Below are 127,901 nucleotides of genomic sequence, written 5' to 3'. Positions count from 1 at the left end.
AACCCTGTTCGCTGTGAATTTTCACATGACCCTCTTTGGTCTGATGCTGCACATTCAACCATGCACGCTGGGGCCCAGCTGGTGCGCGCAGGCCTAGGCCGCACATAGAAGGAAAAGGCCTCTCCTCCGCCTCCCACCTGTGACCCATTTCCTCCAGCGTTGGAGGAGGATCGGTTTCTTAACTTCCAGTAGAGTTCACGTGAATTAAGGGGAGTTAAATTTTTTTACCTTAAAACCACTTTTTTCAGTCCCGCTCAAGAGATTTGGAAGCCCCTCTTACCCTAAATCAATCAGATTCAAAAGAATGTGGAGCAAGCCTGTTGGTCCACCCACAACCCCTACCCTGTCAAGCCCTAAACATCTGCAACCTTAAAAATGAGATAAGCAGTTGAGGAAACCAAGTATCTGAAGATAGTGGCTTCGTGGCCTGAGCGAGGACTGTGTGAGGTCCCACAGAACCACCGAGTGATGACATGTCCAGCTCGCTGGAGGAGAGAGGCACAACTCTGAAGGAAGCCAGAAGGCGTCCCGGGCCTCCCCGGGGCCCCCGCCGATGCTACCTGATGCTCAGGACGTCCTGCCACCAGCAGAAAGGAGCATCTCTCCCGTCTTCACGCTCTCGCTCACCGGCTTTTTATGTTTTGTCCACAAACATGTTCAAATTGATTGCATTTTAGAGTAGTAACAACTACCTTTACACCACTTCTCCCCAGAGTTAGCAAACTGCTGCCCCATTATCTCTGTGTTCTAACTTCTTAAGAGAGCGGTCGCAGTCGTGTCCTCACTTCCTCCCTCTTGCTCTCTTCTCTAATCTCTCTCGACTCTGTTTCCAGCCATAGCCTCTGTGCCGGATTGCAGTTAGTTTATTAAAAAGGAGGGTGCCAAAGTCAATGACCTCATAATTGCCAGCTGGATCCAATGGATGGCTTCGAGCCCTTCACGGGCCCATGCAGGTGATGCCTGGCACTCCTTCCACCTGGGAACAGTCCTCCTCGTTCTCCTCCTACCTCTGAGGCTAGCCTACATTTTCCTTAAATGTTGGTGTTCCTCGTTTTCCTCCTGTAGTCTTGTTGTCTTAATCCAATCATTCTGCTTAGCAGACCTCCACTGGGCTTGAAACCGTTTTGCTCATGAATCCCCTAAAATAAAATCTACAGACCCCTATGCAATGTCTAATTTGACATCCAAGTTTTAACCCAAATTCAAATGGTGGCCGAGAATCTAGTGTATGGTACTTTGTGCATGCACAGATCTTTAATCGTCAGAAATGACATATCATTCTTCTTTTTGTTTTAAGTCCTATTTCCATTCCATTCGCCCCACAGATTTTTTATTAGCTTTATCGAAACATCAATCACCTATCATACGATTCGTCCACTTAAAGCATACAATTTAATGGGTTTTGGCACAGTCACAGAGTTGTGCAATCACCACCACAATCCATTTTAAAACATTTTTTCATCACCCCAAAAAGAAACCTCATACTGATTGGCAATCACTCCCCATTCCCTGCTGTCCTACCACAGCCCTAAGCAACTGCTAATCTACTTTCTGTCGGTAGGTTTGCTAATTCTGGGCATTTCATACAAATGGAGTCATACAATATGTGATCTTCTGTGACTGGCTTCCTTCACTTAGCATAATGTTTCCAGGGTTCACCCATGTTGTAGCCTGTGTCAGTAATCATTCTCTTTTATTTTCCAATAATATTCCATTATCTGGATATACTACATTTTGTTTATTCATCAGATGGTGGACATTTGGGTTGTTTCTCTTTTTTGGCTGTTATGAACAATGCTGCTATAGACACTCGTACAAATTTTTGTGTTATTCATAGATTTTAAACCCAATTTTTAGTATTTCCTTTCTTTTTAAAAAAAGATTTATTTTTTTGAGAGCCAGCATGCCAATGAGTGGGGGAAAGAGCAGAGAGAGAATACCCAAGCCGACTCCCACTGAATATGGAGTCCACAAGGGACTTGATCCCGTGACCCATGAGATCATGACCTGAGCTGAAACCAAGAATCAGAGGCCCAACTGATGGAGCCACTCAGGTGCCCTAATTTTTGTGTTTCAAAGCTTTTTATCAATAAGCTTTTCATAGATCTCATCCACAAACAATATCCATAAATTAAAAGTTAAATTAAAAATTAGAAATATAAATAATAAATAAATAAATAAATAAATAAATAAATAAATAAATAAATAAAATTAGAAATAAAAAATGAAAATAAAGTTTCTGTGACCACAGTTTACCAAATACACAAAAATTCTGGCCTGAGTAGTAATAAATTCCAATTATTAGTAGTACAAAATTAATCAAAGTATCAGAAGTCTACTACAAAATTTGATAATTATTAAACATAAAAAGTAAAATTTTATTGGAAATATATCCCTTAATAGAGATGAACTGGGTTTATTTTCCAATTATTAGTTCATGGGTCTGTGGAGGCCTTTTTATTACACTGAAACAGTTTGGTGTAATTGCATCTTACTACCTTTCCCTTTTACGGAGGCAATCACTGAGACATGCTTTAAAACACACAAGAGAAGGAATGGAAGTATTCTACTTACAGTAGTTATGGCTCAAATCTCTGATGTCCGGGCAAGCCAGAACCCCACAGTCACTTCGTAATCTGTCATCAAAAATTATGCTTAGGGCAGCCCAGGTGGCTCAGCGGTTTAGCACCGCCTTCAGCCCAGGACGTGATCCTGGGGTCCCGGGATCAGGCCCCGCATCGGGCTCCCTGCATGGAGCCTGCTTCTCCCTCTGCCTGTGTCTCTGCCTCCCTCTCTCTCTCTCTGTGTCTCTCATGAATAAATAAATAAAAATATATTTTAAAAAACAAAAAGTGTTGAAAACAAACAGCTTGAACCACCAGATTTATGAAAGGAAGGGCCCCCAGAGAACAAGCCGGCCTCCTGCTTTATAGGAAAAGGGCGCATCTCTTGCCTTTCCACCATCTCTTACTATGAGGTGTTTGGAGAGTGTCTAAGAACCTGGGCTTTAACCGAAGGGGCCATTCTCAACACTGATGCGGGTGTGTGACTATTGGGGGCACAGGGGTGGGGGGTCGGGGGCCCTTCCTGCATTTCACTGCTTGGCCAGCCCTCAGGTCCCTCAGCAGTTCCACATCAGCTCATCTCTTCCAAATCTATCTCCCTCCCCATATTCCTGGTCACCCTCATCCACTCTGTTCACCGCACTGCCACTAGGTCAGGATGCTACAACACGCTACTATGATCAAGTCGTTGCCCTGTTTGAAAACCTTCATGGGGGCCTCAAATCTATCTTGAACTTTTGTACGTAAAGCATCTCCTCCAAGACATAGAGTGAAGCCAGAGCCTCTTCAGAGAAATGACGCAAGCTCTCCGTCTCTGACCTTCTAACGCCCAGTTAAGAAGGGCCAGGCCTCCAGGAGACAGGATAGGTTAGTTGTTAAAAGGATGGACTCTGGATTGGGACTGCCTGGGTTAAAGGCAGTTACTTGAGGGGTAACCTTGGGTGAAATCTTTGACCTCTCTGAGCCAGTTCCTTCATCTACAGAGGATCATAATCCTATTTTTTTTAAGGGTGGGTATAAAGATGAGATGGTGAGATGTATGTCATGTGTATAGCACAGCGCCCGACACATGACAGATTAGAGCAAGACCTCAGTGAGTTCTAGCCATCATCCTCTCGAAATAAACCACCAAAGTCTTAAGTTGAGAGAGCCCAAGTCCATTACAAATTGGGGAAACCCATTTTCCAGCCTCACCTGTGGTCTTTCCCAATCTCTTCCCCCACAAGTTCCCCATGCCATACCACTTGCTCTCCTTTCCCTCTCTCCCCAGTCAGGTTTTCACAGGCTGGGGCTTTGCTTTCACCCTTTCCCTCAGCTAGAATTCTTTCCTTACCATCTGCCTGGTGAATGCCACATTCCAAAGGGCCTCCCTCGTTGCCTTGTCTGAAGTCTCCATCGTTGATCCTTCCTCTTCTTCCAGAGCTCTCAATGTTGGAATGCCCCAAAGCTCGGTCCTTGGATTCGCCTTTTCTCTGTCAGTGTTCCCTTATGATCTCCCCAAGTCACCAGGCTTTCAATATTCATATGCTAACCATTTCTAAATATGCATCACCAGACCATACCTCTCTTTCCACTTGTTGACCTCCACTGATGTCAACATGGACAAATAGGGAGTCTTAGTCTTCCCCCCAAATCTGTTCCACCTACGTGTCCTCCCCTGTGCTGCATGTCTTTGACAAACTCGAGCCTTCCAGTTGCTCATGCCAAAAGCATTTCATATCTGACCCATGTTGATAAATCCCATTGGCTTTACTTTCAAAATATATCCAGAATCTGATGCTTCTTATCCCCACTACTGTCATGAACCCTGATCAGAGCCATTATCTTCTCTTGTCTGGATTACTGTAATGGCTACTAGCTGGTTTCCCTGCTTCCAACTTGCCCCTATAAGTCTATTCTCAGTACAGCAATTGGAATGATCTTTCCAAAACCTCAGTCACGTCATATTCTCTTCTGCTCAAAACCTAGCAGTGGCTCCATATTTCTCTCATAGTAAAACTCAAAGTCCTCAAGATAATGCCAAATAGTCTGACTCCTTTACTTCTCTGACCTCACCGTTTTTTCTTTTAAGACTTATTTATTTGAGAGAGAGACCACAAGCCAGGGGAAGGGGCAGAGGAATAAAATATCCAAGCAGATTCCCCCCAAGAGCAGAGCCCAACAAGGGGCTCGGTCCCATGACTCATGAGATCAGGACCTGACCCTAACCCAGGAGGAGTTGGATGCTTAACGACTGAGCCACCAGGGCACCCCTTGGACCTCACCTTCTCCCACTCCCCTCCACTCCCACTCCATTCCAACCACCCTGCCTACCTTTTTATTCCTAAGTCTTGCCAGTAGGCAATTTTCTGTTTGCTTAGCTATTTTCTCTGCCTGGAAACCTCTTCCACCAAGAACCCCACGTGGCTAACTCACTCAGCAACTTCAAATCTTTGAGCATATCTCATCTTTTCCATGAGAATTGCCCTGACCTGAGCTGGTGCTCAGACGCAGCTGCCTGAATCCCGAGCATCTACATGGTCTCCCAGGAAACTCTGTCTGGGAACTAGTTACACCTGGGCCTCTCAGGAAGTACAAATTGAAAAAATTGCCTTTGCTGAGTCTCTCCTCTGGTCCCGTGCTAGGTCCTGTGAAGAAAAGGAGCCATCCTGATTTCTTTTTTAGATTTATTTATGTATTTATGATAGACATAGAGAGAAAGAGAGGTAGAGACACAGGAAGAGGGAGAAGCAGGCTCCATGCTGGGATCCCGACGTGGGACTCAATCCAGGGACTCCAGGATCGCGCCCTGGACCAAAGGCAGGCGCTAAACCGCTGAGCCACCCAGGGATCCCCCCATCCTGATTTCATAGGGATTAAATCACTTGCCCCAGGTCACCAGACTTAAAGCCATGTCTGCCTGAGGCCTACGCTGCCCCCCCACCCCCATTCTTCAGATCTGAACGCTGGATGCTCCAGTGCTTGCCATCCCCAACACGGGCCCTCATTCTACCTGTAGAATGTCAGCCTCCTTCTGGTTCTGCAGAGTCAAATGAAGGCAGTAAGCTTCGTTAGGATTTTCTAATGTTTATTCTCTAACGCCAAGGCATCCCCTCATGTCTGCCAATCTAAGCTGGAAACAAACGTGGCAGGTGTGTGATGCATTCCCCATTCCCATCTGCAGGGGCCACAGACAACAGCTGCGGGCAGGAAGGTGTAGTAAGTTAGAAACTTGCTCTAAAGTCCCCCTGGGCTCCTGGGTGGCTATTTGCAGTCTTTCTGCTCTTTCTTCTCTTTCTCCCATCCCCGCCTTCCCCCCACCCCCCCACCGTAATTGTTCTCTGAGAGAAAACAAGAACTCCAACCAACTGATGATGTTCTTTCCATATTTAACATTCCTTGCCGGTGAGTAGTCATCTTTATGAGCTGAGAGGCACTCTCCACAGTTGACACCAGGGCATTAGAGTCATTCTCCTGGGCTCAAATCCTCCCTCTGCCACAGACGAGGAGTGCTATGGGAATGACTTAGGCTCTAAGTTTTCGTATACTCAGCCTTAAGCTATTAAAAATAAAAGTTCCTCCTTTATAGGTGACTCTAAGGATGCATAGGGGAGAATGGGACTAAGTCCTCAGCGCAGAGGAAGTAAACTCTCAGAGGTCAGGAGTTACTTTGCTGTTATTCCGCAGGTGCTGGTTTGGGATGGTCCATGCTGGTCCCCACTGCTCCATCCACAACGGGATCAAGCTGCTGCTCCCCACCCATGACTCAAAACCCTCTGGTTCCAGAGTCAATGTCCATCTGGTGAAACAACCTTAGGAGGTTTGTTAATATGGGTAAACAGAAGTTTCTGACTTCCTTGTTGAAGGAATGCTTGCATTCTCTTTAGTCCCAGATACTTGCAGGGAATCACTTTTGTATTATAAAAGTAAGAATGTAGCTCTAAATACAGATGATTCCAAGTTTTGTTTTTATCTATAATCCGCATTCCCAGCAAGAGTTCTATAAACTTTCTTTCCGATTCTAAGGAAACTCTGCAGCTTCCTGCCACTTCCCCTATTAATTCAGTTGTAGTAACATCTCCTCACTGTCTATTCAACTGCATGATCAAATAGGAAAACAGACTTCCTAAAAGTTCAGCTACAGTTAGACATCAGCTCTCATTCCTGTTAGGTTTTGGTTGTTGATTCTTTAAAAGAAAGTTAATTCACGAAGCTTAATTATGCAAAACTTCAGAATAAAGACAAAGACAATCCCACTCCCCCTTTTTCTGAACGTTGTAAGACAACTGCTTTACCGTTTATATTCATTTTCACTTTCTAGGAACAGGAAGAAATATTTAAAGAATTTCACCAACAAATGATCAAACAGAAAAGAGGATTTACCAGACTATTAGAAATCTCTGAAAACAAGTTTAAAAGTTAATTAGTAAGGTACAAGGTATCTATGCATTATCCCCTTTCCAGTCTTCTTATTGGTATTTAAATAACAACATACCAGCTAGCTGCTCACAGTTTGATTTTCTGCAGTTCTTTTCCTAGGTGCAAAATGTTTGACCCTGCAAAGACCAGGTGACTCAGCACATTCAAATTGCAGATCTCAGGTTTAGGGGGTGGATGCGTTCCTCTCCTCTTGCAAGTACTGCAGAGAAGATACCGGGATGGAATATTTTCTTTTCTTTTCTTTTCTTTCTTTCTTTTTTTTTTTAAGGTCTGAAAGTTAGAAGATTCTAAACACATGCGTCTCTAGCCGATGAATGAATGAATGAACCAACAAATATAAAAATAAAGAGAAAAAGGATTGGCAGAAAAACAATTCTGATTGCTAAAGAGATTGTTGTACTTAAGACATTAGCATTTAAATTGCCCCAGTAGGACTTGGGGGAAATACCTCACTGAGGCTAAGAAGGTGGGGAAGCTGGTAAAGTTTGCACCTTTTTTTCTCCTATTGTTTAACTGGAGCCAGTTTTTCCAGCAGCAGGATGAACAGACCACGGTATAAAGGTGAAAGAGGCACTGAGAAAGCGAATATATGTTTTTTACGTTCTTTAAAGACGGTAAAGCTCAGAAATTGAGGATTTTGAGCGCTATGCTTTTCTAGTGGTATATATATATTAGCAGTTCCCCAAACTTGCAGATTATCAAACCACAAGGGGAGGTTTTTATAAATGTAGATTTGCAGTCCCCTTCCTGCGCTCAATTATGATTCAGTAGGTGTGTGTGGGGTGGGGCCCAGGAATCTGTAACAGCACTCACCCAAATGATTCCTTTGCATGGCTGGGTTTGGGATCAGACATAGCAGATAAACAAAGGTGCAGCACAACAAATGGTGCATCTACACCTCCCCCAGCCCGACTGTGAATTGTGTGGGCGGAAAATCAAAGAGTACTTAAAAACTTAGGAGGATGCACCTTCCTAAGCTCAAGCTGTTAGTAAATATGAGTAACATTCTACATTGTCTTAACTTTTAAAATTCCCAATGAAATCCTAACCTTAAGAAGTTATTTTAGGACATGACCTTGCCTCTCAGTTCCTGTTTATAGTGATGAGCTACACATATCTTTGTGCCTGAAACAAAGACTCCTTAGCCAGGTCCTGTGTTTGCTAATTTCCTTCAATTCGCTCATAGAGTCTTCCCAGCAACCCCTCCAAGTAGCTGCTCCTATCCCTAAGTCACAGATGAGAAAGTGGAGGCCAGGAGAAGGGAATTGTTCTAGGCGATAAAGCCAAGATAGAAACGATGGCATTTACTGTTTGGCTTGCTGGGTTATTGGGAGGAATTTACACATGAGCTTTGGATCTGTTCTTATCGTGAAGGATCTCAGGCCTGGTCTAATCTTCCCACATCCAGCCAACACTGATTGCGTGGGGCATCGTGCCAGGCCCTCGGCCGATACACACAGCCCCCCTCAGGGAGAGGTCCTCCCTGGCCCGCTCGCCGGCTAGTGGGAGGGAGAACAAGGAATCCTCTCCATGAGGTTCTTCTGGATTTTGTTCAGTGATCTGTGCCATTGCCAGGGGAGCACATGCTGGGCTGTCTAAACTGTCAGATGTGCACTTTTGATTCAGAAGTGTGTTCCCCCAAATTATGAGCTCAGAAGGCTGTGAGGTACGCGGGTGGGAGGGGCTGTCTGCGGCCCTCTTTGAAAGCCTTCACAGAGGATGTGGCTTATGAACTAAATGTTGAAGGATAAAAAAGACTTCACTAAGCCAAGAGGAGAAGGGGGGTGGGGGGATCCAGGCCCAGAGCAGCATGTGCAGAAGCGGCCTGGTCTAGCAGGGACTTGAGGCCCAGGCACAGCGGAGGGAGAGGTCGCGGCGGGGCAGGGAAGCCAGGGAAAGATCAAGAAGGGGATTTTAGGTATGTGAGGGGTTTAGACTTTAACACATGCAAGAGAAACCACCAGTGGGTTTTTTTTTTTTCAAGATTTATTTATTTATTAGAGAGAGAGAGCCCGAGGGAGCTTGAGCAGGTGGGAGGGCAGAGGGGTGGCAGGGAGGGAGGGAGACCAGGAGACTCCCAGCTGAGCGAGGGAACCCCACAGGTGCCGGGCTCGATCCCGGGACCCTGAGATGATGGTGACCTGAGCCTAAACCGAGGGTGGGACGCCTAATGACTGAACCACCAAGCGCCGCACCCCTGGTGGCTTTAGTGCAGCAAAGTCCTACCGAATTTGTATTTTAGATAACGCTTGCCACAGGGTGGAGAGGGAGCCGAAGATTGAGGCCCAGGTGGAAGGCTGTGGGACAAGCTGCGACAGGCCCAGGCCGCACTGGGGCCGAGGTCCCCTGTCACGGCGGAGCTCTCCCGGTTCGGGCTGCGAGCCGAGTGCGGGCCCCGGGCAGGTGGAGCGCAGGTGGAGCGCAGGTGGAGCGCAGGTGGCGGGCGGCAGGTGGCTGGCGGCGGGGGCGGGGCGGCTCCAGGTCTCTAAGTGGGCGGGTGGACTCGCAACCTCCCTGGCCAGGGACCGGGACACTCGCTGTGCCCACAAAAGAAAAGGCGGGGAGCCTGGTTCTGAGCACGTTGAGCTTGGGATGCACATAGGGTTTTCTTTTATTTGGGAGTTGGCTGGAGATAAATGGTCAGAACCAGAAGAACAGATTCGGGAGTCATTTGAGACATTCCAAGCCCTGGAAAACGGAGTTTCGGGGAGCCCCCGGCTGTTGGGCAACTCAAGGGAACCCGGAGCAGCGGTTATTTTGTCCAAAAATGTTATAGCTGCAGTTGAGGTGCAGCGGGAGGGCGAGGCCTTTCACCGGCAGGAGGCCCAGGACCCAGGAGGCCTCACCACCACCACCTCGGGCTCCTGCGAGGCTCTTCCCCCTTAATCCTTACACTAACCCAGGGAGGTGAGACGTTAAGGAGGCCTATTATCCCTCCTTAAAAATAAGGAAAGCAAACCACAGAGATGCTGAGTAATTTGCCCACACGGCCAGTAAGCCGGCTGAGAAGCCCCTGACCCGGGCAATCTGGCTCCAGGCGGGGCCCGCGCACCAGGCCTCTCTCTGGCTGCACCCACTGCCTCTCACTGTCTGTCTGATGAATGCTCGGGGGGAAAATGAGAGTTAGAGAAGGAAGGAGAGATGAACAGCACATCACAGCAGTTAAGAGCACAGTGGTTAAGATTGTGCCTGGAAATAGCAAGTGGTTGGTGTTTGCTATATTATTATTTAAAGCATGGCTACTTCACAGAGAAGTGGTCAGAAGCCCCAAATTTAAATGTCTGCTCGCCATTTGCTAATTCTATAAACTGGGGACCGAATATGACCTCTATGAACCCAGTTTTTTTTTCCAACTAGAAAATAACACACAGCTCAAAGATTATCCTGAAGATAAAGGGATATATATAACCACATGAAAAGACATATCACGGTCTCTAGCACACAGTAGCAGCTGGTGATGCAGGAGAAAAGTCCCCCGTTGCAGGTAATGTGCCATCAGTTCTTCATACAAAGCTCAAGATCAGAGTGGGCACAGCACCAAAAACAAGATATCTGGGGGGTGGGTACTGGCTGGCTCGGCCAGCAGAGCGTGCAGCTCATAATCTCAGGGTCGTGCATCTGAGCCCCATGTTAAAGAACACTTTTTTAAAAAGTAAAAAAATGGGGATCTCTGGGTGGCTCAGCGGTTAAACACCTGCCTTCGGCCCAGGGTGTGGTCCCAGGGTCTCGGGATCGAGTCCCACATCGGGCTCCCCACAAGGAGCCTGCTTCTCCCTTTGCCTGTGTCTCTGCCTCTCTCTGTGTCTCTCAGGAATAGATAAATAAAATCTTTAAAAAAAAATAAAAAGTAAAAAAAATAAAAGCCAACATTGTTCAAGACTATTAATTGTTAATGGCAATTAATCACTAATTGTTATTCTGGAGAAAAAAACCTGGGTGGGGTAAAAAACAGTCACTTTGGGAATTACAACTGCTCTTATCAATTATTCAAGAAAATTAAATTACTTGCCTCTGAAAATTAGCTTGGATACATTAAAAGAAAGTGTGTTTCACCGAAACTCAGTTCATTCCAAAGTGACTCAATCAGAAGGGACAGGCTTGTGCATTGTACCTTTTCTCCTTCTCCTTTCCTCATTCTAGTATTGTTGGGTGCCTGGCTGTCTCGGTAGGTAAAGCCCGCAACTCTTGATCTTGGGGTTGTTAGGTTCGAGCCCTGTTGTTGGGTGTAGCATTCTTAAAAAAAAAAAAAAAAAAAAAAAAACTTAAAATTTAGAATATTGTCCCGTATAGGGTAGAAACAAAAAAGAAAGCAAATTAACTCTTGGGAAGAACAGACACCGAGATCCCAAAGTGCAACACCACTGGGCCATGTGCCAGGTGGTCCAGAAAGATCGTTCTCAGCTGGCAGGCTCAGGGGATGGTTAGAAAAAGGGGATTTGATCACGGCTTTAAAGGACAAACTACAGAGGCACCTGGCTGGCTCAGTAGGCAGATCATGTGACTCTTGATCTCCAGGTCGTGAGTGAGTACGGGCCCCAGAGCCCCACGCTGGGGACAGAGTTTACTAAACAAAGAAACAAACTACAGTTGAGAGAGCACAGCCAGGCTCCGGCGGCCCAGCTCTCCTGCCTGCGTGTCGTGAAGTACTGAGCACCCTCCCAGGCCCGAGCACCCAGCCACGGGAGCAGCTGTTTCTCAGGACACCCAGGCCATCCCTGCACGGAGGCAGCTACCTACGCTCCAGCTTAGCGACACTTCCTGGGCTCCGACTGAGCTTCGCATTGCTGCTCTCAAGAGGAACATAACCTCCTCTGCAGAGCCTTCCCTGAGCACTTGCCCTTCTAAGGCTTCCACCTGGACATGCCCACTTTCCCCAGGGCCCCTTCCCCCACCTGACACACACGATGCCATAGCAAGTCAAATGAACATTGCATCTTGCTGCCTTTATAGTACCTACAACTGTGAAAATTTAGCTTATTTGTATTTTTACTGGTGTCTTTCTGCCCCTCCCCATCCTCTGCTAAAAATGGTAAGTAAGCTCCATGCCTGCCTAGATGTTGTCTTTCTTGTCCACTCTTAACATTCTCAGCACCTGGCAGGAGGTAAAGAACTTACTAAATATTTATTGAATCAATAAAGTAACACAGAAGAGCGTGATCAAGTTGCAGAGGCAGAAAAATAAAAGCTGAACAAGAGAAAGTGGAGAGTTGCTCATTTGGGGCAGCAGGACACCTGGGGACGAAGCAAGGCAGCCACAGGGTGGATTGAGCAGATTGACGCAGAGAGCGCTTGGGACAGAGGCGTCCTGAGGGAAGGACTGTGAATATGATGAACTGAAATGAAGCTAGAAAACCCAAGAGAAAAACCACTTGTTACCACTAAAATTGGCAAAAATTAAGAAGCCTGATAAAGGATGTAATGTACAGCATAACGACGATAGCTAACAATACCTTATTGCATCTTTGAAATTTGCTTAAGAGATCTTAAGAGTTCTTATCACAAGAAAAAAAATTGTTTTCAAAACATTAAAAAAATAAGTCTGGGGGTGCCTGGGTGGTTTAGTCGGTTGAGCATCTGACTCTTGATCTCAGTTCAGCTCAGGTCTTAATCCCAGGGTGGTGGGTTCAGGCCCCTCCTGGAAAAAAAAAAAAAGTCTGAAAAGTGTTAAGGGTATTTGGAGAACAGTTTTCAAACAGCTGAAAATCAATTTGGGGATCTCTCTTAAAAGTGAAATTGGGGGCAGCCCGGATGGCTCAGCGGTTTAGTGCTGCCTTCAGCCCAGGGCGTGATCCTGGGGTCCCGGGATCGAGTCCCACGTCGGGCTCCCTGCATGGAGCCTGCCTCTGCCTGTGTCTCTGCCTCTCTCTTTCTCTGTGTCTCTCTCTGTCTCTCTCTCTCTCTTTCTGTGTATGTGTGTCTCTCATGAATAAATAAATAAAATCTTAAAAAAAAAGTGAAATTGGGCATATTTAAAAAGTAGCAACTCTGTATCCTGGTTCCAGCCTAAGACACTAATAGGTAAAAATAATGTAAGCATTGTTTATGTGAGCAAAAATCTTAAATCAACCCACATCCACTAATGGACTCATTAATAAAATATGGTGTTATTTGTACCATGAAATACCAGAAAATTAAAAATAATGAGGATGTATGTATAATAGAGAATATATATATAGAGAGAGAACAAAGAATGTCCTATGAAAGTAAGCAAATCATAGAACAATAGATATATATGGAACCATTTATATATATTTAAACTCATAAAACAATACTACATATAAATTATGAGTACCTGTAAATATATATAAAATATTTTTAAGGACTCCCCAGGTAGCTCAGCGGTTGAACATCTATCTACCTTTGGCTGAGGTCGTGATCCTGGGGTCCTGGGATCAAGTCCCGCATCGGGCTCCCCACAGTTGACCCTGCTTGTCCCTCTGACTGTGTCTCTGCCTCTCTGTCTCTCTGTCTCTCATGAATAAATAAATAACATCTTTTTAAAAATAAAATAAAATATTTTTAAAGCACATATCAAACTGAACAGGGGCTCTGTGAGGTGAGATTAGAAGGATAAAATTAGTATTCAAAGGAAACTTGATCTTCAGTGTTCTATGTCATTAAAAAAATTGAAACAGGTCCAAAAAAATAATAACTGTTAATTTGGGATGATGGGAATATCATCCACTTTTTAGTGGGAATCAGAAGAGGGATGCTGGACACAGATGGAAAAGGATTTCAGGACTGGCAGATTGGTGGGGTCTAAAGAAGGCTGAAAAGATGAAGAGTTAAAAATTATACACTTTTTTTTTTTTTTTTTTTATGATGAGAGGCACCACAAAGAAAACTAACACTGAGGTCCATCTTTGAAAGGTTTGCTGTGTTAATGAGGCATCTAAGTGACGTCCAAAAAAAGAATTCGAAACTCAAGCTGGTGCTCAACAGCTGTCCGGGGAAAGCGAGGAATAAAATGAGTGCTCAATCAATTCCCTTCATAACCAAAGACTTTTTCAAGGTCTCTAGAGAATCCACTCTGTACGTCTGGTTTGTTTGCAGTATGTACAGAAACCCATACACAGTGCCCTGTACTTAAATATTAGTCTCCCTCTTTGAAAGTCAGGTGACTAAATTTAAATACACATTTCTAGAAAGCCTGGGGGTCTGAGCTCTGATAAGCAATCGAACCACTCCTGTAAGGCACCTTGTTAACAGTTCCCTCTCAATAAGCAAGAGAGACGAACAGTCAACCAGGACCCAATTTTCAATGTCTGGAATAAGAGACTTTACACCTAAAACTCTATTTGGAAATCAAACTCTCTACTCTTTTTTTTGTTTTTAACTCTCTACTCTTACATGAAGATTATCAACTTCCAATTATCAAAAGAGTGCACTTACCGTCGTGGGGGCACCTGGCTGACTCAGTGGAGCAAGCAGCTCTTGATCTCATGGCTTTGAGTTCAAGTCCCACATTGGTGTAGAGATGACTTAAAAAGAAAATCTTTTTAAAAAGGGGTGGGGGGCAGCCCTGGTGGCCCAGCGGTTTAGCGCCGCCTTCGGCCCAGGGTATGATCCTGGAGACCCGGGATTGAGACCCACGTCGTGCTCCCTGCACAGAGCCTGCTTCCTCTCCCTGTATCTCTCTCTCTCTCTGTGTCTCTCATGAATAAATAAATAAAATCTTTTAAAAAAAAGTAAAAATAGATAAACATAAAAAGGGGTGGGGGCTGCACCTGGGTGACTCAGTTGGTTAAAGGTCTGCCTTCTGTTCAGCTCATGGTCCCGGGGTCCTGGGGTCCCAGGGTTCCTGCTCAGAGGGGAGCCTGCTTCTCCCTCTCCTTCTGCACCCCCACCCCCAGCTCATCTGTGTGTGTGTGTGTGTGCGCTCTCTCAAATAAATAAAATCTTTTTTTAAAAGAAAGCACTTACCTTTATTAAAATGCACCCCTCTAATATTTCATAATTATGGGTTTGTTTAGTGCCATCGTTATCCTTTTATAATGTGTTTTGCAACCTCTGAAAATGTCAATATAGTCTGGGGCGCCTGGCTGGCTTAGTCAGTGGAGCGTGTGACTCTTGATCTCAGGGTTATGAGTTCGAACCACGTAGGGTGTAGGGATTACTTAAAAAAAAAAAAAAGTCAAGAGTCTTAGCTCTTCTCTAAAGAGGGAAACACAGGACAGTGGGTGACTGGTCAGGGTGACTCAGGGACAGAGTCAATATTGGAACTCAGAATCCGGGAGCCTGACATCCCTAGTTCCTAAAACCAGGAGGCTTCTGCTAACCCCAGCAGAATTTTACTTCTTCACCAGACTATGCTTCTCTGAGGACCTGGGAACTGGCATATCAGTTTCCAGAGCTTTCTCCTTCAAAAGCAGTGAGCGGCCAGAAGTAAAAGTTGGCCTGCCAGCTGTGGTCCTTCGCAGCCGCAGAGTATCTGAATTCAAGATTCCTGTCTCTAACCTTTGCTTTTTCATAAGGCCTGGCCAACCTCCACTGATACAATCTCACCACCTCCATAACTAACGTAACTTTGCCAGTGAGGCTGGGTCAGTTTTTTTTTTTTTTTTTTTTTTTCCAGAATCCTCTGTTCAGACTGGGTTACACACAAATCAAGTGGCCCTGTTGAAACTATTTGCTGTTTTGTATGTTTGTTCGAGTTAGTGCTATCTTGGCCGGGCTGAGCTCCTAACAGCCACGGGGCTGGTATGCTTGCACTGACCTTATAAAGCCAACAGTGAGAGGCTGTGTATACAAGGATTTAGGAGATTATTTTACCAGAATAAAGTTGCTGTGTAGCCATCCCGTGTCTGTGGCGTTTCTTTCCATTAACAAATTGAAGAGTTCCTAAGCACCTGAAATTAGATGGCTGAAAAAATAAAATAAAAAACTAATATACTAAAATTTAGGTTTACTGACAGGATCAGATATTTTCAGTGAAAAAGCCAACCCAACTGTGGTTTCTGGGTGTGCTTTTTCTCATGGGACTTTAAAACACTTTCACAAATAATTTTTTCACTACCACATATTTCTCATTCCAATTACATATATATATATATATATATATATTTTTTTTTTTTTTTTTAAAGAACTTAATCACTCCTTCAAAGTCACGCAGCCAGTTCATAGCAGAAACTAAACAGGAGCCCGAATTCAATTTCACTATTATGAATCTGATATCGCATGTCCTTTTTGCTAAGCTGTATCGCCTCATTTTATTTCCCTTAGAAAGTCATTGTTTACACGTCAGTCGAAGTGGTCACGTTAAGACAGAAAAGAAAGCTCACATTAATTATCAGCAGGTCCTTTCTTAAAGCAACAGAAACAATCAAGGTTTTGCTCAAAAATAAGCTACGAAAACAATGTTGTGTCTTATCATTTCATCTACTAGTTTAAGCCTTCGTCGTATTCATTAATTAAAATGTCCTAAATCTCCTAATGCTAAAATATTCTTAAACTAGCATACAAAACCCCAAAACGCATGTCAGCCACAACACACACAAATCCATCACTCAATCTCGGTCCATTAGTCTTGCCAAGGCCAGTGTCGAGTATTCCTGAAATTTTCACTTGTAGAATGAATGGATGTTTTGTAAGGATTATCTATTCAGGCAGAAAAAAAAAAAAAAAAAAGTCGGGGGGTGGGCAGGGAGAAAACAAGAAACAATTAGCCATTCAACTGGCACCGAGCAAATTCCAAGTATGAAATCCTTTGTTTGTTTTTATTTTGTTTTTGTTTTTCTTACCTACCGGAGGACTCCAATCCACGAAAAGAAATACATCGTGTGAGATTTTTCTAGAGCCTTTCCACAGACCTCCGTGGAGACCCTCCTTGTCAGCTTTGGCTTTATTTTGGCAGCCTGGGCCTGGAATTTAGAGCTATCTATTTGCATTTCAACACCCTTCTTTTGTTTTCTGTCCCTCCAGAGGCTCGGCCAGTTCAAATAGCAGGTAAGGCAGTTAGATCATTCTAATGACCCTAGAAAACTCAAAGGAGAAAACTTGTCCAAACAATGCAGTTATTTTAGCTAAAAAACGACCACTTACTTCATTAGTCAAGCCTACAAAGCCCAAGCTAGACCATCTTGTTAAAAATTTACCTTAGATTGTTCTAAATACTCTCTCAGCCCTAAGGAGGGAAGAGTGATTGGTGAGGAGTAGGGGAGGGCGGGGGCAGGGGGCAGTTTGTGCTTTTGGAATCTCTCCTGAATAAATATCAATAAAATGTTCAAATGTTCATAGGAATTTACAGGTCACAACATTGCGTCCGATTCTGAGAGCAACAGCCTCTATCATTTCTGCTGAAGGAGCTCCTGAGTGCCTCTCCTGTAAGGAGATTAACAAAATTAAAAGAGAAAAATGAAAATGAATGAATGAATGAATGAATGAAAAATGTGGGGCGCCTGACGGGCTCTGTTGGTAGAACATGTGACTCTCACCCAGGGTGGTGAGGTTGAGCCCCACATTGGGCATAGGGCCTATTTTAAATATATATTTTTAAATTTTATTAATTTTACAGAGAGCACAAGCAGGTAGAGAGAGGCAGAGGCGGAGGGAGAAGCAGGCACCCCCCAGCAGGAAGCCCCCCTTGGGGCTCCATCCCAGGACCGTGGCCTGAGCCAACCCTTAAATAAGTTCTTTATAAAGAAGAGAGAGAGAGAGAGAGGTTAGGAGCATAAGAGCATTGGAGAGAGCAGGGCCTGAAGAGCACCTCGCCCCGACGCAGCGGGTGTACAATTCCTGTCAAACTGGCTCTGATGACCACGTGGCCAAGGTTCTGTCACATGATCTAGAAGGCAGCTTTCCAAGAGTTTAATATTCCAAGAAACAGCAGATAAATATTTGCAAAGTTGCATATTTTTAATAGGCAAATCCCCCAGGGTCCATCTTGAAGGTCAATGTTTGGAAAAAGACTGTGATTTTATAATGAGGCCATGGAGTCACAGATTAGAGATGGAAGGGACCATGAAGTTCATTTCCTCAAGGTCCACGGTTACAGGGCCAGTCTGCGACAGGCCTGGAACCGTGGGGGTAGGCCCCAAACCCCCGCGCTTGAGCTCGTGGTTACCAAACCTGCTTACATGGGATGCACAGTGAGGACATCCCACCTGGGACTCGGGGACGTAGCAGGTCGGCCCAGAATGGAGATACAGCTGCAGAGACTCCAAAGGCCTGAACTTGTCGTCACCTGAAACAGCTCCACCTGCCAAATTACTGACTCCAGCCTTCAATGTTGCCAGAAACATCTCTCCTTCCAACTTGCGTGGTCTACAGCTGCAGCTGTTCTTAGAAATATTAGCGCCTCCAGTCCATTGATCCCTCTACTTCCTCCCAGTTCATCAGCCTTCGGCTTTTTTTCACTTTCCTCTTTGTCGGTTTAGATTCCGTATTACACAGTATCCCTTAAACTCCCTTCCTCTCTGTATTTCCTACAAATCCATCCTGGAAAACCTCAGCCCTGAGTGACATCGACCCAGTCACCGCCTCCCCCACCCTTACCTTGCACATAAGCAGTCAGACTGGAGGAAACCAAAGGGACAGACGGCTTCGTGGTCCCCAACCACAAAGAGGGGCCCTTCCCAACTTGGTGTCTGAAATCTTCTCCACCATCTTCCCCTCCCAGGACACCTGTCTCTCCCTTTACCTCTTCATCTTCTAATACTCAGATGAGGGCTCCCGAGATCTTTCTTCCAGCCACAGCCCTGCATCGTCCCCGGTTCGTGATGAACGGGATTTTTCCTCTATGTGCTCCATCCTTCCACTTGTGCTTCGCATGCTCTCCCGTCATCATCACCCACAACACTTTTTATTACTTTCTTCTCAAATCACACATGGATTCCACCAGAAAAGTCTACAGATTATGCCTTCAAACTGTATCAAAACCAAGCCATTTCTCACGATCACTACTGCTACCTCTTCAACAAGACACCATCATCTCTCAACTAGACGATAAATGGTCTCCCCGCGTCCACACTTGCCTCTGTTTTCAACATAGCAAGCCTAGTGGTCTTTTGAAATCATAACTCAGAGCACGTCCTCCTCTGCTTAGAAGCTTCTGGTGGCTTCCCAGGTACTCAGAGTAAAAGCCAAAGACCCTGGGGATCCCTGGGTGGCGCAGCGGTTTGGCGCCTGCCTTTGGCCCAGGGCGCGATCCTGGAGACCCAGGATCGAATCCCACGTCGGGCTCCCGGTGCATGGAGCCTGCTTGTGTCTCTGCCTCTCTCTTTCTGTGTGACTATCATAAATAAATAAAAATTTTTAAAAAATTAAAAAAAAAAAAACCAAAGACCCAACAAAGGCCTTTAGGGTTCCAACAGCACGATCCAACAGAACTTTCTGTGATGATGGAATTTTTTTTTTTTTATCCTACTGTCCAACACAGTAACCACTAGCCACATGTGGCTATTGAGCATTTGAAATGTGGGTAGTGCAATGAAGAACACGAATTTGTATTTTTAAAAAATTTCAACTGATTTGCCTTAAAATAGCCACCCGTGGCTGGTGGTCTCTTCCCTGTCCACCCTATCCTCCCCACCCCACTCCCAATTTTCCTGATTCTGCATCACACTATAAAATCTCCTGTAAAGTCAGGTGATGTCACTTCTTTGCTCAAAAATCTCTATGGCTTCCCATTTTACTCAAAATAAAAGCCAAGGAATGCCCTTATTTTAATTCACGAGGCCTTATTAGATCTGGCCACCCTACCCAGCTATTTGGTCTTAATCCCTAATCCCATTCTCTTCCTTGTTCACTCCACTTTAGTCACAATAATGGCCTCTTCAGTGGAACATGCCGAGGCTGTTGCTGCCTCAGGGCCTTTGCTCATACTGTTCTCTCTGTCTGGGACATCTTTTGCCCAGGATTCATATCACAAACTCAGAGCTCTCTTACTTCTTTCAGGACACTGCTCCAGTGTCTTCTGGTGAGAGGGGCTGATCTTATTTGACCTGAAAGCCCTATCCCAAACAGCATCCCTCCCTCCCTATCACTCTCTATCTTATCTCCATACTTTTTTTTTTTTAAATAGCACTTATCTCCATCTGATGTATCCTGTTTACTTATTTTTCTGTTTGTCCCAGCAGAGCAAGGTCCCTTTCTGCTTTGTTTACAGCAGTGCCCCTCATACCTGAAGCTGGACCTGGTTCATAAAAAATATATTTTTTTAAATGCTGAATTTGGGGAAAGAATATGGACAGCTGCATGATGCTAAAAGCTACTTGCAAACAGTCTCAAGCCTGAGATCCTGCGCTCTCCTGCAGCTATTCCCAGGGGAGCGGTTGAGAATTGGGTTCTTCTCTAAATATAGTATCCTCACGTGCAAGAGAGCAGCTCGGTGCTTTTACTATATTAGCTCGAATCTACACAACAACCCATTTTACTAGTACAGAAACAGAGAGGTTAAGTAAACTGCTCTAGCTCAGCTGGAGTGACCTTCACTTGCTTCTCATGATGGAGCTTCCATAGTGCACAGGAAAGTCTTCTAGGAGCAGCTACTTTAAAGTGACCACAAAGCTTCATGATTAAATGAAGCTTCTGACTCCGGGCCTTCCTGGGAGAAGATGAGAATAACTACTATTGTGAGAGACTAAATGAAAAATAATTCAGTATAGCCAACAGAAGGAATGGCATCCTTTATTCCTCCCCTACATGGCCAGTTTTTCTTATCAAATTGCCTTTATTTTATTTTATTTTATTTTTCCAAATTGCCTTTAGATTTTACAAATGCTATGCTAAATAAAATATTGTTGGCCTTCATGTTTGAAAATGTTGCTGCTGAGAGTGCTATTTTTTATGCTAGAATTTTTACAGTCAGCAAATAAAGTAATGGTCAGTAAATTCAAGACCAGTTCCACAGACTGGATCAGCTTCCTCTTAACCTGCTGGACAAGAGTACGTCCTATTCCGCCCCACCCCCCGGTTTTATGTTTAACATATTAATGAGGGACAGGGATGATCTAAGTCATTTCAAGCCATAGACAGTTAAAATAGTTATAGCCATTAGTTCTAATTATATATTCCATGAAATCTTTTTTTAAAAGATTTTTATTTATTTATTCATGAGAGACAGAGAGAGAGAGAGAGAGAGAGGCAGAGACCCAGGCAGAGGGAGAAGCAGGCTCCATTCCATGCAGGGAGCCCGACATGGGACTCGATCCCAGGACCCCAGGGTCACGCCCTGGGCCAAAGGCAGGCACTAAACCGCTGAGCAGCCCAGGCATCCCTGCCATGAAATCTTTAATAGAAATGTCAAAATATCAACATCGGTGTAGGTTTCACATCCAGTTCTTTTCCATTATTGTCTGACCAGTGAATAGGGAAATTTAATCTTTGGCTACAAAAATGAAGATACAGTTGGAATCATCCAATGGACAGAGAACCTAAAAAAAAAAAATCTTAGGGACTTTGGGACTCCTGCTTCCAACATTCTTGCATGTCAGAGGGGGAAACCCAGTCAAGTAATCTGAGCGTAGCACAGGCACCATGAGATGTGTGGCCAGGACTAAAGCGTCCTGACTTCCCTGCAGCTCGTGTGTCTCCACCAAAACCCAATGATTATCCCCCAATTGGTATAAGGAAGGGGAGGGGAGAGAATTTCCACAGAAGACCTGCATATGACTCTTCTGATGCTATTCACGGTTGTGAATTGCAAATTACTTTTCAAAATTACTTGGCTCAAAATACCCAGACACCTGGCCACAGACTGCCAACCTACCACTAAAATAGGCACCTTGATCAGCTCACCCTGTGACTTCAACCACTCAGCTGCATTTGACCACAGCGACAGACATCTCTGCCAAAAGAAATATGAACAACCCTGGGAACTGATTACAAAATTGGGATTGCTCCAAACTTTTCAAAAGTGATGGCTCTGTTGTCTGGAATGTCTCACAGCCAGGACATTTTTCTCAACAAGTCAGCTCTATGTAATGAAAGCAATTAGAAGAAGTTCAGATGTGCACAGAACTCTCTCTGCCTAATATGGAAATAATAATTAACTGTCCCAAAATGTAAGCATTGGCTCATAGCTGATGATTCACCTTTAAAGTTGTGCAAAGAAGGAGGTCAAACCCTTTGTAAAGCAGTTTAACAGTGTGTATCGAGAGTCATAAAAATGTCTATCCCCTTTGACACAGTAATTTTATTGCTGGAACTGATCTTAAGAAATAGTCTCCACTCTCAAAAGATGTTCACTAAAATCTGAATCAACCTACGTACTCAAGAAAAGTGTTAATCGTGGTACATCCTCCCGATGAAATATTACACAGCCATTAAAAATGAATCAGGAAGACTTCACAATCCAGAAAAACGCCGAGGGTGTTGTTAAATTAAAAAGCAGAACACAAATTACACATGCATTGTGACTGAGACCGTGTTGGAATCCATTTTCACGCAGGAGAAACAGAAGGCAGGATTCCGGGTTATTTGGCCCTCTTTCTTTCCCCCTTAACTCTTTGGTAATGTTGATTTACTGCTTTGATGAATTTCAGAAGAAGACAAGGTTGTGTGCAATGCTTCACACTCTGCTTTATATAAATAAATCAGCACACGAATGCCTCTAAAAACATAGAGAGCTCATTGCAAATATTTGTCCTTTAAAAATTGGGGGCGGGGTCCGGGCCTACCACACAACTGCAACCGAATAGTCCCATCAGATTCACAGATTCACTGGCGTCCAGCATACAGACGAGCAGGTGCCTGGCTCCGCCGCCCCCCCCCCCCAACCCCGGGAACTCCCTCCCCTAAAGAAACCACTTGTGCAGGTCTGTATCCCGGGCTCCTAGCACTTCTACAGAGGACCCCTGGGTCCACACCCCCTGCAACCACCACTGTACTCTGGAAGGCAAGTTAAGCCCTTTCTAGGCTGGACTTTGAATCCTAGACCCCAAGGTAGGAGAGTACACAGCTGTGAGGATTTTGTTTTGATGTTTATTTCTTTAAATCAGATTTTTCACACCCAGTGAACCTGGATATACCTACAAGCTCTTCACAGGTAAATGGAGAGGTGGGGGCTCTCCTCTTGTTTCTGACCTGCAGCCAAGAGGAGCTCATCACCCCACAAGTAGTGTGGGGAATGAGCCTTAACTTTGGCTACTTGAGCTCTGCATGCAAGCAGATACCGATCATTAATGTTCACACACGAAAGGAGATAGAGTTTTCGCCTGTTATATAAAGCATTAAAAAGGAAACAAAAACAAAAAACCCACCTACTAAATTCTGCAGATTTTCACAGTCCTGAGACCAAAATGTTCATCCAAACACAGAGACCTGTCTTAGAATAGTATAGCTATTGCTAAGCTAAAAGTCAGACACAGTCATTTTGGTGTGTCAGTAAGTAATAAGAAATGAAAATAGACCCCATTTACATTATTGAGAATATATATATATATATATATATATATATATATATTATTTATACTGTTTCGAATGAATGCTTCTGTCAGTAATTCTTCGATAGGAAAAATTTAAATTTTTCAGGATTTGTTTTTATCTATCAAGCTCTTTCTAAACCATCACACCTATGTTGCTCAAAAATTGTTGAGACCTTGGGTCAAGGAGACACTTGCGTTGGCTTTCAACAGAAAATGTGCTTCTCTACACTAAAATGGCCACTTAAGCAAGAATGTGGAAATGATTTATCTCACAGTGTTTAAAGTTGGATCTCGACTCTAGCTATGTCATGACTGCACAATCAGTCAGGGACAAGTAGTTATATGCTCCTAAACAAAGAAAAGCACTCTAATGGCCAAAAGAGTCGAGTATCTAACATAGCAGAATTACCTTAATAAAAGTTAAATTACCCACATCCCAAGGAATAAAAATCACAGATAATAATAATAATGTTTAAGTGTTAAGAACAGCAGAACATGAAATAGATCTATTTACATCACATAAAGATTGTCTTCCAAATGTAGTCAGTCTTATGTTAAGAAGTGATATTAACAGTATATTAGTGTAAAGTCAGAGAGAAAAAGAAAAGGAATCAAGTGGCACAACCAGAGACTATAACTACATGAGAGCAGAGATTATTATTTATCTTGCTTACTGCAGTATCTTTGGGACCCAGTAGTTTCTCAGTAAGTATTTATTGGATAAATGAATGAATACACAAATAAAGGGATGAAGCTCATCAAAATAAAAATATAATTTGTAATGTGAAATTAGAGAGGCGTGCATTCTCGCCTTAAGTTACTAAAATGATCCTGCTTAAAAGTCAATGTGTTTGGTACATAACATATTTAAAAATTGGGCGTTAAAATTTAGGTATCGGCCTGACATGTAAACACGGCTCTGAGAATTAACAGAACTGAACTGGAGCTCTTCTAGAGACTTGTCTCTGCGGACTTGATCGAGCATGTTGGAGTTTCAGAAGTTTTTTGGTCAAATTGACTAATGGGTTCAGAGGCTGTTCCTGGGAGTGTTAGCAAACGAAACTCGTCGGAGATCCATCTCAACTCTTGCCAGGGATGAAGTCTAAGGTGCTCCCCACCCCTGTTCTACTCCAGCTCACCATCCTGCGTCCTTCCTCAGTAGCACTTATCATGAACCACTTATCTCGTTTGCTATTCTCTGTCTGCTTACTTCACTAGAATCCTACTTCCAGGAGAGAGAGAAACCTGACTCTCTCCGTTTATCAGTGTATTCCAGCACCTGACACGGTGCCTGGCACCTAGCAGATATTCCCAGTCTTCAGAATGAATGAATGAGGGACTAAGTGAATGCTGGATCCAAGGGTGAGGTCAATAGCTTATCACGGGCTGCAGGAAGGCATATGCAACAGCATTCTCAGGGTGCTGCGCTAGGCTGCCATATGACAATATGGAATTCTGTTTTTATTATTTTTATTTTTATTTTATTATTATTATTTTTGAATTTTAGTTACTCATGAGAGACACACAGAGAGAGGCAGAGACATGGGCAGAGAGAGAAGCAGGCTCCATGCGGGGAGCCCGACGCGGGACTCGATCCTGGGTCTCCAGGATCATGCCCTGGGCCAAAGGCAGACACTCAACCACTGAGCCACCTAGGAGGAGTCCCTGGAATTCTGTTTTTAAATCAGATTTGGTAAAAAGGCTTTCTGAGTAATTGACATACTATCCACGGATAAATGATACAAGTCTTCTCATTCCAGACAGATTCTAAGAAAGATCTTGATGGTTCAAAGTTTAAACCCTTCTCAAATTTAAGCAGAGGCTTATATTCCCAAGAGTAATTTTTTTTAAGAATTAAAGTATTAAAAACTGCAAGATTCCAGCTACAATATCATCTGTAAGCCCATTCAATTTAACAAGCAACTATAAATTTCCTGCCATGCTTAATTATCAGTGATATCATAAAAATACTCAATTCACTAATTCAACAGTGAATTTGTATTTGCTCTATCAAAGGCATTTTAATTTCTTCATTTTGCCTTAAGCTATAACTTGAGGATACTCTAGTTTGTTTTTTTAAGATTTTAGCTTTTTTTTTTTTTAAGATTTTATTTATTTATTTGACAGAGAGGGCAAGAGAGCCCAAGCAGGGGAGGGGTCGAGGGAGAAGGAGAAGCAGACCCCCTGCAGCTGAGCAGGGAGCCCGATGCAGGACTAGATCCTGAGCTGAGCGGAAGGCAGAAGCTTAACCGCCTGAGCCACCCAAGTGTCCCTCTAATTTTCATTATATACGGATTCTTAGGAAAATATTTTACTCAACAGGACTTTTTCTTAGCAGCAGTAAGTATGAAGTTGAATCTAGACCTCTCTAAGTTCACTGCTGGTCTGATTTTGGTTTAACTAACTGCAGTGCATTTACTTTGCATTCCCTGAATTGTTCCATGGTTTTACAATATAGTTCTGTTCCTTGGGTGAATCATGTGTATGGTGCAAGCTCTACGTTGAATAATCTTAGGGTTAAAAGAGTGTACTGATATCAATTCACACATTTGTTGAAAATGGGATTCCAACAACCTAGATGAGTACACCTTAGATCGACCTTCTTGAGACATATTCAGACATGGTTCACATGGATACTTCACGGCATCTTTGTGATAATTTAAAACCTACCTAAAAATTAAGAAAGCATAAACGTTCAACATGGACTTTCAGCTCTTTTTCTCGTTTTCACCACCTTCCCACACACTGGATTCAACATAATACGATTTTTGCCTACATCAATAATCATTCCCAAACCAGATAGAGCATGGGTGTTAATAACTCAGCTGTTTCACTTTTTGTTTTTTTTTTTTTGTTTTTTTTTTAAGATTTTATTTATTCATGAGAGACAGAGAGAGAGAGGCAGAGACACAGGCAGAGGGAGAAGCAGGCTCCACACAGGGAGCCCGACCTGGGACTCGATCCGGGGTCTCCAGGATCACGCCCCGGCCGAAGGCTGCACTAAACTGCTGGGCCACCGGGGCTGCCCTGTTTCACTTTTGTACAAAAATTATAGTAGCATTAATGGAAATCAGCATAAAGAAAAAAGGGATTAATGGCATAATACTGCCATTGCACCATATCAAATACTTCATTCCTTATCAACACATGAATGTAATATTATTTTTACTTTTTAATGTGTTGTCTCTACACCTAATGTGGGGCTCAAACTCATGACCCTGAAATCATGAGTCACATGCTCCTCTGACTGAGCCAGCCAGGTGCCCCTATATGAACACAATCTTAAATTGCATTCATAGAATATAAGTTATTTAGAATTTTGTCCTTTTTGCTTTATATATTTCCATGTTACTAGACACTTCCTATTTATAATTTTCAGTGGTTAAATATACCACTTGATAAAATTTTGTGATTTTTCTTATCCTTCTATGGGTTATTAGGCATTTCTCTTTGGTTTGGTGGACACCATCAAAAATAAAACTAGAGATACATCTTCCTGGAGTCTAAAACAAATTCGTGGGCTGGGATTATCAAATCAGAGATTATGAACGTTTTTCACATCTTGATTACATTTCAATCCAGATTTAAAAGTTTGTTCTCAGGAACATGAGTAATACGGGTGTTCCAGGAAGTATATGATGAATATTAAAATGCAATGGGCTTTGTTTATATTAATTAAAGCACTGAAGAAGTGGGAAAGAAGTCATATCCAATGACTGGTCCACCTAGCCCAGGAATTTATGGGAAGTTGTGGTTTCCTGTGACAGCATATGAGATGTGTCCCCAAAACATCTTAATTTCCTTTAGCACAGTTTTGGAGTAACTGTTCATGAAATTATTTAAATATGCACATCCTACTCAGAAAAAGCTTTATTTTTTAATTTTTTAAAGATTTTTTTATTTATTCATGAGAGGCACAGAGAAAGAGAGGCAGAGACATAGGCAGAGGGAGAAGCAGGCTCCCTGTGGGGAACCCCATGTGGGACTCGATCCCAGGACACTGGTGTCACGCCCTGAGCTGAAGGGAGATGCTCAACCACTGAGCCACCCAGGTGCCCCAGAAACAGCTTTAAAGGTACTAGTTTTAACACTCAGATGGCAGAGACCTTCCTGTTTTGTTTACCACCCTAGCACCAGGACCTCAAGCAGGGCCAGGGAGGTACAAGTCCCCCCTGCTATATGAGTGTCCCTTATGAAACCTTTCTCAGGCTCAAACAGCCTAAAAGCAAAGAAGCAATTGCTATTTTGTAAAAGTGCAAATACTCTTCAGATTTGTTTCAGGCAGTAAAAACAAGTACTAATGTAGGTCGTTCGTGAAAGTAAAGTGACATTAAACAACCTTTCAGATGCTGGGGCGGGGGCTACTGTATTAGGTGCTATTTGTTGAATGAGTCCATTTCATGAATGTAAGGCCACATGAACTCACCACATAGGTACCACCCCCCTTCGTAGAATCTGAATTTACTCACAATCTACAGATCTCTCGGTTAGAACCCATTTCACAGAAGGAAGGTAACGGAAGAAAAACATTAGTGAGGCCCCCATTAGTGAAGGGATTCAAATCCACACTCCTTCCTGCGCCCTGGCCATTCTAGCCACGCTGAGCTTGGGTAAGATCTGTCCCACTCAGTCCAACACCCAGGTACACAGACACACTCTTTGCTGAATGTTTTATATTTTTCTGTTCCCTAAAGGACCAATCTCTCTATGAAGACACTAAATAAATTTAATTAGGAAGAAATAAAGTGAGAAACCACCATGGTGTGAATAGTAGGTAGCTCTCTTTCAAGGAAATTAATAGAAGGAATCAAAGACTGAAAAAGCCAAAGCACATATCCTTGAGAAAAGGGCCCTAAGGCAATTCTTACCACATAGGACTTAGGAGTCAAACGTGACTCTTCAAGGCAGCTGCACGGCACTTCGGGTCACCATGGAATCAGAGTGGGGAAGGGGGGAAAAAAAACTCAGCAAAGAGGAGACGACACAAACCAAGAAGGTTTAATCGGTTGCCTTACAATTTGTTGTAGCTTCTAGTTACTAGAAACTGGTCCGTCGTGGCGGTGGAGCTCAACATAAACGCTCTCTAAAAAGGGCACTGAGGGGCACCTGGGGGGCTCAGAGGTTGAGCATCTGTCTTCAGCTCAGGACGTGACCCCGGGGTCCCGGGATCGAATCCTGAATCAGGCTCCCAGCAGGGAGACTGTTTCTCCCTCTGCCTGTGTCTCTGCCTCTCTCTCTGTGTCTCTCATGAATAAATAAATAAATAAAATCTTAAAAAAAAAAAGCGCACTGAGATTTTCTAGAAAGATTTCTAACAAAAGAGTTCCTAAAAATTTCAGCAAACTTTACACTTTTCTCCGTTCCAGAGACCTCTACCCCACTCACACTGCACCAAGTCCTGGATGCCTTTGCTTGGGCCACACATCACTCTCTACGTGGGCAACGTTCACATGTGGCTTTGGGTGATTGTTGAATGCAAACAGCTGCACCGAAAAGAAATGAATGCAATAGATACTGTGGCTTCTGCTATGACAAAAACGAGAGTAAAATTCCAGAAATGCTGGTCCTTTAAAGCGACAAGGATGTGGAAGAAACAATCATCCCTGAGGGGGTAGAGCTGGGAGTTTCAAGGAATGTAAGAGTGATCAAATCTATTAAACACAGAGGTGATATATGACTAAAATGAATTTCTATCATATTCTTTAATATTCATGTAGTTAAAGAGACAACCCAATTCAGTGTCCCTTTAAAAATTAATTTTCCTTCAAAAAGAAAAAAGGTATAGGATTTATTGCCAAACACGGACCCGTCCTGCAACCATTCTAAGAGGTCAGAAGAACCATGAACACGCGAACAACGCTGCTGCGCGAACGTGTCTTCTCTGCACGGCAAGGGCAAGATCTCAAATGCCTGGCAGTGTGAGTCAGGCTGGGCTCAGAAGTTTCCCTATTAGCGTATTTAAAAAAGATCTATCAATAATCATAAAAGTGAATTTAAATCTCACATTAACTTAAAAGGGAGCAAATTATATTTCGATTAAATGATGAGTGAGTTTATTTTTATTTTTTTATTTTTATTTTTATTTTTATTTTTTTTATTTTTATTTTTTTAAAAGATTTTATTGATTTATTCCTGAGAGACAGAGAGAGAGGCAGACACAGGCAGAGAGAGAAGCAGCCTTCCTGCGGGGAGCACGATGTGGAACTCGATCCTGGGACCCTGGGGTCATGACCTGAGCCCAAGGCAGACAGACACTTGGCTGACTGAGCCACCCAGTTAGCTTACTTTAAAACATATTATTCCAAGTAAAGTAACCATGTATCAGTATACTCTACACTTCACATCAAGTATGCTTTTTGCTTCCCGTGATACTGATACTTCATGAAATTTAGGTTACCTCATTTTTGTTGGTTTTTGCAGAGATTTCCTTGTGATGCATACAAGTATCACTGTAGACAAATAAGGACACACAAATAAGCCATGACTTGGGAAAAAAACCCACCCACAATCCCATTGCCCATACATAATACTTTAATCCTTCTAGGCTGTTTCCCATGCACACATTCCTGCAAAAAGGAAAAAGGTATCCTGTATTTTACAACTTCTTTTTCTAACCGAATAAATATTGAGCAACTTTCCATTTTTACACAATTATCATTATTTTAAAATATTTTATTTATTTATTCATGGGAGACACGGAGAGAGAGGCAGAGACACAGGCAGAGGGAGAAGCAGGCTCCATGCAGGGAGCCTGATGTGGGACTCGATCCCGGAACCCCGGGATCACCCCCTGAGCCAAAGGCAGTTGCTCAACCACTGAGCCACCCAGGCATCCCTTTACAAAATTATTTTTAATGATTATACTCTATAGAATAAGTTAGTTAACCTGTCTGGACATTTAAAATGTTTCCATGTTTCACTACTATCAACAGTGCTGGGATGAACATCTTTGCTCATCTTTGGTACACATGCCACAATATTCCCCAGAAAATGTCCCTAGAATTGTAATTGGTAGCTCAAATGCTCTATGCATATTTTAAGGTTTTTGATATGAACTGACCTCCAGGAAAGCAGTCCTAACATAAACTACAAAATGGAAAGTTTAATACACTTTAAAGGGATGTTACATGAACAGGGGTGTGTTAAATAATGTCTTAAAAGTAGACGATATCAATTAACAAGGAAAAATGGCCAATAAACACAAGAAAACAACTTCCAAATAATCACAGAAATGCAAATTAAAATGATTACATTTCTCCTCTATCAAAATGACAACATAAAAAAAAATGACAACATTTCTTAGAAATAGCTAGAGTTGGCAAGAGGAAAAGAGCATGAGGTGGGCACTTTCACACACTGCAGGTAAGTCAGTAAACAGGCACAAACTTTGTGGAGGCCAATTTAGCAATATCAAAGCCTTAAAATTTTTTAAACCCTTTAACCTAGTATAGTCTACTTATGGGCGTTATCACACTAAAATAAAAGTGTGGGAGGTATAAAGAATTATATACAAAGGACATCCAGAGTGTTATGTACATTTTATCATAAAAGTGAAGAATTAGCAATGACTGGTAATAAGAGACCGATGAACTACAGTAAGATTTAAAAGCTCCAGTTCGGGGCCCCTGGCTGGCTGAGTCCGTTAAGTGTCTGCCTTCAGCTCCGCTCATGATCCCGGGGTCCTGGGATCCAGCCCCACATAGGGGTTCCTGCTCAGCGGGGAGCCTGCTTCTCCCTTGCCCTCTGCCTGCCACTCCCCCCTGCTTGTGCTCTCTCTAATAAATAAATAAAATCTTTAAAAATAAAATAAAATAAATAAAAGCTTCATTTCATGGGTACGTCTGGCTGGCTCAGTTGGTGAAACCATGCTACTCTTGATCTCAGGGTGGTGAGTTCAAGCCCCATGCTGAGTGAAGAGCTTCCTTAAAAATAAAATCTTTAAAAAAAACAAAAAAACTACATTAAATAGGGAAAACTGAAAGAAAATATAACAGAAGGTCACTTAAATAGTTGTCGGAGCGCCAGATGCCTTTTCTTCTTTTTTTTGTATCCTCCAACTTCTTAACAATAAACATCATACTCATGATAATCAGAAAAAAATAATAAACATAAAAACGTATGTTTTCATTAAACTTCATTTCTTTCTCTAATAATGCTACTAAGTACACTGAGAGTCCTGGAGTTTATCTTTGGCATTTTAGCTAACAGCTAATGGACATGTTCATTTAAAGGACTGTAACTTAAAATATTTTTTGCTTCTAAATGTTGTCCTATAATTTCTGGAGACTTCATGAAAGTGTTTAAAGTTTGCCTTCCTTTAGGATAGTTTATACAAGCTCCTAACAGCACAGTAACTTTGCAATTCAAGGCCAGCCTATGGCATGTGTGGCAATAAAAGATGTTTCCCATTAATAAAGACAAGAGTGACAGAAAGTGGATCAAAGGAAAAGAATTAGTCACTCACTCTCCATTTCACTGCCCTGTGCAATGGGCATTCACAAACAGAGCAACAAAAAGGAAATGGGACAGAGGCCTTTTGAATTATTTGTGGACTCAGCCAAAAGTATTTGGAACCTGTCAATACTGATGTAAACTCTAGAGTCACAAACAGAAGACTTTTTTTTTAAGTAATCTCTACACCCCATGTGGGATTCAAACCCACAACCCACTGAGCCAGCCACGTACCCCGAGAAGCCTTTTTTTCTCCCCCCTTTCCGTCTCTCTCCCCCATTCCCTCTAGAAGGGACAAAATCAAAAGAGATGTATTAGCTACTCTATTATTCAGATAAATGATCATCCTCATCTTCTAGAATAATGTTTTTCAGGTTATAGGTTAGTTTTTAGTGGGTTCCATCCAGTACTTTTTAAAAAATGAAATGGGGGCACCTGGGTGGCTCAGTCAGTGAAGCATTCAGCTCTTGATTTTGGCTCAGGTCATGATTTCAGGGCCCTGGGATTGAGCCCTGCATTGGGATCTGCATTGAGCTCTGCACTCAGTGGGGAGTCTGCTTGTCTCCCTACCTCATCCCTTGCTTATGAACACTCTCTCTCTCAAATAAATAATCTTTTTAAAATTTTATTTTTTTAAATTTTTTAAAAAAAGAAATAGATGAAAGAGATGAACCCATTGTGGTAATCATTTCACAGTATATAAATGGAACCATCATGCTGTACAGCTTACACGTATACAGTGATGGATGCTAATTGTTTCTCAGTGAAACTGGAAAAGAATGAAATAGAGTAAAATCTGTGAGAGGGAAATAAGACATACTTGGTGTGAAAACTTTGTAGCTATTATACGATCTGTATAACAGGTGATGTAAAATGTATTTTTGACTGTGGGGTCATAAGAAAGTTTGAAAGCTTCTATTCAACACAATAGAGAAACAATGAAATCATCAATAAACTACTGTTCCCTACCTTCATCAAAAATTAAGTCCCCAGGGGTACCTGGCTGGCTCAATCAGTAGTGCATTGGAGTCTTGATTTTGGGGTCTTGAGTTTGAGCCCCATGTTGGGTGTAGAATTACTAAAAATAATGAATAAGCCTAATATATATATATATATATTATATTTAATATATATATTAAATCCCCAAATCAAGTCTTCCTAGAAAGTACGAAAAATATTCCTTGACACAGAAGGGTTCTATAGTCGTGCCCTAACCCAAACCTTAAACCTTCAGAAATTTTGTGTTGCCCAAAATCATGTGAAGAGTGTTGGCAGGTTGGCCACATTAGATTCTGGTCTATTTCTTAATGCTTAGTTTACCTGTCGCACCATAATTATACAGCCTGCTAGAACCACAAACCTCAAAATGCTCTGTGCTTCCACTCGCCCGGCCTTTCAAACCTTCCTCTGCATCCTCGGGAGCTCGTTCCACAGTCCAGCCCTTCCACAACCCTCACCTCCTGGCATTCAGCAGGCCCTCCTCTCCCACAGTCCCCTTCAGGGGAGGCTGTTCTTTCATGTGTCAACGAGTGTCGAGTGTCCGGTACCTTCGAAGCACCGCCGGGGGCAAAGCACCACGAATGTGGGAACCAAGAGTGACACATGGGGTGTCCTGAGCTGGCCCTGGGCCCGCGTCCTTGCAGGGACAGAGGGCAGGGAGGACAGAGAGGGAGCCCCGCGTCAGGACGAGGGGAGCCGAGGAGCAGGGCCTCACAGGAAGTTTGGAGTCCGGCCCAAGAGCCGTGGGAAGCCACCGCAGCTCGTGGGGCGGGGAGGAGGATGACAGTCGCTGGGCAATTCTAGAGGACGTGGGTCGTGTGGCGGCAAAAGTGAAAGCAAGGGAGGAGGCCGAGGCAGTTGAGGCGTCTGAGCAAGAGCTGGGGCGGCCTGCTGACCCCACGGGAGGCCAGTCCGCGCACCCTGGCAGGGGGAGCGCTCAGGGAGTCTAGGGTCTGGGGCTAGACGGGGTCAGCGTCCGCCTTTCCCACACCTCCTTCCTAGAAACTTCCTAAAAGTCTTCCCTTTCTGCAGAACTGGTTTCTTGGAACCTCTCCGCCTCGTGTCCATCAGCTACCTGGTCCTCGGAGGAGGGCTGGGGAAGGGCTCCTCTCCCCCCGGGCCGAGCCACCTCTCCGGGTCCCGTCACCGGGGCAGCAGCCGGCCCCGGCCCTGGCCCTCTCAGCCTTGACCACGCTGACCTGCCACGCGACCCCGGCCTGCACAGACTCGGGCACGTCGGGGCCACACCTGCTTCCTTCCACCCGACGGGGACCTCTCCTCCTTTGGCTTTCCTCGTCGAATTCCGCAGCCGTTCTCTAGGCTTCTGGGGGCTCTTCCCTTCGCCCGTCTCCCGCCCGCTTCTACCCAGCTCTGTCCTCACCCCACCTCCAATCGCTGTCCTGTCGCGCTCCCGCAAAGCCAGGCCTGTCCCTCCCGCCGGGACCACCTGGGCCAGCCGCGGCCTTCTGAGGTTTGGGCTGGTTGTCTCTACGTGGACTGCGCCCAACTCCTTTGCCTTCATGTCTCTGTGATTCCTAAACCATGGTAAATTCCCAACCATGCACACCTGCAGCATCCTCGCCTTTCATTATATCTTCAGGACCTTTTTTAAAATTCTACTAGCCCTTTTTCTTTTTTTTAAGATTTTATTTATTTATTCATGAGAGACACACACAGAGAGAGGCAGAGACCCAGGCAGAGGGAGAAGCAGGCTCCACACAGGGAGCCCGACGTGGGACTCGATCTCGGGACCCCAGGATCACACCCTGAGCCAAAGACAGGCGCCCAACCGCTGAGCCCCCCAGGCATCCCTAAATCCTACTAGATCTTAATTAAGCCTGAGAGGAGAGGAAGAACCATGTCTGACTCTTAACTTTAGTGTCAGCAGCTAGTAGTGCTTGCCAGGCAATTAATACGGTTATGTGGTAATAGCGCATTTTAAAAACTGAAACATTAAAAGTAATTTTTGAATTGAAAAGTGAAACCATACCATTAGTTCTTTCACCAAACCTACCTAGTTTGTTATCCTTTGTATGTAAAGATTGTCCCTCTCGGAGAGTGATATAAAATTGGCTTAACACCAACACAGACTGATTTTACACTGATTGACCCTTTTGACCAATGACATAAATCTGCAACCTATCCGGTGGATGTTAGGATCTATCGAGGGGCACAGAATATCTGAAACATGGGCCATTCTGGGGCCCCTGGGCGGCTCAGTGTTTGAGCATCTGCCTTTGGCTCTGATCGTGACCCCGGGGTCCTGGGATCGAGTTCCGCATCAGGCTCCCCTGCTTCTCCCTCTGCCTGTGTCTCTGCCTCTCTCTCTCCCTATGTCTCTCATGAATTAAAAAAAAAAAAAAAAGTTTTATGTCATTAAAACTACTGATAAAGACTGGCTAGTGTGTGTCAGCATGTTTAAATGTAAGGTCTCAACAATGAAGAAAATCTGTTACATGTAATTATGATATTATTAATCTTATATAGGTATCTTTAAAAAATTTTTTGTCTAAAAAAATCACCAAGTGTATTAGTCAAGTTAAATCCTTAAAAACAAAAAAGGATGACTTGCACCTTAATGAAATAACAAAATACTTGCATTTAGAAGTGCCTATACTCTCCTCAATTGTATCTTTTATGGCTGACTTTCGTGTACTTAGAAAATTGCAGTCAAATCCTAAATATAAGCAACAAATTTTGTTTTCCTTTCTATTTTTTGGAAAAAAATTAAATGGCCACCTGCTAAACAATGAGGAGTCCCAGAAAAACTGTCATCAGATAATAAACACAAGCAGTAGAAAACTGTGGCACTTTTGTTTTAAGAACTTTAAAATATTCTCAAATTACCTTCAATATCTCAGTTCCTTCTCTAAGCAAGTCTAATACTAAACTGCTTCAGCAAAAACTCCTCAGTAGACTGTAATTCACCAAATGCAGTTAAATAACACTAGAGTTTTTACTCATGAAAAGATCATTTCCTATTTTTCCTCTCAAGTAGTTAATTTGAAAACAAATTAAGCTACACCATTTATAAACAACATTGACATCATTATATAATTTCCATTTCTGAGAAAATCCTATTTCCTTTTATCTACTTATTAATATTTATTAAGTAAGAATGCCATGACAGGATTAACAAAAAAGAGTCAAGTGTTTCTATAAATTATTACATTTTGGGGAAACAAAATGAGGAAGGTGGTAATATTTATACTAAATTTCCTTTATATTCATCTTTCCAGTGGAAACTATAAAAATAACCTGAATATCAGAGATAGAAAATAATCTACCTTTTCATGTTACGAAATTTGCTTCCCTCAAAAATCTTTCCCTCTGTGCGAATTCTACGTATTACCACTATTAACTGCACGCATCGAAAATGGCAAACAGCTGAGCACAATAGGATCCCCAGCGCCTAACCGGGGAATCACAAATAGGACATGGAAAGATTCTGTAAAAAAGAATGAGTAAAAATAGAAACACCTCATTCCTACATATTGTCAGCCCTCTTCTGCTAGTCAACCTCTTTTATGTAACTCAGGCAGGTTAGCATTCCTTGGGCCATAGGCCTGACTTACTGCAGAGTAATTTCCTGTTCTCTGGTGATAGTCACAGTCCTGAGAGGCAAGCAGGCAAGTATTTTTATATTTACAGGAAGAAGTAATCTAGAAAGGTTTAGCAGTTTCCCTGAATCACACAGCTTAAAAGTTCTGGAGCTGGGACTTGCTCCAAGAACTCGAGCTTCTGGACTTGTAGGCTTGATCTCTAACCACTTATACTGAAAGTTGGTGCCAGGCTGGAGAGTGAGCACGTATGAAAGTGTCAGGGGTCCAAAGCTAAGCCTATGTTTGCATTCTCTCTCTTTAAAAAAAAAAAGAAAAAATTTATTTACTTGACAGAGCGAGAGAGCACAAGCAGGGGGAGCAGCAGAGGGAGAGGGAGAAGCAGGCGCCCCGCTGAACAGGGAGCCCGGCTTGGGGGCTCAATTCCAAGACTCTGGGATCTTGACCTGAGCTGAAGGCAGAAGCTTCATCGACTGAGCCACCCAGGTGCCCCTACATTTGCATCCTTGCTCCACTATTTCCAGTGTTTCTCCTTTGGAAGTGTCCTAACCCAGTTTGCTCATCTGTGAAAAGAGATTAAGGTTATTTTGCCTTTCAGTTCATCAAGAGAATTAAATGAGGCAAAGTGTGCAAAATCTCTGGCCCTAAAGTAGATGTTCAACAAACGTGAACACCTAAGAGCCACAAACCCAAAGGGCAATTTCTACGACCAACCCCGGGGTTCTTCAGGGCTGTGTATTAGTGCACTCTCTCCCAGTACGGCAGGGCACACAACAATCAGGGGGTTCCCTTGCTTTATTCAGCTCCCAAATCAGACATTCCAACTGATGAGACTAGAGTCGCAAGTCACACAGAAGCCACTTTTCCTAAGAAAGGGAGTCCTCCTTCCTCCACCTGTATCCATAGCTGCCACTGACCTGAAGCAGTAACTGCTACTCACTCCTTCTGCCGTAGCTGCATGCTCCGCAAAGGTATTCAGAAAACGCATATGAAATAAGACCTGTCTTTAAGGGAGGAGTGCTCTTTTTTAAAGAAAAGGAGTCTTGGGAGTAAAAGAGGGATTAGATCTCTCTTCCTTGACTAATTTATTTTTTTAAACGTTAACTTATATAAATGTGAAATTAACATAAAATAGGGAGTTTTAGTTAACTGCAAATAGATTTATTCTCATTAAAGAAATTAGGCTAATCTTAAATTCTGAATACCGTACAATAATCCTAAATCTATCACTACAGGGTCCCAGAAATGATCTAGAATACACAAGAATTATTAGAGCTTTGAGTAAATAAAGCCTATAGATACCTCCATATTCCATCAGCAATTTAAGAGTTTTATTTTTAGGGGGGGAGGGGAAGCAGAGGGAAAAGGAGAGAATCTCCAGCAGGCTCCCTACTGAGCGCGGAGCCAGATGTGGGACTCAGTCTCATGAACCTGAGATCATGACCTGCGCCGAAACCAAGAGTAGGACGTTCAACTGTCCCAACCACCCAGGCACCCCCATCAGTGATTCTAAAAAGTAGTTAAGTTCCTTCGGTTTACCAAAGTAGTTGTTAGATAAAAACAATGATCAGAAATAAAGGGTAATGGGCTTGAAAACAAGCTTAAAAATTAATCAAATCAGATAAGCCCAAGAGTTTTTCTAGGAAAGTTTCCCACTTTAAAGATTAAAAGGTATTATTATAGTATAAAATATATATATACTATATATAATATATATATTATTTAAAGATGCAGTTTCTTCGACACTACTGACTGAATAGTTCTTTGTGGTGGGGGGCTGTCCTAGGCACTGTAGGACGTATACCAATATCTCTAGTCTCTTCCCATCAAATGCCAGTGGCACACAACCTAGCTCCAAGATGTGACAACCAAAAAATGTCTCCAGATATTGCCCACAGTCCCCTTGGGGATGAAACTGCTCCTGTCTGAATCACGGATGTAGTCACTGCTCTGGTGTCTCTACCTCCACAAGACCTTTGTTTAAGTGCAAATGTACTCCCTGGGACAGTTAAATACTGATTTAATGGTAACTATTAAGGCACCTGAAGGATGAGCCCTACCCATCCCCCTCCGCCCCGTAAGGTGGCTGCTATAAGTACTGCTTTGTAGAAGAGATTCAGGTTCAGGAAGATGAAGGAACTTGTTCTATTTGGTGCCAGAGCCAAGATGTTTAAGTTGGGTCTAACTATAATGCTTTTTTTTAAATGGGTCTTTCCATAAGACCGGAGACCTCTGAAGAAATAAGGCGTAATAGGAGGAGTAGAGTCAAAAACTAAACAGAATGAACCCACAAGATTTAGATTCATGAAGGGGTTTCACCAACCTTAGGAGACAGCAGGTCACTCCCTTCACCAGATCTCTGTTCTTTACCAGTGTTATGAAAATACTCCCACCTAGGGCTGGGGGCGCGGTGGCGGGGGGGTGGTGGTGAGTGACATAGATGAAGGGGATTAAGAGTACACTGATGATGGGCACAGAGTATAGACTTGTCAAATCACTGTATTGCACACATGGAACTATAACATTGTATGTTATACTAGAATCTAAAAAAAAATTTTTAAAGAAAATACTCCCACCTATAGCACACAAGTACCATGAGGACTATGACATACAAGCGTAATAATTATCATCAGTGATTTTTTTTTAATCCTCATGATTATCAGCACCCTAAAATCTCTTCCCCAAGAAGAGATTCACTTGACTACCTTCTTTGAGTCTTTGTTCGAATGTTACCCCTTCCAGGGCTTCCCTATCTGGAAGAGCACCCACCTTACTTTCGCTTTCTGGGCCCTTTGTTTTTCTTCATGGCACTTATCCTACCCTGCACCATAAGAAGCATTTGTTCACCTAACTCCTCCACTAAAATTTAAGGACACTTAATTTGGTTCTCTTTTCACCTCTACTCACCTAGAATAGTTCCTGGCACACAGTGGGCACCCAGATGCTGGCTCAGTGGATTAATTTTTAAAAACCAACCGATTGTGGTGTGGGGTCCTTGGCCGCATCAGCTGGTAGAGTGTTGTGACCCTTGATCTTGGGGGTTGTTAAATTCGAGCCCTATGTTGAGTGTAGAGATTACTTAATACAACTTTAGAAATAAAATCTTAAACCCCAAACCAAAAACGGTAACTATGTGTGTGGTGATGGATGTTAAATAAACCTACTGAGGTATTGATTTCACAACACACACATGTATCAATCAAATCTTATGTTGTACACCTAAAACTAATATAATGTTATATGTCAATTAAAGCTCAGTAATAAAAAGTAAACAAAAAAAATGCAGAAATGAAACCAGGAAAATTAGGAGTTAGGGACCTGTGGAAATGATGGGTTTTGATTAGAGATGAGAAAGGAAAACCAAAGAGAAGGTGTTGGAGCATTGGTGAATGTTTTAAACATTCTAAAACATCTTTTCACTGAGACAAGAATCAGGACTACAGAAGATTAAGCAGATGAGTTATTTGCTAATGAAAAGTACATGCCACACTACTTCTCTGTATTGCCTTCCTTTCAGCTTCTAAGACTGATGAGATAGATACATGGAATAGTTTATGGAATGAAAAATCTACAAATCTGCAAATTCCAGTACTAACTAATCGCTTATGTTTATATGGTGTCCTTTTATGATGTAATGATTATCTATATACATTTTGTCTTGCTTGGGAAGCAATATGTTAAAATGTGTATTAAAAAACATATTTAGCTTAATTTCTGATCACCATATAATACAAAATACTAATGACTAATGTGCCTAGTTTTACTAATTATTAGCAAAAGCCTTCTTTCCCATATTCTCCTTCAACACCATTTAATGCTTAATCTAACACTGCATAATCTCTGGATTTTGTAGTTGGTAGATTATGAGTTGAGAGATTATGAGATTAAAAAGTAGCCAAATGGATAGGGGAGTAACTTCAAGACAAAGCAGTTGTCCCTCCAGTTTCAACCTGGATGACAATATAATTGGGACCCACATGAAGAAGAGCAATGAGCACCATAGTTTCCAACTTAAAAAATTATTTACCTAGGGGAGAGCTTCTGGTAATAGTAAAACATTCAATTTATTTTTATTACAAAGGCAATTTTAAATGAAATAAGCAAAGCGCAACTATTATCAAAACATTTCATCTATTCCTAATTTAAAATCCAGTGATGGTGTATTTGAGAAAAAATTAAAACTAAAACTTATTTATAAATTAATAAGTTAATAAGCTCCAACCAACCTACTGTTTTCTTTCTCCTTCCTTCCTTCCTTCCTTCCTTCCTTCCTTCCTTCCTTCCTTCCTTCCTTCCTTCCTTTTTATTTATTCAAGAGAGACAAAGAGAGAGGCAGAGACACAGGCAGAGGGAGAAGCAGGCTCCATGCAGAGAGCCCGATGCGGGACTCGATCCCGGACCCATGGATCACACCCCGAGTCAAAGGCAGATGCTCAACGGCTGAGCCACCTAGGCATCCCTTTTTTTTTTTTTTTTTTTTAACCTACTGGTTTCATAGAACAAATGGCAGAGAAGAATAAGAGAATTTTGAAGACATCCATTTCCAAAGTTTAAACTAAATTTATGATTTTTGTTCTATTTAAGTACACTAAAGTGACCATTTATAAAGAATAATTCATTTCACATGTTCACAATGTAAATACTAAATATTTTTATACAGTATTTCACTTTACCTTTCAATAGAAATTTCTGGAAATGCACTGTAATTTTACATTTTTCTTTTTTCAAAGTTTCAGGGTTTTTTTGTTTTGTTTTGTTTTTCAAAAAAAAAGATCTTCGACTCACATTTTATAACAAACCAGAACTGCTGTTCTCCAACAATTGGAAAGCCTCCTAAAAGATTTGGAGTGGCTGTTCTTGAAACACGGGGAGAAACTGGATCTACCTTAAACCTTATATGAACAAAGAATTTCAAAAATAATATCTGTTCCGTGAAGCTCAATTCTCTAGCTATGTTTATAAGACATGAACTTTTTCAAACCAAGTCAAGTCAGGTTCAGGCAGTGGTTTGCTTCTTATTGAGAGCCTAAACTTTTTTTCCTTTCTCTTTACAATCTTAATAGCTCTAAACACATTAATCTTATTTATTGCCGAGCAATGTCCGTACCATCTGCTCCTGCTAGTATTCCATCTGAAAATATAATTCTTTAAAATATATTCAGCCCCAGTAATTTTCTGAATATTTTATTTCAAAGCAAGTACATGGGGAGGGGGCGTCAGTGGGAATAAACTTGATCATCTAAATAATTATTTATATGTGGTTTATAAACAAACTGAATTATGAAAGGCAATTCGACAAATATTTTGAATTTCTGCTCTTATATTCAGCTGCCAAAATTCCAACTGATATTTCAGTACTGAACATTTTTAACAAGCAGTACTTTCAGACCGTTCAAAATGTTTTTGTATTTCAGATCCAGATGGAAGTACTGGTTCAGTTGGGTGAATGACTGACTATAATCCAGGGTGATCGTTTCTTATTAAATTACAAAATACATATTATTTATTTTGAGTTTGGAAAACAGAAAAATAATATTTTATAATTATACATCCAATCCTATAAAATTTTACTTGCATGTTATGTAAGATTTCAGTTACACACATAGATGAATTGACAAGATTTAAAAGGAAAAAAAAGTTTCCCCTTATAATTCTTTCTTTGCTACTTAATTTTTAGCTAAGAATGAAAGTGTTCTTCTACCTGGTATTAGCCAGTTAGTCCTTTATGATAGTATTTTTTTCTTCCCACAAATTAAGATGTTCACTCTTAATAAACTACAGTAATTAAAAACCTAAACAATTACAAGATAGGAAATATTTAAATGTTATTAGAAATACATGATTATGCAAATTGCCTCCTCTTTTCCCTTTCTATAGGTCACATACACTAGCATTATCAGCAAAAATAACATTGTATCATTCACTGATATGCGTTTTCTCTCCTTGTCAAGTATCAATTGCTTTAGAGGTCTACTAAAAGAGTGAACAAACTGAAAACTGTAATTTTCTATTCATTCCACCAGTCCTCTCTGGAAATCTCCCCAAATCGCATTTAATTCTGCCTTGATAATACATTCCTATGATTCACCAGCAGTAACCCACCCATTTCAGTTTATCATTACTACCAGGCTCCTAAAGGTATCCCATCCAAATCTTTAAGATCTTTTACCACACGACTGTGGTAAACACATCCATTAGTATCATTCTCCTTACATCCCTTTACATTTTTCCTTTACACGATAGTCCTTCCTTCTCTTTCAAAGACAAATCTGTCACAACAGTTTGATTACTTTTTTTTTTTAATACTATGTCCAACATTCTTAGGTATTTTATATTCAAATAAATCCTGAACTGTGTTAAATCTAGTCACAATTTTTTCTTTAGGCAATTAAGGAAAGTTAAGTCTAATGGTTTCAGACTACTCTTACAAATTTTCTTTTCTTTTCTCTTTTAAAGATTTTATTTATTGGTTGATGAGAGACACAGAGAGGGAGGCAGAGACACAGGCAGAGGGAGAAGCAGGCTCCCTGCGGGGAGGAGCCCGACGCGGGACTCGATCCCGGGACCCCGGGATCACAGCCTGAGCCGAAGGCAGACGCTCAACCACTGAGCCACCCAGGCGTCCCCTCTCATAAATAAATTTTCTTAACCAAACTTGAGATCAGCTAAATCACTATCACTCATTAAAAAAAAACAAAAAAAAAAAAATAGCTATTTCAAATGTGATCGAGTATAGAAACATAGAAACATACAATATCTTAGTGGACGGCATTAAAAAAATAAATGTGTGGAACTTCTGCAGCACCATCTCCCAAATTCAAAGGAATAAAACTCCACAGTAACTTACCTCAGAAACAACATAATCCTTCACACCATTAACACAATTTTACACTGTTCATTGAAAGTCTACTTAAACAAAAGGGGATCATACAACACTGATTTTTAAAAGTGCTTTAATGCACGTATGCAGTGCCATGAACCTGACTCAGTTTTCTAATTTGCTGTGCTTACGACGGAGTAAAATTTACATGTTGGGTCTATTAAATACAAACATTCTCGTGATAACTTTCATTCCTGTATTTTACCCATTTGCAAGATGAAAACTCTGGGTCTCACACCTCAGTCCGCTTTCTAATCTCTACTTAGCACTTTTGTTATTTGGGGCCACTAAGTAAGACACTGCAGCCTCAGAGAAGATATTTCCAGTTCCACTACTAAACTGATCAAGGTCATGGGTTGTCTATTCACGGAGACCCACAATGATACCCATTTACAGTTCTCATTATCCTCCAAAAAGAAGGAACTCTCTTTCAAATGTTTATACTCGGCTTCCTCCTAGGAAGAGCCTCGTTTATGTGCAACCAAACATAAAATAGTTACATTGCTGATCTTGTCATTCAATTTTGCAATCCATTCTTTAAAAATTAATCTAAAAATGTCACTTCCAGACTTAAAAAAAAAAAAGCTGTAATGATCTCGAAAAGCAAGATTAAGCCTAGCTCCTTTTAAGTTTCCAATAGATAATGCTTATAAAAACAAGACCTTATAGAAAGTAGAATGAACAAATGAGTCAGTCACAAGTTAAAATTAAACAACACGTTTCAAAACAAAACCTAAAAAATAATAATTAATTAGGGAGTTTCCAACTTGTTACAATCACTCACACTTTTCCTTTGTCATAACACAATATGCCTTTATACGCTGCTCTTGTACAGTTCTCTTTTGGTGGGTTGCGGATGCAGAATCAGAGATTTTGTCTTAATTCCTAAATTCTGTGCATTTTCACTTCATCACATGACAATAATTTTGACTGCAATTGTTTTGATAAAAAAAAAAGTTATTTACAATTCTCACCAACCAATGGAAGCTGCGTGATTTTATGAGTTACTAAAGAAAAGATTTAATATATAAACACAAAGATTAGCCATCTTTTTCCTAGATTGGGAATGTAAACAGAAGTTCACCACAGTTGTCTGTTAAGTTATTTATTAATTGTTCCACAATAGTACTAAAGTTCATACCAAACCAAAGTACCTAAAGAAGTCTGAACTGAAAGAATGACAGAGTAAGAACAGTTTTTCCAAGGTCTCCTTTACCGTTCTGATTAAATTCTTCAGGACCCCTGTCAATATTGGGAGTAAACCTATATTCCCTATTTTCCTTCAAACCTGTTCCTTCTCCTATTCTAACATGTTTCTTACCTCCCTTAACACACAACCTCTGCCCATTATTCTTTTACTCCCTACAAACACAGGAAACAAAATTTTCCCCTTGGAGTATAAGATTCAAATCATTAACATTTTTTCTCCAGCTGTTTATCTACATTTCCCAAGAGATACCTATCTCAACATGTAACAACATACTTTTTCAAGGCTTATCTTGCACAGGATATTTCAACCTAGCTAGGCACACTCAGGCTATACGAAGCAGAAGCTTATGTTATTAAGAACTCAGTATTATTCTTTCTGGGCAAAGAGGTATGGGTTGGTTGTGGGCTTTCATTTTTGTCAATATACATGCTTATGTGGGAAGCTACTCCGGTACAAACTAAAGGAGCCCAGAAGATGACTGCAGTTATTTATTATACATTGTTAACACATTTTCTTTGTTGGTGGAAAATACTGAACTACTGTCAAGTCTAGCATCTCTATGGTACTTATTATCAGATGAGAAACTGTGCAAAGAATTATATTCAACTCATTATTTGGCCAGCTTATCATAAAACTTTATGGCCTTATGTAACCTAAATGTGTTCTATATAAATGCTAGGTAACTAATTAAATTGCATATGAAGAAACTTTAAGTACTCAATTATCAGATGCTTTTCTTAGTTTAGGTATTAATTATAAAATAAAATTTCAATATTTAGGCAGTCTTCTAAAGCAGAGATTCTCTTTTTCAAAGTTTATTTTATTTTATTTTATTTTAGTAATCTCTCTATCCAAGGGGGGGGCCCAAACTCATGACGGAGATCAAGAGCTGCATGCTCTTCCCACTGAGCTGGCCAGGTGCCCCAAGGCAGGGGTTCTTAACCTAAGGACCACAGGTTAAGAATTTTTTATTGGGAGGTTTTTTTTTGGGGGGGGGTGCTTTTTGGGGGGGGAGCAGTGGCGGTTCTTGTGAGCATAGAGACTGGCTTATAAATCTTCATGTGCAAGTATATTTCTAATGAATTGGGGTGGGGAGATATCAATTCTATCATCAGCTGCCCAAGAAGTCTGTAACCCTAAAAAAAGTTACATAGTTTCTCCCCTAAGGTGAGGCAAAGGTTCATTGAAAATTTAAATAGAATCTACCTGTTGGTCACTCATATGCAGCCAATTCTTTTTTAAAAAGCAAAATAGGCACAAAGAAAGTAGAAGTAATTTAAAAAGTGTAGGCCCTCTTCATAGCTTAATCTCTTTCTAAACTCAGAGGATTTGTTTTCAAATTTTTTGATCAAGGATAAGGCAACAGAATTCCTAGTGCTGTCTTCATGCTAATGTTCGAGTATTCAATTAAGGAAGGTAAAATAACATAACAGGCGGAACAAAACGATTTCCCTCAAAATCTGTCAGGAACTCTTTATCGTCTCATAGAGGGTACGAGAAGATTGGCAAACCAACACAGGTCCTCCTCTGTGGTGAGGGATCCCGTAACAAAAATATTCACGGAACATTACTGACATAACCTCACACGTGATGGTTGTGGATCATATCATAGCACTAACAAAGGAATCTTGCATCACACTTTAAAAATTAAATCCTGTCATTGTGGATTAGAGAAAACACGAAGACCATAAAACTCAAGAAATGATAGTCTTCAGATGTAGTTTACTCTAAAAATAGAACTTTGAAGGTCAGAAGCTTATTTTTCTTGAGGCAAGTTCTTCAGTTTAACAAGACCTATGAATCTGGAAACTGAGGATGAGGCCACATTGCTCAAACCGTCACCCAGTTCAGGCTTACATGCCACTAATGACAAGTAACTACAAAATGCCAGATACGGGGAAGGAACAAGAGGTAGAAATACTTGGATCGCTGTTCACAATGTGAAAATAACACTAAAAATTTTAAGTACAGGAGCGCCTGGCTGATCTGAGGGTCGTGAGTTCGAGCTCCACACTGGGTATAGAGGGTACAAAAAAAAATTTTTTTTAAGCACAGACTTTTATTTTCACATATTTCACATATTTCAGTTCTTATTATTCAATTACCACACAAATTACTGAGCAGCAACTGCTAAATTATGGTAGTCCTCGTCCTGAATGTACAGAGACACAACAGTTTCCTACTTCATATCCTAACACCTTAAATGTAAAAACCTTAAAAAGCTCACATTCAGATATGAACATTCCGCAAACCGAAACAAAGGAGAGGAAGGGTAGGTGGGTAAAAAAAAAAAAAAAAAGAAGAAAAAAAGGTTAGGGTTAACCTACAATAGAGAAGTCCTCTGTGCAGAGAAACCAAGAGGTGAATTTGAATGCAGAATCAGTGAGATTCTGCTTAGCTGTCTTATTCGAGAAAATGACCAAATCTAGGAAATGACCTTGGCAAAGAAAGAACCAATTTACTTTTCCTAATCATGTAGGCCCAGGAATAGATATTTCTCTTACAGAGAAAGCCATGTTTATGCCTAATATAATTTATCATTTCCCTACAGTAGCATCATACGCCAAAAAAAAAAAAAAAAAAAAAAGCCCTCAAGGTTTCAAAGACCTGTTTTACCCTTTAGTATTTTTTACTCCTTAATTCAACATTTATAGCCACTGAATTTCAAAGCACAATTTTCTCATGATCTTACATAGCCACTCACAATTTTTTCTCCATCTTTAAAAGGCACTTTCAAATATCTTTTCATCTCCAATATTTAAATGTCTTACCTCTTTTCTTCTGCTATCTATACCTGTAGCCTTTTTAAACATGGTTAAACTATGACGGATACTTTTTTTTCCTACTAAAAACACTCAAGGACATTTTTGTGTCATACTGTTATTACAATGTTTTCGAACCAAAATGGATGCATCTAGAACCAAAAGATACTGGATTCTGATTTTAAATGAGGCCTCAATAGACAGTCTCTCTGGTATAATACTTAGGATAGGTAACCTAATTTCAACAAAGCATGTTCTGATTTACATAATATTAATACATTTCTACCCTTCCATATAGTACACCTCAAACACAAAGGAAGTAACCAATTTTTCAAATAAAATAAACCTAGAAATACGAAACACTTAAGCTAAAAAAACACACAATAAGAATACAAGTCCCTATATCGTAGGTCATACCACTGACGTGAATACTTTAGAAAATGTAGTTAATTTAAAAACCTGAAAAATGTTACTGGATATTAAGTGATATCTCCTTTCTTCAATTTTGTGATTAACAGGTCTTTTATTGGTAGTAAACTAGAGCAAACAATCAGAATAATACATATGCAGTATTCAGTACACACAATAAAAGTTAAAGAAATTCAAAACCTGTATAAAACAAACACTGGAGAAAAATCATACAGTTTAAGAGATACAGTGGTAAAGGTCCTCTCCATCCTTTGATTACAGCTTGTACTCTGTACCCAATAGAACTTACCGCACTTACCAAAATAAGAAATAGAGACTTTTTTTTAGTATTGAGTGTAAATTTAAGAGGATTAAACACATTTTCTAAGAATCTTGCAATGACAAATAGGTGACCCTTTAGCTGGTAAGCAGACTCAAGGGAGGAAAAGTGGGGAAAGGAAATTAACTAATATTTTGTAACCATTTTTAATAATTTCTTATTTTCCAAACACTGCTTTCATAACAGAAGTGTTTTACACTTGCACAATATTAATTACTTTATTATACATGGAAGCCTGTGGTAGGCTGATTACACAATAAGACTGCAAACAACCAGTGGTACTTTTCTGACGTCAGAAGAGTACATAAGACTGAAACATCACCAAAAGTACATAAAAAACTCATCAGCATAAACATCAAAGTACATTAAAAAATATAATCAGGAAAAAAAATACAATTGCTAAAAAGTGGTTTAGAGCAGAGCTACTGTCTCATCAGTAGCCTCAAATGGCAATTAGCGTTCATAGCAAGTTTTGATGACTTTACAAGACCCCTGTACAATACTGACTAATGCACCCTTTTAAAATGTACATTAAAGGCTGCAATTTCACAAAGAGGTTCTGATGTCATTAGTAAATGCAGACACTCTTACCTCTCGCGTTAGCAATGTCACTAGTTGGAATTAACAACCTTAGTATCCGTAGCTCGGGATAGGTGGGGCTTTATTATACATGGAAGTCTGTACAGGTTTTATTTTTTTAAAAAGGTATGTGGGTGGTTGTTGTTGTTTTTTTTTAATCCTACTGTTTAGTATTTGAATGCCATAAGGCATATAAAATGCCTAATGAATTACCTAATGGAATGTAAATCATTCTAAAATTGAAACTGTCTAGATAGGAGAGGGAACAAGGCAGGCTCAGAACTCTAAGAAAGAGGGTAGGCCAAGAACAAGAACAAAAAAACAGAAGTGTGGGTGACATGTAATAACACAGACAAGAGAACAATATGTTAAGCCATGTATAATAAATAATGCATACCCCAAATTTCAAAGAATTATGTAATTCCAACTTGGGTTCTAATACTGGTACCAACCAACCACTTGGGTGTCAACACTGCTGGATATCATAACTTCTAATGGAACTACAGCCTTGTTAACAGTTGGGATAAGGAGAGGGTGCTATTTTTTTTTTTTTCCTTCTTCTTCTTCTTCTTCTTCTTCTTCTTCTTCTTTTTCTTCTTTTATTAAAGCTATCATTCCAGGCTTTGATCAAAGATCCAAGAATATTTGTTCTACCAGGCTGGAATGAATGGTTTGGAAGTTCAGAGTACATTTAAAAGCTGCAACAAAATATAGGTAGCCAACATCTCAGAATTTTGGATCAGCCTAGATGGAGACAGCAATTTGAAATGTTTTCGATCCCTTACTTAAAAATGATGAAATGTGTATCATGATGCCCAGATAGAGCAATTTGAAATGTTTTCGATCCCTTACTTAAATGATGAAATGTATTATCATACTATCTGTAAATTGGATATTCCATTACAGTGATAACGTACAGAATTCCCATGCGTTATTACACTTTCCTGAGAGTAAAGCAATTAGAATAACCTTAATCCTAGCAACAAAGTTTTTTTTTTTTTTTTTATGTGTTTTTTGTTCTGTTTTGTTTTTTTTTGTAGGGTTTTTATTTTATTATGGGGGGGGGCTTTTTTTGTTTTTGTGGTTTTTTTTGTTTTTTTTTTTTTTTGCATTTAAAACTTTTGGGCTATTCCCTGACGATCTATACATGTAAATTTGATTGCTAAACATTGTCACTTTGAATGTCAAACTATTTTTAATCTATTGATTTTGATTTAAAAATCATAATACAAACAGAGCTAAAATCACGCTAACAAAATAAACTAAATATGAAAAGTTGCATTGAAAGGGCATTACATTATTCTTAATAGGATCGTGTAGAAACATTCCAATGGCAGTGTTCTCAAAATAAAACAAAATTACATTAGACCTCCAGCCTGGTCACTTTTTGGGACCTTACCTGTAACTTTGGCTGGTGGGCGTCTTTACTCTTGTACTACATGGCTCACTTACATCAGACATCATGTTTGTATACCCTGAGAAATCTGACACTGAAGTCCTTACTCTATGGTCCACTTCTCCATTAGAGTTAGTGATGAAGGTCATTGGCACCCTGCTGCCCGACTTAAACTGAGAACCAAACGCCTGTGCAAAGTTCTCAATCTGGTACGTTGTTCTAGGCTCTATGTCTTTCTGAGGATCTATCTGGCTAGCTAACTCCTGAGATGGAATCTGAAAGCTTGTTGAGGACTCTAAATTTTTCTGTTGTTCCTTCTGGCTAGTCAATTTCTGAGATGAGGACTGGAAGGCTGACGAAGTCTCTAGATTCTTCTGAGAATCTATCAGATCATCCAGCTCCTGGGAAGGTGTCAACTGCTGATGTGTAGCATCCAAAGCAGATAAATAAAGACCTGGTTGAGATCCAAACAACATCCCAAAAGGAGGCTTTGGCAATGAAGATGGCAACACTGAGGTAACAGATTGGCCGAAACCACACTCCAAAGGAGATGTAGTGTATATCTGTTTTTCTGGAAATAAAGTGTGGTTGTGGAGAGGTGAAGACAAACTGACAAACTGGAAACCGTGTCCAAGAGTAAAACCTGCATTAGTGGATTTTTCAAAAGCCTGTTGGAGGTATTTGGAGTATTCTTGCAACATGCTCGCCTTATCGTTTGAAGGTGTTTGGGTGCCTGGGCTCAAATTTTCTTCCTGAACCAATTCCGAGTGTTCTCCTGAGGTGTGTAAATCCACTCGCGGTTCCGTTATACTGAAAGGATCCTCTTTCTGGCTTTCCGATTTGTTGGAGTACTGATCCAAAATACTTTGTAAAACCTCGTCGGGAATTCCAGACTTGTCATGACAAGACTTAATTTCAGCATTGAGAGCCGAGGAGTCAATGAGGGACAATGGGGTCTCATTGTCCAAAACACTGACACCTGCAGACTGAATGACGGACTGTTGGGAGACCATGTGTCCTACGTTTATAGAAAAGGCACTGTTGCTGCTGGCAGTTGGTAAGTATCTTCTTTTCTTTGAAAACTGCATGGCATCATCGTAAGTACTGCTTATCTGACCTTGTTTGCCACTGGTACTTTGGAGAAGACTAATGGTCTCCACGCTATTATTCGATACGATGCCAAGTGAGCCACTGGGTTTCCCAGACAAGGACTTCTGTCCAACCATGTCTGGCAACGGCGACACAAAGTTAAGGTAGTTTTTATCGGTGTTCTTTCTGCTTCCTTTCTTAAAGATCAATTTTGGCACCCTTTTCTGCAGTTCATCAATACCGGTGCCAATTATGCCTCCACTGGAAGACACGGTGGGCATTTCTACGGAGTAACTCTGCATGTTTATGTTATTTGAAATCTGTGATTCGTTCGTTTTACCGGCCTTATGTTCCTTGCTTTCGACAGCTAGGCCTTTTGACTTCGTTTTCCTCCTGGAGGAGCTTGTATTTCCCTGAGACAACACAGCCAGGTTACCCATACTGTTATGGGTCGACGACCCAGGTTCTGCACTAGCGGCTCCTTTAGCTATGGCTTCGCCACACGTGCGCCTGTGCTTCAACAGCCTGTCAGTCCTTGAAAAATACTGTTGGCAAGTGTCACATTTGTATGGCTTTTCTCCACTATGCGTCCTCTTGTGTCTCTCCATGTGGTACTTCTGGATGAACTTCATGCTGCACTGATCGCATCCGAACGGCTTCTCTCGGCTGTGGATCTTCTCGTGTCTCTGCAGCAGGTATTTCTGGATGAAGCCCATACTGCACTGGCTGCACTGGAAGGGTCTCTCTCCGGTGTGAATGAGGACGTGCCTCCGCAGGTGGTAGGAGCTTCTGAAAGCAGCACTGCAGTGGTCGCAGATGTGAGGTTTCTGACTTGGGGAGAGGACGGCGCCTTCTCCGTCTCCGACCAGAGGAGGTTTGGAAGATGCGCTTGGCTTCCTCTTGGCTTTGATTCCCTGAGATTCTGGCTTTGGCCTCTTTGCCTTTTTGACGGTAGTGTCCTGCTTTGGCTCCTCGCTGCCGCCGCCGCCGCCGCCGCCGCCGCCGCCGTGGTGGTCGTCAGTCCTGCCGGTGCCGCTGAGCAGCACGTCGCGGTGGTGCTGGGCTGGCTGCTGCTGGGCGTGCTGGTGGAGAATGCTGAGGTCCTGGATGACGCCGTGGCTGCCGCCCCCGTCGCCGCCTCCGAGGCCTGCAGGTCTCTCTTCGGCCCCGGCGAACAGCCCCCCGTAGTGGTGGTGGTGGTGGTGGTGGTGGTGGTGGTGGTGGGGCTGCGGCTGCTCCTCGGGGTCCGCGGGCTTCTCCTGCTTGATGCTGACCAGGGACTGCAGGAACCCCCAGGAGGTCCTCTGCGAGGGGAAGGCCGCCGCTGACGCCGACGCCGCCGGCTCCTTCTTGAAAGTCATGTCCGGGGCCGGCGGCGGGGGGGGCGGCTCGGCGGCCGGGGCTGCGGAGGTCGCGGAGGATAACACGCACTGCGGGGGAGGGGCGGCCGACCCCGCCGGCCGGGTGAAGCTGGTGACCGGGGGGAGCCGGTGGTTGAACATGACCATCCCCGGGGGGAAGGTGGGCTCCATCTCCGCCCTCCTGCCGCCGCCGCCGCCGCCGCCGCCGCTGCTGCCGGGACCGCCGCCGCCGCTCAGGAACCCGCCGCCGACTTTCATGCCCCGGAGGAGGCCTGGCTGCGGAGAGGGGGGCAGAGGGGACACGGAGGAGGGGCTGGGACCGGGCCCCGGGCGCCCCGACCCGCCGCGCCGCGCCGCCGCCCCGACCGCAGCGCGCCCCGCGCCAGCTCCCAGCCCGCTCGCTCCGGCTCCGGCTCCGGCTCCGGCCCCGGCTCCGGCACCCGCACCGGCACGCACGGCCCTGCGGCCCCTCCCCGGGCCTCGCCCGCCCCCGCCCCGGCCCACCCCGCAACACTTACGGGTACCGCCGCCGCCGCCGCCGCCGTCGCCTCCAGTTAATAAAAATAACGCCGTCCTCTCCACAATGGAATTAAAAGCCTCTCCCGGACTGCGCAGGCGCGGCGCGGGGCCTGCCGGGAACGCTCACCCCGGCCGGAGGGGCGCTCGGCGGCGCCACGGCGCCTGCGCCGCGGCTTCCGCCCGGCCCGCCTGTCAATCACTGGGGCGGTTGGGCGGAGGGGCGGGCCCCGCGCTGCAGGGGGCGGGGACTCGGAGCCACGCCCCTTTGCCCCCTCCGCCCCCGCCCCCGGAGAGAGAGGCTCGCAGGGGAGCCGCGTGATTGGCGGGCTGCCCTGACGGCGGGGCGGGACTCCGCGGGACCGGCCTGCAGAGAAAAGAGGCAGGCGGAGCGCGGATGGGGGGGAAACTGAGGTCCCAATGTTGCAGGAGGCCGGGGTTCGGGGCCTTCTGGGCTCCGCTGCTTGCAGTCCAGTTGTAGGATCAAAATCCACAGCCTGCAGTTGGATGACCTAGGGCGCTTTTGGTTCTACCTGAAAGCAGCCAACTTCAGATGCTCCCAGCATCCATTAAAAAGAAAAGAAAAAAAAGAAAAGAAAAGAAAAGAGAAAGAAAGAAAAGAAATACATTTAAAAAATTAAAAAAATAAAAAGATTGCGCTTCTGTGATTAGTTTGCAGACCTTTTTAATAATGGGCGTGCGTCCTTTGCACTTATAGGAGGAGCCTGCTTTGCAGCCGCAATACAGGTACCGTTGCAAAAAAAAAAAAAAAAGTTGTCTTCTTGCCAACCTACCTGAAGGCTACTGGAAAAGGAAACCGCGTGTAATCCAGGGGCAGCCGCCCTGTGGGACACACCTACACACACACACTTCGTCATCATCATCGGATGGTATTTAAATGCCCGCATACCTAGTCTGGCTGAGGAGTCTTTGCCGCGTGGCCCTGCTGCCCAGCCTCCTAGGCTCCTTATAAAACGCGCACTGCTAGGCCCGGTGTGATCTGTGCTGGGATTCACTCTGCGCTCCCCGAGCAGAGCAGAGGATGCCGAGAAATGCCTGCAAAATTACGAATCGTTTCCTAAGGGAAATCACAAAGGAAAATCTCGAAATCAAAAACCAACAAAAATCAGACATCAATGCCTGATGCACACAAAGCATTCCCTTGCATAGGAAGCATGCAGAAATCTAAACCAGCCTAAGCAAGACTGTAAATCACAGATTTTTCCCCCCTCAAAGAACTAGGTCTATGACAACAATTTACTTACATAGTATAGTATACTTTGTAAATGAAATGTCAAGTCAATTTTCTAGCTAAACAACTTCTCATAATTAAATCATTGATGTCTTCTCGGAGAAATTTCACCATTGAAACCATAAGTACTATTCATTATTCCTAATGGGCCTCTCTTAGCCTGCTCAAAAACTTAAGAGATAATAATGTTTAGTGGGCATTTTGAGGTGAGAAATGATACTTTTCTATTTCCGTGCAATTACACATGAGCATTCTGCTGCTTACACTGTGACACTGTAAACCATCGAGTGTAGTTAAGTGTTAAAAGAAAGACTGAAAATTCAAAAACTTAAGGCTGTAGTAAAATATTAGTCAATGCCTATGAGAAATGAGGCTGTCCCTTTATTCAGGGTGTCAGTGTTTAATGGTAAGCTGGGATGCATATAAGCCAGTCCAAGCATGAAGGGCAGTAGGACACTCATCTGAAAAGCCAACTTTGTTCCTCAGTTATCAAGATAAGAAACCTGTCATTTCTCTCATTCACTGTCAGCCTTGAGATACTCCAAGCCGACTTACCTCTGTGTTGTATACCCCATATATCAGGAAGATGAAGAGACCCTGTAAAATAAAATGGAGGGAAAAAGCTGTTAACGCTAATCATTTCAGCAGTAGAAATACCTGAAATAAACTTTCCTGGGAACAGACAAAAGAAGACACACTTCATCAAGGTCAATTTATTTTTCTATTTTTCAACATTAGAAGCTGTACCTTGAGCATTTATAAGGTAACATACCAGCACATCACTTATAGTGGTTGTGCTATTCGATGCTCCATAAATAGAAAGTAAAAATACCATTCCCGGTACATAGAATATTAATTAGAAAAATCAATATGCCAGTCTCTGGAAGATAGCTGGGTAATGAAAAAATTAAACTCAGAAAATGTCATCAAAGTAATCACAGAAACAGCACTCACCATCAGTATTTCAAAGCACTGTTTTAGACTACAGCAACTAGAATATATTTGTTACTGTCTTTGATGGGGTAAAAAAAAAATTTTTTTTAATTAAAACAGCTAAAAGGATAAACTTGGGGTAATAAATGTGAATAGCTTTTAAATAATATTTAAAATACCAGTTCAAGTTAAAATAAAATTTCACATTATCTCTTGTAAAACTGCACACATTTTCATTGTAACTTTTTTTTTAAGATTTTTTTTTCATTTATTCATCAGAGAGAGAAAGAGAGAGAGAGAGAGGCAGAAGACAGGCCCCATGCAAGGAGTCCGACATGGGACTCGATCCCGGGACTCCAGGATCACACTCTGGGCCAAAGGCAGGCGCCAAACCACTGAGCCACCCCAGGATCCCCTATTGTAACTTTTATATAAAAAAGCTCCAAAGATCTGCTATTTATTTATGAATCCTTAGTTTTAGGAAATACTTAATTGTAAAATAGAAAATGAATCTCACTCTTAAATCTAACAGATTACATTTTTTAAGTAAATAAAACTGATAGAGTAAACTTGTTAGAGATAAGAGCAAGAAATTTTCCATGAGTTTCTGCCTTACAGAGGAAATAAAAATCTATAGTGTCCTCTTCTTGTTAGATTTAGTAAACTAAATGTTAGAGGTCTGCACTAAAGTCTGGAAGTGATTCAAATAGTTAAGAAATATGACATTTTCAAAAGGAAAATATTACAGGAATATCTGAATATTTGTTTCACACCTGAGTACTTAACATCTTACAGATAATGGAAACAATCCTATAACAAGGAAATTGAATAAAACAGAAAAAAGTTTTGCTCTTGTTAGTTTCTTTTGTAATAGACTTTTTTAAGAACAAAAGAAAAATGAGAAGATAGTACCAAGAGTTTGCATGTATCCCACACCCAGTTTCCTTGATTATCATCATTTTACTTTTTTTTTTTTTTTTTTTTAAGATTATGTGTTTATTTCAGAGAGACAGGGAGAGAGGTCGAAAGCAGATGCCATGCTGAGCACAGAGCCCAACACGGGGCTTGATCCCATGACCCTGAGATCACAACCTGAGCCAGAACCAAGAGTTGGACTCTTGAGTGACTGTGCCACCCAAGTGCCCTTCATCATTTTACTTTTTACATTTTTTAAAAGTAATCTTTGCACCCACTGTGGGGCTCAGACTCCCAACACCTAAGATCAAGAGTTGCATGCTGTACTGAATGAGCCAGCTTGGTGCCCCTGATCATTTTACCTTAGTATTCATTATATTCATTACAATTAATCTTACTAGTTTTCGGTAATACTCTTTATATGATTTCAGAAACAAACTTGCATTATATGTATTTGTGTTAAGAACAAAAATTGGGGATCTCTGGGGGGCTCAGTGGTTTAATGCCTGCCTTCAGCTCAGGGTGTGATCCTGGAGTCCGGGGATCGAGTACCACGTCGGGCTCCCTGCATGGAACCTGCTTCTCCCTCTGCCTGTGTCTCTGCCTCTCTCTCTCTCTCTGTGTCTCTCATGAATAAATAAATAAATCTTTAAAAAAAAAAAAAAGAACAAAAATTGATAAGAAGTGTGAACAACCAAAAATTTCCATTGGGTCATAAGCTATTAAAAATTCAAGCACAGTGAGAGTTTTTTCACTGTGCATACAGATGTCCCATAGCTCAATACCAATACTCAAGTCCATTTTTCAAGTAGCCTTTTTCAAGATCTACACAGTGCAGAGTGAATTCAAGCTGCTTAGATGGTACTCCTTTTATAGGTATTTGTTTACCTATATTCTAGATAATTCAAGAAAAAAATTCTTCTTTGATTTATGACAAAAGTTAGATTATTAAGTCCGCCTTCCTTTCATAATTGTTCATTCTTTATGTCATATTGTGTTATATAGATATAAAATTCAGAGTAGGTCACTCAAATTTTACTTCTATTTATGAGGTAGGAGTGTTTTGCTTTGTGCAATAGATGAGTTCTTCACTACAATGTCTTATGTATTGAATAATAAGCACTATGATGTGTATATGTTAAGAAATCCAGTGTTTCCATGAAATCTGTATGATACTTTGAAATTAAAGAGTCCTCTGCAATGTGTACCATCACTCCTGTAATTTATCCATTTTGTAAACTCAATTTTCTCTAAAAGAAAGGAGAATTTTAAAAATCACACTTATTCTCCATGTCTCAGTGAAGAGGATATAGATCATGTCCTAATATTTTTATTTACCGTACTTCCATGTTACTTGTTACACGTTTTAAATTTTAATACATTTAACTCTATAAAGTAATAGAAAATGACCAACAACAAAAATCTCCCTTTTGAAAAAAGGATTTATACTGAAAAACAATTTTAAATAAAGGCAACTCCATTCTCAGAGGGTTTGGGCTCTTCTTTTTCTTCAACAGATGGACACTGAAGAGCATGACAAGCAATCCCCAAAGTGATGACTTCAAAGACCCTGACAAAGCCTGAAACTTGAAATCACTCCAAGGACTCTTTGGCTTTCTTTCTCTTGGGTTGTCTACTGGATGCCACCACCCCCACCAGTTGAAAGGTAGAACATTAATAAATAATTAATTTAATTGTATACTTTATACAGGATGACTTTTTTCCCCATGATTTACCAACTATTGACAGCTGTGATAATTTAGATCTAACTCTGAAGAACTTCATAAACCCTTCACTACTGGATAAATGTTGCATTTTCTCTGTTTTCCAAAGGGAAGAATCAAAACAGAAACAGTGAAACCTAAAAATCTTAAGCCATGACTAGGAGTCACTTTTAAATCCCCGCGGAGAGAATACCTTTAAGAACAGCTGGAAGGAACCAACTGCCAAATTTCAACTGGCACTGAGATTTCTGAACTCCGTATATGAACATTCTGTCCCAGCAAAGAGTGAATATGTACCTATGCCACATTTCTGAAATGAATGATTCCTCATGTCAGGTAGTTTCTGCTATTCCATCCATAGACCTATCCATTCATAATATATATGGAGTACTGATCTATAGTGGAACCAGTTTCTCAATATTTTAATCACAATAAAAATAACAGAATTGGGTAGGAAGCATCCCAGGTATACCTGGATTCCTGAGCAGGTGTATGTTACATGGGCAGGAACCAGGACTAGGGAAAGAACACAAGGGTATTAGATCTGATATTGTACAGGAGTTAAAAATAGAAACTTACAGGAAAGAGGGGGGGAACTATGATTTTTATTTTCATTTATATATGAAACATTAAAAATTGAGGCAGCTTTGTAAACATCTTCATTGTCAAAAACGTTCATTGAACAATATCGGCAGATAGATTCAATGGCTGACATCTAGTCTGTTATTTTTATATCGATCTGTACTTTGGTAGTGCGCTTCGTGACTGCTACAAAATCAGTCTTTTCAATGGTAATGTATTCTTTCTGGTGATACAAAGAACAAGAAAGTGCCACCACACACACAGTACATTGCCTACTCAAGAATCAGAATAATATTAACAATGCTAATATATGTATAGCTCTCTCAAAGCGCTTTCATTTACATAATTCCATTTGTTCCTCACTATAATACTGCAAAGTAGGCAGCATGAGTATTATTAGCTATTTTTTTTTTTTTTTTTGTATATGAGGATTTTGAGGCTTGCTCAAAATACCACAGTGCTGACAAGTAGGCAGAGGCAAGGATTAGTGTTCTGACTCCTCATCTAATGCGCTTTCACATACAACTGCCTTAAATAGACACCTTCGTAGCTCTGAAGTCACCAGCTTCAAGGTAATAAACTGGGGAGATCTTTCAAAGCTGAGATTTTTTTTTTTTTGAAAGCATATTACAGTTTGATTAGCTCAGAAGGTCAGGGACTCAGTATCCAGTAATAGGACTTCAAATGACCCTGGTGCCCTGCCAGTCTAAGATGGCCTAGCAAATACAACAGGAAATATGCTTCGCAACAGTGATTCTCAGTTGCTATGTGCCAGGTTCTGTCTTTTGTACTCTCCTTACGAATCCTCCTTCAATGATGTATACTTGCTAGTTGCTGGGAAACGTATCTTTTCCCATCAAAACGCTGCTAGGTAACCACATGGTCAAATATCCTTTATCATTATCATCATTTACTGAACTTCTTTGAATGTATGGCACTATGCCGTGTGCTTTTATTTATTTACAAACCATGCTCCAACCTAGTACCTATAAACAATTCCCGTTTGGGGGACGGAATCCCACAGAAACAAAAGCCTTAGAGTGCAGGGATATGTATATTCGAGTTTGCTTGTTGTAGCGCTGTATGTCGTGGTAAAGAACTGGAAACAACCCGAATGCCCTTCAACATGGAACGGCTGAATAAATTGTGGTATCTTCATCTCTTATGGTATTAGGCTGCTGAAAGAATGAGCTGGAGCTATGTTTATTAGCCTGGAGTGATTTCCATGCATTGTTAAGTGAGAAAAGCAAGAGGAAAAGACACGTGTGTTATACACTCTCATTTTTATAAAACAAATGACAACCCCCGCCCCCAATTCTGAAATAAGGATGTCAACCTCTTGAGATGCCCGGATGGCTCTGCGGTTGAACATCTGCCTTCGACTCAGGGCGTGATCCTGGGGGCCTGGGATGGAGTCCCTCATTGGGGAAGGACTGCTTCTCCCTCTGCCTGTCTCTGCTTCTCTCTTTCTCTCATGAATAAATACATAAAATCTTAAAAAAAAAAAAGAGGTATAGGCAAATAGCAAATGGACATGTAGGGAAAAGCAGAAAGCAGGGTTAGAGATGATTGTTAGATTTCTGGCTTTAGTGATGGGGGTGGGGTGGTACCATCTTCTAAGACAGAATTAAATGGAAAAAAATGCATGCTTGTTGGGGAAAAGAATACATTTATTATCTTATATGAATTGAATGTGAGTATGGTCCAGTGAGCCTTGGGATGGATATCTGGGATAGAGATGGGGGTTTGGGAATCACCTGAGTGTGGATGGAAGTGAATGTCCTCAACTAGAGAGCGTGTAACATAAGTAAAGGCAGTGACCTTGGAAATGTCATCCCTGCTTTGGAGTTGATCAGAGAGAAAAGAACCTGTGAAGGAGGAGTCAGAGAGGCTGAGAGAGGGTGTTTTTGTGGAAGCCAATGGAAGAGAGTTTTAAAGAAGTAATGATCAGTGGCGAACACAGGTTAAAGGCCTAAACTCTGAAATTAAACTGCCTAGGTTCCAAGTGCTAGCTCTGCTGCTTGCTAGCTGTGCAAGCTTGGGCAAATTACTGAATATCTCAGTGCTTCCCTTTCGTTGTGTGTAAAACGCTCATGGCAATGTACCTGTCCCATAAGATTGTTGTGGGAACTAAATGAATTAATGATGGTGAAGTGCTTGGAACAGTGCCCAGCACAGGTAATTGCCATATGGATGTTGGATTGTTACAGTAAGACCAGCTAAGAGAGGACCTGAAAATGCCACTGGACTTGGGGGTTATTGATTCTTTGCATTTATATTTGAGTAACTAACCATATGTCTGGCACTGAGGAGATAGTCATGAACAGAAACTGATCTTGGGACGCCTGGGTGGCTCAGTGGTTGAGCAACTAACTGCCTTTGGCTCAGGTCGTGATTCCCGGGTCTGGGGAATCGAGTCCCACATGGGGCTCCCCACAGGGAGCCTGCTTCTCCCTCTGCCTGTCTCTGCCTCTCTCTCTCTCTCTGGGTCTCTCATGAATAAATAAAATCTTAAACAGATTTTTTAAAAAAGAACACTGATCTTTCTCTTGAGGAGCTTATTTCTGGTGAAAAGCACGTATTGAGTGTGTGCTGTGTGCACTGTTCTCATTGCCTGACATGCATTGTTACACTGCTCATAGTCCTCACAGTTACGCAGGATGTAGGTACCATAATTACCCTCATTTTACAGGTGCAAACACTGAGCAGCATGGAGGGGTTCAGCAAGGTGCTGGAGCAGAAGGTGACAGAAGCGGGATTTAATTGAGCTGGACTGGCTCCAGAGAAGACCTCCTTAACCCCTAAGTCGTATTGTCTCCAGGTAGCTGCTGGTCACCTCAGCACCAGTGGCTTTAAAGATTTTATTTATTTATTCATGAGAGATACACACACAGAGAGAGAGAGAGACAGAAACACAGGCAGAGGAAGAAGCAGGCTCCCTGCGGGGAGCCCGATGTGGGACTCGATCCCAGGACCCTGGGGTCACGCCCTGGGCCGAAGGCAGATGTTCAACTGCTGAGCCACCCAGGTGTCCCCAGCACCAGTGACTTTAGAAGCATGGTGGGGACAGTACCCAGGGTGTAGTAAGCTGAGCACTGAGTGAGAGCTGTTCATTGAGAGAGAGGTTGAGAAAGGCTGAGAGCATTTCCACAGAGAACCGAACTGACAAAGTCTGCGTATTTGGATTCGTGGGGGATTTATTCTATTTGGGTGATAGAGTAAGGAGCGCTGCAGGATCAAGTAGTGAGCGTGTTCTTTGGTCAAGTCTTTCTCAAAGACCCGTTTCTACTACTCCTTTGCAATGAGCCGGGTGGCAGGCAATTCAAGATTTAAGACCTCTAGTGACTGCCCGAGGGGTAGGTCTTTGGTATTATTTATTGAAACAGAGTCCGTACAATTTAAATATCAGATCCACAAGTGGCAGGATCTCTGTCCCCAAAATCAGTGAAGATGAAATGTATTCTCAGCCAAATTTAAGATAATTGCAAGCTGCAGATGGGAGAGCAGAACTTTTTGGTAAATGTGAAAAAAAAAAGTCTAAAAAGTAGTTATATCTTCTCTTGGTCCGATTCTGAATTAGCAGGTCCTAGGGATCTACATTTTTAGCCCATATTCGAGTTGTTCTGATGCACAATAAAGTCTAAGGATTAATTCCAGCTCCACTCTGTACTCACTCTGTGACCTCGGGCAAATTTCCCCGTCTCTCTGTGCTTCAGTCTTCTCATTGAATATGGAGATAATCATGGTTTGTTGGAAGGATTGAAGAGGTAAATTTTTACCATGACACTCGGCTCAAAATAAGGTTTCTGTATGTATTTGTCATGTAAAATAAACACATCACTGTTTTAAGGGATAATCAGCAAATAAGAGTCTATAACTTTAGGGAGGTAGGAGTTTGCTTTCTTTGAAAATGAAATAAATTCTGTCCTGCTTCAGCTTTCAAGTATTGTAACCAAAAGGCTTAGGGAGTAAATAAATTAGGAAGACTTTCAGGATTGAGTTTAGACAGTTTTGACAACAGGTATTTTCTTCAATAGCTCTCGTTCTTTTTTTTTTATTAACATGTTTTTATTTTGTTTGATATTTTTCAAAGTATGTTTATTTATTATTTTTTTAAAGATTTATTTATTTATTTATGATAGACATAGAGGGGGGGGGCAGAGATAGGAGGAGGGAGAAGCAGGCTCCATGTCGGGAGCCCGACGTGGGACTCGATCCCAGGACTCCAGGATCCCAGGACTCCTGGGCCAAAGGCAGGCGCTAAACCACTAAGCCACCCAGGGATCCCCAATAGCTCTCGTTCTTAAAGTTATGACAATTGGTGAGATACGATGCATGTCGGGGGGGTCACCATTTTACAGATGAGTGCTACAGGGATTTTAAAATATAGTTTAAATATTATATGAATCAGGACTTTCATGGTTGCAAATGACAAACCCAACTCAAACCAAATGAAACAAATAAAAGAGATTGAACACTACTGGGGTAGTTCTCAGAATTTAATCAAAGTTGAATAATTAAATCTCAGATTGGCAAGAAGAGGAATGAACAAAGAATTCTCTGCTGCTCAGCCATTCTCCCAGATTATTTTTCTCTGGTGGGAGATGTAGCATCCAAAGGGTCCAGGCTCTCATTTTTACGGCTTTTTTTTTTTTTTTTTAAGATTTTATTTTTACTTGAGAGAGAAAGTGAGGGAGAGAGCGAGCACGAGTGGGGAGAAGGGCAAAAGGAGAGAGAGAAAAGCTGACTCCTCTGTTGACCAGGAGGCCCGACACGGAGCTCAATTCCAGGATCATGACTGGAGCCAGAGGCAGATGCTTAACCAACTGAGTCACCCAGGCGCCCCTTAGAGCTTTCAATACAAGGGAAAAACTGGCTTTTCTCTTTCAACTCTTGAGATAGGATTCTGGCCCCATTTAGGTCACATGTCCCTCTGAATCACTCACTGTGGTCCAGGGGATGAGTTATTATGGTCAGCTCAGACTGGCTTACCAGCCTACCCCTTAACCAATTCTGTGATCAGAAAAGCAAAACTATAAAAGAAGATGATCATTCCATTTGGACCACTTAGCTCGAGCCGGAGGATGGAGATGGGTCAGAGAGGAGTAGTCACCTGGGGAATGTCGGCTACCCCAGTTAGTGGTCACTGTCCTCAGGACTCACAACTTAGGGGGGGAGCGAAAGAAAGAAATGTATATATATGAAATAAAGAAAGGCTAATACATGTGGACGGCAGCATTATAAACACACCAAGTTAAATAGTAAGGGATCTGTGGAGAATTGGGACTCTGAGTATGAAAAAAGAAGAAATAATCATAGTGACCAGTGAGAAGTCTCACACCTGAGAGACAAAGATTCTGTAAAAAGAGAGAGCGTGTAAAATAAAACCTGCTTGGATGGAAAGTCCTGATCAGAGTCTTTGCAGTTTTCCATTAAGACCAAATTAGTCATTTACTTTAGAAAGTGGCAATGTTATTAAAGGAATTCCAAGAATTAAATCACCATAGAAGCAAGCCAGTGATGTAAAGAGGCTGGAAATAATTAGAACGGGGTAAGGCAAATAAAGGCAGAGAATCACAAGAAGGTGATATTGGAGGATCCCAAATGAGAGGTTACCACCACGAAGGCAAGGAATTGTCGGTGACAACAGATACGAACGAAAAATCTGAATGCATTCTTCAGAAAAAAAGTTGTAGAATTTGATTGGGTACAAGAAACCAGAGAAGAGTAAGTGCTGAGGAAATGTGAATACGTGAAACTTGAATGTGAAACGGAAAAAGGAGATTTGCAATAACAATGTGGAAGACGGGGGCATTAGGTAGAGATTTTGAAAGGAGAGTTTAGGGCAGCCTGGGGGAGGCGGGGGGGGGGGGGGGGGGGGGGGCGGGGCTCAGCGGTCTGGCGCCGCCTTCAGCCCAGGGCGTGATCCTGGAGACCCAGGATCGAGTCCCACGTTGGGCTCCCTGCATGGAGCCTGCTTCTCCCTCTGCCTGTGTCTCTCTGTACCTCTCATGAATAAATAAAATCTTAAAAAAAAAAAAAAAGGGTAGAGCTGGTAGCCAGACTGTTTTGCAGGAGAAGCACATGAGAGAGAGGTTGAAAGAAATAGAGTTGGTTTTCTGACAAAGCATACAATTAAAAAAGACAATCCTTTGATGGAACAGATTCTGGAAAACAACCCACATTATAATTACAAAACCAAGGGGGGAATCGACAGATGTTTCTGTCTGCAGCCTGTGCGCCCAGCTTTCTACCTTAACACGATTACCATTCGCAGTTATGATGGCTTCACCCATACTTTAGTCAATTCAACTCTATTAAGATTTTAATATTTTTTAATTCAGGATTTGATTTTAACAAACATAATGGAATTTTACTGAAGGTATTTGGTGTCTAGATTAACCTGAAAGTCAGGATGTCAGATGGGGACATTGACAACCCTGTTCGAACCTCTATTATGTTTCTTTCAGTCATTTTTTCTTTTTTAAAGATCTTATTTATGGGACGCCTGAGTGGCTTAGCGGTTGAGCATCTGACTTTGACTCAGGGCATGACCCCGGGGTCCTGGGATCGAGTCCTGCATGGCGCTCCCTGCATGGAGCCTGCTTCTCCCTCTGCCTGTGTCTCTGCCTCTCTCTCTGTGTCTCTCATGAATACATAAATAAATAAATAAAATCTTTAAACAAAAAAAATTAAAAACAAATAAAGATCTTATTTATTTGAGAGAGACAGAGAGAAAAAGAGAGCATGAGCATGGGGGGAGGGGCAAAGAGAGAGGGACAAGCAGATGCTCTGCTGAGCATGGAGCCCATCATGGGGTTCAATTCCAGGACCCCAAGATCACAACCTGAGCCAAAATCAGATGCTTAACCAATGAGCCACCCGAACACCCCTCTATTGTTTCTGCTGTGTGTCCACTTAAGCAGCTTACGTGCTTGTCTTTCCCATGAGAATCCGGGTTCCTTAAGGACACAAACTTCTTACTTGCTTTTGTAATCCTCGTGGCACACACTGGGTACTTACAAATGAACACTAAATACCAGAAATAAGGGCCTTACTTATTAGGGAGTGATTGAATGACTTACCCAGTTTGCGCCAGTGGCAAAGCCTAGTGGCAAAGCCAGTCCTGGAATTCAGACTCCTCTCTCCCTGACGCAGGCAGACCCCACAGACTATGCCCTCATCTTGCACCCTGTTGTAAAGATTGCCCTTACGTTTCAATACCAGGTAGCTGCTGCCCTCCTGAGTCGCACTTGGTTTTCATTATAAGGAAATTGTGAATCTTCACATTAACTTCTTCAGCTGCTAGATGCTCAGAATTCAATTTGTGGCTCGCCACAAATTTAGCACCTTTTCTACTTTGTCCTAATTTCTGAGTATTTCTAAAACCATCTCAAATCCTCCTGGAAAAAGTGAGAAGTCAGTGTCTGTGCAACATATATTTAGAGTCTCTCACGGTACCTATGACTATGACTATAAATGACTACATCTTTTTCTTTTTTTAAGATTTATTTGAGAGAGAGAGAGCATGGGGTGGGGAGGGAAAGGTTGAGGGAAAGTGGAGTGGACTCTCCACTGAGGACAAAGCCGAATGCCCTGTGTGGCCCAACCCCATGATCTTGAGATCATGACCTGAATAGAAATCAGGAGTTGGTTGCCCAACTAACTGAGCCACCCAGGCACCCCATGAATGACTATATCTTGACTTCATATTTGTAATGACCCATTTTTTTTCTTTCATAGCTTATTAATGTAAACTTCTCAAGCTATTTTATTATTTATTAAAAATTAATATAAAATTCAAGACTTCTGGGTCATTCAAGGAAAGAATTAAACTGTCAGACAAAGCCCTAAGGAGAAGAATGGTGAAGCAATTTATGATATAGGGATATGAAATAACATTATACAGACAATAAAAGTAAGCTTTATGGAAAATTTTTAATCAGATGGGAAATTCCTTAAGATCCATGCATGCAGAAAAACAAGATTAAAAATAAGAATATTATCTGTACAAAAGGAGATGCATTTAAAGAGAAAGGAAGGAAAATGTCAAAGTACTGATGATCACCTTTGAGTTGTAGGATTGTGGATAATTTTTATTTTCCTTATACTACCATATATTAGTGAAATTTTCAATGTCTCTTATTATCAGAAAAGTATTTTCTAAAAATAGATTTTAAAAGATTTTTATTTATTTATTTATTTTAGAGAGGGCAGAAGAAGGAGTAAAGAGAGAATCTTAAGCAAGCTCCATGCCCAGCACAGAGCCTGATGTGGGGCTCAATCTCACAACCCTGGGATCATGACCTGAGTCAAAATCAAGAGTCGGATGCTTAACCTGAGCCACTCAGGCACCTCAAATTTTAAAAGATTTTTGATAGCATGGGGCAATAAATATTATAAACTGTTAAGTAAGAAAAATCTGCATACAAATTTGCATCACAGTATAATCGTAACTATATAAAAGAGCACATTAAAAAAAATGACAAAAATGCACCAAAATGTTTAAGTGTTGCTAGTATGTGGTAAAATTTAAGGAAATGTCTTTTTCCTGCATTTTTCTCTCTCTCTTGTTTCTCCAATGGATTTATGTTTCTTTTCTAATCAGAACTGCCTCTCCAAATAATATAAAAAGAGCATTATATTCATAAGAACCTAATAAATCTGAAATATCCAGGGTAGCTGCTCTGCTAATTATGTATGAACTGTATCTGTTATAAATCCAGACCTCCACTTTCATTTTGAAAGGTTACTACACATTTCCAGGAGAAAATTTTACAAAAGCATCTTAACATTTTAGCTTTAAGTTTCCTAGAACTTCCCAGAAGATCAGAGCTGACAACAGCTTCCATATTTCCTGTTGTGTCTAGAAGATAATCACAAGAGTAGACGTAATTACGTAGGGGTATTATGCTACTTTGCCATCTGGTGACAGAACATAAAGGAGACAAGTTGTTGATATGAGCCAAAAAGAGGCTGCAGTAGCCTCTTAGTGGAATTGGGGCAAATTCTTCTGGGCAAACAAATGAACTTCGTAATCACTATGGTCTGTTGAAAAATTTGAAAAACAAAGAAAGCATAAAAGTCTTGGCATGTTGAACCGAGCTGTATCTTTGGCCAAAGCCAACTACTGTTCTTGGAATGCATACCTTGGACTTCAGAGTGTAGTCCAATAGAGTTCTCATGTCAAGGTGCTGTGTTGACCTGACATACCCTTCAGGTTGAACTTCATCAGGACCTACATTCATTGAACACATATTATTGAGTGTTTACTATGAACATACATTGCTGAGTGCTTACATTACCTGGGTATTCAATTTTCAGAATTCTAGTCTCTAGACTTTTCATCAAATCCAAAGGCCTCTCTGTTATACACATACCAACTGGTATAAAATGCGGAGTATTGGGGGGATCCCTGGGTGGCTCAGCAGTTTAGCACCTGCCTTGGGTCCAGGGCATGATCCTGGAGTCTTGGGATCGAGTCCCACATTGGGCTCCTTGCATGGAGCCTGCTTCTCCCTCTGCCTGTGTCTCTGCCCCCGCCCCCCTCTCTCTCTCTCTCTCTCTCTGTCTCTCATGAATAAACAGATAAAATCTTTTTTTTAATTTAGTGTATTATAACATATACCAAAAAAACACACTTTGAAATAAAGAACAAGTATGACATTTTAAAAATGGCCCAAGGCCAAAATGTTTGGAAATTTCCCCTGAAGTCTATAACCCTCGTCAAAATATTTGTAGGAGCCAGAACTCCTCTAAGGCTAGCCCCATGTGAGTTCTCTTTTCCAGTTCCCAACATTTAATTTGGTCATTTTTAAACATTTGCATAGTACTTTATGCTTTCTAAGTTGCTTTTATGGAGCATGATCTCATTTTGGACTCACTAAATCCCATTTTTTAAAAATGAGGGAAAGAAGTTACTTGCTCAATGCTACAAAATAAAGTAGCAGAGCAAAGATAGAACCTGGATTTCATGGCTTTTAGTTTGGCATTTGATCTACTGTTGCACAATTCCACTTAACCAATAAAGTGTCTTATTTATGTTTGTTTCTCTTTGTTTTATACTTAAGAGTAATCATGTTTTCACTGGTGAATTTCTTATAGAAGATAATATGTAAATAAAAACTCCTGGGATCCCTGGGTGGTGCAGCGGTTTGGCCCCTGCCTTTGGCCCAGGGCGCGATCCTGGAGACCCGGGATCGAATCCCACGTCGGGCTCCCAGTGCATGGAGCCTGCCTCTCTCTCTCTCTCTGTGACTATCATAAATAAATAAAAATTAAAAAAAAAAAAGAAAAAACTCCTAAGATGGAATTAAAATCTTATCTTACCCATCTTTGTTTTACTTATTTATATTTATTGATTTATTTAAGGATTTAAATTCTAGTTAGCATACAGAGTTATATTAGTTTCAGGTGTAACCGATCTTTTTTTTTAAAGATTATTTTAGAGAAGGAGGGGCGGAGAGAGAGAATCCTGAAGCAGACTCCCCATTGAGCATGGAGCCCAATGCAGGGCTTGATCCCAAGACCCAGAGATCATGTCCTGAGCCAAAATCAAGAGTCAGATGCTCAACCGACTGAGCCAGCCAGGCGCCCCTCAAACTAAAATCTTCTAAGAAAATTAGGCAGTTTGCAAAAGCAGTGGACCCACTATAGCTTACATCCTGTTTTATTTCACCATGAGTAGTTGAGGACAATGCGGAGATCTGCAACACAACTAGACTTTTATTATTTTTTATTTATTTATTTATTTATTTATTTATTTATTTATTTTATTTATTTATTTATTATTTATATTTATTTTACAACCAGACTTTTAGTTTTTGACTCTATAAAAGCTAAGTTGTCCCTAAATCCTAGACTATTAGCTATTCTTTTTCAAGACTTGTAGAATATTACTGATTAAATCAGAGAAAGAACTTTCAGTCCTGAAGAGTATAAAGTAAGACTTTGTTGTAGGCTCCTCGTGATTTCCATTGATGTTAAATAACCGTTATTCTATGAACTGAATAAGCATCAGCCTCTTAGGCGGATGGTCTGGAGAGTTCTCTCTCCCCTGGGTGCTGACTTTAGAAGCAGCTAATCCAGTTATTGTATTGGATAGGAAGCAGCAACTCCACATGGAATATATTGACAGTAAGAGTGTTATAAGAGAACTCCTTTAACATTAAAATAGCAGTGAAATGACTGGTCAGCAGAATGATACTCAGATACTTGGGAATGGCCTTTGTGGCGGCCACCCTGAGAGCTCTGTTAGGTTGCATTTTTCAGGTAAGAGTTCTTCAGGGCAAAATAACACCTTCTGTGGTATTGCAATAAATTTCTGGCTTCTCTAGAGCTCTAAAAGTCTTCAAAAGCACACTTGCATGTGCCTCTCCTCCCACATCCATGTACGAGTGTGCTAACCCACAATCTGCAAAAGTACACAGTTCTTGGTACAAGGGAAGTTCTGCCTTATATATCTGGCTTAGAAGCTCATTGGAAGCCCTTCCATCAACAACATGGAATATCAGCTCTTCAGGCACTTGACAAAGTTTCAAGTATCCATTGACTGCAACCTGGAACTTGCCAAAGGCTTTGTTGAGACACCTGATATTTGTGAGAGATGGCATCTAGGATACATGTCAACTATTCCAAATATTTGAGTGCTATTTCTGTATAAAGTTAGAAGATCAGAAAGCAATATATCCAGATCACATCAGCAGTGCTCCCCTACACAATTGCCTTCAGTGAGTAATGATGTTATCTATGTATCTATTTTTTTGTGTTTAATTTTGTCCTTATCAAAGTTATGCATGCACGCAGTTTCTAGAATCATGGTTCTCCAAGACTTTTAATAAGAAAACACTGACCTCTACCTCCATTTTCCCACTTCCTAGAGAGGCCACTGATTTTCACTGATTGTTTTTGTGCTTAATGCAATGTCTAAATAATATGCTCCTACTTTTCAATTTTCTTTTTTTTAATTAAAAAAATTTTTTTTAGTTATCTCTACACCCAACATGGGGCTCAAACTCACAGCCCTGATTGAGCCAGCCAAGCGCCCCTCAGTTTCCATTCTCTAACTCTCCAGAATGGAAAATGTGAATTTGGCTCTTTAAACCTGCTCTGTCTCATTGACCCCCTGCGTTTCTTTCCCCAGGTTTACTCCTTCTTGGTGGAGAACATCCTTCTGTAGCTTTCTGAGAGAGAATGGTCTCAGAAGTGCGAGGCAAACTTGTAACCCTACATGTCCTAAAAAATCTTTTATTTTTTCCTCATATTAATTAGTAGTACTGAATTCCAGTTGGGAAAGGATTTTTCCCTCAGAATTTTAAGGATACTTCTCAGTTATCTTCTAGCTTCTAGAGTTGAGAAGTTGGATGCATTTCTTCCATTTGATCCTTTTTGTGAAAACTGTGTGTTTCCCGTTTCTTGTTATTCCCAGTGTTTGATAGTGTTGTAGGTGTGGGTGAAGGCTCATTACTTGAACGGGGCATTTGGAGGCCCTTTCAGTAGGAAAGCACTGACCTCTCGTGTCTGAGAAATTTTAAGTTGTTTCTTCAATAGTTTCTTCCCTCTTCTTCTAATTTCTCTGTTCCCTACCCTACCCTTCGAAATACTCCATTATTTGAATGTTGGATTTCCTGAACAGAATCTCTAAATTTTATTTTTTTTTTCTTATAGGCCCTTTTTATTATTTTGTTCTGCTTTCTGGGGGTATTTCCTCAACTTTATCTTCCTAACTTTTATTGTGTTTTTTTATTTGTCATATCATATATTAATTTTCAAAAACTGTTTTGTTCTCTGAAATTTTTTCTTTTAATGGCATCTAATTCTATTTCATGGATACTAATGATATTAATAATAGAATTTCGGGTGTTTTAAAAGAAATTTTCTCATAATTTAAGAGTGGGACACAAAAAAAGAAACTTGCCTGAAAGCTTTGTGCCTGGAGCTGAGAGCATCACCAAAGGTTCCCCGGGGTGTTTTAGTGGCTTAAAATATTATAGTATGAGCCATAAATAATATTAACACAATTGTCCAAACAGCTTATCATTTTGAAAGTCAAATTTTAAAAACTGAAATAACTTTTGGGCTTTTTTACCTTTTTTTTACCTTTTGTGGCATATGCTCATTTTAGACTACCTGTCAATTGGTTCATAAATTAGAAGCTAGTAAAAAATGTTTAAGTTATTTGTAATTTTACAACCTATGGATAACCACTGTTATCAGTTTGGTACACATCTTTCTTGAGATTTTGTATACCTGAATGCATACATGCATTCTATTTGAAAGGAGTTGAACCTCTGTGTTTTACAGCTTGCAGTTTTCACATAATATATTACAAACATATTTGCGTTGTCACTAAATTTAAGTTCAATTGTTTTCCTTTCAGAGTTTTGTTTACATTGTACATAGTGGCCTCACTTTAACAACTTGGAAAAATTTAGGGAAAAACCATCAAGAATGAACTTGAAAACATTTCTAAGAAAACTAATAAACTGATTTTGAAACAAAGAACCCTTATTAGACAAAACCTGATCTTTCACAATTTTACTTGCTGAGAAATGTAGCATTGGAGATCTACAGAGAACTTGGGTTTGTACCAAAAATGATGATTCATAAATTTCATTACTTGAGTTTGAAGGAATGTAGAATATGATTTTGACGAGATTTTGAATTTTGTTCTGCATGGCATCTATCAATATATATGACAGAAGTTGAATCAACATTGCAAGTCTCATGAATTTGATTCTAGGGAAATTGGCCACTGTCAATTCAAGGAAAAACACAATGTCCAGGGGCGTCTGGGTGGCACAGTCAGTTAAGCATCTAACTTGGTTTTGTCTGAGGTCCTGATCTCGGGGTGTTGAGTTCGAGCCCTGCATCAGGCTCCACACTCAACGTGGAATCTGTTTTAAGACTGTCTCGGTCTCTGCCCCTCCCCCTCCCCCAATAAAGAAATAAATCTTTAAAAAAATGTCTAATTCTAGAACCCACAGTGAGCCACTGGGACCTCAATCCAGATGTAACCCAGGTCATTTCGTATGTGACCACAGTTCCCAGAGCAAAATACTTGGAAATTTGGAAGCCAGAATTTTAAACCTGTTGTCTTTTCCCTCTTTTAAGTTTATTTTTATCTTACTTGGTTTAGTTTGGTTTGGTTTTATAACTTGATTATTTCAGTATCTCACAGGAGTCAGGAGGACAGAAGAGGATCTAGACTACATCAACTATCTGTCATGTCTGCTAGACATGTTATGTACTTCATCCCAAGATAACTCTTTTGTAGATAAGAAAAGAGGCTCAGAGAGGTCAACTAACTTGCTCAAAGTCACAAGTTAATAGGTAACAAAACCAGGAATTAAAACCCAAATTCAAGTGCATTTTCTCTCTGTGAGACCACAGAGACCCTTCTTGCAGAATTAGATGGAAGAACAAGGCGGTTATTGTACATCTATTGCGACTGTGGTATATTTTTGAATAGTAGAGCATATGCCTGACATTCAGGAGAATTCTATTTGGGGAGGGGAGCACTCAACCCAGTGATCCTATGTCCCAGTTATTTGTGACAGTCCTAATTTCTGCCTCAACCTGTGGTTACTTCCCTGTGCAACTGAACATGAGCTCTGGTTTTTGGTTTATAAAACCTTGTCAGCATCAGTATAGGTCATCCTGAATTACAGGCTTAATGATAATGATTCCTTTTTATAGCTCAGGACATTAAATGAGGTTCAAAGGAGAGAATCCCTGTGTAAGAACACAAGGATTCCATTCTGCAGAACTCTGGATGAAGGATACACATATCCAGAAATGACTGAGCTGCAATCAGCTCTTCCCACGAAGAAGAGCTCCTATTTGGAATCTTAAAATGGAAGTAGAGCCAATGCTGACATTTAAGAGAATGAAAATAACTGTTCCTTAAAGTAGAAAGGTTTCCTCTATGTCTCTCTCCTGTTGTGACTCAACAAGTCTAAGAAGCTTGGTATCCAGATTGGGGAGAGATATCATCTGGAGAAAGAGGTGACCCCAACACCAGGAAGCCAATTGCTTTGGCAACAGCAAACCGCGGAGCCTTCAGGGCAGTTCATTTCTGGGGATGTTTACTGTGCACTAGCTATGTGTCAGGAACTCTGCTAGGTGCCAGGATACAGTCATGCTAAAATTCAGTCCCTCCTCCTGAGGAATTAACTATCTGGAAAAGGAGACAGAAAGGCAAATAGTGAAGTACAAAAGTTGTCTGGGGGATTATTCATAATACTTCAGTATCAGGGCAAGTCAAGAAAGGTTTCCTAAATACAATGCCAGGCACTATCCTAAGTATGTTATATAAATTTTAAAGGATGAATAGGAGTTTCCCAGGGAGTCACATTCCTTTTTTTTTTTTTTTAAGATTTATTTATTTATTTTAGAGAGTGGGTGGGGGAGGAGGAGGAGCGGGAGAGTCTCAAGCAGACTGCCTGTTGAGTGCAGAGCCTGACATGGGGCTCAATCTAATGAACCCTAAGATCCTGCCCTGAGCTGAAATCAAGAGTCAGATGCCCAACCAACTGAACCATCCAGGCACCTCCCAGGGAGCTTCATTCTTAACAAAACCCCGTTTGTTTAAGATTGGCCTTTGGGAAGAGAATTCACTAGTAGAGATCACAGCTGAGCCATTATACTCCCCCAAGATTGACCTTTTTATTATGGGAGCATCTTGGATGGAGATCCCATCCAGTTTGGAATGTGGGCATCTCGAAGGTGGATCTATAGCTTGCTCTTTCTTGTGTTCCTGCTACTGGCTGCAGTGTTCAATGACTCTTTGATGGATCAGTGAATGAATGAATGATTGAACAAACTGACTAATAAATGGTTCAGTTATGATCATCAGATGGAAATAAAGCCTCTAAGCAAGACTAAATAAAGGCTTTAACATTATAGGGTATAACAGAAAATAAACAGATTCATAATAGTAAAAAATCTTGCTTAAAAATTAATCTTCCCCTCAGCAATTTGGAGATTGTACCCCATTCTAGTTGATGGCTTGCTTCACTATAGTAGGCACTATTTTAGCACTGCCCCCCACCTTACTCTCATTAGACATCTTGACTTCCAGATGTATTCATCTAAGAAAGCAGTTTCAGACACAAATGAGAAATTCTTTCTCCCAACTACACCTACCTAAGGCCTTCTCAGTCCAGTTTCCCAAGGAACCACACCCTTTTCCTAGGTGGGGGAAGGTGAGGATGAGCTCAGGCTCTGTCAGGCAATAGGAATAAAGGAATTGATAAGATTGTGTGATGGAGCAAGATTCAGGAATGTGGACAGAAAATTGGGTAAGGATTGAAAATAGGTCCAAGGATGGCATGAAGGGCTTAGAATGTCTCTTACACAGAATACTTTGTCAAAATGGTGATCTTTAAATAGCTATGTTAGAATAACTTTCTTAATAACTTGTTAACTGTTGGTAGCCTTATTGTAACTGTTGCTGACATCAGTCATTCATAGAAAAGTACCCTTGCCAAGAGAGGGTGGTACAATAAATAGGAGACCTGCTATGAGTGATTTTAAAGGATCACCAAGGGCAGGGAATTGAATTATCACTACTCATTTTGGGTAGTACTACATATATTTTATTAACAGAACTTTCCTTTATTGAGACAAATCCTATAAATGAAAGACATGAGGTTGTTCAGCAAGATACATTTCCCAATCTCTTTAGCATGAGCTCATACCAATAAATACCTTCTTAATAATCATTTGGCCTTTGGGCCATGGACTCTCCCAGCTAAGGATTATGAGATAGTAAAAATTTTTTTAAAGATTTTATTTATTCATTTTAGAGAAAGAGCACATGAGTGAGATGGGGAGGAGAGGCAGAGGGAGAGAGAAAGCAGACTCCCTGCTGAGCCGGGAGCCTGACATGGGGCTCAATCCCAGGATCCTGAGATCATGACCCTGGGCAGAAGGCAGATGCTCAACCATTTAAGTCACACAGATACCCTGAGATTGTAATTTTTTAAAATATTTTATTTTTAAGTAATCTCTGCACCCAACATGGGGCTTGAACTCAAAACCCTGAGATCAAGAGATATGTGCTCCACCAACTGAGCCAGCCAGGTGCCTCTATGAAATTGTAATTTAAAATCACAAAGGGATAAAGGGACACCTGGGTGGCTCAGTGGTTGAGCATCTGCCTTCTGCTCAGGGCCTGATCCCAGGGTCCTGGGATCGAGTCCCACATCAGGCTCTCTTCAGGGAACCTGCTTTTCCCTCTGCCTATGTCTCTGCCTCTTTCTGTGTCTCTCATGAATGAATAAACAAAATCATTAAAATTTTTTTAAAAATTTAAAAAATTATATGACTGATTAAATGAAGATATAGTCAGAAATGAACAAAATATGGGGCCAATGAGGATTCATTGGAGGGAAAAATAAGCCCTTGAATCTTAAAAACAGAAGAGATCTAATTAATTCATCTGTATGTCATTGGAAACCATTTCCAAGCACTACTACTTCCTTGTCAAATGATCACTTACCTGCACTGAACACTTCACTGCTTTGTGGGCAGCCAGGTCTGCTAGAGGGCAGCTCTGATTTATACTGTGATATTGGGCTGAACCCTGCCCCTCTATAAATCCCATTCCTGTGCCCCAGTTTTGTTCTTTGGGTAACACAGAAGAACCTGTGCTGTTCCCTGTCTTCAAAATATTTGAAAATATCAGACATGGGCCCTCTTGCATCTTCTCTTTTCCAGGCTATTGTTGTGTTTTCTCTTTTTTAAGATTTTATTTATTTATTCATGAGAGACACAAAAAGAAGCAGAGACACAGGCAGAGGGAGAAGCAGGTTCCATGCAGGGAGCCCGATGTGGGACTCGATCCTGGGACTCCAGGATCACGCCCTGAGCCCAAGGCTGATGCTCAACTGCTGAGCCACCCAGGCGTCCCTTGCGTTTTCTCAACATTGATTTGTGGCTGTGTTTCTGATCTCTCTCTTCTAGCCAAACACGCCCTAATTTATGTCTCTTACTATAGTGCAAAGCTGGAACTGAATCCACACGTGGTTAAATAAGCTCATAGTTCAATGGTTGGCATGTTAAAATTCTGTTAATGTAGCCTAAAATTGCATTCAGATTTAGCAACTACGTCATATCATGGGGCTATGCACAGTGCACATGTAATTAGATGAATACTTAAAACTCCAGATCTTATTCACGTAAACTATCAAGTTGCCCCTCCCCTATTTTGTTTGCTTTATTTGGAAGATATGAAATATCCCTCTGTTGTTTCATCTTGCTTATCTTGATATGTAGCTAGCTTTTTATGATTAAAAGAGTAGGTTGGTATTTAAAAAAATATTTTTCGGGATCCCTGGGTGGCGCAGCGGTTTGGCGCCTGCCTTTGGCCCAGGGCGCGATCCTGGAGACCCGGGATCGAATCCCACGTCGGGCTCCTGGTGCATGGAGCCTGCTTCTCCCTCTGCCTATGTCTCTGCCTCTCTCTCTCTCTCTCTCTCTGTATGACTATCATAAATAAATAAAAATTTAAAAAAAAAATAAAAAAATAAAAAAAATAAAATAAAATAAATATTTTTCATTGCAAAAAATTCAGGTGGTAAAAGTACAAAGAAGAAAGAAAAATCATCCCAAATTCTATTACCTAGGGATGATTACATTTTTTAAAACTCAACATAAGTTTATGTTTATAATGGTATCAAAGAAAACATTGTTTATAGTAGTTAAGTTTACTGTGGCATTGATGACTTTGTTTTGTCCTTTTCAAGCGTAGAAAGAGGCCTATGGCATAATGCATATGAAATGCAAGTTGCCCAACTGTATAATTCCACTTTTGTTAATTAAAAAAGAAACTCCACACATACTGACACGAATGCGCAATTTTTAAAATGAGATCACAGTATGTTCTGTCCTGTAACATGCTCTTTTCTCTCAGCATAAACATCGTTTCAGGTAATAAATATAGAAGTACAAGACTATTTTTAATGATTGTGTAGTATTCTATTGCATTTGTGAAGCACAATTTAAACAAGTAATTTGGGGCTCCTAGGTGGCTTAGTTGGTTAAGTGTCTGCCTTTGGCTTGGGTCATGATCTGACAAGTCTCAGGTCTCTCAGGTCGGGCTCCCTGCTCAGTGGGGAGTCTGCTTCTCCCTCTCCCTCCCTCTCCCCCGACTTGTGCTCAATCTCTCTCTCTCTAATAAATAAATAAACTCTTTCAAAAAAATATAAATAAATAATTTGTTTCCGGATTACACTTTTGTAAGTGGAACTATGATAAACAGTCTTTCTGTATGGTTATCTCCTTTGTATAAATCCCTAGAAGTATTGCAATCACAATTTTTTTTTTAATTCCTGAATTTGCCATCTAGTATGTCTCTCCAAGTTTTGTATTATGTGTAAATGTGATAAGCCTTCTTTCCTAATCAGAGTACTTGATAAAAAGGGTCAAACAGAGACTCAGGTCAAGGGTCACATCCTCTATGAGCCTTTTCCAGTGCCTCCCCTCCTCCCACCTCAGATCCACTGCTCTTTTCTTTGTGTTCCTAGTTAACCCCATTCAGACTTCTATAGCCAAGCATGATAATGCTCTGTCATTCTTTTTTTGTTTACCTATCTGCTTCCTGTAGAGTCTACTAGACAGCAAAGACCAAGACTTCTGAACTTCTGAGTTTTACTCATCTGCTCCCATTGGAAAGAGCACAGTTCCTGGCACAGAGTAGGACATTATGAATGCCAGAAGGACAAGGGTTTGACACAGGGTCAAGGAAAAATTCCCACAGCATGCTACTAAATCCGTTTTTGTTTTGTTTTGTTTTGTTTTGTTTTTTTGTAGGCTCCATACCCAGCATAGAGCCCAATGTGGGGCTTGAACTCATCATCCTGAGATCAAGACCTGGTCTGAGATCAAGAATCAGGTGCTTAACCAACCAAGAGCCACACAGGTGACCCTACTGAATCCTAATGTTTAGGTTTACTTGAACTTTTAGGCAAAAGTCATCAAAGAACTTTTGTTACAGTTAAGTCAAAGGTTCTTCATTTTGTTCATTTATCACTTCATCTATTTCTTCTATACAGGTGTATTCCTTTATTCATTTTTTCCACAGAATTTATGGGGTGTTTAATATGTTGCAAAGTTCCTGAGGAAGGGGCTATAGGAAAACACAAAAAAGATCCTACCTTCAATAAGCATACTATTTATAGGGAAACTCAGCTGTGAGTGCTATCATGAATAGGGACCACAAGAGAAGTCTAGATCAAATGCCATTAAGATTTACAGAAGCAAAAATAGTTTCATTGCTGGACAGAGATAAATGTGGTGCGAGTTCATGAGAATGAATTGAAAGGGGGAGGCTAAAAGTTTTCCTCTTCTAATTTTAACTAGATTAATTAAATTAATAAATTTTATTTGGTTATTATTATTATTTTAAATGTAGGATCCATGCCCAATGTGGAGCCCAGTGCAGGGCTTGAACTCATGACCCTGAGATCAAGACCTGAGCTGAGATCAAGAGCTGGCTACTTAACCAACTGAGCCACCCAGATGTGCCCTGTCTTTGGTCCCTGAGGCAGAAAGAGATGATATGAAAAGATGGGGAAAGGAAATTGCATTTCCATGTGTAAAAGTAAGAGAGAGAGAAGGCAGACAGAAGTCTGTTAAAAAAATAAAACCACTAGCATTCCAACATATATTCAACAAGTTAAATAATATTAGAAGAAAAGCTTCCATATACAATCGTAACAAATGAGACAAAGTTCTGAAGAATTAGTATTAAAAAAAAAAGATTCAAATATGTGGAAAAACATAAGTCATGTAAAGCCAAGTATCTTGTACTTGGGCAGGAAGACTAAATATTGTAAAGATGCCAGTTCTCCCTAAATCAATTCTAAATTTCAAAGTGCAGTGCAATCCTATCAAAATAACAATAAGAATTTGGAGAGAGGGGGGAATCCCTGGGTGGCTCAGAGGTTTAGCACCTGCCTTTGGCCCAGGGCGCAATCCTGGAGTCCTGGAATCGAGTCCCACGTCGGGCTCCCAGCATGGAGCCTGCTTCTCCCTCCTCCTGTGTCTCTGCCTCTCTCTATGTCTATCATAAATCAATCAATCAATCAATCAATCTTAAAAAATAAAAAAAAAATTTGGAGAGAGGTGAGACTTCATTAAAATCATATTAAAATTCATCTGGAAAAGTAAACATGTTGATACAGCAATTCCCAAACTTTGCTGTGTTTTATAATCACATAGGGAGCTTTCATTTTATTATTTTATTTTATTTTATTTATTTTATTTTATTTTATTTTTTGTAGTTTCAAGTTTTTATTTAAATTCCAGTTAGTGGGCAGCCCGGGTGGCTCAGCAGTTTAGCGCCACCTTCAGCCCAGGGCATGATCCTGGAGACCCGGGATCGAGTCCTACATCAGGCTCCCTGCATGGAGCCTGCTTCTCCCTCTGCCTGTGTCTCTGCCTCTCTTTCTCTTTCTGTGTCTCTCATGAATAAAGAAATAAAATCTTAAAAAAATAAGTAACACTTTAAAAATAAATAAATAAATAAATTCCAGTTAGTTAACATACAATGTAATATTAGTGTCAGGTATAGAATTCAGTGATCATCACTCAACAACATCCAGTGCTCAGGACAATAAGTGCCCTCCTTAATACTCATCCCCCGTTTAAACCATACCTGACCCACCTCCCCTCCAGCAACCCTGAGTTTGTTCTCTATCGTTGAGTCTGTTTTATGGTTTGCTTCTCTCCTTTCTCCATGTTCATCGGTTTTATTTCTTAAATTCCACATATGAGTGAAATCATATGGTATTTTCTGACTTATTTTGCTTAGCATAACACCTAGCTCCATCCATGGTATTGCAAATGGCAAGATTTCCTTCTTTTTTATGGCTGAGTACTGTTCCATTATATATATGTACTGCATCTTCTTCATCAGTAGATGAACATTTGGGCTCTTTCCATAATTTAGCTCTTGTTGATAATGCTACTATAAACATCAGGCGCATATATCCCTTCAAATCAATATTTTTGTATCCTTTGGGTAAATACCTAGTAATACAATTACTGGGTCATAGGGTAGCTCTATTTTTAACTTTTTGAGGAACCTCCATACTGTTTTCCAGAGTGGCTGAACCAGTTTGCATTCCCACTAACAATGGAAGAGGGTTCCTCTTTCTCTGCATCCTTGCCAACATCTGTCATTTCCTGTGTTGTTGATTTTAGCCATTCTGACAGGTGTGAGGTGGTATCTCATCGTGTTTTGATTCATATTTTTTCTGATGATGAGTGATGTTGAGCATCTTTTCATGTGTCTGTTAGCCATCTGAATGTCTTCTTTGGAAAAATGTTTAATGTCTTCTGCCCGTTTTTAAAGCTGGATTATTTGTTTTTTGAATGTTGAGTTCATAAGTACTTTGTATGTTTTGGATACTAACCCTTTATCAGATATGTCATGTGCAAACATTTTCTCCCATTCTGAAGATTGCCTTTTAGTTTTGTTGTTTCCTTCTCTATAGAAAGCTTTTTATCTTGAAGTCCCAGTAGTTTGTTTTTGTCTTTGTCTCCCTTGCCCCAGGAGACATAGCTAACAAGAAGTTGCTGTGGTCAATGTCAAAAAGGTTGCTGTCTGTGTTCTCCTCTAAGACTTTGACGGTTCCTGTCTCACATTTAGATCTTTCATACATTTTGAATTTTTTTTTGTATGGTTTAAGAAAGTGGCCCGGTTTCATTCTTTTGCATGCTTTTCCAACACCATTTTGTTGCACAGACTGTCTTTTTTCCAATTGGATATTCTTTCCTGCTCTGACTATATAGTTGTGGGTTCTTTTCTGGATTTCCTTTTCGGTTCCACTGACATACGGGTCTGTTTTTTGTGCCAGTACCATACTGTCTTGATCACTACAGCTTTGTCATATAACTTGAAGTCCAGAATTGTAATGCCTCCAGCTTTGCTTTTCTTTTTCAAGATTGCTTTGGTTATTTGGGTCTTTTGTGGTTCCATACAGATTTTAGGAATGTTTGTTCTAGCTCAGTGAAAAAGTGTAGCATTTTTATACACCAATAATGAAGCAGCAGAAAGAGAAATCAAGGAATTGGACCCACTTATAATTGTACCAAAAAACATAAGGTACCTAGGAATAAACCCAAACAAAGGGGCAAAAAGATCTGTACCCTGAAAACTATAAAACACAATAAAATTGAAGATGACCCAAAGAAATGGAAAAACATTCCACACTCATGGACTGGAAGAATAATTATTCTTAAAATGTCTATATTATCCAGAGCAATCTACACATTTAATGCAATCCCCATCAAAATACCTAGGAACCTTTTAAAACCCCAATGCCCTGGGGCGCCTGACTGGCTCAGTCAGTAAAAATGTGCAACTCTTGATCTCAGGGTCATGAGTTTGAGCCCCACATTGGGCGTAGAGCTTATTTAAAAACATGAAATGAAATCCCGATGCCCTAGTTGAATTATAAAGCACCCCAGGTGACGCCAGTGTTGTGCAAAGTTTGAAGAGACCACTGATATGAGAGTACTCCAGACATTAAAAAGAAAAGTAATAGGGGGACTAAGCTCTACCACATACCAAGGTATATTAGAAAATTATAGCAATTGAAACAATTTGACACTGGCAAGGATATACAACAGATGGATGAAATAGAGCCTAAAAATAGATCAATACATACTTAGGTGATATAGAATATAAATTAAAATAGTTCAAAAAAAGATTAATACTGTGGTACAGCTGGCCTGCTATTTGAGGGAAAATTGAACTGAATCTCTGTCTCACTCCTTATGATCAGTCCTGAGTGACCCTTTTCTCCCTGTACTCCTACCCTGCTACACTCTAATTTATTTTCTACCCAACAGCCAGAGTAATTTTAAAACCCATGAGCAGATCCTGCTTCTCTCTTATGACCCAGCGGTGCCTTCTAAGGTGCTGGCAGGTTGGTCCAAACTCTCTCTTCAGCCTCCTGTCTGCTCCTCTCCTTTCTGCTTCACTGAACCACTACCCTGCTCTGTGAGTCTGAAGCACCCCAAGCCCTCTCTATATCAGGAACTTTGTGTTGGCTCTCCTTCTAGTCCTTACAGGCCAGCTTCCCCTTGCTTTCAGGTCTCAGTTTCATTGTCACCTCTACCAAGGGGCATTTCCTAATCTAACCCTCTAGGACATTCCACATCCTATATCCATGATTCTCCATCATTGCGTTCATCTGGATATCCTGTATACTTCCTATTAGCTCTTGCCATATCAATAATTACCATATTTTTTGTTTACTTGTTGCCTACCTCCCCTAAGCTCTGTGAGGGAAGCCTTGTCAATCTGCTAAGGTCTGTCACTGTTAAGGTCTCAGGATCTAATATATGGTAGGTGCTCGATAAATATTTGCTACATAATAGAAAGCATCACATGAGGTAGGACCTAGACCTGAGATCCAAGAGAAAGACCTGCTGTTCTTGTTCCATCGGCAAAACCCTGCAATAGGTATGGACAATGGGAATGTTACTCTGGAAGAGAACTCCTAAGTATTAAAGAGCCTTAGCCAGTCGGGATATGGTCCTTGCCCTGTTAGGAGCTATATTCTGAAGGGTAGAGTCAAGGTTCTGAGCTGAACTTTTTTCCAAAATTCTGATATCCAAACTGAGCATCAAATCTTTCTTAGTCTCTTTTCAGGATAAAGGCCATAATCCTTGATAGAAACAAAATAACAGGTTAGTAGCACAATTCAGATTTCTCTCTGCATCTGATGAATAGGATCCATTAAAATGGTTGTAAATGTTACAGCTAGAAATTGCCTTGAATACAATGTCCTATTAACTATAAAACAGCCCTGCCTTTTTATTTTACAGATAAAGATAATCAGACCCAGGGAGATTCAGTGACTGGCCCATTAAATAGTGGTGGTGGGGTCTACATCTCACCCTTGTCTTGACGAGTAGTTCAGAGACTCTGCTCAGATATGATAACATGCCTCTCTATCTTATTTAAGAAAAGTCACTTTGAGGACAATTCATTTTGAAAACTTAAATTCATTATTATCATCCATTAACTTTATATGTCTTCTATAAGCAGTATGCTGTGTAGTCTTATCTGCTTCCTCCAAAAGCCTGAAAAATAAATAATTTGAGGGGAGGACCAAACTCAAGATGAGAAAACTATCAGCAATATGTAGAGGCAGAGAGACAGAGCTTCAAGGTGACAGAGTTGGACCTGAAGTAGTCTCCTCTGGCGCTGTTGTGACAAAATGAGGCCTTGTGTCAGAAAACACCCAAGGAGGGGATCCTGTGAGGATATCTTTCAGGCCCTGGGCTGGGCAAAGGGCTCTTACTTGGAGACAGCAGTGATGGCAGCAAACATGGGCTCTTCGAACGGATGAGACAGTCTTGGCTTCTTGCATTCTAACCAAAGGAATGATTCAAGGAGAAGAGCTATTCAAGGTTGTGGCACTAGAGCATGCTGATCTTTGCCTTTAATTCCCCTTTACATGGTAGTTATGTTTGATAGAGGGAATATGAGCATGTGCAAACTCCACGAGCATCACACAACAAAATGACGAGATGCTGGTGATTACTGGCTCATCAAGAGTTAATGTAAGACCATTCTGGCTGAATACTTGTCTTTAAAGGAATTTTGTTGTGGTTGTGGTGGTGGTGGTTCTTAATTTAAGAGCTTTAAGAAAACCACAATAGAAACCACGATTTAAAAAAATATATATTATGTTGCTTTAGTTCATTGTGGTACTTGGGACACTGCTAGTTTAATTGTTAAAAGTCCACTCTGCATTGAGAACAACTATTCTGATTATTGACTAAAATAACTAGGACCATTATATCTCGATCTTCAATACTGAGCAGTGCTTTCATCAAAAGACCTCAAAGTTACTCTCGATAGAACAAATCTAAACTTTCAGGCTCTGTGAAAGAATGCTATTTTTAAAATTTTTAATTCCAATATTGTTAACATTCAGTGTTATATTAGTTTCAGGTGTAGAAAGAATTCTATTTTGGATGCCAAAGTAGGTGAATTCATCCTTAATCATAAAAAAATAACTGCATTTTAGGATCCTGCCAGAACATGTAACTCTAATTCTCTGCTACCCGCTTCTTATCAAAGCCCACTTAGGAGAAATGATATTAATGGACAATTTCCAGAAATCTATACAGCCTGTCTATTCCTAGATGTTCTCAATTTTGTCTGGGAACAAACCAAACTGCCAGATAGCCATATACTTGCAACATTGCAACATTTTGAACTCTCCTAGGATTTTTTTTGGGTAACATCTTTATTGAGATACAAATGTTTCACTCATGTAAAGTGCACAGTTCAGGCATACCTGGGTGGCTCAGTCCATTGAGTGTCTGGCTCTTGGTTTCAGCTCAGATCATGATCTTAGATCATGAGATGGAGCTCCATGTCATGCTCCATTCTGGGAATGGCATCTGCTTAAGATTCTCATTCAGTCTCCCTTTGCCCCTCCCCCGCCTCTCTCCCTTTCTAAAATAAATAAATGTCTAGTTCAGTAATTTTTTTGTTTTTAAATTTTATTCATTCATGAAAGACACATAGAGAGAGAGGCAGAGACACAGGCTGAGGGAGAAGCAGGTTCTATGCAGGGAGCCCGATGTGAGACTCGATCCTGGGACTCTAGGATCATGCCCTAAGCCAAAGGTAAACACTCAACCACTGAGCCACCCAGGCGTCCCTAGTTTAGTGATTTTTAGAATATTAACAGAGTTGTATAATCACCAACACAATCAATTTTAGAACATTTTTGTCATCTAATGACAAGAATAACAAAAGTACCCGTTATCACCTCCCCGTAGTCTATCCCCTCACCCCCACCCCTACTCCTGTCTTAAACAACCACTAAACTGTTTTCCATGTCTACAGATTTGCCTCTTCTGGACATTTTATATAGATGGAATTACATAATATGTACTCTTCTGTAACTGGCTTCCTTCATTACTTAACATGATATTTTCAAAGTTCAGCTGTGTTGTAGCATGTATCGGTATTCATCTTTTTTTAATGTCAAATAATATTCCATTGTGGATGTACCACATTTTATTTATCCATTTATCAGTTGGTAGATATTTGGATTGTCTCCACCTTTTGGATATTATGAATAATGCAGCTATAAATATGTATGTACAGGTTTTCTTGTGGACTTATGTGTTCATTTCTTTTGGGTATATGCCTAAGATTGGAATTGCTGGGCCAAATAGTATTAAGTTTAAATTTTTGAGGAACTGCCAACTGTTTGCCACAGTAACTATATATTTTCAGCACAAGTCTATGAGGTCCTGATTTCTTTACATCCTCTCCAATACTTGTTATTATCTATTTTTCTTAATTAAGTGAACTCTGTGCCCAATGTCGAGCTTGAACTCATGATCCTAAGATCAAGACTCACATGCTTTACTGACTGCGCCAGCCAGGTGCCCCCTTCTGAATTTTTTATTGTAGTTATCCTCATCAAAGTGAAGTAGCACCTTGTTTTGTGATTTTGATCTGCATTTCCCTGATGACTAATGATGTTGACCATCTTCTCAGGAGCTTATTGGCTATTTGCATATTTTCTTTGGAGAAATGTCTATTCAGATCCTTTGCCTATTATTTAAATTGGGTTATTTTTCTTTTTATAATTGAATTGTAAAAGTTCTTTATATATTCAAGAAGGAAGTTCCTTATATTTGCAAATATTTTCTTTCATTCTGTGGGTTGTCTTTTCATTCTTTGTTGTTGTGTCCTTTGAAGCACAAAAAAAATTCAATATTGAAGTCCCACATACTTGTTGTTTGTATTTTCGTGTCATACCAAAGAACCTGTTGTCAAGTCCAAGGTCACAAAGATCTATTTTGCATTTTCTTCTAAGAGTTTTCTTTTTATTTTTTTAAGATTTTATTTATTTATTCATGAGAGACATAGAGAGACAGAAAGGCAGAGACACAGAGGGAGAAGCAGGCTCCATGCAGGGAGCCTGACGTGGGACTCGATCCCGGGTCTCCAGGACTACACCCTGGGCTGAAGGCGGCACTAAACCACTGAGCCACCCAGGGATCCCTTCTAAGAGTTTTCTAATGTTAGATTTTGCTTTTAAGACTTTGATTTATTTTGAGTTAATTTTTGTGTATGGTGTGAGGTAAGGACCCAACTAATTCTTTTGCATAGAACTGTCCTAGGATTGTTTTTACCAAGGAGCATTTTAGCATTATAATATACTGCTCTGTGATACACAACACAGCTTTGTATTTTTTTTTGAAGGGATGTAGTTGGCAATCTTGTCCACTACATCACAAAAATATCCCTGATGAAGACCTACAAAGGAGATTTTTCTCAGAACTTGGTTCCAGAAGTCTTTATATCTATGGATATAGAGAATTTGCTACCGTATAAGACATTCTTTTCTTTGGCAACTGAGAAAGCTCAGACCCAAATGTGTTGGCCATCTCTCATATGTATTACTATACATGTGCTTGAGATGGACATTTTGTGTATAGTATTGGCTCTGATTTGATCTTCTTTTCCTACATTTATATATTTCTTTTTTTAAAAGATTTTATTTATTTATTCATGAGAGACACAGAGAGGGAGGCAGAGACACAGGCAGAGGGAGAAGCAGGCTCCCTGCAGGGAGCCCGATGCAGGACTTGATCCCAGGACCCCAGAATCACACCCTGAGCCAAAGGCAGACATTCAACTGCTGAGCCACCCAGGCATCCCCCTTTATATATTTCTGATTTCCTCTTCTGTTTTATTCTCATTACATTGTATTGCAGGTATTCTTGGAGCCATTCCAGATCATTTTTTGAAACCAAATAAGGCAGAAATAAGTAAACAAAAACTTCCCCAAAATTGATATTATTTGATATTATTTGGTATAATTTTGTCTCATACTATGGGTCCTGGTTAACAAACACAAATTCCATAGTAGAATTCATGAGCAATTATAAAGTCTTTTTCACCTTTTTCTTTTTTTTTTTTTTTTTTGCACCCTACCTCCCCATCAATTCCCTAAAAGATTATGTATTTAAAATGTATCAAATGATTGAATAGTGAGTGAGTGAATGAGTAAATGAATAGTTAAACAAATAGTTGAAGAATAGATTTCAACTAGCAGGAAGTAGATTAAGAGCCTCCTCCCTCTCTCACCAAAGTGGATAGAGATGGAACATACTTCAAAATAAAGGTCATATATGACAAGCCCACAGTTAATATCATACTCAACAGTGAAAAGCTGATAGCATTTCATTTAAAATCAGGAACAAGACACGATGGTCACTTTCACTACTTATATTCAATATAATAGTGGAAATTTTAGCCACAACAATTAGGCAGGAAAAATAATTAAATAAAAGGCATCCAAAGTGGGCACATAAAGTAAAACTGTCACTATTTGTGTACAACATGATTTTGTACCTAAAAAAATCCCTTTTTTTTAATATATGAAAGACTCTATCAAAAAAGTCTTAGAAAAAAAGCCACTAGAAACTAATAAATTCAGAACAGTTTTGGGGTACAATAATCAGTGTATAGGAATCTGTTCTGTTTTTATACACTAACAATGAACATCAGAGAGAAATTAAATAAACAATTCCACTTATAATTGCATCACAAAGAATAAAATACCTAGGACAAATTTTACCAAGGAAGTAAAAGACCTGTACGCTGAAATTATAAGACACCGATGAAAGAAATTGAAGAAGACACACATAAATGGAAAGATATTTTGTGTTCATGGATTGGAAGAATTAGTATTATTAAAATGAGCATATTATCCAAAACAATCTATGGATTTAATGCCATCCCTATCAAAATTCTAGTGGCATTTTTCAGAATTGGAACAAACAATCCTAAAATTTGTATAGAACCACAAAAAATCCTACATAGCCAAAGCAATCTTGAAAAAGAAGAACAAGGGCAGCCCGGGTGGCTTAGCGGTTTAGTGCTGCCTTAAGCCCAGGGTATGATCCTGGGGTCCCGGGATCGAGTCCCATGTCGGGCTCCCTGCGTGGAGCCTGCTTCTCCCTCTGCCTGCCTCTGTGTCTCTCTCTCTGTCTCTAATGAACAAATAAAATCTTTAAGAAAAAAAAAAAAGAAAAAGAAGAACAAAGCTGGAGGCATCATGCTTCCTGATTTCAAACTATATTACAAAGCATTAGTAATCAAAATAGTTTGGTATTGGTATAAAAGTAGATAGACTAATGGAACAGAATAGAAATCCCATAAATTAACCTATGCTTATATGGTCAATTAACTTATGACAAAGGAGGCAAGAAAATGCAGTGAGGAGGGATCTGTCTCTTCAGTAAGTGGTGTTGGGAAAACTGGACAGCAACATGCAAAAGAAAGAAACTGGACCACTGTTCATACCATACACAAAAATAAACTCAAATTAAAGACTTGAATGGTAGGTCAGAAACCATGAAAATCCTAGAAGAAAATATAGGCAGTAAATTTCTTGACATTGGTCTTGGCTATGTTTTTTGGATCTTACGTCAAAGGCAATGGCAACAAAAGCAAAAAAGAAATAAAAACAAAACAAAACAAATGGGACTACCTCAAATTAAAAAGCAAAGAAATGATTTCAAAATGAAAAGGCAACCTACTGAATAGGAGAAGATATTTGCAAATCATGTATCTGACAAAAGGTTGACATCCAAAACATATAAAGAACTCATACAACTCAAGAACAACAACCCCCAAAAATCCAATTTTAAAAATGAGCAGATGATCTGAATAGACATTTTTCCAAAGAAGATATATGGCCAACAGGCACATGAAAAGGTGCCCAACATCACCAATTAGCAGGGAAATGCAGATCCAAACCACAATGAGCTGGAACCTCACATCTGTCAGAATGGCTTTTATCAAAAGGACAGGAAATAACAAGTGTTGGTGAGGGTGCGGAGAAAAGGGAACCCTCATGCACTTTAGTAGAAATGTAAATTGGTACATCCACTGTGGAAAACAGTTTGGAGTTTCCTCAAAAGGTCTATTTTTCAATAGAACTACCCTCCATCCAGTAATTACACTACTAGGTATTTACCCAAAGAAATGAAAACACTAATTTAAAAAGATACATTCACCCCTATGCTTATCACAGCATTATTTACAATGGCCAAGATATGGAAACAACCTAAGTGTCCATTAATGGATGGATGGATAAGGAAAATGTGGTGCATACACATCGGCATGTGCACACACACATACACACCGGGATAATATTTAGCCATAAAAAAAGAATAAAATCTTACCCATTTTGAGCAACACAGATGGACCTTGAGAGTGTTCTGCTGAGTGAAATGTCAGGGAAAGACAAATATCATATGATTTCACTTATATATGGAACCTAAAAAACAAAAGAAACAAAACAAAACAAAAGTCATAAATCCTGAGAACAGACTGGGGGTTGCCAGAGAGGAGGGGTGCTGTGGGTGGGTAACATGGGTGAAGGGGATCAACAGGTATAAACCAGTTATAAAATAAGTCATGGGGATGTATTACAGCATGGTGACTATAATCAATAATGTATCACAAATTTGAGAGATGCTCAGAAAGTAATCTTAAAAATTCCCACCACAAATTTTCTTTGTAGGGTGACCGTAACTAGACTTACGGTGGTGATCATTTCACAGTGTATACAAATGCCAAATCGTCTTTACGTTGTACCCCTGAAACTAATATAATGTTGTGTGTCAGTTATACTTCAATTTCTAAAAAAGTCTTTCCCTTCCTCCATTTTAGGAACCACAGGAAAAAAGCCAATATTCACTATGATAATTCAGTTACCACCCGGATAGTGTTTATAATCCCATCCATCTGAGCTTTTTCCCTTTACATGTGTGACTCTCTATCACCTGCATCAGAATTACCTGAGGTGTTTATTAATAATGTAGATTCCTGGGCCTCACCCAGGAAGGGGGAACAGGAACTGCATTTTAACAAGGACTTTTTGCACCCTAAACTTTGAGAAACATTGCCTACAGGTGATAACACCTGGGAGGGGTACCATTTTAAGTGGTTTTTGGTGCTTTGTAACTTGGTGTGTGAATGATTTGCATGTAGAGAAGGTGAAGAATATATATATACATGCAAGGACCCCCAAAAACATCAGTGCAAGAATATCCAAAGACATACTTTGTCTTTTTCAAAAATTTGCTGAGGGTTAGTTTTGTGGGGAAATGAGCACAATCTAGTTAAAATTTTATAAGCTTGAAGATTCAGGTGAGATAGCTTATATTTATTATAAATTCCATGAATTTTGTTGGCTTATAATCAGGGATAGCCATACTGTAAGAAATATGACACAAAAACAATAATTTCCATAAGCAAAGGCTAATTTTAGCAATCCCTCTCTCTATACATTTAATATGACTGGTTTGCTTTGAAAAATGGGTGGAAAGGTTACTTTGGCAGCTTTGTTCTCTGGTACTGATCCTGAACGGTGTCTGCCCGGAGGCCATTGCGAAGTGTGAAATTGAAGAGAAATACCAGGCAAGTGGCCAAAATTTTAGAGATTGGACAGAAAATAATTCTTTTTCTTTTGACTTGGGACAGTGCAACCCAATTATCTCTTCTGCATTTGAAGACATATTTTTGGCATACTTTTACAGTACTAGTAAATAACACTTTTTAACTGGAAAACCCCCAAAACAATCATATAGAAACCAAACCTTGTAATCTTTCTTCTTTCCTTATGTCAGCATAGGTCATTCATGTTTTGAAAGCAGCTTCAGCAAAATCCCCTGGTTTTGATTTTATTAAGATAACTGTTTCATTCATTCATTCTTTCTGAAAATACGCTTCAAAGCCAAACTCATTACCCAATCCCTGTTGTGCACCCAGAGATATCCATTCCCTTGGGCCCCAGCTAGATGGACACGCATCTCAGAATGCAAAATACTGAAAAAATACCTGAAACACATATCTTTCAGAACCTTCCTTGAACTTTCTGAAAGACATAAGAGATGAGTTAACTCAGGAAAGCTGAGTTTTAAATAATAAAAACTATATATGATGTGCTGAATATAGTAGGGGAAAAATGAAAGCAACTTAAATGTTCACTGATGAAAAGATCATTGAATAAAATATTGTGCAGTCAATTTTTCAAAGACTCACCAGCAACTTGGAAATTGCTCATGACAGATACAATGTTGGGAGAAAAGAGTATAAAGAGTATAAAGAGCGTGACCTCTTTATATAAATTATATATATATATTGGGATTTGGATACTGAAAACAAAGTGGCCAGAACAGTAATGGGGATTTTCTCTAGATGTGGAATTTTCTGTTATTTTTATTCTCTTCATTATATTTTCCTAAATTCCCTAATCTTTTTCTAAAAATAATCCCACTGAACTATAAGTAATTTTATTTTTTTGGGGTTTTGTGGGTTTTTTTGCTTGTTAATTCTTTTTTAAGATTTTATTTATTTATTTGAGAGAGAGAGAGAGAAAGAGAAGGGGGAGGGGCAGAGAGAGAAACAGACTCCCTGCTGAGCAAGGAGCCCAACATAGGGCTCGACCCTGGAGTCCTGGGATCATGACCTGAGCCAAAGGCAGATGCTTAACCTACTGAGCTACCCAGGTGCCCCTGCTTATTAATTATTTTTAGTCTATGTGCTAGCAAAGCAGGCAATGTAAGTCAATTTTGAGACTGAGTTGGAAATATTAAATTATAGTATCTTTCCATTATGATTCCCTGTCCTAGAACCCATCTCCCGTTCTCGCCTGCCAAGTCTCTTGGCTCTGACCCTAAATTGGGAGTTTCCCCATCGTAGTGTGCAGAAATGTCACCTGGAGAGCAATCAATCAAGGACAATAATTATTATAATCACAAGGATACAGTTTGTCGAGATGTAAAACAAACTTAAATCATAGCTTAACATTACTTCCTTGAGCCCCCCCCCAAAAAGTGTCTGAATGTGCAAACAAGAGTGACCATGAGTATTGAACTTACCATATCAAAAACTCATAATTGTTACTTTATCTTTCAAAAATAAATGAATCCCACTGAGCTAAATAAAAATATATTTAAGAAATAGTGTTCATGGTGGAATATAAAACATAATGAGCCACTTTTGTGGGTGAGTCAACATTCAAGAGAAGCTGAGATAGCCACAAATGTAATGATTATGAGTACCTACCGATGCCAAAAGCATTATTATTAATATATGACAAGGAGGAGTCAATAAACCACAAAAAGAGAAGGGGAAAATAGTGGTTTTATGTCTATTACACTAGGGATGGGGTGATGGATGGAACATACGTACACATTTATACACACTGTCACACTCATGCACACACGCACACACTTCTATGTGTGTGTGCACACACACGCACTCTGAAGTCACCTCAGCTGACAAATTCTGAAGGATATCCAAGTGTTTCAACACCACATTGGGTCATCATTGTGCTGACTATCCTTTATTAATCATATCATTGACACTGTGGGATCTTTACAGTAGAAGAAACTACCCAACGTAATCTGCCCAGTTCAGCCAAACAACAAAATATAAGGGGATTAATACCAAAATATACTTCAAAAGGCAAAGAAAGAGAAATTGGCCAATATAAGGGGAGAAAAAGAGCAGGGGGATAAAAGAACCAAAATTAAGGAAAGAAAATGAAAGGAGATAGTGCTAATTAAAGACAGACTCAGTGCTAATTACAAATATCATATCATGCATCCATTCCACAAATATCTGTGAAGTGTGTACAGCACACCTGGCAATGTAAGAGATGGAAGGATGAGGAAGATGCAGCTCCTGCCCCACATTTATTGTTGAATGGAGGAGAAGATGACGTACGTGACACCTACACGTACCACTGGGAAGCATTAATTTGTTCAGTTGACAGTCACTGGCTGATAAGCCAGGCTCCATGCTCAGTGTTGATATATATGCATAAAAACCAGTGAATACAAAAATTACATGAGTGCAGAAGAGACAGGGCACTTATGGAACTTGATATTGGATAATATCAATATATAAATAAACATGAATGAGTTTCTAATGATGTCATTCAATAGTAACTCAAGCAAATATTGTATCTCTGATGCACATGTCTTGTAGATACTTAACAGGTGTCGGGTTACTAATGTTAAGTCAGCGGCGGATGAACTTTATTTAAAAATAGGAAGGGAGGGCAGCCCGGGGGGCTCAGCGGTTTAGTGCTGCCTTCAGCCCAGGGCCTGATCCTGGAGACCCGGGATCAAATCCCATGTCGGGCTCCCTGCATGGAGCCTGCTTCTCTGCCTGTGTCTCTGCCTCTCTCTGTGTGTCTCTCATGACTAAATAAATAAAATCTTTAAAAAAATAGGAAGGGAAACTTACTCTCTACGAAAATCTAGTTTAATAAAGAAATTAGAAATTTGCCAGACTTACCGCTGATTCAATCGTTTATGATAATTTATTTTGAAATCAGAAGTCACAATGTTCTCATCAAATACAATACTCTTGGTGGTTGTCTTCGTGGTTGCCAACAGGTTAGACTTCCATTTCTTTGATATTACAAGTGTTCTAATGTGTAGTTCTCCTAATTTATGAATCTACCTTGAATACTATAAAATAAGGTTGGTTTTAAGACTGTATAGAATGCAAACATGCCAGTCAGAGGCTTTCTTGGAGCACCAGCTCAAGCATTAAATGAGGCAAATGGAAAACTAAAATTAAATTTCACATTAATTTAAGACATTCTTAAATTCTGATGGATTAAAATAAAAATTTATCAATGCTAATGCCATTTATAAATATAGTGAGCCTTTGTGATAACAACCTCCATGCATTTTAAAATATAGCTTCTCACCAGGCTAAGAAAGATCTGTATGTTTTGTATGTTACATCATAATCAGTAGCCCACAGGATTTGGATTTGGATTTTAACACTCATTTGCTAAAGATTTAAGAAATAGTTGGGCTTTTATCAATTCGGCTCAACACACATTGAGTGGTTTTTGTTGGAGCAAAAATAATTAGGATAGAGGCTTTAACCTCCATGAACTCACAAACCAGTGGGAGCATTTTTTACCCAGTTTTAAAGCTACTTCATTTTCCTCGTTTTCAAGATGACAAGACACAGTCCTTGTTTCAAGAGCATCATTGCCCATTTCCTGAGCTCCCTTGCTTCTCCCTCCCCTTCTGCTACATAAGGCCAGTGACCCAGGAGCGCAGGATCCCCTTCTCTCCTTTCTTCTTAGGAATGTTAGTTTCATTTACTCTTAATTATCCATCTTCTATCAAGACATATTCACCTCTCTCTCTCAACTGGATCCTTGCCAAAGAAATGTAAATGTACTCAAGATTCTCCTGTCTCAATAAAAACAAAAACCAAAACCCAAAAAACCTTCCTCAAACCTTATATTCCTCTCTAGCCTTATTGCTCTCTTCCTCTTCACAATCGAATTTCTAAAGAGTCATCTGTACTTCCGACATATTTCTTCACTTCCCACTTACTCCTCAGCTCACTTTGAAACAGTTTCCAGCTCTTCACCCCCAAACAGCTCCCACTAAAAATGATCTCAACTTTTTTTTTTTTTAAAGATGTATTTATTTATTTGAGAGAGCAAGCGAGCGCGAGCACAGGGAAGAGGGGCAGAGGGAGAGGGAGAGAGCATTTCAAGCAGACTTCATGCTGAGTATAGAGCTGGACCCAGGGCTTGATCTACTGCCCTTAGACCACCACCTGAGCCAGAGCCAAGAGTTGGATACTTAACCAACTGCACCACCCAGGCATCCCTGATCTTCTGAACTTTATGGACATACCTAAGGCCATATCTTACTTGATCTTCTCCTTGAAATATCTTCCTTGGCTTTGGTGACACCATGGTCTCCTCATTTTCTTTCCTTGTGGGAATTGCAGTGCAGAATCGAACCATATTGTGTGGTAGCGATCCTGGGGTGTTTGTTTCACATACCCAGGAGAGGCAAGAGGTGGTCACCACCCCCTTCCACTCCTCAACCTCAGATGCTCTTCCATCCTAAAAGGCCAGGGTACAGGCTGTCCTTGCACCTTGAGGCTCTTTCCAGGTTAAGATGACACAGGGTCTGATTTGACAATCATTTTAGGTAAATCATGGCTTTGTCCCAGAAGATAGGAGCAAGGGAAGAGAGGTTTTGAGGCTAGGAATTAGGCCTGGAAGCCTTCCTCCTGTCCTCCCTTCCCCCCTACTCCCCTAAATTTTTAGGTGGCTCCCCTCTACCCATTGACATGAGAAAAGGAAAAGGTGCTCCGCCTCACTACAACTCAGGAAATGGGAACTAAGATAGCAATATTTTAACCCTTGGAAGGATTTTGAACAGGAGAGAGAGATCTAAGTGCTTTGCAAGTCATATCTTTGTTCAATTAAAGATTTTGAAACAATGTGTAACCATCTAGATTTGTCTCAAGACATAAATGACTCAGATCAGGGTTTGTAGAATCTGAAATAATGGTATTTTGTTTTCCATAAAGAGTAGAATACACTGGAATACACACACACATACAAACACATATATCATGCAATACACTGGAATACGAAAATTCAGAAAGCTGGATTTGCAACCCAAACTCTGTTTTCTGGTTCCTCCTCAGCCTTCTTTCCCCCTTCTCAAACTCTGAAGTGTAGAATCTTTCAAGGCTAGTCCCAAACGCTGTACTCTTCTCACACTAAACCCACCTTGAGGCCACCTTAGTTGTGACCACAGCCCAATGCACTCACACTTTTTATCTTTAACTTTGATCACTTACTTGAGTTCCAGACACAAATATCCAGCTTGACATCTCCACTTGCTTGTCTCAAAGGCACATCTGGTCCTTCTTCAGATCTCCCTCCATCAGGAAGTGACCCTACCATGAAATAACAGCCAGTTGCATGGACCAGAAACCTTCTCCTACTCCTGACCATGTTCCCTCGTAAATACATGCCTGATCTGCCTGCTTCTCCCCACGTTCAGCAGCATCAGCCCCAGCCCCAGCCCTCTAGCTCACACTCCCGCAATCACTCTATTAGGCTGCAGCAGCCGCATCCAACCGGTCTTCCTGAATCCATTCAAGCCCTGTTCCACTATGCTCTTCTCACAGCAGTGAATATCTTTATAAAACCCAGATTACAGCACTGGCTATTTAAAGCTCTTTAACAGATTCCACTGCCCTTGGGACAAATACTCAAATCCTACACATGGTCTTCTAATCCCTGTCCAGCCTGACCCCTCTGTACTCTCCAGTCTCATTGACTATACTTCGTTGCTTTTGGCTGTAGCCATACTGAATGCCTTCGTTTCTTCAACATATTATGTTCTTTTCAGCCATAGGGCCTTTGCACATGGTATTCCCTCTCCCTAGAACCCTCTACTTTCACTAGTGAACGCTTATACTTTTTCTTCTCCTTTCAATCCACCTATCACTTGCCTAATACTCTAGGGCCTGGACTAGGTGGGGTTCCCCTGTTGTATTCTCTTGTAGAGCTGCGTATACCTTTCTTTCATAGCATTTATCCAATGTAATCCAGTTGAATCCAATTCCAATTATACATTTCTCCCTATAATTTATTTTACATTGTGATTTACTGGATTGCAAAATCCATGAAAACAGGAATAAGGGCTGGTTTTGTTCATCCTTGTATTCTAAGCACCTACCACACTACCTTACACTTTAGGCACTCGGTTGAATATTTGCCACAAAAGGACATGGTATATTAATTTAAATCACTGTAAGTTGTCCCATAGTAACTTGAAACTTTCTTTCAAGTTCTTTTTCAAATTTTCCTTAAATCCCTTTTGCATTTTCTTACTCCCTCAACCTCTTTTAAATCTTGCATTTGCCTCCTCTCCTCTGTTATCGGAGACCTTATTTGATTACATTTAAGGTAAATCTAATATCACCTTTAAACCATTCTCTGAGTATTCCTGAGTCTATGGAAAAATCCAAGTCATGACTTTCTCCTTTGTGTTTCTCATACCGAGTGAATTTTTCTCTTGCTCTCTCCTCTACCCACTCTCCCCACCCCCACTAGCAATTAGATCAACCATCAACCAGGGGTGACAATGAACCTATAGGACCCATCTTCACTATAGACTGTGTCCTCCTTCTTTAAGAAGGTGTTATACAACTTTAGGAGAAGTTGGATTTAGTAGACGATGAGTTCATGGTTATGACCTCATTTTTAAAATACCTGACCAACCAGCTTTCCGTCTGGGACATCTAACATGTACCTTCTTAGCCTACTGGTCTTCTTTAAAGAGCTCCCCACTATTTAAATGCTTACTTTGTAATTAGTTGCTTAATATCTGTCTGTTCCACAATTAAGCCCTACAACTGGCAGGCACAAAGTAGAGGCCCACGCAATATTTTGAGTGAATGAATATAATTAACTGAGGTGACAATTTGGCAGAGTTTCCCACTTGGTTATGCTTTTCTCTAGGCAGCTGGATAATCTCATTAAATTTGATCATTGCTATACATTAAATACTATCATTAAGTATTAGTTTACTCTGGCATCTAGGTGACTCAGGTCATGATCCCAGGGTTTGGGGATCGAGACTCACATTGGGCTCCCTGCTCAGTGGGAAATCTGCTTCTCCTTCTCCCTCCGCCCTTCCCCAACCCCGCTCATTCTTTCTCTCTCTCTCAAATAAACAAAATCTTTTAAAAAATACAGTAATGCTAACACTACATTTAAGTAATTAAGTTAAATAATTACACTTAAATAGAGACTGTAGTTTTTTAAAAACTTAATTTATTTTTTTAGTAATCTCTATACTCAGTGTGGGGCTCAAACTCACCACCCTGAGATCAAGAGTTGCACGCTCTTCTGATTGAGCCAGCAAGGTGACCTGAAACTAGAGAATTTAAAGCAACATTTCGAGAAATGCAAAAATGTAGGTATAAATACTTTTCACATCCATCCTTACTGATTTTGATGGCTAAGTATCTTTCCCCTTTAAAAAGCATTGTACTTCGGTTCTTCTTCATCTCCAGAATTTCAAGTGGTTTCAAGAATTACCATGGGCATCTTCCCAGATTCAAATGCAACAAGGATTAGAGTATTTTCTACATTACCAGGCATAATGCCAAATATATTTCCCTGTACTATTTTATTTACTCCCTATTAGACCTCTCCAGAGTGGAAGTTCTCTCTAAATCCAGTAAGGTTCTCCTTTGTCCTGATTTCTGTAGTGTGTTATTGCCTTTCAAAAATTTCTAAGTAGCTCTTTACACCTGCAAGTTCCTCTATTTTGTGTATATCCAGAAGAGTGAGTCTTAAAAGTATCTTTAAGGGGCGCCTGGGTGGCTCAGTCAGTTAAATGTCTGCCTTCTGTTCAGGTCATGATCTCAGAGTCCTGGGATAGAGTTGAGTTCCCTGCTCAGTGGGGGGCCTGCTTCTCCCTCTCCCTCTGCTTCTCCCCCCTGTTCATGTTCTCTTTCTCTGCCTCAAATGAATAAATATCTTTTTTTTAAATGTATCTTTAACAACACTAGATTTAAGAGTTAAATATGAATCATGAAAAGCCCATGTGTATTTATCACTTCTTTGGAAGAATGATAGTTTCCCAAGATTTGGAAGAAAATAGAAAAAAAAATTACAATACATGATAGATTCCAGTCAAAAAGAATAGACATCTAAAAACAAGTAAAAGGAAAGGTAATTGGGAAAATAAGTCTCAAATATTATATGAAAGATCCTACTTACTATTAATGAAATCCCTCATAGATGCTGTGCATGCTCCATCATCCATGCTAAGCCCTTTGACATTTAAGCAATCTGCATCCTCCAGAGCAGACCTCATGTCTTATTTCTCTTTCTCTTCACAACATCCTCCAGAACATAGGCACACGTACATGTGCACACACACACGCATACATACACACACCCCTAGCAAAGAACCTGGCACAGAGTAGACTTTCAAATATTTTACTAAGCCAAACTAAATGATCTTAGTCTGTAATTGTAAAAGGTACAATTAGACATTTCACATGAAATGAACTATCAAAAATTATTTTTTTATTTACATAGACATGAAACTACTCAGGTAGTTAAACCTGATGCAATATGCAGAACTTCCCAAACAATTGTTTTTTTTCCCCACTAAATCATAATTCTCTATTATCACTAACAAATATTTTAGTTTATTTCTTTACCTTATAGTGATAGAAAGATAAATTATTTAGAAGATTAAAAATTGCATTTTCCTGAGGTAACTGGGTGGCTCAGTAGGTTAAGTGGCCAATTCTTAATTTCGGCTCAGGTCATGATCTCAGGATTCTGGGATCGCACCCCATATCAGGCTCCATGCTCAGAGGTATGTCTGCTTCAGGATTCTCTCTCCCTCTGCCTGTCCTGAGGGCATGCACGCTCATGCTCGCACTCTCTCTCTCTCTCAAGTAAATAAATAAAACTTAAAAAAAATACCTCAAGGGATCCCTGGGTGGCGCAGCGGTTTGGCGCCTGTCTTTGGCCCAGGGCGCGATCCTGGAGACCCGGGATCGAATCCCACATCGGGCTCCCGGTGCATGGAGCCTGCTTCTCACTCTGCCTGTGTCTCTGCCTCTCTCTCTCTCTCTGTGTGACTATCATAAATTAAAAAAAAAAAAAAAAAAAACCTCAAATAAGAAGGCATTGGGAATATTTTATCAATCCTATTTTGCTATAATTTTCTATTATCTTGTCCCTGAGATAAAATGTTCAATATTCTAGAAGGGAGATAATGTGCCTCGAATACAGTGTGGCTGGAAAAGTGGGATATATAAATCCTCTCATCCGTTTTCCCTCTTTGATATTCCATCAATACCAAGTCATAGAGCACCTACCCCTTAGCAGGGATCCTCAAAATATTTTGGTTGAATAGAGAGCTGACCCGCCCCCCCCCCCCCCCCGATCTGTTATAATTCTAACAGCAAAGTCTCCTGGAAAGTATGTCATCTTCTTTCCTTGAGCCCCCTTTTGTACCCATGGCAGTGCTGCAAACACAGGAGGACCATTCTGGCCAGAACTGTGTGGCTTTGTTCTAAAGAGTATGTCATCAGATGTACAGAATTGAAAGAGTTAAAATCAACTACAAAGGAGAAAGAATACGGTTATGCTGCATGTAATATATAAACTTTGCTGATGTTTAAAACATAATTTTCATTTAACATTAATTTTAAAAATTAATCTCATAAAAGATAAAACCAATATATCACACTGTCTTATCATAAAAGAAAAAATAAAACCAACATATCACACTGTTATCATCTGTAACATAGCCTTAGCTCTTATTTTTGAAGCCACTAAGATTTTAAAATCCTAATGTTATATATGCACCTGTATCAATTTTTTTTAAATAGCAGTAACAAAATTCAACAACCATTTGATTAGCTTCTTGTACAAAGCCTGACACAAGAAGTCAAAAAGAGCTCCAAGATGAAGATGACTTGCCCTTGCTTTTAAAAATTGAGAGTATAGGGATCCCCGGGTGGCGCAGCGGTTTGGCGCCTGCCTTTGGCCCGGGGCGTGATCCTGGAGACCTTGGATCGACTCCCACGTCGGGCTCTCCGTGCATGGAGCCTGCTTCTCCCTCTGCCTGTGTCTCTGCCTCTCTCTCTCTCTCTCTCTGTGACTATCATAAATAAATAAAAATTTAAAAAAAAATAAAAAAAATAAAAATTGAGAGTATAATAAGTAATGACATGGAAATAACTGTAATAGAAGCAGAATTTTAGAACTATGAGAAATAGTATGGTGGAAATCAAGGTATAGGTGGGAAAATTTTACACAAGAGGTGATCTTTCAACTGGTCAGAGTTGAAGAATTAGTAAGACTTTGACAGACAAAGGAGAGGGTATTCCAGGCACCATGAGCTAAATAACATCATGAAAAAAATCAATAAAACCCATGCCTGTGTTGACGTTTCTGTTCTCAACTGAATGGTCACTTCAGTTACCTGAAAATTGTTTCTCTTTCTTTGAGTTGTTAATCTAAGACTGTGCTTTTGAGTGGGGCTATTTTTATTTCCAGAAGTATCACCTCCTAAGCTAGAGATCGGTCACTGCCACCAAATTGTAGCCTAACGACTTCACATGGGACTAGTCTCAAAGAGCTGGAGATCTACAGAGAATTGAAAAGTCTATACATTCCCAGAAATTAAAAAATTTACAAATCTAATCAATCACACTAAAAGGCAGGGTGGCATACAGTCTCAAGTGCAAAGGTTCGAGAAGAGATGATTGCAACCAGCTGTATACTAACCCGTAACCTAGTTCCAATTCACTATCCTTTTGGAAACTTTCATCAACTACTCTTGATGCAATAGGCTCTGGCAGCATGACACATAGTAGGTGCTCAAAAAATATTAGCTAGATGACAAGCCTTTTTTACATGACTTTTGTGCCCAGTTTGTAATAAAGGCTGTTGAAATATTACATAAAAAGAACCTGCTCTGAACACCGAATTCTGCATTTATTTATTGTCTTTTATGTCCAAAGCACTGATAGTTTGTGGGCCTGTTCAGTTTGCAGAGTGATTTATCATGCAATGTGTCTTATTTGATCCTTACAACAATCCAGAGGGATAAGTAGGGCAAATCCCACTACTTCTATTTTGCAGATGAGACGACAGAGATTCACCAGGGTCAGGAGACTCGTCCAAGGTAGGAGAATCAAGCCTTGGCTTAGACTTAGATTTGCAGTCAGTCTACTTTCCACAACGTCACACAGCTTCTATACGTTAGTGCCTTTCTTTGACTAGTCTTGATTAATACTCCTTATGTAACGAGACTTGATTTATGTAATGAATAATTATTTTCTTAAAGAGTATTTATTTATTCATTCATTCATTCATTCATTCATTCATGAGAGACACGGAGAGAGGCAGAGACACAGGCAAAGGGAGAAGCAGTCTCCCTACGTGGACCCCAATGTGGTACTCGATCCCAGGACCCCAAAATCACGACCTGAGCCAAAGGCAGATGCTCAACCACTGAGCCACCCAGGCGTCCATGTAATGAGTAATTATCACTATATATTTATAATTATTATAATATATAAAAATAATTATAAATTTTAATATTTAAAAATTATATATAATAATTATTAATATATAATTACTAACATATGTATTTAGTATCATCTCTCTAGCTACCTATACAAAGGGGGCTATATAAAACAAAGTATAGAAGCAATTGCATTTTATTTTCAAATGCAAAAACAAACTTTTCATTAAAAATTGTGATGAGAAAGCATCGGCTGAAGCTTAATTTTATGGTAATGCTCATGCACATATTACGAAACACGCAGGAAGACTCTCTAGCTAAACGCCCTAAGTTTCTTCAGAAATCACTTCCAGTCGTTGCTTGAATTGGGCCAGTGACTTATTTCTGCGCATAAACAACGTGCAGGGCTAATTGTTTGCGTAACATAAAATGTTCTCAAGTTGTCTTTGGCCAATGGACTGAGAACAAGGAGCCTGACTGACATTCCACAGATCTAAATAATAATTTGATGGTTAGCTCATTACAGGGAATGTGGTAGTGTAGAACAACTATAGTACATCTATTCTGGAATTTTAGGGTTTCTACAGAATCCATCCATGATTTGTTTATGATGTAGAGATGATTGACTCTGTCAGTTACTAATAAATGGTAAATAAAAAAGTAACCTGTGATATTAAAGTACTACATTAGCTACATTGTGATTAAATTACAGTAACACCACCAGCTATAAACCTTTATAGAATCTTCTCAACCATGCAGTAATTCTCCTAACTATACTATTATGTAGAGCACAAATATTTCTTTGTAAGTCCAAAGCAATACATCAGGGAAGCGTTTACTGCTGAAGCTAGATTGAGAGTAAATGCATCTTGGGTTGCTATGAATAAAAGCTCTAGCTTCTCATTACTTTATGACAAGACACAGAAATTCACTTTACTTTTCATTTAAGCTTTTCGGCTTCCGTTTATAGATGTATGCCTTCACGCTTTTATTCCCTTCTTGCTTCAGCCGTACGTAATAAATGATTATAAATTTTCACATTTGACCACCTCTCTGCTAGTCTCATGCTTAATGCACAAAGTTAGGAAGCCGCAGGTAAAATTTCACAAACACTTTTATTTATGATGTTGTCCTTGGTAACGGAAATTTCAATGTACTGAAATGAAAAGTATGATTAAAGGGATACGACATCCCGACAAGGATAGTAGAGGGCAGCCTTCTATTTCCTACTGAAAATATATAATACTTTTTTGACATCAATTTCATAGAGAATAGACATGGGTTCGTCGTGGAAAAAAAAGACACAAACATGTTTCTAACTTCAGTCTTCTTGAATTTTCACTTCTATAACTTACATTAGAAATATCTTACCTTGCACTGATGAGCTCTCGATGTGAAAAAATATCTTAGTATTAAATCACTATCATTGAAATTTAATATCAAGGACTGAACAGAAATTGAGGAAAAAATGAAATTTGGAATGAAAGAATTCTTTTTTCTGGAAGGTAAATATATGTAGAAAAGTTCTGATTTTTTTTTTTCTCCCATTTTACTTCAGTAACTGATTTTGTTATTTTAAATCTCTACGAGGCGGACAAATTGGAAAAGTTAGACACATTCGTAAAGAAACATAGCCTCTTGCGTAATTTCCCCAAAATTACCATCATGCAAACAAAGTGCAGGGCAAGTGTGTCTCCTTATTATAACAATAATATTTGAGTGCTTGAGGCTGTGCATTCGCCTTTTCCTATGACTTCAGGGAAGAAAGAAACTAAATGATTGGTAGAACTTCCTCGCTTCTCAAATTAAATTCTGCTCCTCAAAAGTGCAGTTTCTGTGCCTGGAAATTAGAATTGCTTCAGACCCGCTGGTTTCACCCACAGTCTTACTCTGGTCTCCAGCCAGTTAATAAAATGTGTTATCAGTAGATTTGAGTTCAAGGATCATTATAACTCCTTCAGCCTTGTGCTGCCACAGCAGGCGTGAGAGCTATTTCCTACTCAATGAAGGAAGATATAACATCTTGATTTCAGATCTCCGGAAATAAGATATTGTGGAGATCTTAAAATATATATCCTCTTGATTTCGTATCTATGGAAATAAGAAACTGGAAACTTACTTTGAATAGCTGCAGATTCAGCCAGAGAGGTGGGCAATCTCTGGGCCTTCCAAACTGGGTTATCTTTAGGATAGTCCATGTCTGTAGCTTAAGTGTCAACCATTCGCTCTGGACGTGTCTACTGAGTCTCCAGGTTGTGCGGGGCACCGTACTAAGCCCAGGAAACGGGGGAAGACCCACAGAAAGACATCAGGCATAGCTCTTGTCGTCCAGCAGCTTACAGTGTGGCAAGAAGATAAGACTTGCACGCAAATAACTAAAATTACAAGTCAGCAAATAATCAGAGCCATATGAGCAGCGAGGTAAATTCCATGAAATTACGTCGCGTTGGAAGGGCCTGAGCGTAAATGGCATCTGGTAGTTGCAGGGAGTTTGGGTGGTCTGCTCATCGGTCTTGGTTCATGGCTCGGGCAGAGGTCAGTTATTCAGTAGATTTGAGTGCTGCCAGTTAAGGACCAAGCGCTAAAGACCCTACGGAGTCCCTGATGCCACAGACAGATCCAAAGCACAGACAGCAGAGGAGAGGGTAAGACAGGGGAGAGGGATGATGGGTCCGGAGAATGGAAGGTGAGGCAAGACCCTGAGCACCCACAGCATCAAATGCTCAGTGCTCTTTACCTTAAGACACAGGACGTGTCGAAGAAATCCTTGAAAGGTACCTTTGGGTTTTGAGTTAAGAAAAAGTATTTTAGAAGCCAAGGCAGAGGGCTTGTGATACAACGCATGTCCACAGTCATTACATTTTTCAGAAAGTATTCTACTGCTCCTTGGACTAAAAACAAAACAAAACAAAAAATCGAGTCTGTGCAGCATTTCAACAACCTCACAGCTTTCTTCAATAACTGTTCCTACAAATACTTTCTGACAGCTTTCATTTGTTGCCCTGCTATTGCAGAACCCTGAAAAATATATTATGTCTCATGTCAGTTATAAAAATAACACCACAAATTATAACCAAAACAAAATTACCCGGTAATTATCATTTAGATGTCCATTTGAATCCTTTTCAGAGTTACTGTTACTTTAGTCTGCTATTATGAGCCAGACAATTTAATACAAGGCACACTAGAGGGGTTTATTTAAATCTTACTCCTTTACCATGTGCTACAATAATATCTGAAATCTACCTTTCTGAGCTACTCTGTGAGTGCCTTAATCTCAAGAGCACTTCTAAATACATTCAATACTTACAGCCTTACGTTTGACAAAAATAGGCATGGTAAACATGTGGTGTCAATTATGGGAAAAAACCGAACAAAGGTTAGAGGAATAAGAACAGAGCTCACACTTTCTTTTAACTTGTTAATGTCTCTGACCCTTTTGTACAAAAAAAAAAAAAAAAAAAAAATCACTTTAATCAACATTATATGCATTTCATTCTGGCCTTACCATTTAACAGCCTGTAAAAAATGTTTGGCTATCAATTATACACATCAAGTTGATATGCTGCAGGACTGGGGGTCATTTATGCTTGCAATTAAACCTGAGAGGGCTTGAGGAGACCCACATGGTTAGCAAGCCTTCTCTCTCTGCCCCACTCAGCCTCTTTGAAACTGCCAGTGATGAGGACGCTTCACTAAACTTACCCAAGACCTCTTTTCTCATCCTAGGAATTGAAAAGCCATGATCATAAGTATCGTGAGTTTCAAAGCTAGGGCCTTCTTTTCCAGTTTTGCACTATTCCCTCTCCCATTGTATTCACAAGCCATAGTTACACACACACACACACACACACACACACAGATGTTAGTCAAATAAATTTAAAAATTGATTCTTGACTTGCTTTGAGTTTCATCTGAAGCCAAAACAGTCATCCCAGTCTAACTATGGCCACGGATGTCTACAGGGCTGGAGTATGACATAGGGCAGCACACGTAAGTGCCCCATTTATAATCACGAGCCAGAGGAGGATGCACCAGAGGCCACATCACTGCTTACATCCTCTTCATCTTATAGGAAAGGTGATGGAATGTGCAATCTAAAATGACAAGAAGAGATTCTCAATTGAGTGGCCTTAAAATGGTGTGGCTTCAGACCCAACTCAACAGCTCAAAGTCTATGTTAAAAATGCACGAACGGAAGGAAAACTACCTTATATCCAGCAGTGTGCTAATTGATATTTTAAACAATGTTCATCCAAAGGCCAGGCTGGAGCTCCAAAGCAGATCAATATTTTACTTCTTTTATTGAACGTCATGAAGTCTTCCCTTCCCATCCTTCTCTCCAACCTCAGACTCAGATAAGAGGACCCATCCATCGGATTTCAAAGCAGATTTTAAAAGACACTCCTTCAACATTCCTTCATTCATTCAGCAAAGGTTTACTGAGTGTCTACCATGTATAAACACATGGTGGTTGGTGCTGGGGGATTTATTACTAATATATTTTGAATATATCCTGTATGTTGGAGTCAAATTCATCTTGATATGATACAGTACCTAATCCCAAAGGAACTCCCCCTTAGATTAGACAGTTCTAGAAATTAGGAAAAAATTACTCTGAATGCCAATTAGGAGCAGCCATCCAATCTCCAACTTACAGGAGGTGGGGGGGGGAGTGGTAAGAGAAGCTCTTGATGTTCTCAAGCATGTAAAGATCAAAATTACACTAAATTGACTAGTAAAGGACAATTTTCAAACGCCATGGCTTGGCTGATGCACAGAACATTAATGTCTGGAGACTGCTGGCTGTAAGGAGCATCTGTTTTAATTGCTGCATTTTTTACCATAACATTGACTCTGTGGTCTCTTCCTCTTTGTGTTAGCTTGTTATAATAAATAGTGGTGTGTATAGCAAGGGAAGGAGAGGAACATATAGAGATATCTTAGTGTTCTACTTTTTTATGATGTTAGCACCTTTGGCTTTGCTCCTAAAAGCATTTTTGTTCTCATGCTTGTTTTCAACATATTAATCTAATGAATAAACCATTTTTATTAGAGGGCTTTATATTGATGAATTGGAAATACTACTTCCCATCTGTAAGTCTAATTGTGTATACCCTATGAAGGTAAATGGCCGCATAGATCGATTTGCTATTAAAAATGGGTGTTTTGTTTATTTTAAGGGAGTTTTAAAGAATCATTTCTCTTATGGATTCAATTGTTTTTTTAAATATTTTTTTTAAATGCCAACAGAGAGGAATCTAATTGTCTCGTACAGTTATAATCTCCCAGTAATATCCTCATGGGCTTAAAATAGGTCTATATATCCCCCCAAAATGTTGAAGTAAATGAGAAAAACCAGCTCACAGATAAATTAGCATATCTATTCTCCAATTTAATACCATTTTTTTGATGTTCAAAATAGCTGAGATACCATAAAAGTTTAACCTCCAAACAAAATGTAGTCACAAATCCATTGATCAGATTTTATTACAAATAGTAATCCAAGGTTTCATGCAAAAAAAAAAAAAAAAAAAGATTGCAAATTGCCTACAAGTGAACTTGGAATATTTTATCTGTTTTTAAAAAGAGCTAAAAGGAATGAAGTCTAGGAGTCACTTTAAACACCTGAAAATATGTGGTCATTGAAACAAGGAAGTTTCTGGATTCTTCTTTCCACTCCAGGAGAGTTGGAGCATATGCCTGAGTTATTACAATGCATTGATCTGACTCCAACCTGAAGTTACTAAGGTTTTATAAGGCTGCAATAAAGCTTTCTTTGCATTAACCAGCCAAGCACATAAACATTTTAATGAACTGTTTTTACATGGTTCATTGGGCAGCTACCAGGCTACTATAATACAAATCACCTCTCCGCCACATCCAGCTTTCTCATGATGGTTGTACTTTTTCAGTTTACCAAATGCAAATTGAATATCATGGCTATGGAGCTTAATCAAATACTTGACTATTCGAGCATGAGAAATTCTCAGCCTGGAATTTGCTGTATTCGGAGACAGTCACTCAAAGGACTGAATCACAGAGAATTTCAACTCTTAAGCTTCCAGAACAAAAGTGAAATTTATCATGAAAGTCATGGAGGCCACTAAAAAATAAGCCCCTCAAAGTCACCACTCTGTTGAAATGGTTTAAGGCAATGAATGACAGTATTACCATGAGGAGCAAGTAGCTGAATCACCATTAATCATGAAGAGATGGGATCCCCAAACTGATATTTCTCTTAGTGACCCAAAGACTGGAATGAATTATTGAACTCAATACCGATGCAGATCAAATCTCCTCGGAATAATTAAGTATCATTACTGACAAACATTTGTGTGCATTCTAGTCAACACTTAAAGTAACACTAAATTATTAAATATTTATTATTTCTTCTGAGAGCTTTATGACACTGTATTTTTAAGATTAACCCAACACATAATTTAATAATGAATGCAAATTATAAATGAATATTTAACAAACCATACCACATTTTATGTCTTAACATTTCTTCTGCCACTGATATGACTGAATGAGAAATGGCCACATGATGAATTGTCCTGCTGCCTAATGCCCCAGTGAAAACAAGGTGTTTTCACCTTGATGTGGCCTTTAAAATAAATTAATTTGTTAACATTTAAAAATGCAGTATAACAGATGACATAAAACATTTATAAGACAGTTTATGAACCAACCAACCATGTTCTAATCCAATAATATTTATTAAAACATTTTATTTGGCTAATCATTTCATGGTCAAGATTTGGAAATGTTTGTTTTTCAAGTTGAGTCAAGGATTTAAACGCTACTAATGGTACCATAAAGATGTTATATGGTGTTAATATAACCCGAGTATTAAAAATATAATGAATTTGCTATTTATGAACCATAAAGTTTTACCTTACCCCCAGAATAAATTTTATATCATTACAGACCTATTAATACACCCTCTCTGTTTTTGCTCCTCCTAATTCCATCTACTACCTTCCCTAAGATATATTTGCAAGCCAAATTTATAAATATATGAAGATAAATCAGATTGATTTTTTTTTTTACTCTGGAAAATATGTTTGTATTGAGCACAGAGTAGGAAGTGGTTCTTTTTCACTTTAAATTTTATGGTTATCACCTTAGTGTTTCTGAATTAGCCAGGAACCGCTGCATATATTAAGAAGACATGGGTCAGATAAGCAAATTCCCTGTAGGAGAAGTTTCAGCTCCTCCGCTAAATTAAAACCTTGAAGGAGGGCTTTCTGTTATTGAAAAATTAAAGGATCTCAGACTTCAACTATGCATACCATTGGATGCTATGATTCAGGGACTATAACACAGAGGAAATCCTAGTTATTAAAATGTTTATGCATATAAACATATTTGCCAGTAAAACATTGGCAACAACCCCAAAATATGAGCTATGGGGTAACTCTGGGCCACCTCCTGGACAGAATATTATACATCCATTAAAAACCTTGTCTGTGGAGGTGCCTGGCTCCGTCGGTAGAGTGTAAGACTCCTGATCTCAGGGTCGTGAGTTCGAGCCCCATGTTGGGTATAGAGATTACTTAGAAATAAAATCTTTAAAACAAACAAGACCTTGTCTCTGTATCATATTTAAGACCGTTGCAAGTGCTATGCATAAAATAGAATGCTAAGTGGGGGAAAGGCAGGATGCAAAATTGAGTCTGGTGCCTGAGCAGAACTATATCAAAGTAAAACAAAATCCTAAAATAAGAAAATTACACTACAGGCAGAAAGTATGAGCAGTTACTTTTATTTATTTTTTCATCAAGAAATAATGTAAGTAGTATGTGAAGTCTTTAAAACAAAATATTTTCTTTAATGAAGTAAGGAGTTTGGGGCACATGGGTGGCTCGGTCAGTTAAGTGTTGGGACTCTTGATTTTGGCTCAGGTCATGATCTCAGGGTCATGAGATCAAGCCCTCGGCAGGCTCTGCTCTGGGCATGAGCCCGCTTGAAATTCTCTCCCCCGCCCCCGCTCATGAGCATGTGCTTGCTTTCTTTCTTAATGAAATAAAAGATGATAAAATAATAAAATTCAGTAAGGAGTTTGAATTAATACTGCTAGTTGATATGTATCTTCCTTCTCCTTCCCCAGTATTTGGAAATAATCTGGACTTAGTCATGGTGTTTATATGTTACTGCTCTGAGTTCTTTCATTATTATTACTATTTTTAAAGATTTTATTTATTTATTCATGAAAGACACACAGAGAGAGGCAGAGACAAGGGGCAGAGGGAGAAGCAGGCTCCCTGCGGGACTCGATTCCAGGACCCTGGGGTCACGCCCCAAGCTGAAGGCAGCCGCTCAACCCCTGAGCCTCCCACTGCCCCTTAGTTCATTATTATTATACATAATCATCATTTGTCCCAAAACAAGTCACTCTAATACAGAGGATGGTAGATTAGTTGGAAAGATGTCATAATAAGGATCTTAATTGCCTTGAAATTGTTTGTTTTAAAGATTTTATTTATTCATGAGAGACACAGAGAGAGAGGCAGAGACACAAGCAGAGGGAGAAGCAAGCTCCATGCAGGGAGCCCGACGTGGAACTCGATCCCGGGTCTCCAGGATCAGGCCCTAGGCTGAAGGCAGATGCTCAACCGCTGAGCCACCAGGCGTCCCCAACCCTGAAACTGTTAATATCAAGACCACATTCACTGACCATTTGGTTCTTCCTTTTCTGTAGCCGCTCTTTACTGCCTTTCCGCCCTCACTCCAGATCTTTTTCATTTTTTTCTGCAAAGCTCAGGGCTGGAACTGCGGTTCCAAGTGATTTTTCAACTTACGTCATCTTTCTTCAAGGCTTTTCTCAGGTTCACCCCATCCGTATGTACGATAAAGGTTTCCCTCAGCTTAAACAGGAACGGACAGAGTGGGGGCTGAAGGGAAGGAAGGATCCAGGTATTTCTCAGAGTTGTCTTCCTTTTTTTTTTGTAGGTGGCTGTTTTATTTAAGTCCAGGATAGTTAACACAGTGTCCTATCAGTTTCGGGTGTACAATACAGTGACGCAGCACTTCCGGACATCACCCACTGCTCATCACAAGTGCACCCCTTAATCTCCATCCTCTATTTATCCATTCCCCCTGACTCTGCCCGCCTCTCAGAGTTTCCTTACACAGGAGACAGGAGACGCAGATGCTTGCTGTGCTGGTGAACTTTTAGAACCACCGCACTGTTCGGGCTCTGAGTAAATATAAAGGCAACAGAGACTTTGGGGGATTCTTGTGAAGATTCAGGGAGGCGAGACAGGCAAAGCACTCAGTGCAAGGCTGGCTGCCTAGTACGTGCTCAGTACGTTTCAGCCAGCACCTTCTGCGCAACCACTACCCGGCTGCAGCAGCTGCAGTTTTCTTCTTGCCAGCAGGATCAAAAAGGCAATCCCAGGCTCATCCCCAAGTGCTCGAGTTTTTGCTGATTCTTTATACCGTCAATTTATTTTCTCTTTAAAGTTCAAACCACTTTAACAATGGAATTCCGCACCTTAAAAAGCAGGCTAACGAGCAGATTTTAACAAGTACAATTCCCAAAGGTTGGGTCCTTTTTCCAGAAGTGTTTATAAAGTGGGTAAGCAAAGGCAATAGATAAAAATCAGAACAAAATATCTGTTCTCATTATATTTAGGAAGACCCAGGGCTAGGTCTACTCATGACTTGGGTAGTCAGAGGTCTGGATGACATCCAGCTCCCTCCCTCTCTCCCTCAAGAGAAGGAGCACCACGTGTGTATCAGAAGTGCTGCATCTTGGTCTTACTTGCTGCGCTTCGGTAACCGCACCTGATCTCCTGGTGTTACGACCTCCTGAGGTTTCTCATCCAGGATTTGTGTCTCACCTCGCTGTAGAGCCACACGGGAACCAGGGCAAGGTTTGGCAAAAGAGATTTCCCTGTGAATGCCTGCCCTAGGGAACTCATCAAGTTCAAAGTGGGCACAGGGCCCAGCAGAGGGGGGCCTAGGTCTGTCCGCCCTCAGTTGTGGAAGTCACCCCAGGACGGTGTCGATCCCCGATGTGAGGGCCGGATTGAACACACGTTTCTTGGCTGTCTCAGAAGCCACCTAGGGAGTGGAAATGGGAAGCAAACTCAGCACCCCCGCCCCTGCCACCCCACCCTCCAGCCCATCAGCAAACTTTCTGAGCGTTTTTCACCTATCCTTGAATGTGGCCATCCCCTCTTATAGTCAGCCTGGAGCACGTATAAAGAGGAAGCCACCAACTCGTATAAAAAGCCTTTATAAGCATCTTTACAGTTGCCTCTCTCCTTCCAAGCCCACTCCCAGCTCACCCCCTGGGGTGGTGGCCACACGCTTGCTGCCCTATAAACATCAAACATCTTCCACTTGTGATTTTTATGCCAAATCATAACGGCGATCGGAACGCTCGAGTACTCTGTTTCGTTCTAGATGTTGCCTCGCCTCCTCTAACCTGTATTCAGTGATGGTTTTTCTGTTTTTCCGAGTAAGAGGAAGAAGAGAGGAGGACCGTCACATGCATACCGCAGGGCCCTGGGCAAGGGCACAGTGAGTGTCACCTGGAGACTCGGTTCCTTTGGCTCTTGGACAGCGGGTCCACAGGCAAAGCACCGCACGGCCGCTCCGAAGCAGCAGCAGTGCACGAGCTCTGCCTTTCTACGTGTAACTCCAGGAGCAGGGAGACACAAAACCAATTCCCCCCAGAGGTACAGACAAAGAAGAGCACCCTCCCAGAGGAGCCTGATGATAAGTGGCCGCGGAGAGCATCACTGTGATCAGTCAGAGAGGCAGGCGAGTTATTAGCTTAGCCCTGAACCTCCTACTTAATGTAGGACCAGTGGTGATGGTTAACAGACCCTAGCTGCGGTGACAAGCCTGGGACCTGCTCGAGGAAATCCAATTGAAAAGCAGCCAAGAGGAACAACAAGCTAGAAACAGATGTTCCAGCTACCAGGATGTGCGCGCATTTAACCTGAATATGGGGTTGGGGTGGATAGGAGGATTCGTGTCTAAATATAGTGATTTCACCTCTTCCCCCACATAGATATTGTCAAGTTCAATTTTAGCCATCCACATTAGTTTTGCCAAAATTTTCAGCAATTTCTTTAAAATAAGAAGATGTCAAAATCATAACAGCTATTAAGGGAATTCAGGGTATGTGATTTATCTGCCAAGTTTTACTAAAACATTTCAGCTAAATCACACATCCTTAAATTCCAGTCTCCTAGTAATTGGAAATTATCTTTAAACAAGAAAAAAAAAAAGCTGCCCCAATGAAATTCAAACAGTTCATGTAATTATTGGATGTCATGTTACCACTTGGGTAAACTCACATTAAGAGAGTTCTATTTTCAGCAGTCCTCTTTAGCCACTTCTGGTTACTAAATAGGGGAGTTTATGTTGATAGAGGTGTGATCACCGTGCAGAAAGTAGAGCCCAAGCTTGACAAAATCGGTTAATTAGATTTGAACGAGAGTTGAGTCCTCTGAACCATGGCAATATGTCATGTACATTAGGAAGCATTCTCCTTCATGTCAACGCAGTTCTGGTTTTCTCTAATGGGCTTTATAAGAGGAGAGAGACCATCTCTCTGTTGATTTTTCTGAAGAAAAAAAATCAATACTCGCAGTAGATTTTAAGCAGATCTAATGTAGCACAGCAATATGGTCATATGAAGATAAACATACGTAAAGGATTCTAAAATGTGAATTAATGCATGCCACACTAAGGCCAGATCTTACCCCAAATTCACGTTGTCATGTGTATCTAAGGCCAAGAGTAGCTACGGACTGTGTTCTCCAGCAGCACTTCATTTTTTATTGGTCGGTTTTAATCTGGTACATTTTTGGGGTCACCGAATTCTTATTTGCTTTAGAATGCCCGATTATATCATCCTGTAAAGGAGAAAAGAACGTGAGCCGTCGTTCTGTGTGGAAATTTATTGAAGGTATTTATGAAGAGGGTGATCCTGAGGAATGCAAGCTTTTAAAATCCAAGAACAGCAGCAAAAATAAATTAATCAGGAATTCATCACTAATTTATACATGAATCACTTACAAGGAAGGTAAAATGGTTCAGTAAATTATGGATTTACAAATAAACTTGATTCTAGGGCCTTGAAAAAAAAAAACTTTGATTGGAATATAGATCCATTTTTCCTGAAATACAATTTTTACTCAACTTCAGAGAAAAGGGACATTAAAAACCAAACCCCCTCTATGAAAATTCAAGGGGAACTGTTTTCTGATAACAGAAGAAATCGATGGCAATGGTTCACGGGACCCATCTGCTCTCCACAAACTCAGGGGTGGGACCCGTCTATCGTGTTTCCAACTCATTCTCATGAATTCTAAATTGTCAACACCTAAGGTTAATGATACCTGTCTTTTTGCTGTCATAAACAGTTAGGGCGGTTTAGCAAGAGATAAATCATCCTCAACAGAGGGTTGTGCTATTGTTCTCTTCAAACAAAGGAAAAAGCTTATTTCTATATAAATCTTAGACACTGTTGTAAGAGAATAGACTTATTTTCTTTCTTTTATACTCCAATGAAATTCTTAGTCTACAACACATTTCTTTCTTGATCTGGAACATCATTTAAAAAAAAAAAAGTTTGGAGAGTAATAATGAAGAGTTTCTATGCATGATGGATCACTCTAATCTCCAAATACGCACTGATTTTTTTTGCACAGTAGGAAAGCCAACCATCCTTTCGATCATGAGATAACCAGTGCCGTGATCTGAAACATCCTCCATTCAATCGCGGACCATACTTTTAGCTATTAAATAAATACACAGTGATGAAGAGGGGTTGGGGGGGATAAGAACGTTACCAAGAACAGCCAACAAGTTCATCTGGCAATAACTGCATATGAACAAAAATTTCTTTTAGTGAAAAATATCAAAGAAAATACACACTACTTTTTTCACCCTTCCAAATCTTAAATAATTTGGAAAATTATTGGAAATATAATTGGAACTATATTGGAAATATTGGAAATATAAAAAAATAATTTGGAAAATATGCCGCATATAATTCAGCAAGCACACTACTAATTTGAGAATGCAGTCATTAACACTATCCTGTAAGGTCGGACGTATTTTGTGTTGTATGTTTTTCATATGCACGAAGTATACATATAATATTAGGGTAATAAACATATCAGGTACTCCCTTATTATTTCATTTAAATGAAATAAGGCCAAGAGCTTAGCAACCAAATAACACAACGTGCTTAGAGAGGACTTTACAATTTTAATAGAGAATGTCCTCGAGTGAGGCACAGTGGTGACACAGCCAGAGATGGTGGCAGTGGTCATGCTACGAATATGTTGTAATGAAAAATATATCACACCCTAAGAAGTTTGCCAAAAATAGCAAATGAAAACGTACCTATGATAAGATGAATGGCTTTTCCCCTACGAGCCCTCCACTCAGCTCTCCCTGCCACACACACCCACCCCCCTACCCCTCTGGGGCGCTCTATTATCAGTATGGCACAGATGCTTAACCAGCTCCGTGAACTAGTAGCCTGCCTCTTCTCCTTGGCCCAGCCCTCCGCACACCAACACGCGGACTTAGCCACACGCACATCACAAGTTCTTCCAATCCACGTCTTTGCCTTACATGTTTCCATCCTTGCCAGACATGGGGACAAAAAGTTTATTTGCTGCCTAATCTTAGCCAGCAAACAAAACCCAGCTCTTTGGGTGGCTGCCTAAGCCTGTATTGCTGGGTTCACACGTTTTTGTTTTTCAGGATGACGTAAATCAAAGAGTGTTACCAACTCATTTTGCAAACAGGTAAGCCAAGTTCCAGAGCAGTGACCCATGCCCAGCGCCACAAAGCTGGCCAGTGACAAGGCTGGATCAGAATCCAGGGCTCTGTGTGTCTCCTGCTTCACTCAGTCTTCTTTTTGTCACCTCTGGCCTCAAGGAGTTGGTTGGCCTGGGTGGAAGTGGCAGTTATGAGGTTTTAACAGATTTCCTTTCTGCGGCCCAAAGTCCCCACCCCGTGAATACCTCATGTGGCAGCTTTACGGTGGGAGTTAGCAAGTCCAGGGTGCAGTCGTGTCTCAAGCAGCTGGAGTCTCCATTTCTGGGTGTGTTCTACAAAAGGCAAACCAGTAACTATTGCATTATATTCCACAATGACTCAATGGCAACTCATTCAGCCCACGAAGATTTATGGAGCCCCCAGCAGTGCTAGGCGCTGGGGTAAGGACACAGGGCCAACCAGCTAGCCTTGGTCACTGGCTGAGGCAGAGAAGTGAACTGACCACCATTCAATCTGCCAGAGATCAGCTGCTATGGAAGTAGGGGCACCTGACCCGGGCTAGGGGTCCAGCGAGGCCTCCTGGAGGGAGCTGAGCTAACGGCTTGGAAGGGTGCATGGGAATCAGCCACAGGGTATTACTATGCATAGTAGGAATATTCTTTCATTCTTTTCACCTCATTTTATTCTCATCATGATACTCCTGAAGGGTAGGCAGGACAGGCATTGATTTCACTTAAAAAAACAAATCCAGGCTAAACAGAATAATGGGCTTAAGGGTGGCCAGTAGTACAGCTGGGCGGGGAGCCGGGTGCATGATGAGCTCCCAGGAGCATGTTCTTTCTACGAGTCTACATTCTCCTAAAGCATCTTGAGAGCTGGAGCCACTTCTCACCGAAAACAACAGGGATGGGGGCACTTGGGTGGCTTAGTCGGTTGAGCATCCGACTTCTGGTTTCAGCTCAGGTCGTGACCTCAGGGTCATGGGACGGAGCCCCATGTCGGCCTCTGTGCTCAGGATGGAGTCTGCTTGAGGTTCTCTCTCTCCTTCTCCCTCTGTCCATCCCTCCTCTCACGAGGCATGTACTCTCTCTCTCTCAATACATACATACATGAATAAATGCAATCTTTAAAAAAACAAATCTGGGATGAGGGTCCACCTCCACACTCCAGAGCCCACTTTCCTGTGTTCTTGGTCTACTTGGAGAGATGGCATCCTAGTTGGTACAAAGGAGCCGACTTACAGCCAAATCGTGTCCCGCCAGGCCTCAGAGAAGGTGACCCTGCCCAAGAAGGACCCCAGGCCAGATCTAGGATCTCAGTGCCTGCAAAGCTGCCCACCCTGCCCCCCGCCCCCACCAGAGGGCAACCTGCAAACCAGAGCTGCCCAACAGCTCAGGGCCCTGTACTGAGCCACTTCTGGAGGCTCTATCTGCTGGTTCGCTCCCTTTTCTTTTTCCCCTTGGCCTTCCCCACCCTAAATGCATAGCCTAAAAACCCCCTTTGCTTCCCCATTCCCTCCACAAACACACACACACACACACACACACACACATTTCTAGCCTTCACCCCACTTCCCATCTCTTGTGGTGATTCTAAGCCACTCCACGGTCATCCTTTAGGTCAGGAGTTACCACGGCATTTCCAGAAACTAGAAGGCACTGCCGATGCCGAGACGCTACATGTGCTGTTCATTTCAGCCCTAGGGGAATACTTTTGCATTTTTTCTCTTATTTGGAGCTTTTCAACCAGTAAGCCTAATACTTTTGATTTCTATGTGTATCATCATAAAATACCCACTGTCCAAAAGTCTTTCTATGTTATGGGCTGTTTATCCCTCTCCTTTTACAGTTTTCTGCATTTTCCAAAAGTTCTATGATGATATGTTGTTTTTAAAAACATGGGGGGGGGGGAGCTTAAAATATTCAAGTATTCCCACATAGGAATATATTATTATTATTAAGAATTTTCTGTAAGTGGTAGCTATGCATGTCTGGTTTTTCTTTATTTCACTAGAATTCACATGTATTGCTTTTGGACGTGTACACTGAGGCCAATCCTAGACAATTTTTGAGTGATGAGGAGCAGCTCCAAAATAGTAAACATAATGAGTGCCTATAGGGTGAAAGCATTTTTAGAAAACCCATTAAGAAGCAAAGATAGAAAAAACAGATAGAAACGGTGCCTACCTTTCCCACCAGTCTCCACCTTCATTGGATGTTGGCAACCCGTGGACTCCAGCCCTCACGGACCATGTCTTTAAAGTCCACACTATTGTCTGCATTACCTATACAGATACAACACCTACTATTCCTGAAATGGTCTAAGAAATATGGGAAACAAAGACTTTTTTTTTTCCCCCCAAAGACTGTTATGTCAAAATGTATTTGTCTATTCTCCCACTGGTTTATTTCATGCTGTGTAGACTACTACATTTTTCATAGTTGAGAGAGCCAGAAACAAAGAAAGAGAAATTATGGTCAAATTATGGCATCATACCATTAACGTGCAGCGATAGTTGCTGCTAGTGTACGATTACTACTTTTCATATGATTTTCACTTTTCATCCTCTTGTAAAATGCTGTGAATTTACTGCTGAGCCTGTGTACTGCTACTCTCCTAAAGAGAAAATTACTTCTTTTAGAGGATCTGCTTGCACAAGCGTAAAATCTTTGCAGCTCTCGGGAGCTGCAAGAGAACCACATCGGACTTTAATATGCTGAGCTGGCTCTTTTGAGTTACCTGTTCAGAGAACTTTGGGCAGGGGTTTTTGCAGCATGTCGCTTTCTTTACGTTTTTGTCCACTCACATCCTCGAGTGTCTTACCGAGTACCTCCTAAATGCAGTTGACCTTCCCAGATGCCGTGAGGGACACCCAGATGACTCACATAGGGTCCTTGCAATAGAGAAGCTTGTCAGCTCACTGGGGACGGGGCAGAGAAAAGCCACAACTAATGAGCGGGCAGGAAGGACATTCCAAGCAGAGGAATGGACAAGCGCAAAGACCCCGAGGAAGACATGAGCATGAAGGTCAAACGTGCTAGAAAGGAGGAGAGAGGAGAATGGAGAAGTGGGAGCAGGTGAGATCTTGTAAGAGAGGGGCACTTGAATTTTATCCTGAGTATGATGAGAAGCCATTTGAAAGCTTTGAGCAAGGGAATGAGGATATCTGACCTTGTTTTTTGTTTTAACGATCCCTCCAGCTCTGAGAAGGATAGGTCATAGGCGGCTAAGAGAGAAGCAAGGTCTGCAGAGGTGGAGGCTAGAGAAGATGGTGGCCCGGACTAGGGTGGGTGGCCATGCGAAGGGCACTGAGACTCCCAGAGACAGAAGTCAGAGCAGAGAGAACCAGGCTGTTCACCCACCAACAGCGCCCTGGATTATTCGGAGGCATTCTGGAAGGGCCCCGTATATACACAATGAATGAGCGCATGGCTGGCTGAGGAGAATCGCTCCCTGGAATAACTCCCACATTGGAGATGAGGAAACCCATTCTAGGCTCAAGGGTCTCTGAGAGGCCACATTGATTTTAGACTTACCTAGATCAGCTCCACCTGACAATCTTTTCTTCCACCTCGAGATTTTCACGTGTCCCAACAGATGTGCTCCGTGGCTCCAAAAGAGAATGACTTCTGGCCGAGGGAGATCAAGGAAGCCAATTAATATCAGAGCCAAAATCCCCCATTCACTAGCATCCTCTAAAAGTAGCAATAATTGGGGCTTTTGTGTGCTTCCGAGAAAGTTCTACGATGCATTTAAAGATCGTTGTGGTAGTTGTCTGTTCTTAAAATGTTTGTTGAAATACAAAAACTGTCAGCATCGGTGCTTCTCAACCCTGGCTGCATATAGCAGGTGCTTGAGGAGCTTTTAAAATATACTCTCGCCCAGGCCCCACCCCAGGCAGATGCCATCAGAATCTCCGGCATGAGGCCCAGGCAGCCATCGGTTTTTAAAAGCTCCCAGGTGATTGTCATGTGCGTCAGAAGCACTGCCCTAGGTGAAGTGAGTCACTTTCCTATCTGCCCTTCACCACAGGACATGAGCAATCCTGTGGACAGGCTACCGATGACACAACGTTCAGCCTCCTTCATGAGGTTGACACGCACCCTCCCCTCCTGAGCACTTGCAAAAACTGCTCGCAAAGCTTAGGATACAAATACATTAATCAACTTTAGGCCTAGGAGTGGGCAGACAGCCCAAACCTCTGGGAATCCTGCCTCCCCTGTGCCTTCCCTCCTTCCTTCCTTTTCCTCCTGCTCCTTCTCTTCTTCTCATCCTGGTTGTCTTTCCACTCTCTCCCAGCAGGCCTCCGGGACACCTGCTGTGACATCGCAGACAAGGCCAGCTACCCTGGAGGCTTGCGGCTGCAGACCTCTGACCTGAAGAGGAGGTCTGGATAGAAAGTAAAGCTTCTCAAGAGGCCAGAGCATATATAAAAGTCTTGCTTTGCTGAATATGTGCTTTGCTGCTTTGAAAGCAAGTCTGGCAGTTCTTTAGAAGGTTAAACATGGGAGTTATCATATGGCCCAGCAATTCCACTCATAGATAGATTGATGATAGATAGATGATAGATTTAGATTGATAGATTGATAGATCTTTGTATCTATACAAACACACACACATATATGAGAAATAAAAGTGTACCTGCACAGAAACATGTATACCAATATACATAGCAGCAATATTCATAAGAGCCAAAAAAGTGGAAACAATTCAATGTCCCTCAGCAGGTGAATGGATAAATAAAATGTGGTCTAAGCATTCCGTGGGATGCCGTTCTTCCCTGAAAGGAAGGGGGTACCGACACATGCACAATTTGGGTGAATAGACAACACTAAGTGAGAGAAGCCAGGAACAAGATGCCACGTATTGTCTGATTCTACTCACGTGAAATATGCAGAAGACGTGCATCCACAGAGGCGGAGAGAAGCTGGTGATGGCCAGGCCGGGGGGCGGGCGCTCCCCGGTCGGCCCTTTTGGGGCGATGAAAACATTCTGGTTCCGTGGTGACGGCTGCACAGCTCTGCGGATCCGCTGTAGGAACAGGGACGTGTGTCTAAGTGGGCCGACTCTATGCCGTGTGCATCATCTCAATAAAACGGTTAGAAATAAAAATAGTGTACTTCGACAGGGGCAAGCTGTGAGTGCTAAGACGACCATGCTTTTATTTTGTATTTAAGGATTTTATTTATTCCTTTTTTTTTAAGATTTATTCATTCATGAGAGACACAGAGGCAGAGACATAGGCAGAGGGAGAAGCAGGCTCCATGCTGGGAGCCCGACGTGGGACTCATCCCAGGTCTCCAGGGTCACGCCCTGGGCCAAAGGCAGGCGCTAAACCTCTGAGCCACCCATAAATAGGGATCCCTATTTATTTATTCTGAGACACAGAGAGAGAGGCCGAGCCCCAGGCCGAGGGAGGCGCAGGCCCCACGCAGGAGCCCGATGGGGGCTCGATCCGGGACCCGGGTCACAGCCTGGGCCGCAGAGAGACGCTCCACGCAGCCCCCCGCGCTCACGACCATGTGTCTAAACTGCCATGTAGACCCCCAGGGAGTGTCCCTATTCTCCGTAGAATATTCTAGCCCGAGAGGCCGTCTGCTGCACCGGGGGCCGGGGGAGGGGGGGGTACCCACTGCGCCCGCCCTGCGCTCCCGGCCCAGGCGCCCTCCATCCCCGCCACCACCGTCCGCTCCCAGTCCCGCCACTGTCCTGTCCGCCGCCTCGCCTCGCGCCCAAGTACACGAGGGCGAGGGCGCCGGCTTTTCCACGAGAGCTGGGAGGCCGACCCCGCAGGCCCCCCAGCCCACCGCCCCCCCCCAGCTCCCCTGCATCCCAGCCCACTCCCACCCGAGCCCCCAGGCATCCCAGCACCTCCCCCAGCATCACCCCCAGCCCCCCGGCATCCCAGCACCCCCCCCAAACCCCCCGGCATCCCAGGCCATGCCCCCCAGCATCCCAGCCCACCCCCCCCAGCCCCAGGCATCCCAGCCCCCATCCCCAGAGCCCCTGGCATTCCAGCCCACCCCTGCCCCCAGAGCCCCCAGCATCCCAGCATGCCCCCCCAGAGCCCCAAGCATCCCAGCCCCCCCTCCCCAGAGCCCCCCCGGCATCCCAGCACACACCCCCCGGAGCCCCCAGGCATCCCAGCCAACCCCCCCAGCCCCCAGGCATCCCAGCCCACACCCCCAGAGCCCCCAGGCATCCCAGCGCCCCCCCAACCCCCAGGCATCCCAGCCCCACAGGGACCAAGCCCACCCCTTCTGCTCCCTCTCCATCCGCCAACACCCCCGGCTGGAGGGAAGGGGCTGCTCACAGAGCACAGCTGCTGGGGCCACCGGGACCCCAGGCGGCAGGTGCCCGGCGCCCCTCCCTCCCTCAGGGCATCTTACCCTTCAGTCCTTTACGGTGCTGTTCCCATCCCGGGGTTTCCAGAAACGTGGGCCGCTGGGAGGGCGGCTGGGGTCACAGAGCAGAGAGTGACAGGCGGTGAAGGCCAGTGAGCAGCGCTCCAGAGCAGCCCTTTACAGCCCAGGATCCCCTTGTGGAACCTTCTGTGCTTCCGCAGATTTCTGACCCAGGTGAGTCTGATCAAATCAGGAGCGCCGTGACCCCCAGGTCCACGTACACCTGGGGGAGCAACAGAGCAAATGCGTTTTCAGATTTGCGTCCCTAGGGAGCCGCCTCGTTCAAATTAAGGGGAACGCGCAGGCTTCTTGCAGAAACTCAGGGAGGAATGATCCTTATTTAAAAGCTATCTGTTAAAAAATAAATAAGTAAATAAAATAAAAGCTATCTGTTCACACGAGTCTTGAGTTAGCCATCTAGTAAACTTTGTCAACAATTCTCTGGAGGTGTGGTACGCTTTGTTTATATTTAGAGTGAGCCGGTGCCAACCAGGGGGTAATTAGGCATCCAGAAAATTACAGGACTACGTGTGGCATGCGGCGTATATCCCTACCTACCTACGTACTCATCTTCGAGCACACATGTGCCTATAGGAAATAGAAATGCATTTTTTTTTCTTGCAAGTTACTGGTATGTTTAAAGTTCAAAGTTGATTGACACATGCTTTCACTTAATGAAGGTAATTACAAAGAATAACAACTCCGAACAGATCTGCTCAGTGTAACAATCCCGTCCTGCGTGTAGACTACGTGGAGAGCTGTCAGATGGGTAGTTTTGCCACCAATCACGCATCCACACGTTTGTAAGACAAGAAACAGATTAATAAGCACCAACACTTTCCTCTAAACACTTGTTAAGAATCAAAGCTGCTGGCACTGAAGGAAATGACACAACGGTGGGAGCTTTCTCTGCCCAGCCTCCAAAAAATAACCCTGCGGGACTCACAGGAAGGACAAGAGTGCAGGCAGCCCTCCTGCGATGGGTGGTGTCTGCGAGGAAGACAGGATCACACTGACCCCCTTTTACTAGCACTGTTAGCCTCACACACTGTGCATGGATCACTGGATCGCTGCTTTAACTAAAAAACAAACAAACAAAAAAAACCCTCTACTGAAACCACTAGATAAGCAACGGTCCAAACAGAAAGGCTTTTTTTCTGCTTCAGATCCTTAGCACTTGTTGCGTACCTACTATCCGATCGAGACACGTTTAGCTCAAAATCAGGTGGTATCAGGGATGACTGATCATATATTCAGATGTAGATCATTACCCAGGCCTCGTGTGGGAAACGTGAATACATATGGAAAAGGTCTGTGATTACAATTACACCGTTCTAACTTCAAACACCGGGATTATGAAAGAGGGCTCCACTCTATTTAGTTTTATCCTGCCAAACATGTTGGGTAGATGAATGTCGTACCTAAAATACCGGCGTGGATTTTCCGCTTGACTTTTTACTACCGCGTATAAATAGTAGGTAAGATGAAAATGAATAGACGAAGAGCATTGAAACAATCAAAATTGTATATAACATGAACTCTGTTACTATATAGTAATTGTGAGGCCTCTTATTCCAAAGCTGGTTAGGATTTAGGGTCATGTTTTTTATAGCAAGGGGGCATAGAATTATAGCCAGTCAGTTATATGATCTCAGCCCAGTCATTAATGTAACATGACTGTGTTTGCTTTTGCGTAATGACATGAGGCATTTACAAGACACTGCTGACATCCCAGATAATGGCAAAATAAATAAATAGTGGAAGTTTAAGACAAAAAGCTCTTCAGTCAGGTTGCTTTCAGGGATCTGCATTTTATATCTAAATGTAGAGAAAGTTTTGATTCCATATGTAGCAGTTGAAAATGTGTATTTAAAAATTACCTTCCTCCCCTGGAAAACACAGTTCTGTAATCCTGCTTTAACGAGAGAGTTGGTCCATGGGTCTTCCGATGTCCGGCAGAGAAATCGCCCGCTGGTTTTGTGTCGAGGAGCCTCAGGAGGGCTGTGGAGGCTTGAGGTGCCTCTAGTAACGGCCTATGGTAATAGCATGAAACTCAACTGACAAGAGTTTCTTTGAAAATGTTTGGATTTCTTAGTTTTGCTTGTATCCCTGAAACTGCTCTAAAAAGGGGTCAAGAATTCCAACGCCCTTCAATGTCCGTTGTGCGGTTCCCATCACTGACTTGGAGACGCCTCATTAAGACCTGTTTGGGAACCATGATAACCAGTATCGCTGCGTCTTCTCCTGCTTCGGACGTCAGGGGGACGACTTCCTTCTTCAGAGTGAACGAGTCCGCGTCACGGGCTGTGGCCTTGGAAACCAGGCTGGCCCAGACAGTCGCCGAGTCTGAGAAGCCAGCTTTCCCATTTCAGATCAGAGACTTACAAGAGCACGGGAGCCGGAGGACACCTTACAGGTTGTCATGTGGTTCCCCCTCATTTAAAAAAAAATTTTTTTAATTTTTTTTTTTTTAAACAGAAATCGTATTGCTAGGATGTGGTGGACAGGAAACGGCGCGAGGACTCTGCAGGCCTGGGTCCGATCTGACTACAGTGCTCTCGTCCGTCAACCTCTGTCAGTCTCAGTGTTGCCCTCTCGCAGATGCAGATCTGAGTCCGCAGCCGCCGTGGCAGGAGCCCACGTGTCCTGGAGCCCACGCCCCGCGCGTCGGGTGCAAGCGGCCCCACTGCTCACGCGGCTTGCCCTGGACATCTCCTCAGCCAGGGAATCTTCGGGAGGTGAGCGGTGACCCTTTTGAGACTATTGAAAATGAAAGCGTGTCCCTGAATCCCTGTGTTGAGGGTGACTTGAGGGCCTGTTGCCATGTAATGGGTCACCCGATTATTACTACCCCGCTACCTGTGGGAATAATGCCCCACTGCTGCAGTGGATGGATTAGCTCAGAGGCCGAGTCACGCCTGGCGGTTCACTCTCTGCGTGGGGCTCCCCTGCCTGTCACCTTTATTAAACATCTCAGGAAGAGACATAATGTCCCACTGTCCCCTACTAAGCACGCACCTGGCTTTTGCACACGGCTAGCTTTCCCCGTGTGCCCTACGCTAGAGCACGTGTACCCCCTTCACTCCCGGGGAAGCCGGGAGGAGCGACTAAGGTAACACACGCATCTGGCCAAACTCTCAGAGTCAGCTGCTTCCAGGGCATCTTGGCATCTGAGCAAATAATTTACAAAAATTCCATAGAAAGGAGGTGCTCTACAGGCTCCCCGGGAACGTGATGGGGCTGGGAAAGTGAAGAGGCCCAGCTGTGACAGCTGGGAGCAGGAGCTGCCACCCATCTGTTTCCCTGCTTCTCACAACGTCATTAATCAACCCCAAGCCCAGCGGGGTCCAAGCAACCTCACTCCACCGCTCAGAACCCGACTGGCAGCCTGGAATCTCCTGGAAACTGTGTCCTGTGAAGGACATCTCAGAGGTGCCTTAAGAAATTCACTGTATTAAGAATATTGAAAATGGGGGAAGGGCGGCATTCCAGGAAGGAAGAATAGGACGGTAGCAGGCCTCCTCCAAATTCCCACACATAGGTCCCCTACCATTTGCTAAGACGTTTGAATTAGGCCATTGCCCTTGAAATTTGCCGTTGCTCAGTGAGACCTACTACTGGCTAAACCTAACTAACCATGGTGGGGAAATGCATGCATTTTGCAAATTAAAAAATACTCACTAGAAATATACTGAAATTTGTAGCTATTGAAGCTGAGTGCCTCCATCAGGCTGCCCTGGGCTCACGCCAGCCGGGAAGGAGAACTCACTGCCTCTGCACCATTGCAGAGATAACAGCCTCTGATGGCTCACGGGGGTTTGCTAAGCAGCGGGAGTGGTAAGCCACCATTCAGTGAGTGTGCACTCTGTGCCGGACATTTAAAAAAGAATCAACTCATTGACAATCACCCTATAAACTATTATTACTATTATTTCATGCGTAGATGACATTTTGTAGTGCTTTTTTTTCTTTGGAGAGCAAGAGAGAGAGAACACGTGTGCACACATGTGGTGAAGATGGGCAGAGGGAGAGAGAGAATCTTAGGTAGGCTCCTCACCCAGCCCAGCCCTGTTGGAGCCCAACGTGGGGCTTGATCTCAGGAGCCTGAGATCATGACCTGAGCCGAAATTGAGTCAGACGCTTAACCAACTGAGGCATTCAGGTGCCCGTGGTGCATTTTTAAGTGCAATTTCAAATTCCTGATATTTAACAACTTGACTAAAGGGATGAGCTCATAATTGAAAATGCAAAAGCCTCTAGGGGGAAGACCGTAAGTAATTTTATCTGACTCTTATTTATGTATGTATGAGTTCATGGACTCTTTATCTAGTAGGGAAAGAGAGAAGGAAAGGCAGAGCTGACTCCAAAGAAAGCAAAAGATACGTGGAGGTCTAGAAGTGGGTGCCGCCGGGCGAGTGGTAACCAAGGGGAAGGCGCCTGCATTTTACCCCCGGGGGCCCCTGCCCCAACGCTGGTCAGCCCAGGTCTCCCGTCCCTGGCTGAGGCCAGGATATGGAGGCAAGATCGCTCACTCACCTCCCAATGGAAGGACAGCTCCCCAAATTTTATTTTTATTTTTTATTTTTCAGCTTCCAAAATTTTAGAGTATTGCAAACCATCCAATATTTTGCTCAGAAAACAGTGGAGCTGACACGGACTGTAAGACAATAGCCATAAGCGAGTAGGACATTGTCTAAAGAAAAAATCTTCACATAGTCAACACAGTTACAACATCACATAATTTTATGTACCCCTAAGAAAGAACAAAACCAGACAGTTAAACTGGGTTGTATCGTCGCTGTTTGATGTATTCTGACTCCAGATATGGTAAGATGTTACGACGCAAGCATCCCAGAACCAGTAAGAGGCTATCTCTAAACCGAGAGCATAAAATAATGATTCGTCTTCTGTCTTGAAGTTTGAAATTATCAGATATACGTATCTACTCGGCCAGCTGCTTGTCTTCAAGCTCTGTGGCATCCCCGCCTCTTGCTGTGTTTGTGGTCTTCGGCCTCCCGCTCCCCCCGCAGACCCCCATAAGCCCTCGCCTGTCCATGTCACCGCTATGTCAAAGTTGTCTATGAAAACAGCTTTCTCATCGTCCCCAGGGGTCCCTCCGCATGTAGCCCACTCAGCTGCGCCCACTATACTGACCTTTATAAAGGGCCCTCCTTCCCCAGCCCCAGTCCTTCTCCAAATCCTTCTCTGGGCCTATAACCACCCTTCTCTGAGTAAAATAACGGGACCTCCAGGAGTGAGGTAAAGTCCTCAAAACTGCCGGATGATTAGAGCACCGTGTCCTAGAGCAGTCGTTTCACGGGATGGGAAGTTGTTTGTGACATTTTTTGTTTTCACTAAAACACACATGATAGAGTAGAACTGTAAACCACTTGAGTTTTAAAGATCGAGTTCGGAGGAACAGCCTTATTTCAGGTTAGTGCTCCCTTCTGCTGTTTGGGTAGAAGGTTCCAGAAGCTGTAGCCTACAGGAT

General features: G+C 41.3%; 1 protein-coding gene and 2 long non-coding RNA genes across 6 annotated transcripts; 1 reads left to right on the top strand and 2 right to left on the bottom strand.

The window, feature by feature from the left end:
• Positions 1–47,166: 47,166 nt before the first annotated feature.
• Positions 47,167–53,047, bottom strand: ZNF281 (zinc finger protein 281). 2 transcript variants are annotated; one of them, XM_025458625.3, is made up of 2 exons: positions 52,901–53,047; positions 47,167–52,658 (listed from the first exon to the last, which is right to left on the bottom strand). In XM_025458625.3, the coding sequence occupies exon 2, from the start codon at positions 52,638–52,640 to the stop codon at positions 49,932–49,934; it is 2,709 nt and encodes a 902-aa protein (XP_025314410.1). In that variant the 5' UTR covers positions 52,641–52,658; positions 52,901–53,047; the 3' UTR covers positions 47,167–49,931. The 2 variants fall into 2 exon arrangements, with proteins under 2 accessions (XP_025314410.1, XP_048967990.1); XM_049112033.1 differs by having other exon boundaries at positions 47,167–52,654; positions 52,901–53,010.
• A 4,810-nt stretch (positions 53,048–57,857) lies between these two features.
• LOC112667123 (uncharacterized) lies at positions 57,858–121,061 on the top strand. The gene is made up of 5 exons (XR_003141055.2): positions 57,858–58,058; positions 78,120–78,228; positions 101,858–101,900; positions 115,989–116,032; positions 120,306–121,061. It is a non-coding gene; the product is annotated as an uncharacterized LOC112667123 (long non-coding RNA).
• On the bottom strand, positions 107,799–119,986 carry LOC125755388 (uncharacterized). Of its 3 annotated transcripts, XR_007411748.1 has the most exons (6): positions 119,543–119,986; positions 118,193–118,290; positions 116,252–116,338; positions 113,972–114,124; positions 113,564–113,832; positions 107,799–112,316 (listed from the first exon to the last, which is right to left on the bottom strand). It is a non-coding gene; the product is annotated as an uncharacterized LOC125755388 (long non-coding RNA). The 3 variants fall into 3 exon arrangements; XR_007411746.1 differs by lacking the exon at positions 113,564–113,832 and having other exon boundaries at positions 119,543–119,984; XR_007411747.1 differs by lacking the exons at positions 113,564–113,832; positions 118,193–118,290 and having other exon boundaries at positions 119,543–119,980.
• Positions 121,062–127,901: the final 6,840 nt, after the last annotated feature.

The sequence above is a fragment of the Canis lupus genome, chromosome 7 (assembly GCF_003254725.2).
Source record: "Canis lupus dingo isolate Sandy chromosome 7, ASM325472v2, whole genome shotgun sequence".
Classification (NCBI taxonomy): Eukaryota; Metazoa; Chordata; class Mammalia; order Carnivora; family Canidae; genus Canis; species Canis lupus.
This window is presented reverse-complemented; position numbering and strand designations above follow the sequence as displayed.

Excerpts from the sequence above, each read along its gene's own strand:
- ZNF281 (XM_025458625.3), bottom strand. The coding sequence starts at position 52,640 with ATGAAAGTCGGCGGCGGGTTCCTGAGCGGCGGCGGCGGTCCCGGCAGC.